Source organism: Acanthaster planci, linkage group LG14 (genome assembly GCF_054643075.1).
Source record: "Acanthaster planci isolate LZ-2023a linkage group LG14, COTS_SCS, whole genome shotgun sequence".
Lineage (NCBI taxonomy): Eukaryota > Metazoa > Echinodermata > Asteroidea > Valvatida > Acanthasteridae > Acanthaster > Acanthaster planci.
Genome location: NC_141790.1, coordinates 791,942 through 925,769, shown reverse-complemented (window position 1 = coordinate 925,769; position 133,828 = coordinate 791,942). Strand labels below are relative to the sequence as shown.

Here is a 133,828-nt window from a genome sequence, read left to right as displayed (position 1 = left end):
GATGAATTATTCCTATTATCTTCAATTTGTACCAGATTGGCGACTGATATTGGATGTGCTAGTCTTCTCAAGTCCTCAGGGAGAACTTTCAAAGTGGGTCGTGGACACCTCATTTACCTCCATGTAAGCTGAGCTCAGAAGGCAAACTGGTCTCATTTCAAGCCGCCATTCGGAGACCCGCGCCATGGGTTGCCTTCATGCAAAGAGCTCGCACAAAATCCAATCTGAATGAGGAAGTGTTGCAGCAGACATAAAGTTCTAGGAATGTCACTTCATTCAACTTGGAACTGAATAAACTACGCGCTTCTTTAAGCAAAAGGAAGCTGTACTTGAATTCCTATTGGAAATTAGAGAACTTCTGTCAATCCTACCAGAATTCTATTTAATTCTATTTTCGGTCAATTTGAAACTGTTTACAACGATTTGCAAAGCAGCTGATGTCTGAAGTCTTATAGTGATTGCGGTAGTGCCTTCCAGAGAGTTTCCTACGTTGCTAACTTAACTCTTTACTTTTGATACATGCGATGATTTTGTCTTCTCCAATTGATATCTGTTTACCAGGAAAAATCTTAACAGATTGTACCGTAGAACGCCGCCCTTTGCCCGCGCACTTACTCAGCGCTATGAACCGTGCTGGAATTACGATTTGGCTGACAGAAAAGACTGTTTAATGACAAATAGTCAGCGATATCATGGGAGGTTTGCGAAGGTTGGCCGATAGGGGACCCAGATATCTGGTGTTTATATTTTTGCGTGCTCCGTGACTTTGATTTGGCCTGCTCCATGAATCATCTCGGGGTCGGCCGCTTTGACAAGAGTCCGAGATCACACCATTTTACCGGATTTGTCGCCCCGGCACGCCGCTACCGGGAGAAGAAAGAAAACAACCACCGAACCACACAGGGGAGATTGAGACTCAACACAGAGCGTCAAGGTCGACAGAACCCACGGCAAAAGACGCAAGAAAAGCCCCTACGCCTGGCTAGAGAAACGGTATGCCGTGTTCTAACGGGGGCCCGGGAGCTGGCGACTCTCTCTGCCGCATTATCCCCCCGGTTGACTCGACACAATGCCCGCTGGATTCAACAGATTTCCCCCGCTCGTCGGACCTATAGCGTGCGATCGCTGTAGCGCCGTCACCGCCGACAAGAAGTCTGCCCGTTTCGACGCGAATGAAAAGAACAACTCCGTTTTGTAAATAAAAAAGGGCTCCTTTCTTTCTCCACTTTGTTCGGCAGATATTGTGGGGAGGAAGATATTTATTTTTGCGGTAAGGTGGGCAACTTGGCTTATTGAGCGATTAATAATCTTTTACATCATCGGCGCGTTAGGACGCATGAATTGAGTTTTTGTGCCGTGGAGTTTGCCATGCCCAGTGGCGCGTTAAGGGTTAAACTTGGAGCTCAGGCCTGAAGTTTTGACTTTGGATGAGTCAAAAAGTAACCGAAGCATCGGTAGAGGGAAATACACATTGCACAAAGTTGAGAAAAACTGCACACAACAAGACGATAATCCAAAAACACTTTACTTATTATCGATCCTACAAGACCCGCTTTAAAAATCTGGGGTAACTCATTCAAACCAACGCATAAGCTTGCATAATCACCACTCTCTAATTATTTCAGAAATAATACCTCACAAGTTCCTCTTCGCTGGTTTCTTCCTAGAATAGGCCTAATATACTGCAGTTGACTGGCATGATAGAACCAAAGCACTCAGTGTTACATGTACCTGATGAAATTTCAATCAACGATCACAGATATTGACATTACGTGACTGGTTTAGACCAGTGCCAGTCCATTTGAATGTTAAACGTGAAGACAAACAAAACAAATTAAAACCCCGCCTGACACTTGAGACCAGGCTCATTCTTGTGCACCTTGGCTCGAATTAAAGAACTTCTTTTGACGTACATTTATACACACAGGAAAGTAAAACTGGTCAGAATGGCGAGTCGGGCACTGTGCTTCTAAATTAATTAACAGACAGAGAGCTTTATTTTATGCGTAATCAGGAGATTAGTTGCGAAATGTCGAGCGTGAGATAAGATTTGTGTGTATAGGACAGGTATTGAGCTGTCAGTGATGCTGTATCGATATCAAGTTATTTGCATAACATCAGGGGCGTAAATCACGAGGAGATGGGGGGGTATACCTCCTGCACTCGTTGGAGGGGGAAGGATGTGCTATTGGGTCACCTTCAACTTTTTTGTGGTGAAAAAAAGGCGAGTTGTGAGGTGTTTTTCGGAGCTCCCAAGAAACGAAAATGCATTCAGGAGTAATGTAAAAAGGGAAAAAAATTATCGCATTTTAAATGCACCGTTTGGATATAAGCTTAAGGATTTCTCAGATCATAATTCATTGATTTATGCATGATTTGCGAACCAACCCCTATATCATACTCCCTTTAAGTATAAACAAGTTGTACATTTGTTTTAAAAACAACACCCCTTTGAGTTATGTGGTATCTAGCAACGCCCCCGGCTGCTTTTCCAAGATTTCCTCAGACAGCATATTTTTTTTGAATTTAAATCATTCCTATAATTATAGGCCTAGGCATATCCTCGACACAGATTTTACTCCAATGGCCGACAGTTTTGATTCATAACTCGGATCACTTTGTTTGTCCCCGTAGTGGTTGGGTAGACCTGTATTCCATTGATTATGCTCAAAGCTAACATTTTTCCAAGGTTGTAGAATTGGTCAGAGGGCTTTAGATCAAAGTGGAGCCTGGGTAAAGCCAGGTTCCAAACTAGCTGTCAATTACAATCATTGCCGACGTGACAACCTCTTTTCCCAACCACTCGAGTTCGAAGTGAGTGTGGGGATTTCGATTTTTTAAAAGGGAGTGTCGACACTTTACAACCCACCCCTCTGGCTTAAACACTAAAGCACTGCGTTTTTTGAGCTTTTACAAGGTTCCCGGACCTCAAATTAGACCAATAATTCAAAAGGAGTTTAGGCTTTTCTCTCATTTTAGATAAAAGAATGGATGGCTGTTACAGTAAATCGACAAGTCCCCGTCACCCCACTTCAGCGGCCGCAGAGGCCCAAGCGCACGGGGCTTGAATAGCTGTAGAGTTCGCCACGGCCGGCCCGTATGTATTCCCCGGGCCACAAACGAGTGGTAATTTTCAAAGGGGATTTTCTTTGGGGGCAAGGGCGGGCCTTTCAGGCCGCCGCTGCAGCCGTCGGATGGAGGAGCCATTGTGGGTCCCCGAGTGCGGATTGCAGGGGAAAATATCGACAAAGGATGGTGAACAATGCTCCCCTGTCATGTTCGATTCAGGCCCCAGTTGAAGTGTGGGGTTTTGACAGGACGCTTTCCCCCCTCAAGTCGGACAAGATACAAGATGTTTTTATGGGTGGAACTTTTTTTTTTTGAGGAGCGGAGAATTGAAATCTGAAGTCGGTACAATAATTTAATCACGGCGCTTAGCGGGCATCGAACCCCCCAAAAGCCATAGGGACAGACAAACAACAAGGAGGACTGCTGTTCAGCGTTTTCAAGGGGTGGACAAGGGGGCGGAGATTCAAAGAGGGTCCGAGTTGGAATATCTTCAACGGAAACATGAGCCCGGTCGATCATATTAATACATTGTCTTATTACATACATTTTTGCCATCAAACCCATGCATGTCTTAATTCATTTATTTATTTTTCTTATTAAAAATATCCTTGACTTATTGTCAAACTTCATTTTCAAAGCGTGTTTTTTCCCACATTCTTTTGGACCCTTCGATTTCACCTTATCTCCTGACTTCGTCAAGGGAACGGAAAAACTTAATGGGGCGAAGGAGTTCTCAGCTCCTCAAAGCTTCAAGTTGAACAGAGCTGATGGTGGTTTCCTCGATATTTAGCAACCCTACATTAGACAGACAGCTATATTTCGGTGGGGACTAGTAAGTTGGCGTAGTGGTTCCTTCCTTGCCTTCCATCTCTGTGGTCCTGGGTTCGTTTCCCGGCTCGGTCCACATGTTTCAGTCACTACCTGCATGATTCCGTGGGTTTTGCCCGGAATGTTCCTCTGTGATTTCATTACTAATGCTGTAACTGCTCCTTATTGTCTCACATCTACAGGTTTCTTCAAGGCTTGAAAACTTATAGTGCCTAGAGCACTCAATTGATTCATAATGGCTGCGGCTTTAACAAACACGCCCCCGGTTTGAATTGAGGCTTCCATAACTTTTTTTTGGGGGGGGGGGTTGGCCGTAACATTTGGACACGGCTGGCTGTCTCGTCTAAGATGTAGCTATGTTGATGCTGAATTCAAGGGGACTGTTGATTCAGCTCTCTGGGGGAAAAAAAGCACTGTCCAGTGTGTGCCCACTCACTGTCCCAACACCAGCCCACGGTCTGGTTTCCTACACAGTATACACGCCCTCAGCCGGTTATGCGGGCAAGGTAGCAACCGAGGAAGCCTGCAGGTTCACGGCAACGGCTCCCTTTTGTCACTTGAGTTCAGTTCAAAGTACAGCCACCGGAATGAATCGCTCGACCCCCGAGATGAAGAAATCGATCGGGAGAAATGATGGAACGAGATCTTAATAGACGTGACATCGACACTGACCACTTCCACCTTGTGCCGAAAAGTACAATGAACAATGAGAAAGTCAATGAACCACAACACGGCACTGTAGTTTTTGAAATATAAAGTTGTATTAAATTGATTGTGCTTTGCTTGCCTTCTTCGTCAACTTGTGGACTCAGGTTCGATTCTTATCACCTGTTTTCTGTTGAACCGACACGTCCATACCATTACGATGAAAAATGCACCTTATTGGACCTAAAGTAGGGACAAGACCAGTTGGGATCGAAAGTCATTCTCGGAGATTCAACTCTTTTGCCCAAACTCTTCCACATCAAACTCAGGGAAAGTTTTAATTAACACAGTCTGATTCCGACAATTTCATCAGGGGACAAAATAAAATTACACTTTTTGGGCAAACAGGCGAGAGTGGTTTTTTAAATCCATGCTTATATAAAAACTTTCGGGATTATTGATTTGCTCTATGTGTTCATAAAAATGGATGTTCCCCTCGATAGTCTTTTTTTTTGCCTGTCGCTAAAGTCAAGCCCAAGCGAGGACTAAAAATTCAAATGAACCTGGCCTTCAGTAAAATTATGGGATGGCCGATGGGAGGTGTCTGAAGTCTCAGGAGACATTTTTGCTGATATGACGGAATCTTCTGGGGTCGTGAGTGGTCGAGCCAACTGAGTATCTTGCAAGCCGATGAGTAACTCAGAACATTCTTGAACATGCTCAAATCTTCAAAAGAAAGAATCCTAAAGCAGTGACGATGCTCAAATCTTCAAAAGAAAGAATCCTAAAGCAGTGACGATGCTCAAATCTTCAAAAGAAAGAATCCTAAAGCAGTGACGATACACTACAGCAGGCAAAAAGCTCAAGTGAACCAATACCACATTTGATCACAAATATTAAATCAACATTGGTATTGGTACTATAACCAGAATCTATAAGTTCTTTACAACAAAAGGAGTATGACGATTTAGACTGTTAGTTGGCCGATTGGTAAGAAGTCTGCTTTAATAAGCACGCGGTCGTGCGCTCGAGTACAACTGCTTGAAACTATAAGCACTCTCATAAGTTCCGGGACGCCAATAGGCACATTGGGGATTACATGGAACTTCGGCTGATTATGAGACAGTATCAAAGATATGATATCCCTAAGTACTACTGCTTTGAGAATCACCGCCTTAATTAAACATGAAGTATAGATGTGGACAGGTGCCAGTAGGAACCTGTGGCGAACAAAACGATGCGTTCTTGTCCTTGAGCCACTTCTGTTAGAGATTCCGATTATAGGCCAAAAGCTCAAAGAGAGAAAAAGTCGCCAGTCTGTCTATCAAAAAGTTGCACACATGTGTACTCCGGCCTACGAGTCTTTTTTTCACCTCCGTCAGAAAAATGAGAGAAAAAATAGATTGACGGAAATGTAAATGTCACCCCCAACTGACAGGACAAACAACAACGGTGCTCGCGTCCTTCCGAGCTAGCAAGACCGAACACAAACCTCGGGTACTGCACAAAATAGTAATTGATCTTTTCCCGCCATTTTACCCGCTTTAAAGGTGCAGGGTGTGTTTATATGTAACGATGAGAGCCCTCTCGTGGAAGCCGAAACTTCGAAGCTTCAACTTGGGGAAGAAAACGTCAACTTGCTGTTCGTTGGTAATCATTCTTTGTTCGGATGATATCTCAAAATTCTGGCTGGCTCTTCTTGAAGAGCAACGCAGTGAACTTTGATCAAATTCTTAATTTCGTGGTAACTACCCTTCCGTTGAAGCACTCCACTGCTACGCCCTGCCCCGTTTTAATTTTGAATTTAAGTTTTATTCTAATAGTTTCAAAGTTTATCTCTAAATTTTTAATTGTCTCGTTAAATATGCAGAGATTTTCAGGCAAACATTGCTCCTTAATGGGAAGGCTTTCGTCTGATACGTGATACACGGCCAACCTTCAGCATCGGACTATTTTTCCGCCTTGGTGTCCTGCTCTCTTTCCCGGGATTTTTTGTGGATCTCACCCGTCCCGGGGACCGGCTCCCTTTACAAGGCCCGGGGCAAAACGCGCGAGCCGACCCGGGTACATTTCACCCCAATCTCCCGCGATAAGGCCATCCTCGTTTGGGACTGACGGTCGCAGAACGGAAAGGATGTTGTGTTGAAATGTCAGACCGGGCTATTTCAGTGACAAAGAAATTCACTGCTGTCACAGGGAGGTACACGGGCATCCATAGGCCATCCATTCAACCCGACAGAGATGCCCTATTATTTAACAACTTCATCAGAATAAAAACAAACAACTCCATGGAATCACACATAAAAGAACTCTACAGATCTACAATAAACCACTACTAGCATTTCATGCACGCCCTGGAAAAACCTGTACGGTGCACTATACATGACAAGTGTATTGTTTACCGGCGGGAAACTGGGAAGGGTGAAGTAGGCTTGGGACAAAGCTGCAGGCCTATTTCTGGACTACGTTTGATAAAGATAAACGTGGAGGGTTTGATTTCACAAGCATTTTTCTATGCATGAACGAAGCAATCTGTGGTTGGTTTGAGGTTTTTTTAATTATTATTTCGATCAGATTTTTAAAAACCGACAGCAAACCACAATCCATGGGCGTAAATCCTGGAGAGATGGGGTACATTTCACCCCCACATTTTTTTTCTGGGTGGGAGGACAGGCTATTGAACCCCCCCCCTTTTTTCGTAGCGAGAAAAAAATCAAGGTGGATTGGATAATTTTTCAGACTTCCCAACGACCAAAATATACTCAATAGCACTCGGAAGCTCAAAATAATTGAAAAATGATAAATAAATACGCTGTTTTGTTCTGCGGGAGTGTAATACATAATACAAATGCACATCCATATCATGAACATCGCCCCCTAGAGTCATATTGGGTCCCCCCCCCCACAAACACACACAAGTGTGTATTTACCTGCAACTGGGGACCCCCTATTGTTCCTCTTTTGCTTGTACTTTACCTTTTTTAGAAGACCACCCATATGTTTTGTACACAGTTGTCAATCGGGGACCCTCTGTCAATCGGGGACCTTATTGTCCTCTATTGTTCAGGGTCCCCCATTGAATGCAGAAACAAACTCATAGACACTCACACTTTTCAAATTCCCTTGGTCTGGCAAGTCATCCCCCGCACAGTCATACCCAATGTCTCACCCCTCTTTCCCCGTTCCCAACACAAATCTACGCTATTGCTACAATCTAACCAAGGGGAGGCTCCCAATAGGTCAGATAGGAGCGACTCTGTGTTCGATCAAGCATTTTAACAGCAACAACCCCGGTTTTTTAAAGCTGGGAGTCAGGCATTTCACAAGCAACGGCTTTGCTTCATGTTGGGCCTCGGACTCTAACTAGTTCTTTTCATTTGGAAGTTCCATTTTGAGGGGAGTCAAAGGCTTTGTCGCGGGAATAACAAAACGATTTGATTTGAAATCAAAAGGAAAGTCTACCCATTCGGTCTAACGATTCCATGGTTACGGACGAAACCACCGCTACAAACGTTACCGGACTTTGAAAAAGAATCACAATCCCCCCCCCATTCAGCCAATCGCTCAGCCCGAGCTATACAAACCGATCAAGACAGCGCGTGCGCGTTGCTTACTTACCAATTAACTCTGGCGGCTTCTCGCCACCTCCATCCCATCCAGCCTCGCTACTTTTTTTTAACATCTACACCGTTCTGCCGCCAAAAAGTTGAATTTGAAAATGAAAACAACAACCAAATAAAGAACAAAAAACAAAAAAGGCAAAGTAACCTTGGAGTTTGCGGTGGCGAACGGGAGCGCTCGACAGAAAGCCAGAGGCAGGTGGCTGTTCGTGCACGACGCGGCAACTTTCACACGTTTTGTATTCACCGTGCATAATGCGCGTGCTCCGTCCAAGAGCAAACAACCGACCAGCGCCGGGGCGCGCACCGCCAGACCTTGACCCTTTTCCTCATCGGCTCTGAAACTCTCCTCTTTTTTACTTTATAGTCAATGTCAAACCCGCTGAGCCGGTGATCCGTGGGGCTCGGCACGGGGCCCGAGGGACCGCCGAGACACCAAGTCTGGCCTCTCAGAGAACCAAACATAATCTTATCATAACAATACACTAAACAAGATTTTGGAAAATATCTTTTTTGTTGGGAGGGGTACAGAAATTGTGGGTGTTTCCAAATATGGCAAGCAAGGACACCATTGTATCCATATCGACATAAAAACGTGGAGCACAGCGCATGGGTCACACGTGTAAAGTTTAAGTGGAAAAAAGAATACGCTTTGCTCGTCAGCGACCCTGTCATGTCCCCCAAAACGCCTATTCCAAACCCTTTTTTGACGACACCAACTATGCCACATGTTAAATAGCTCCATAGTGGCATTACCATCTCCCACGTTTCCAGAGTTCGGACTGTGGGAAGGTATCGCGGACCCTTTAGGGGCATGAGATATCCAGGTCCCCGCTATATCCAATTAACACCCTGCCCTATTAACAGACGATGTGGGGGGACAGCATCTAGTTGGGTGATAATAATAAACAGGATGGGGAATTGGTATTCGGTTGTGGGGGGGGGTCAGGTGACGGAGAGCTGAATTCTAACCAGATGTGACAGGAATCAGTTTTGGGAAGGTTGGATACTTATTTCCTGCCTCTTTAATTTAAAACAAAAAGTCAACCGCATACTAGCCGCAAGCATAATGCCATTCAAGACAGACATGCAAATCGGGTTGTGGGATAAAGTTGTTATTAAGTAAGCACAACTCAGCCGCCTCAACGCATATCCTCGTTGTCTGAGAGTAACTCGCAACAATGATTAGCCGAAATCGCATCAGCGAAGCGCTGATGGGATGTGATTTTCCAGAATATATGATGATGATTAAGCCCCTACAGCACCATCTTGGATGAAAATCTAGATGAGGTCGTGACTTGTGGGCACGGGGGGGGGCTGATTCCTTATTGTCAGGCCACAAAATGAAAGATTTACCAACATTTTTTTTTTCCAACCGACGAAGACGCAACCCTTAATACTTTTTTTAATATGGTTCCAGCTGTATTCGTCTCGTAGCAATTTATGGCCATCTCTATAACGCATTTACTTAAAAGCAGGGCTATATAAAGGGCACCTGAGCAAACCTCCGTGCCTTACAGACCTCTACAAATCGACTCTCATCGCCACGGAAATCTCTGTGCAAAGCTAACCTCGTCAGTAGAGGCAACTAGAAAGCTGTAACATTTTAACAAGAATTATTGAATAAAAAAGACAGTTCCTTGTACTAAGCACCCTTGTAAGTTATACGACCATGGAATATTCTCCTCTTTTTACTTGTATCAATTTTAAATTCAAACGAGAAACCTCACTGAAATCGATAACGACCGAAACACTGCTACATGGTTAAAGCTTAAATCATTTGCTATTCGGATTTCCGTTTCATAATTTTAACACGTGTCAATTTTTAACTGGCGGGCAAAAACTGGGAATTTTGTACAATGAGAGATTCGCATAATACATAAACTAGTTGGACTTGAGCGAGACCAAACCATATCCTTCAAGCCGAGCACTGTTCCGTCAGCTCAAGAAACAGCTTTCTGAAAAAAAGAAATCGTGGCATTCTGTTCCTAATGAATTCCGACCTCGTCCTTGTATAATACGCTGTCACTCAATTTGTCGCTGCTCTCCCCCGGGATTAGACTGTAAATATAATTTAATCCCTTTTAATCCCGCGATCGGGTGCAGTACATGTGCGTCCAGTTAGACCGCTGGTATTCCGTAATATACAAACAACATCTGAGAACCTCGTGTTGGATTCATGAAGTGGTTATCGCAACTGATAGAGCAACAGCCAAACGAAGCATCGATCAATTGTGGTCAGCCTTGTGGTCCACTACGGCAGGATTTTCTTAGTAGTTGATTTCGCTCAGGAGAATCTTGTTCCATGGATGAGAGAAGGAGAATTTGGTGAACAGTTGATTAGGAAAACCAGAAATTGATTTTAGGACTAAGAGCAGGCCGGGACCCATTCGTTCTGAGCGCCTGTTTCCTCTTTGATGCCGTGGACCCCCGAGGGGAACAAATCACCGCGAAGGTGGCGGGGACCGGAGCGGATCGGTTGCAAGATCGCCCGGGGACAGTTTGCCCGGCGAAATTGTAGACGTCTCCGCCAACAAGCCACGGGGTTGTTTTCGCAAGCCAGAGCCGGGCCGCCGGCCCGGGAAAAGGGCTTCACTTGGCTTGTGACAACACGGGTTGGAATGGGCCCATGATTGGTCGCATTAAGCTAATAAACTCGAAGGGTTCCTAGTAGGCGACGGGTTGTGCCGAGGACTGTTGTGGAAAAAGGTTGAAGATATCTCCTCCTTTCTGTGCCAAGGATGTCACACAGATCATGGAGGAAGGAAGTCATTTCGCATCTTCCCTCCTTGGGCTCATGAGCATACTTCCGATAAGAACCTATGACAATACAACTTTTTTCTCAACAGTAACTAAAACTTCGGACACTCTTTTTTAGAAGCGAGTTTCACTTCCCAACCCAGTCGCCTCTTATTGCTGATCAGGGCATTTTTGCAATTTTCCTGAGCATAATTATTTGCCTGACTGAGTTCTTCAGTCGTTGCTTGTATGGGCAGCTTACTTTTGCCGATATCTCTCTTGTTTATGTCACTTTTTCAAGCCCCAGTACTCTCCCGTAGTTTCACTTAAAGTTCTACTTAGTATTACAGGTAGGGCTAATAATGTTGTTCTAGTAACTGCTTCAAGGAACTTTGTAAATGATTCCTTTTTGTATTCAGGCCCTACTGAGAGTCAGTCGTAGTTTATCAGCCAAAAGTGGGGAAAAAATACGACCGCGACGTAGAAAGAGCTAACACCTGGGTCGGTCTGAGGGGTGTATTCACCCGAAAGGTCTGAGTCCGAGTTATCAGTCAGTCCGTCGCTGGGGGAGGAATGGCGAACGGAACTGACCCACTCATGGCTTCCACCGTGTGGATACGCTGTGCCGCTAAATCATCCCGTCCTTTTACGTGACTGAAGACGATCATTGAAAGCCCTGCATGGGCCAAATGCGATTCACACGCACTTCCACCTCTCACACAGGTACGGAAGTGCACTGAATAAACAGCGTGAATCGTGAAAGAAGACAATTTCTGAGTGCTTGATTTTTTTTTCAGCTTCCCATAATTCATGCTCACACCGAAGGCTAACGAAGACGATGTCATCACAGGCCTAACATTTCAGTTGTTTATCATCGACGTGAAAAAGAAGTGAAGGTCGCTTACTGTAGGCCTGTGTTTGACAAGAAACCTTAATCGTGCACGAAAAGGGATGATCTGTTTTTGTTTCGAGAGCCACGAAATTTGAAGAAAATTGGTCTGAAAAACAGAATTGAAACTTGTCATTCTGTCAAAGAGTATAAAAAGCAAATCATGTCTTTATTTCTAGGAGGACAAACAGAGAAAAAAAAGACGTTGGCTATGTTTCAGAGTTGATTCCCAACGCAGGCGAAGAACTCTTTACAATTCTTGCGCGGTCCAGACCTGTTTCCTTTCCTGCAACTTCGCCTGACATTTCCTGACGCGAACTTCCGCATTTCGCCCTCGTCGTAAATGCTGTTGTTTTCCTCGCCAGCTGCCCGAGCCGGCCTCCCCGCGATCCCAGGCCAAAACAACATTGCCAGGGCCCGGTGGGGGGCATTAGCTGTCCCGTCCCACGGGACGCCGGACGAAGGTGTGCAACATTTCTCCCCGACGTACTTTTTTTGTCTTCTACGTTTCTGAAACCCTGAACAGTTTATCCAGCGGTCGGAGTGAAAACAAGGCATTAGCGACCGCCATGCCTCTGTCATATCAAAGAGCCATTTCCACTGGTCTCTTTGAAACCTCAAAACCTCCGTCATCAGGCGTTGTTGTGCCATCTTATACCGCAAAGCCGACATATGAGACCCTCGTCCAGTTAGCTCAAAAACCTGGGCGCATTATCCCTGGCGAAAAAAAATCATATCACCCGTTTGATCTGTGTTTCGACCGCGAAATGAGCAGCGCCTGCCTGCCTCTCACTCCCGGCTAATTGGCTTTCCCGGCCCCCAGGCCAAGAAACGTATCACCTGTTCAGGTACATTCAATTTTTTTTTCATTTGGCAAAGGCAGAAAAAAGGGAAGAACTTTGGGAAGAATGTTTTCCTTCACTATTTCTTTGATTTCGTTTAGCGATCCTTGGCATTTTCTTGGGTTCAACCTGGGCCGGCCGATAGGTATGCGGCGACGTGGCTCATCCTTTCTTCTTGCCGCTCGCTCGTCGATCTAAACAAATTTGGCGGTACAACGAACGAGCCAGCTCTCACCAGTGCTTGGAGCATTCGAAGGTGACATTTTCCATACCGACTGCCAAGGAATGTATGGGTTTTTCAGATCCGATGATAAAGCAAAGCAATGCGTCACACATTGACACTCTGAGTGAACCATTTGCATAGTTGATAGCACAAGCAACCGGACTTCATGCGAATCAGTCTTTTTTTCCGAAAAGACGGAAAATGCTGCATTTCAAAATTGAAAAAGCTTACACAATGTCGGACGCTCCTTAGACATTCATACTGCAAAATTGGTAACATTTGAAAACACTTTAAGACGGCAACCGACATGTCATCCCAACCTTTAAAACACCACTCTATGTCTTCTGGGCCTCCGAGATAAGTGAGTGTCTCAAATAATGGCCATGGTCATGTTGAAAAATCTGCAATAAACGACGTGTGTCAAACTGCGCACGACATCAGTCACAGAGACCATTACCCAAGTTACATAGAGAATTATGCAATTTCACTGGAAGCGACGTGCTGACTTCCCTTAGATGGCTTTTGTGGTTTGATGTTTCAGGGAAGGTGGACCGACTTTTTTTTTTCTTCTTTCCGGTCAGTTTTTACCCAACAGTTTCGGTTCGCGTCAGCGGGACAATCCACTTTTGTCGGACCGATTTTCCGTCTGGTCGAGCGAGGAGAATTGAAGCGCCGTGGTGGCGTGCTTGTGGCGAAAAGGGATTTCGGGGGGACCATGCCTGTGCGTACAAAAGCATGGCTTAGTGTTAATATGTAAGGTTGAGCTTCTTTTGTTTGGTCAAAATTGACCTTGGCTCCATCAGACCTCGTTTCGAATCGCTCCAGTCAGCCTATAGTAAATAAATGATTAAAAAGTTTGATTCTGGTACAACCTGCGTGTCAGGTTAACATTCACATATCACAAAATTCACTTTCCGTATACTTTTGTTCATGTACACGTATGTATTCTTTGATGTGCGAAAACGAAATCTTGACTGTTGACACATCAGTGACAATTGAGCCCGACTTGTAAAATAAGTTACGTTGGGAGATTTTGACCAAGAGCAAAGAAATACTTCAGGGCCTATTAGAAATTTAGAAATTTCCTGTCTGATCAAAAAGGAACCTCGTTCCCATGATATCCGCACACGGTTACACCGTGCTCCTTTCTCGCAAGTCAAGTCGGGTGTAGTTAAAAACCTTTTGCCACTGCGCAACCCATGCACAAGTCAGTATTACGCGGATCATCATCGGAAAAAGTAGAGCAATATTGAAGGAAAAGAAGACCATAAGAAAGCAATATTTTACTGATCTGATAATTTATTATAAAAATCTATATAATTTACATCAATTTATCATAGCGGAGAAGGCATGAACATTATATTCCTCGTTCATACGGTGACGAGGGAGGAGGAGTGGGTGAGCTTACAGGAAAAGGTGGGCAAAGTTTGTGTCATTTCTGACAAATATCAAGGGAAAAGGGGTTGAATTTTAAAATGAAAAGGCAGTCTCATAATTAATAAGCCATATTTGTTTAGTGTGCTTGTTTCGGTTTTCTCCCCATTATATTGTTTCATGAACGAGATCTAGCGCCTTTGGCTAAAGCACACGCAGAGTGGTGTGATAACTGGCCCGAATAGAACAACGTTACAATGGCTTGTCGCCAGGACACCAGACAAAGCGGTCGACAAGAACCTCAGGTACTTGGAGAAGAATAGAAATTAACGGACAAGTCTAAATCGAGCGCAAAAAATTGCCCATCATTCCAAAACCAGGCTGAAGAATCGTAAACTACACTTGTACTATTCTCCATTTATAAAAAAAATGAGAAATACAAACTCCACAACAGTTATTGCCCATTTCTACCAAATGTTTTAAAAGTATAAAAGCTAACAGAGGGGGGGGAGGGAATGACTGAACATTAAAATTACCTACTTCAGCCTCGTTTGTGGAAGGGTGGATCACAACTTTCAATTGTGCAGGTAATACTGGAACGCATACCCTCCCGTGCCGTTGTGTTGCGTATGCCCTGCGTAGTTCCTCACAAAATAGAATTCCAAGTAAAATTGCGACATTGTTCCCATATCTTTTTGAGACGCTTGATATCTCCCCCTTTTCGAACAATGCACCGCCCCTTTATCGTTCGCAGACGGTGATCCGGACTACGAAGACGCCAGACGGTAGTCAGTCTTGCACTGCGATCTTCAAGTGATTGTCATTGTCTTTTTTATTGCGTAGAGAAAGATTAAAGGGAACTAGACGAACGGGGAAAATCTATCTTCTCGTCTTTGAATAACCATCTACTGATTGTTCAGGAAAACAAAATCATAATAAATCGGACCTCTTGGATTAACAGTTACTTATAATAATTTCGGTTAAAAACTATACAAGACATATTCACAGTTTCTGTGGCGTTTCGTAATGGCAAGAGGTAAAAATAAACTGTTAACATACTTCGAAACTGTGGTGACTTTCTGATGTCGTATCATTTCACCCAATTACACCACACGTTTCCACCACTCGTACTCTCTCCAGACTTACTCGAATACCATCGGATGCTTTCTTTGGGGTGGGGTAGTTGGTTTGGTGGTGGGGGTCGGAATACTGTGAACACAGGTTTGTTGGAGCTTTCTAGAAAACACAATCTGCTAAATATGTCCGAAGCCGGACAGAGAGGTTGATGTCCTAAACCTAAACCTGTCCTAATTTGCCTCACTATTTTCTTGTTCGTGAAAAATCCCGCATAAAAAGTACTACAGCCGGTATTCGTTTCCACCGAAGTACCATAAATTTAAAGTACCAGGAATACAGAGTACTGATGAGCGTATGAGGTTTTGGCAGAATTATCTTTAACCACTGTCGTCGTTTTTGAATCTAGCAATTTAACTGGAAAAAAAAATTGGAAAAATGGTAACAGAGGAGCTGACAAGAAACATACATCCGGGGCACTTCATCCTCGGAACATCTGAGAAGTGGCAAAATTGGAGCCCCGTGACGAGTTAACCATGAATAACCTCAGTAGAAAGCTTTTAAATAGACACTCGATTGCTTGAATTGACGCAAGGAAGTCTGTTGCTGAGTCCACGATATCATTTCCGTCGATCAGGTCAAATCCCTTTTTCGAAACTCACCACAACCTTTTCATCAAGAGTCAACACAGACAGGCAACCCTGAGTGTTTGTTTAGAAGTAACAAAAGAGTTGCGTGAAGCCAGGCTTGCAAGTTGGAGAATTCCGCGGCTGAAATTCGGATCCGGCGTTTCGTCGAAGCATGAATTCACAGTTGGGACACTACGCGTAGTATCGGCAAACGAGTGTCGATTCCTGCGCAAGCGCCTGAGAATAAGCGTAATCGATTATACGGTCGCCTTCTCAACTCCAAGAATCGTCACTGTCACTCCAGATCTACCAATGGCACCCTCCGGTATTTATCGCAGTTGTAGTCAACACACTTTCGTATTTCGTCTGACCTGTGGTTCTCTTTATCTCGTCGTTACCCGTAGTTTTTTGTTGTTGAATTTTAGCACTGCTGTTTTATCACTTACTCTCCCATAGACCAGTTACGGTATGGTTTGGTGATTTTCACTGGCAGAAGTTAGTTTTGTTCAGTAGTTTGACGTACTGTTGCTTGAGTGAGGAGGCATCCTCGAAGTTAGGGGATGTGCCCCGCTGTTGACAGGGGAGGGTTCGTTGCTGGGAGGCGTGGGCATACCCCCGGCCGTCTGACACACGTACCACTCGCTCAGGTTGGTCCCTGTGTTGCTGGACAAGGAGGGCGCCGGGTGCATAGAGCTGCCGAGCCCCGCGCTACCAGTGCCCGCTCCGCTAGCCCCGCCCGCACCACCACCGCCGCTACCGCTGCCGGCTCCTCCTGCACTCTGGTGGGACGGGGGAGAGGAGTCGGAGCTGGTGGTCGGGGAGGTGGCCCCGGCGGGCTCGAAGACCCCCGGGGGAGGGGGAGACTTGCTGTGAACTTTCATGTGCTTCCGCAGGGAGCTCGGGTGGGTGTAGCTCTTGTCACAGCCCCGCATCTTACAGTTGTAAGGCTTGTCCGAGGTGTGGACGTGCGAGTGCTTCTTCCGGTCGCTGGAGTTGGCAAAGCGGCGGTCGCAGCCATCGAACTCACACTTGAACGGCTTCTCCCCTTCATGAATAAAAACCCGAAAATAACACTGTTAAGTCCTAAACAGTTCATTTTTTGTTACTGGCTACCCCGGCAGAGACATCAAAACTGTCTTGATCAAAGTTTACTCAAATTGCCAACAGAGATAAAGTCACATCGGTTTACCGATAGTGTAACAATTCTTACCAGAGTAAGACACTTAACATTTATCCCCTGGGTAAATATCATAATTATATTGGCTTGACTTTATTCTAAATATGAAAAAACTTCCAGTGATTATCAATCATGTTTCCCACTGTTTGAAAAAAATGGCTGGGAATAAAAGTCCGCTGTTATTCTGCCTAACAACTGGTAAGACATTGTCCCCTGCTTTTGAATAATTCTAGTGAGCTTTCAACCAATGTTTGAAAGGTTGGGAGAAGCTGAAAATCAGACTGCCATTCTCAGTTGTAGTTTCACTGAGTTGAGATCATTTTCACACCCGAACCTCAGCCCCCAAAAAGTAAAATCATGATTAATTTCACCGATTTTTTTTGTCTTTGTTGACACGGTAATATAGTCCAATCCCCCGAGATAACAACAGAAATTGGGCGCAATTGGAAAATTGTGAAATTTGCTTTTGCTCAAAATGTTTACAAAATGTTCCGAAGAACATCAGAACATTGCCGACAAGGTGCTGTTTAGCCCTAGTGGTTTCGTGCATTCAATAAAGAATGTTCCTGGTCATATATGAACGGGCAAGTCCTTGCACGAGCCCCACTTTTGGATGATTTGAAATAGTGTCCAGTGGCTCGCCTTGGATCATTAAGCCCGCTCGCCGTTTCAACTTCAGGCTCAGTGGTTTTTCGATTAAAAAGACTTTAAAAAGAACAGAAGTGCAAGAAGAAAGGAAGAAAGAAAATAGCAGGCGACATCGTCGACCGAGTCGGCTGGCAACTGTAAAAATACAGCGGTATAATAAAAACGCGTGGTGTGAAAATGAACTTGGGGTCACCGCCGGCACACAATGGGACGTGTAATGGGGCCCCTTTTGGACGAATCAGACGGTCGTATTGCCAGATATTTCTGATTAGATTGAAGTCGCCCGCCAGAAAAAAAAAAATTAATAGCAGCAATAACAATTGCGCTCTGGACAATTGTTCAAAGAATCACACGCGCGGCCGGGCGCGATGACAGTTTGCTTCCGCCACATCATGGTTTCAGATAGCACGAACCGTGGGCCAGGCGGGGTGGTGAAGTGATGGAGGGATTGCTGTTGGAGAGGCCTGCTCTGGGCTCCTTGCTGCTCCTCATCTGAGAGTCGACGGTGGCGCGCACGCCGGAAAAAAAACTAAACAAAACCCCTCCAAACCGCAAAAAAAAAAAAAAAAAAGAAGTCGCCGATATGACTCGGCGAATGCAGCCAGCACCCGAATCTGGGCATCGTTGCAACAAAGATGATTGCGTTCAATTTCGTTACAAGTTCCGGGGAAGAGGGTAATAAGCCGGTAAGCAATTCGAAGGGTTTGTTGGCGGGGCGCAGATCGCTTAGAAAAAAAATGGAAAAAAAAATAATTACATGGACAAAGATGGAGTGCAGGTTTTTGAATTACTTACAAATCACGAAGTAGTTACAGTCGTCTGGCTAAATTGAGTTTGTGCCGTCGGTTTGGCCGGGCGGTAAGGGGGGCGACAGGGCTGGTTCAATTAGATAATTGAGTATGTTTGGGAAAAAAGCATCTTTTTTGATTAAATGTGTTGGGTAAAGGAAACGAGGATGATATCAAGCGTTAAGTGTGTTTGTTCACATGAAGCTCAGATGCAATTTAATGTGTGAAGGTTTTACACAGGCAGCATCTTATAACAGTCACGTTAGGTTTACATGTAAAAATAAAACAGCAACTGTTCGGTTACTTCGGAGGCAAGAGCCACGTTGGAGGGGTTTTTTGGCATGAAGAATATCGAACTGAGCATGCAACATTTTAAGTGCTCCTGGAGTGATTGGACAGGACATTTGGCTAACGCGGCCGAGTGAAACAGGACTCCGAGTTTACAGGCGGCGCGCCGCTGTCTCTCGGCGGGGTTGTCTGCCGCGAGCGCCGGGTGCTGAACTGGCTCATTCACGCCCCGGTTTTGTCAGCTCCCCCCGTATACATGTACCTGTGACAGAGCACGGCGCCCACGGGCGAGTGATCTGACACTCTGCACTCCTCTGGGACGGGCGCGGCGCGACGGATAGGCCAACACCGTTGAGGACCGCCGACGAATGCGTGATTGGCTGCACTCGAACAACATGGAATTGCCTGTCTGTTTCCACAAGCAGTCACAACTTGTACATATTTAATGTGGCAAGTGTCAAGAAGGATGATTTTAAAAGATGACAAACCGCAGAAATTTGCTTCAATTTGTCTCTCTGTATATGTTTCACAAAAAGAAAGTCGTGACCCTGGAGCAATAAACCAAAGACAGGAAAAAAATCTCACGTGGGAAAAAAAAGGTCATTGAAAACTTGCAGACGACACTAGACTTGCATTTTACATGTGTGAAACAATGAAGCCTTTTTTAAAATCTCTGATAAACATTACATACGTCCGACAGATGAGCAATTGTTCCGTAACGTTTTGCCCATCTTGGGTCAAAAATATCAACTGCGTGCACTTTGGGGACACACCTGCATCTAAAAGACAGTTTGTTAAAGATCCCGAATCGACCAGCAATTTAAGAATTTGAGTCTCGGGCGAAAACATTGCCCAAAAGTTGCTCATACGGACTTTTCAACTGAGCGTACATTTTTGCATTATTCACACCACGGGTCACAAAAATGCATGACAAGACCCTTGTTCCTGTTGCTTTATATTCCCCTTTCGATTGTTCTCCAAACGCTGTCAGTGTTTGCGATTAGTTGTCTCCATTTCCCCCGTGCTTTCATTTCGGTCGGTTGCCCAGGAGGAAGTTGGTGTATACCGTTCGTTGAACTCTTACGGGTGGTGCAGCGCATAGCTGGAATCGAGTTACTCGCATGTAGGTTATCGGATTAGCGTGTTTATCGCACCACGTTTACCCGTATGTGCCAGACGGCCCGCGCTTGGCCCATGTCTTCCTTCAGACTTTTATCTTTGTTACACTTAAAAGTCTTCTTGCAGTGCGTTTCGGTTACATAATTATCCATGCAATCTAGTTCAGTTTAAAATTTTAATTGAGGTACACTATAATAGAAAACTCAATTGGTAATTGTACTTAATTCTCAGATTTCTTTAAGAATCAGTTGATTCTGAATATCCAACGGGTAAACGTGATTACACTGAGATGAGGATGTTTGTTTCTCCCTCATTGATAAAGATATTAAATCTTAAACACCGACATGCCGGTTACAGAGCAGTCTATCGACAATAGCTTTCGTTTAAAATGTAAACGTTAATTCAAATTCATTACATTTATTTCGTTTTATGACTGCGATTCAGTCAGAAAGTGTAATCATATCAACACGACTTCTTTATAGAACAATTTCCCAAATTTAAACATTATACTTTTAACGCTGTAAAAAAATATCTCAACAAACGGTTGTACACATTTTAAAGAAATGCTCGCTTATTTGGGAAAATGCAGTACACCCCCAAATCAAATCCCGAAAAAAGCCTGCGGTCTTTTGTTTAAACTACTTGAAAGCCACCCCTACATTGTTGAACTAGCTCTAAATTGGAGAATCTGTCCGACTCTTATCTATCTTAGAATCGCGCCTGGGGATCTCAGCATTTAAATACAAATGTCGGACGACTAAAGAAACATGCCTAAAAATCGATACTATCAAGGTTACTCGACAATTCACTTCAGTGTTCGAGTGGAAATCGCATTGGAGTCCACCACTTATGTGTACGCAACACAGTACAATCATGTACAATTCATGTACATGTTACTTTTGTTGTACATCGTGACCAATGGTGCGACTTACTTTATATTTGCATGTTTCTGATGATTCCTAGATGGTTATTATAAGTACAATTACTGTAATTTATCACCAGCTTTCTATTAAGTTCAGATGATGACTAGGTAAGATTAAGTCTAAATTCGAGAAAATAATACGAGTCGATTTGAAGTCTTCGTTATTCTTCGAGTGCTTGGTTATCGACAATTTTGTCAGATATTGAAAAAAGGGAGTCTAAGTGTTTTTGAAGGATTGACTTAGTAAAAGCTATGAGCTAAATGCATGAATGTTTAGTTTGGAAACAAAATTGGCCGATTTTGCTTTGGGCTTATGTTTGAAACCGTGAAGCTATCCCCTCAAAACGGGGGTAAGGTGACATTGTGGGAATGAAAGATCTACTGGTAGATGTTCTTGAACGGAAACCTCGGTGAAGAGATTTCGGAAACAAGTGGACAGATTTAGCTCGGGTGGCACAAAGATCTATCAGGATCCTGTGGGGTGGGTCATTAACAAAACGGAAGTGTTGCTGCTGTCCCCTCGACGGGAGTGTTTGTTTATTGTGGCGAAGTGGCGAGGGGGGTCCCCGACCCGTCCGTCAGGACCCTTTAGCTCAACTTTGGCAAGGAAACAAGAGGGATGGGGGTGGGGAAAGAAACAGCAATGACAACAGACCACATAAATCATCACCTTTACAGGTGTAACTCGTTCCCAACACGCTCGAGTGTCACAGAATTCCAGCCCGGACTTTTATTACACCTACAGCCCAAACCATCACAAGTACAAACGAAAGAGATAAAAAAAAAGTGGTTCTAGCTTTATGCCGCCTAAAACGGTAATTCAACATAGAGGCCTATTGAACAATTCCCATCGGAAATAGGGATGATTCCTCTTTTTTTTCTAAATTGTTGGTTTAGGTTCGTCTGCCTCTTCGGGTACTATGGGAACAAATCTTAGGACTCTCCACCACAACTTTTAACCTGCTTCTGAAAGACCACGTATCGCCATCGTACAGCAAAGTGAGACAAGTTGACTGAATTTCAGAATACCGAGTGCTTTCAAATTCAACGTAAGAGAAACTTTGACTATGCCTCTTTCACTTTACTGTTGTGTCTGACAAACAAAACTGATGTCGTATTTTGCTACAAGTAAGTTGTGACTTCTCTGGCTGTTCACCTAAGAACTTCGAACTTTTTTCATTACAGGAGGTAGCATTTTAATACAATCAGAATCTCCACATCCTCTCTCCATGTTGTTTCTGAACATTCGAGACCAAAATCTTCAGAGTTTGCGACGTCCTGGTAAGAAAGGGGATTATTTGAGAAAACTATAGTCAAACGAAAGTCGCTTCCTTTCATTTCTTGACTCGCTCGGAAGGAACCATTTCCATGGAAACAGAACAGATGAAACCACTCGAATCTTGTCAAAGCCGGCCAGCACTGCATATATCGCGGAGCCACTGCAGATCTACCCAGGTTGGCCCACGTCGGCCCGCCGTAAAACAAACCCGCTTGACAGAGCGCGACACACCGTAGGAAATGATTACGGAAAATGGGTAAACCCGTCCGAGAATACGGCTCCCCCGGGACACCAGCTCTTGACTCAAGAAATGCCCGACAGACGGATAAAAAAGAAATCACCAGAAGAGCTTGTAATTGCGTCAACACCGCAGCTTTTTTTCCCTCTTAATTTGATGGGGGGCCTTGCACTCTGTGCAGGTGCGAACGAGGCGGCATTAATTCCAGGGGAGCATTTGTCTTCGTTTTGTAAGATTTACGAGGCTCGAAAAAAACAAATTACCGTGGGTTTTGTATTAAAGGAGATTCCGGAGGGAGGAGCTGGGCCTAATTGGTTGCGGCAGATCAGAACGTTTGCCTCTTTGGATACTAGTCTTTCTTTATGTTGTTTATTTCTTTTATAATTAAGGAATTCGTTCCACAATGGCGGCTGGGCTGCATTGTTTCCAAGTGCCTTGAACTGAAGAAAACCTTATCAGTGATAAGGACAGGTCGCCGCATCCTCCCAAAAAGACAGGGCGGAAGTTTCCCTTGCGTTCTCTATACACGTCTGTTTGTTTTGGGGTCAGCGGCCCGAGTGACAAGACTGATTTGCTGAAGCTCTCGCCTACTTTATAATGTCATGGGAACAGGCTCGCCCCTGTTGCTCTGTCTTGTCAAAGATTGATGAGTTAACACACGACTTTTCGCCCGCAAACCCCTTCGAATAACGCGCCGGTCAGGCTATGAACGCAATCCCTAACCGTTTGCATGTCATTGTCTGCAGGGGCGAAGCGATGCTTGCACTGTCGGCAATGTTATACTCCGTGGATTATCCTCAGAGAAGTTAACTGTACACGGGCCGTGGTGATATATTTAGGAGATCATTCCACCAAGCATACAGTCAGTTTAAAGAGCAATATAGCAAAAGGTAAGGAAAAGATGCATTTCTGCTCTGATTACCGTGACATAAGGCACTGACTGTTTAAAAACATTCTTTAGCAATTATTGCAGAACTGTAGGTGTTTGGACGATCATTGGAATATCAAAACACTTCCCCTTTATCTTTCTACTTTCGCCAATCTTCCCATATAAAAATCGGAAACTCTCTTTTTCAAGGGCCAAGTCTTACCGTTAACTTGCACGCTTCTTCTTGTCAGTTGTTAGTTGAATGAAAAAAAATCGACAAAAACACGCTTTACACGTTACGATAATGACAGCCATGCGCTCGATAAGATCCGTAGAATGTACTTTTTCACGGCTGAAACTTTCGAGCGACGTCCCAATCGCTGTGCACGGACAAGGACGCATTCGCAACCCGCGTGCAACACGGAGTGCACCCGGCTTTGACGGTGACGGGCTCATTTATTCGATCTTGTCAGGCGCAATGAGGTTAGGCTTGTTGTCTGACTTCAACAAGGGCGATCTCTCTAATCAAACAGATCATAATAGCCTCTGTCTCCACGCTTAATGATAAGACAAGTGGCACTTTCGTGCCAGTCAACAGCAGTCAAGACACGACGGCATTAACTGGACTCCAATTTTGTCCATTGTTTATCAAAGCACCTCTGACCTCAATGCATTTCCAGTCAGTGTTTATACATGTAGTTACTCTTAAAAAGGCACTGTGACTTCACGTAACCGGTTGTGGATTTCAACGTCAAACATAAGAAAAGGTCTGAGAGACCTCGAACACAATTATGTCCCAAGAGCCTTTTGTAGATCTGCCGAACACTACCACACTTTTCAAATGGAAAGCTCACCTGAGAATGGCCTTTCATGGGGCACATTTCTTCTGAAAACTTGTAAATGACCAAAACAAATCCAAACCTTGCTTTTTCATACCATCGGCAAAGTTCCCATCCTAAAGAATTGAGCGTCGTTGCTATTCACACCGTTGGTGCCTGATCACCGTCCCACACATGTGCACGGTCGATGTTAACAGTTAACTTAAGGCCCACGCTGCCTTCGAAAGTTCGACATTTCGCAGGGAAACGTGGATTTGATCCGGCACCAATGTCGATCCCAAACAAAATGGGTCAACTTCTACCCGGGTTTATACTCGTACTCCGGTCAACTCGTACCCACAATATGCACCGAAGTCAACTCGTACACAGGTCAACTCGCACCCGAATTAACTCGTACCCAGGTTGGCTCGTACCCGAGTCAACTCGTACTCCCAAGGCCCTGTCAGCAGAGAATAATATGCCGAGCATAAAATGGGTTTTGATGCTCGCATTTATTGAACACAAACGTACGTATAAAGTTCCTTTTACCTGTCAGATTTCGTTGAAAAATTCCCACCATGTTTAGGAAGTGGGACATAAATGGCGTCTGCCTGCAGCCCCCCCCCTTGAACACAGATGGTCCGCAGCTCGCACGTTAAGTCCCTCTCCAGTCAACGTCTTGGTCCATTTTTGAATAAATGAACTTGCTACATGCCCTATCCCTTGCTAGGGTTTTGAAATACGCCTACCATGTTTGTGATGCCTTCAAAGAAGTCAAATAAACTCTGATTGAGAACAGTGGTTCTGTTCGGGGAGAGGGGGTGTTGATCAATTAAGCAACGTGATGGGTTGCAATCATTTACCGCGAGAAATGTCTCGACATGATCTTGCCATGTTCGACACGCTGCTTCATGCTACTTGCGAGTTTCACCATTTTTATGATAAAAGATGAATAAACGTCCCTAGCATCTGACATCGTCCAAAATGCGAGAAAAACGGAGAAGAAACATTATCATAGTCAATTTGGGGTATAAAAGTGAGACAATTTATTGTAATCCGTTTGGGGTAAAAAGGAAGAAAACACTCGTAATTTGTTTGGGTCACAAATGCGTGTGTTTTCATAGAGGGTACGAGTTGACTGGGGTACGAGTTGACCAGGATACGAGTTAACTCGGGTACGTGAGACACTGGCGGGGAGAAAAAATCCACGGTGCTTTGAACAGACCAAAAAAAAGCTGCAATAACGGGGAAAAGAGAGTTCCAGGTTGACAGGGAAGAACTCCACAGAACCTGCAAGTGAGACTGTTGCTAAGATAAAGAGGGACGTGGCTGGCAATGACAGTGGAAGTTCTGATGATATTAAAGAAGCGAACGGCTGCGAAAAGAAGGAACAAAAGGGCTAGAGGACGGTTGCCCAATTCATCGACCAGCGATGTCCCGCGGGAACAGCGATTACACAAGCGCGGGGAGCCTCAGGGTACAGCCAACCGTGTCTGAATGGATTATCGAAATTTTTACCGGGAAAAAAGCGGCTGGCCCACGCTGTTGCATTTTTCACTGTTACTGTTAGTGACAACTGGAGCTGAATTCCTGAAAACACTTTCCGAGGAAGAAAGTCACAGAAAATGTGTAAAAAAAAGTCAAGGACTAAGAGAATTTAATATCTACGTTAACATATTTCGTTGATGATTTTGATAATGGCGAGAAATGAAAGAGTTTATAGTAAATGGAGGCAGGGTTTAGGAGAATTCGACGCTTCTCGATAATCCTGGCTAAATTATTGAACCGAATTTCCACTCGACCGACCGTGCGACAATTCTCCCTCATTTCGATAATGCTGCGTTTTCAAAGAAACGGAGGGCGGGTGAAAAAAAAGGGGAAAAAACGGAAAGACGACGAAAAAAAGCACAAGGGGTCCACCATTTTGTGCAGCACGAGGCTGGAGAAACAACAGACAATGTGACATTTCGCGTTGCACTCTGGGCTCAGCGGGACCCCCGCCTACCACTGAACCAGCGGCAGTCTGGTGACGGCGGGGCCGTACACTCTCGATTACGCCCTCAAAACAATCTCATAACAGACCCAGAGTAGAGAAAGGCCAGCGAGATGGAGAGAACACGAAAGGGCAAAACAAGTCTGACAATGGAAACTCTTGGCTCCGGGGTCCCGTATCATGTTATTACGCCATGCATGATATGAAATGCGTCTCCTTTCCTCTAATTGAAAATCCGATTTATCATTTCTGGGGCTCTGCCTCGATTGGGCGTGACGTGGGCTTTGTAGTTACGCCGAGCATGCCCAAGAGCCAATTGCCAAAGTTGTAATTGTTTACATTGGCAATTTTTAAATGTGTAGGCCTGCTACTAGCATTTTCTTTCGTCGTGGAAGTTCCTTGAAAGCACATGGCGCTCTGTGCTCCATCCAGGAGTTTTAATGGTTTTAATGGGAACAGATAAAAGTAATGATAGAAGTATTTTTTTACGTGTTTTTGATTAGTGTCTGTTGTTTATTATTGTAGTGCACAGTCGATTGCATTGTGCAGTAGTGGGTGAAGTGAAAAGTTCTCTTGTCATGCAAATTCAACCGTCTTGTTGACAGTTATTATAGTTCTGATATACATAATAGGCCTATACATACGAGTACATCAGAACCATATTACGATCCTCGTTTGGGTCAATTTGGCTTGGTGTAGAAATCCGTGTGGTTTGGATTAGGGAGAGAAAGTGAAACTAAAACAGAGTTTCAAAGCTGCAGCCTCGAAACAAAGGACCTTGAATTTAAAAAAAACCTTGGGGATCGTTGATGGAGGTTGAAGTTTGAAATTCATTTCTCACGAGACGACTGTCTTGGAATGTAGAAACGCTCGTTTAGTGTACGTGAAACCTTAACACTTCAAATGCATTTAGAAAGGTGCCTATTCAAAATAAAACAGCCTTTACAAAATTAGTATCAGGCATAAATTGCTGTGATAACTGAAGTGAAACCTGCCATGAAAATGTACTATTCGAAACCCAAAGGTGTGTTTGATTATTTACCTGTGTGCGTGCGCTTGTGAATCTTGAGGTTCTCCGAGCGTGCGAAGACCTTGCCACAGCCAGGGAAGGGGCAGGGGAAGGGTTTTTCCCCCGTGTGGACTCGGATATGGTTCACTAGTTTATATTTCGCCTTGAACGGTTTCTGGTCCCGCGAGCAGTTCTGCCAGAAGCAGGTGTGGTTGGTCTGCTCGGGCCCCCCGACGTGCTCCACGGTGATGTGGGTCACAATCTCGTGCATGGTGGTGAAAGTTTTATTGCATGGTTTCCGGGGTTCGGGCTGGTCCTGCTCGATCCAGAGGCAAGAGAGCTCCTGCTTGATGGGCTGGCGCATGTAGCGGAAGAAGGCGGCGTGGCCGTGGTGGGGGCCCAGGTTCATGTTCATGTGGTTGTGGAGTTGCGGGGAGGTGAGGTAATCGTTGCGGGGCCCGGCCATGGGGTTGAACTGGTCGGCTCGCATGTCGGTAGGCAGGCCCAGCCGCATCTGGCTGTTCATGCCGCCCCCGTGCGGGCCCGGCTGGTCGTGGAGACCCGGGAAGATGACGTGGGCGGCCGAGTTGTCGGCCGAGTGGTGCAGGGAGCCGCCGCCGGGGAACATGCCGTGGCCGGCTGCGGCCGGGTTGGACGTGTAGGACGACTCGTGGGAGGAGAGGCCTCCCAGCGGAGGGTGCATCCCAGAGCCCGGCAGCGGTTCCCGCCGCAGCAGAAAGTCCCGGCCCGTGGCGAAGGGCTGGCTGGGGTATCCCCCAACCCCCGGGTGGCCGTGGGCGTGCGAGTGGGGGGCGTAGCCGTTGGACTGCGATCCGTAGTTGGCCTGCGAGGACACGATGGAGGCCTCCCCCATGTGAGAGTGTTGGGGGCTCAGCTTGAGGCCCCCCATGTGCGAGGTATCGGGCATCCCGTACGGATTCATGTTGAGCGGGGGCATATTGGACTCCGAGCCCAGCGTCTCTCCGCCGTGACCGTGGTGGGCGTGCGGCGGCAGGCCGAAGCTCGGCATGCCGTTGTAGTTCTGGTGTGGGCCCACGTCCACGAAGCGCAAGGCCGAGCTCCTCTTCACCAGCGAATGGTCCATGTATTGCGGATGCAGCGCCTCGGTACTCATGGTGTCTCGGTAGGAATCTCGTCTGGTTCTGACTGGCCCTTCCCCGATGCGCCAAGGAGGATCCCCTGCTTGCGAATGACGGGCCTCGGCCGGAAAACGACACGTAAAAGTGTTGCCCCTTTCGCAGGGGAGCCCCGAAAAAAGCTGAGCTTGTTAGGCGCCCAGCGTGACTGAATTAGGTTTAATTATCCTTCCGCATGATTGGTCAGCATTGTGGTGAGTGACAGCTTGACGCCTGCTCCGCCAATGAGATGAGGTAATTTGGGAACCACGCATGCGTGTAATCACTCGCACTTCAGTGCTGGGGTTGTCACTGTCTATTGTAGCGAGGGCTCACTCGACAAGGCCCTCTTGTCTGGTGTAGAGGGATTCCGAAGAGGTAACACTGCCCCCTTCCCCCTCGTTTTCAATCGTCCCCCCCCCCTCTTTAGCCCATCCACGAAAAGGGGGTACAGTTATTCGCCATGTAGATTGTGGTCATTAACGTGAACAAAAAAGGAGGGGTTCTGGAGGATCGGTGTGAAAGACAGTCAGCGGTCGTTTGTACCCATTCCCGTGTATTAGTCTGACACCCACTCACCGTTTTCTCAATGCACTCACGTGCTAACCAACAGGGGCAGATGCATGAGAGCATGTAAAGTTATTGGCACCTTTGCTGTGTATAGGCCAGCCTTGACGACACACCGCGGGGGCGAATGCTGCTCTCTCTCTCTCTCTGCATGTGTGGGTTGTTAGTAGCCCAGCGATGGGGGTCGGCCCCTGGCTTTGGGTGCTACTTGCGACACTTCTGCGATACATGTTGCTCGGTGGAGACGGTATATAGCCATGGAGCTATAATATAGCTGCCGACTAGCGCATATGTTCAGCCAAGGTGTCCATGCGTGCCAGGTCACTAGATAATATGCCTCCCCCCCCCGAGCAGATGCAATTAACGTTAGGATAAAGCAGTTTACAGTTGTGTTTTCGAATCACTGGTCCCATTCAAGACGGCATTTCACTGTAACACAGCGACGGCAGACCCGGTCTTTATGGGTATTTTTATACGCCAGCAAATTTACCTTGAGATTTTTTTTTGAGGGGGGGGGAGCCAGCCTAAACTTGGCCCCCGTCTCGGGAGCCGACGCAGGTCTTACCCCCCGAAGCCAGTGTAGCATGCAGCCCCGGCACCAGTGCCCGACCGAGGACCGTGCCTGGTTGGCCAATCTCAATAGCGGCACTGCACGGCCGACTGCGCCGTCTCCAAACGGTCCCTACCCAACAATCAGTACTCGTATTATGCGCCGAGTGGGAATTTCTGTCTGGTCCAAGGAGCGCGCTGTCAGTACAGACTTCAAGGCTACCAAGTACTCCCCCAAGTCTCGCTATCTCCCCGTCTGTCGATAGTCACGTTTTGACCGTTTTGTTTTTTGGGGGTTTTTTTGTCGGTGGCAAATGCAAAGTGAACACCGGATTAAGCATGTATCCATGCACACATGTATCAACTACAGACGGGCCAGTTCAGAGAACGGTTCGATTAGAGGCAGAGCGAACAAGGGTTATCCAAACAGCCAAGAAATAAAACCTTCCCCCTGAAAAGGCCCACACGTACAATATTATATTGTCCCGCTTTGGGAGTTCTGCCGGGCCGATAAATTACGGACGTGTACACAACTCGCACTTGTACGCTGTAATTGTGCGAGTAGGAACCGCGGTGAGGAAACATTATACACCACTCACCACCACCTCCCGTCTGTCGCCGCGTACACACCGAGATGCGTGCGCGAGATTTCTCCACAAGATTGCAGACATCAAGAAGTCATGAATACTTGATTCTATTTTTATTTGCGCGGTTCTTGGAGGGAGTGTGTGTTTTTTTTTCTTTCCCTGCAAGCCCAGGAGCGACAACGGTACCTAGTAGTGCAGCACATGCATGTCGGTGTGATATCGGTGACATAGTGCGAGGCAAATGGATTACACATGAGGGGTTTGATGGTGTCGCGTGGTACCCAACAATGGCCTGGCCTTTTTCCTCTTTTTTTTTTTTTTTTTTTGATTCTTTTTTTTTTATTCAGCGTGTATTTAGCTGTTGACTTCTCGCCGTGGTCTGCTTCCCCCGTCGCTGCTGTTTGATACCGTGCCCGCGGGCTGTGCTGACGAGAAACTCGCGGGGAGCGGAGTGTGGAGAGAGAGAGAGAGAGAGAGATGTATATATAATGGTGGAGGGGAGGGGGTTCTCTCAGACCTGGATAATCCGGCCATGATCCCCCACCTCCTGGCTCCTATCCACGCCTCCTTCGCAGCATGCTGTGTTTATCTAAACCCGGATTAATTTTTTGGATAAAGGTTACGTCACGGGGTTGGAGTGGCGCACGGCGCGCGTCTGTCCCGCCGTTAAGGTCACATATCGAGACCCAAGGATGGACCTGATATGAGGGTCTTGTAGCAATCTTGGAGCAATCTCATGGGTTTTTTTCGGCATTCGGCCGCAACAAATAACTGTGAGGCAATCTAAAGGCACAGTGAACAGTGTCATTTTACTTGATAGTCAAAACGAAATTCACAGTCCAAAAGTTATACCCACAAGCTAGACAGAAAGCGAATTCAGTACGGCGGCGACACATTGATTTCATCTTTACTACATTGGTGGATCTGCAGGAGAAGATTAAAAAGCTTCGAACCTGCCCCCCTTTTGGTTGCCAAAATCAGGAAAATGGGGTAAATGAGTAACATGCACCTGTTTGAACGCCCCCTAGCCGCTGCCCCCTCGGGTCAAACCTAACTCCGCCCCTGGTTTGAGTCTTCGTCAGTGTAGTTCCTGTTGTAAGATGGACATCTTTGTTTTGTGTAAGTTTTAAAGTGTGATAAATCGTCTCTAAAATTAAAAAACAAACTATTTAAACTAAAATGTTCCACCAGGGCCTTCATTCATGGAACCTCATCAAGAGTATGGTTTTAACAATCCCGCAGAGTTATTGCATTTATTACTATTGCCTGTAGACCACAACAATTAGATTTTTCTTTTGCCCTCGGGTCCAGGACTCTTGTAAGTTTCGAATCAGACAGGATCACTCGATGATCGCTGCATAATACCACCGACCACGCAGACCGTAATTACACGCTCGATAAAGACCATAATTTACTCCGCTAATGAAAACGGAAGAGGCGCATAAAAACCATCTGGATGGATGTTTAAAAAAAAAGTTGAAGGCTAAAAAAGAGACTTCCTTTAAACAGTTTCCGGTTTCTGACGACAAGGATGCTGATGTTCAAAACGCGCCAAGAGAACAGAAAAGTGTGGATTTACACCTCGACAGCAACGTTCATGACTAGTGCCCCCCCACACACACTTTTGGACCACGCACTGCCCCCGCACCCCACCCACCTTCACACAAAACTGCAGTTTGCTTTTCCTGTGTAAACCACCGTGACATTGTCGTGGTCTCAAAATATTAAATCTCCATAACGAAGCTTATGGAATATGAACATGTGCAGAACTTGTGGCTGCACATATGACAATATATGGCTGCAATATGACACCGTGCACGGCAGCGTTCTAGGTTTTTCCAAGATGATTCTACTATTAATTTATTTTTGTCAACTTCTGACATTTTGCTTTACTTGTCCTTTTGTTTTAAATTTTATTTTTCATTTCCTTTTGTTTAATAGAACGGGGCCCTGGACTAATAGGTAACGTCACATAGACTTGAACTTCAAGCAACCGCTTTACAGCGCGCTACGCCCCCAACATCTACAGCTGCAATTGAGTCATCAGATAAACTTTTGGGAGAACCTCTGTCCTCATACGCTTAATTAAATCATATCACACAAGGTTTTTAGAACCTTCCTCCTGTTATTGTTACTTAGTAATAACAATAGGTTGCAGAAGCAATCTTGCAACCTCAATCTCCCCTTATTTCCTTCATGCAGGGAAACATCGCATGTGGATGGGTCACGTCGCAAACGCCCGTGATATACCACCAGTACATTCACCGGCAATTTTCTCGGGTTCATGTTCGGGGGCAGAAAATGGTTATGGGCCCGCTGGGGCCATGTGCGCGGGGAGGCCCAGACACGGACGAGCGGAAGTGGTAGTATTTTACGAACTTTTGTTTTGTTTTGTTTTGTTTTTTTCTTCTTCCCTTACCCTCCTCGGGTAAACCGACCCGACGGAGCAACCTGTTCTTCGGGTTCAACCTGTCAGCGGTGTATAGCGCTTGCGGTACAGTGAAGTGCTCTCTTTCCTAAAGGAAACAGGGGGGTTATATAGCCGTTTTATGCTGCAGTTGGCACGGCCAGACGAGCCATGTGCTCCAGCACAGCTTAACAACAGAGAGGCGCTTGCTTGAGGGTGCAAACCAAATAAACTGCTATAGACAAGCGTGACAAATATCCTTACTTCAAAAAATCACGAAAAATACTCACAAGTTTCTCAGTTGTTCAGCGCACATATCAAATTAAAGCTGACTTCCTTATCTTTCATTTTCTTTTCAATTTTCTGCGGCTTAACCTATGAGTTTTAAAGATATCTATCCCAGAGATAAACACCCCTCAAAACAGTCCCGAGGCCCACTGCCACTTTGAACATTGACGCCTACACTTATAAGCTGAAATATAAGCTGACAGTCCTGTACTCCTAGATTCCATCCTCCTGGTTAGGAACAAACCAGCTAGTCCACGTTCCACGAAATCCTCCAATGGCAGAGAATTTTACAGCCGCACAAATCGTGATTTGGTTCGCACAGGTAATTTTGGACCTATTTACTGGCCTGCATCCTGGAGATAAACCGCGACATATATGGCAGAAGAGGAGCAAGTTAGGTTGCAATACGGGGTTATATATAGTTACTTGACATTACACCCCCCCCAATAACAAACAAAACAAAACAAAACAAAACAACAGATTTAGGAGACTGTATCATTTGTAAAGCACACACACATTTGTTTCACATACGTAGTGTGGACAGTCCGTTTTATTCAGCGGTTAAGAAAACTCAGGCAAGATGGTACTTTTTTCCCTTTCGTGCAAGATTTTGTGGTGATTTCCTAAACTATTACTCTTGATTTTTTCCAAATAACCGTGCCCCGTGCGTCTGAATTTTTTTTCAGATGGGGGAAACTGTGTGGACATGCGACGGTCTTCACAACGTCTTTTAACCCTTTGCTTTAATTAATGACCGTGGATTTCTTTTGTGCAGAGGTTCACGTTATGTACACTACGATTGCTGATTCATGTGCAAAATAATATACCGACAACACTGCACACCCGATGAAATTCAGCACTCAGAGATTTGTAAAGACTTTTAAAAGTCTATGAACTATGCATTAAAATTTGATCTAAATATTATTGATGTTATCCACTCTAAAATGATCTGGGTCGTCATTTGAGGAATAAATATAAATAAATACAAATTCATTTTGTCTTTAATTTAAGTGAGAACTGTTTTTCGAACTAGGCAGCATTGTTTTCAGATTGCCCGCGAGCATTTTGAGTAAAGTCGGTACCAGTTCAGCCACACAGCTTAGCTTGTTAGTTACATGTATTTGTTTCTGAGGTCGTTTATTCAGTAAATCCATGTTTAAACTTTCTGTGGCCGTCATGGTTCGTTCCAGAAGGAGGAATTCAGAGAGTAGTGGAGACCGTGTTTCTTTACACAGATTTCCTTTAACCTTTGCGGGTTTCGTGCTTGTAGCAACAGAGAGGAGTTGGGCTTACATTTATGAGGTTTGGAATAAGCCCGGCATTGTTCTCAATTAAAAGTGCTCATTAGCAGGACTTAAAGACGATTTGTCTCGCTTTCATTGATAATTCCCGGCCTCACATTAAAACAGATCTCTGGTAATCCCCCGCCACAGGGCGCCGCAAATTACACTCGGAAGGACCAGCACACAGGGCCGCGCGGTGACGACAGACCGCGAGTCGGCGAGTTGACCCGGGCCTTACCGGACACAGGTAAGAGCCAAAGGGAAACGACTGGGCATAACAGAGAGGAAGGAATGAGGATAGGCGAAAGAAAGGTGTCGATTCAGGACTCAATCAGTGCCTTTCGCGGGCAGAGGCAAGGCACCACGGGGCGCGACGCAGCGGGACCGCGATGACGTCTGTCATGTGAGGGGGGCTTTGTTTCCCGGAGGGACGGTCAATCCATGGCGTTTACCTGCGCGGCTGGGCCGTTGGGAGCGCGCCGCGTTCTCAGTTTTGTCGGCCCCGGCAAAGACTCTCTTGTATACCGGTAACTTGGAGGAAACAGAAAAGACATGTTGTTAACTGGGAAATTAATCTGAGCCTGGCATAAATCAGGCAAATAATGACAATCGCAGAAAACAGCAATGAATTCAAATGGCGGTGTACAGAAAAATGCTGATATGCACACACAATCTGTCGCTTGTTCTTCCAATTTCAAATTTACCCGCACCTTTGGCCCCTGGCCCCCTGAACGCTAACACGGGCGATCACCTACTGTTTGCCGGCTTGACTAATCTAGAACGTCACGTGCTGAAAACAAGGTGTATTTGTTCTACAGTCTTCTTCATTTTATTTTCTTACAAATCAACACGAGCAGAGATTGATAATTCGATTAAAGATTGGTTCATATTTGGAGGGTTAACAAATTTCATCGTGCAGTTTTCAAAAGAAAAAAATTGCTTGCTCCAAGTTGATAGGTTTGAATCAAGGTTTTGACCTCTTCCTCTGATCTTCCTCTTGTTTAAGGAGCTAATGGACAGGTCTACTAAACTATACTCAGAGTCAACCCTTTTTTCTTAGGCGAAATGAAGGAAAGAGCCGACAACCAAACTTGAACTGCGTTTTCTGAAACTGGTTAAGGCTATCATTCGCACATTGAACAAAACTGCCAACGGGCCCGCGCCTGTACGTACCCACCGTAGCACCGTTTTCACAAATGCGTGGGAAGTTTCGTCCAAGCCCACGGGGCCTCTCGTTCCGAGGCAGGGTAAGGCCCAGCGAGACGGCTAAAAATGCGGCCCGGCGTGGTTTATCTTTACTGATGTCTTTTTAAGAGCTGCCGATCCATCATTCACTTGCAGATTCGTCGACAGCACCAGAGAACCGTGGTAACTCCTGCCTGCCCGCGATGCATACGTGACTGTATGAAGAACATTCTCACACCATGGTTACAAAACAGAGCAGCACCATTATACATTCTCTGATTGTCCACGCACTTCATGAGCCTCGTGTCCCGCCCGAAGGTTGCTACTGTGGCTAGAGAATAACACGCACGCCTATGGAAGCTGCTGGCTAGCGGCTTCAGCCACTTCCCAAAGACGTGTTTATCTGTCTCAGCCCCGGCTGGTTGATTCGGACCGGCTGCTGTTTCTTATTTTGTTGGTTATTTGGTTGTTTACTTTAGTTTGCTTTAGCACGTTTTAGTTTGACAGTTGCATTTATCTTACTTTGTATTACATGACCAAAAAAACAAAAACAAAACAAAACAAACACCCCCCAAAAAACAGTTGTATGTTGACTTTTTCCCCATAAAAGATGCTTTAAAGACCGACGCGTTTATTTTAGCACTCCAAGTCTACCTCATCAAATATTCTGACCGAGGTCAGAATAAACCTGTGAATACCTGTGAAAACAAGAAAGCCTTGAATTAAGGCCTGTTATTTTCACTCAAAATTAAGAACTTTATGATTCTGAAAAACAGTGTGATTAAATTATCGAGATTTTTGAGATCTGAGCCAAATCATTCAATGCATTTAAAACAATTCCAGCCATGGATATATTCTCTAATAAGTAATATATAATATCGGCTCCAGGCCGAGTAACAACTCAAGTATTAGTGGACAAAGTAGGATTACCAAGACGGGAGTAATTTTAGCCAATTCCGAGCAACACCAAGGCCTTTTGTTTTAATTCCAAACCACACATACTTATCGCGGTGTACTGCCAAAGATCGATATTTTATTTGCAGTATTTTCCGAAAGTACTTTGACATTTTGAGCGAACGTCAAATTACACTGAAGATTATTTTTGGTAGGGGCCCGACGACGGAATGTGAGACCTAGTGACGGATTGAGTCAGCCCAAATCATCAGGGCCGCTCCCCCCAGTAGCACAGCCCCCGAAACCCGGCCGCAGGCGTGATGCGATTGGTGTAGTTCCTCCACTCGGCAGTTGTCGTGTCGCATCACGCCCGAGCCGCGTAGCCCGAACTTGACCGGGGCTGCCAGAAACAATAAAGCCGGGGCTGTGTCCGACGAGCCGGGCGAACGCGCCCGGTAATAAACTAGATTAAAAGACCCGCCGTGGTTTCGGAGTTATCTTCAATTTTGATTGTTTTTGTTTTTATTACGTTATTTCTCAGAGCTGACCTGGTCGATGTACTTTTTGACTTCTTATCTTTCTTCCTCTACTTTTTTTCCTCCTCTTTTATGGCCGGGGTATTGTGTGAAGTTTGTGGTCGAGTTTTGTTTTCCTGATGCCAAATAGCTGAAATACAAAGCTAATAAGTTGATTGGAATGTGACGGGGAAAAGTACAGTCAACCATGCAGTCAAAACGTACAGCATGTTTGTCGATACTGACGTTTGTCCTTCGGTGTAGATTTCAAGGTTTTTCAATATCGAGCCCAAACAGGCCTGTTCTATCGCCAGGCCTTTCTGAACGTCCGCCTCTGTAATGGAATGCCTTTCCATAAGAGAGAAGATGCAATGTGCAACTAAATATCAGAATTAAGTTAGCTTGAATCCAAACATAAAATTTCCTTTTAATTAAATGTGTAAAAGTAGGAAAAACGTACGTGCAGTTCATTTTTATGTGTCGGACAGAAATTGCTTGGACTTTTGAAATCATTCTTAATAAAGCAATGATTATCTGTTTCAATTTTCAAGTGCAGATTCTTTCCCAAACCATCGAAAGTAGGGGAGCAATACACAGGTGCGTGTTCACGTTAAAACACCAAAGAGATAAAAAATGATTACAGACATAAAGAAACTTAGGCCGTGTCCAAAACGGGCTTCCAGAGCTACGGCTAGGTCTATTGCCTACGCGTCTCCACACATTTCCAATGGAGCGAAGACCTAGACCTAGCTCTAGACAACAGATTCGGATGCATCCTAACTTTATCTGAAATAATCTCACATAGTTATATAAACTCCAAAGACAGAAATGTCATGTCACTTGAAATTGCCACCCAACCCAACACAAATGAGTCATAATCCAGCAGAGCTACCTGCGAACATACATGTACAAGGCTTTTACAAGTTGTCGCTTTTTGATTGCATGACTGTCCTGTATTTAATGAGATGCCACAATGAGTTGTACTTCAAAAAGAAGGGTTCCTTGCGGTCTTTTGGACCCATTCTTTTAAGCAACTAAGACTCCGTTTTGTCGGATTCGATCATATTAATGAACGATTGACGAACTTGCCAGCTCACAGTCACAAATACTTAATATTAACCAATCGATCGCTTCGCATCTTTTGATCATAGACATATTTTAGCCGGACTCATTGCACGAGAACAGCGGTGTATCTAGCGGGGAAGGGGAGAGAACTTTCCCCCTCCCACAGATATTTCATTTTATTATTTTGTTTTACAAATCGTTCTTCACAGGTAACAGAGCAATCGGTATATTTATCAAATATTAGCACCAAAACACCATGAATAAAAACAAGGTTGTGAGGACCGTGAGTAAGTTTTTTTTCTCCCCAAACATCAAGTTGAATGAGCCCAAAGCCACATTTGCTATTGAATATGAGATCAGTGATCTGATGTTAAACTGACTGACGTCGCTGTAGTTCACGGGAAGAAGACCTTTATAACACCGGCAACCGGAGAAATATCCCCTCCGCGACAACATTGTTGCTCATCCCTTGTCATGAGCTCCAAAAGATGGGAAGTTACTGTACAGCGGCATAACATGCACATGACATCACCGGGTGGATGGGTAAAATGGAGCGTGAATACTTATCGGACAGCGCCGAGTGTGGTCGGCCGCTCCGTGTATAGGAGCCCGCTGGTTCCCTCCCCACAGCAATCTCATCATCTCAGCGGACGCAGGTCAGCTTTCTGACCTCTACAATGCGTCTTTAAAGAGGGAGTTCAATGATTTTTTTTTTTTTCAGGGAGATTTTTATCTGTATTCAGTCCACTTATATACGATGTGCTCTACAACTTGATGGTATACCTGACAAACGACACATTTGGAGGCAGCACAGTCTTCAAAGAAGGCAGTTCTCTGACGCAGAAACTCTGAACAATCTTTACAAAGTTTGCTATGTGATACTAATTTGACTCTTTAAAAATGCTGATTCATTGAGAATCCATCTGAAATCAAAGTAACCTGTTTAAGGCCTGGGTTCGGCTCCTCATTTTTTTTTAAAATTTGCTTTTGAAGAATTCATCATCTATTGAATTTAATGAAAATGAGATGTGGTTTAATGGAAGCATCCTTGTGATGGAATATTATCAAATCATACTTAATAAGTATCTTCTCTTTTCTGTTTTGGCCCTTTGAAAGTATAGCACGTATCTCATATTTTGGTTCCGTTGTTTCAGTTGTCTGGAATTTTAAAAAAATATACCAAGGCCTGGGCCCAGATCACAGTAGTTTCCAAATACTGTTTTATTTACAAGTAAATGCAAACTATGGTTTCACTGCATTAGCAGAAGACTGGGTTTGCTTATATAGGCCTACTGTTTTGTGGACTGTTTTTTATCACATTAATTTTTGCTGCTGGTAGAATGAACTGTCTTCGACTTTGGGTTGGCATCTTTCTTGAAAGGCACGATCGACTCTCTTTCTGTCGCCGCGCAGCAGTTGGCATACTCGTTGTGTCACTCTTGCAAGATTGCCGACGGCCATCTTTCCGAGAATCGGGTCTGCCATTTGAATACGAAAATAAGAACTCCGTGGCATAGGTCAAATGTCGATGACCGAGAGGTACTTGACCAGAAGTATTAAAGCAGAAATTTTGGGAGGAAAAATTCCCAAGCTGCTGCCTGACCGCAGTCTAAAACAGTCATCCCCTAACAAGCTTATTTTAGGGAAGTTGATGCTTCTCACGAAACGGCCCTTCCAGCAAGTTTTACCAGCTTCCTCGTAAACACAATTCCAGAAAAAAAATCCCAACTTTCATGAAACTTTACACTCGACGCCCTCGGCCTGTAATCGACCCGATGGGTATTACACGTGTGTTCTAGGTTGATAGAAGATGGATATGGACCAAATGCAAAACCAGTGCTTTTATTAGACGCAAAATCTACGAGATGGAAAAGCTGCAGGCTTTCGGAAAAGTAGTTGAAGATGACCCTTCGTTGCCAGCCTTCATTAATAGCGATAACATCATTGGAACGCTTAAGGATGATATTTCCAATGAGATGAACTTTGCTATTGATTTTGGCAAACTAGTAAACAGTTTGCCCGTATGAACGAAGCTAGGTGTTTCTATTCTAAACTGTTCCTTTGCTTTGTTTTAAATTAGTTGTCACGAACTGCAAGAAGTAAATGTGTTTCAGCTGGTGACTAACGGCTGCTCTGGCGAATCAGCCTTAACTTTGAATCTGATAGTCATGGCACCAAACACAAGCTGTAGTCTAGCAACGGACTCATCTTATTTGCATTTGCCAGACCATGCGTAATTTTGTATCTGTGGTTAGGATTATATTTTTTGTTGTGCTTGTTATTATTTCAAGTAAAATAATGATAGAAATAATGACACCTGTCGTACGGTAGGTTGTGATATTCTTGTCTGTCCCGCAAACGCCATTTGCCAGCTTATCCCAATACCAGCTAGGTCTCAACCTTCCTGCGATTTTCATCACTGACACCATGGCCGTTTTCAAAGTTTGTTCATCGAGTTGCCAGCAGCCATAACTCCGTCACTTGCACGCACGCCGCTGAAACGAGCGATTGATCACGGTCAGTCCCGTTCACTCACGACCGAACTCCACCGCGAGCAGTGGGCCGTCCTCGCGGGCGCCTGACCGCCAAGTAAGGGACGCTCGACGAGGTCTAAGCACTTAAAGGGCTACACGATTATTTTCAATAAGTTAGGCAAACTTTATGCACAAAGAGATTTATTTTGGGCGGACAATATCTGCAGAAAAATCCATCTTCAACTAAGGCAATGAAAACCCAAAGAGACGTCACAAAGAGGGCGCCTCCAGCTGCCGAGAAATAGCTGTGTCGCAAAAAGGGAAACCTTGCAAACCAGAAAAGGTTGTCCCATTTCACTTAGTACCTGTCAGAGGCATGGTGGGTACTTCCACGAAACGCAGCCGGTTGAGATCACGTCATTGCTCCTTTAACGCAACTGTGCTGTGAGTCGGTGTGCAGCGTATTGTACACGCACATACACGGCGCGTTGATAAGTGTGTTTTGGAACGTCTACGCTCACCTAGGCGTGACCCCTCTGGGGCCGACCGAGGGGGCCCAAGGACGAGGGCGGGGACTGACTCTGCGAGGCCGGGGGGACGACGGAATTATTGAATCGGTGGACTTCCAAGAGGCCGGTGTTTGAAAACAATGGACCGATCTGTCATAATTTCCTTAAGTGGCTGGGAGTAGAGCGATAATTAATTTACGGGACTTGAAACCAGACGCATTTGACACATGAGGTGTTAGTTAAATAACCGACTCTCAAAAGAGATGCATTTTACATTGAGAAGTTATTGAGCTCATGTCGGCTCAAAGTTCAGCGTATTGGTACGGATAAGTCAGGCAACGTCTGCTATATTTAGTTTTATTTCGTAAGTTTCGTGCATTGAAATTAAAAAGAAAAAGAGTGTAAATTAACCATTCATATCTTAAACACTGAAACCTGTGAAGAGTCGTAATGTCAGTCGAAATGAATGGTAAAATTAATAGTGGTAATAATTTTCTGCCCTCCCCCACCAGGAACACTCTTGCTTACTTGAAACAGGCTGGTTTGGAGTCCGAATTTGATTTCGATGGTTGCCGCGGTGTGTCCCTCAACTGGCGTCCAGTATAATAAATGGATACCAGGGAAAAGAATTCCCACAAACACGAGTGCAACGTGCGTGTTGGGCACCAGCAGTAAAACAAAACATTTGCCTAATTTTGGCCAACTTTTTTTTGCCAAAGTGGGCCGGGTCATCGTTTGGGTTTATTGGGTTTGTATCTAAGTAACAGACTATCCTACGGTCGAAAATATATGAGCCAGAATAACAAGCGAACGTAGCAAGAGTGTACATATCAGGGTTTTAATTTCACAAATTGCTAAGATGTGTATACAAGATATCAAGGTTTAGTTTCAGTGAAACTAAACTCTTATATGTTGTCTATACAGTTGGGAAGGTAGACGGTAATTTCGTTCATTTATGTGTAGTAACTAATCATACAATTTGTATTCTTGGTTCACTTTCCCCAAATTTTCAAGAATTATTTTTTATTGTTCAAATGTAAAAAAATAATAATAATAATGGTTGATACCAGTCCCGGGCGCTGCTACTAAAGAAGGTTGGTCCTTTTCGTGATGACGCGTCTCATCGTAATGTATGTTTCTATTATATCAGTACCATAAATACACAATAGTAACTAACTTCTCAATTATCTCTGAATTTTTAAACAATTAAACGCGGGGGGTGCCGGTTCGGGCATTAACTGCATCATAGCTCTGTAAATGGTGTCATGAATAGAGGCTCCATTGAGCGATGTTTGATTATCTTTGCCAAATGGTATACACAGGTGAACACACACAAGGCCCTCCGAATTGACTGTTTCAAATGCGTTTAATAGCTCCATGTTCAAATCTACCACGCGAATAATTTACTGCCTGGGTCCTCCGTCGACAGTCCTCGGTATTACCGAACAAACTGCCCCTCTGATAGGCCGAGGCACCGCGCGCATTTCCGCTCAACCTGTTGCGATTTTTTTCCCTCGGGTACGGTACGGCGCAGCACGGCGGCAGTGCATGGGGGACATTGCAAGCATGGGCGAACATTGCAAGAATGCGAAAATTTCATCATAGTGGGCAATAAATGTCAACTCTGCTGCCGGTATCGTAAATCGCCATGTCTTTTATGAAACGGTGAACACCGAGAGAAAGAGACCTAATGCTTTTCAAAGCTGTTGTGAATAATGGAGAACTCTGTTTTTTTGTGGTTGGGAAATGTTGGCCCAAATGCGAACACAGCGTAAATCAGCCAAACGGTCAGCACGGCGGCAGTGCATGGGCGAACATTGCAAGCATGCGAACATTGCAAGCATGCGAACATTTCATCATAGTGGGCAATAAATGTCAACTCTGCTGCCGGTATCGTAAATCGCCATGTCTTTTATGAAACGGTGAACACCGAGAGAAAGAGACCTAATGCTTTTCAAAGCTGTTGTGAATAATGGAGAACTCTGTTTTTTTGTGGTTGGGAAATGTTGGCCCAAATGCGAACACAGCGTAAATCAGCCAAACGGTTGAAACTGACTTTAGTTTTTGATTTACACCCCTGCAAGAAATCATAGAAAGGTCACTGAAAGGTACAATTGTTGTCGAAAACACATTTAATGACAAATTCGACAAAGCTTACCAATTTCTTCACACAATATATCCCCTGTAATCCATTGCTAGGAGTATTTTACTACTTTTACATTAATAAGTAAATGTAAGACTTTTTCACGTTATACCCACATAATTATAAAGTATGCGTTTGTGCAGATGTTCTTTTGATTAGCTTCAGAAAAGCAAAAGTTGTCAAGAATATGCAAAATATCAAAAACCGGGGTTAAATTCATTCATTCCAACCTGGGGAATCTGAAAGATACGCGTGGTTTTACTGTCCCCATGCCGCTCCCTTCCCACAAAGGACACTGAAACCTCCGGGCGAGTTGCCAATCTGAAGTGTAGACATAACAATTACTTCAACATCTCAGCTCGGATATGAGACCTCTTCAGTCAAATATGTGTATCTGAAAGACTGCCGACGTGGATGGGGGGGTGGGGTCGACCTCCCAACGCCCTAAGAAAGGAATAAGAGAGGGAAATGGGGAAAATTCTGAAAAAGAACTACAAAGTAAGTGCATCAATACCGTTGTAAATAATGTACCGGTATATGTCATGTAATGTTTCATCTTCGTTTCTGACTGAGCGCAAAAGATGAGACATTAAAAAAGATCTTCGGCCTGACCCCCCCCCTGGCAAATTTCCTAGATCTGCCCCTAGATTGGTTTGACGAACAATCGCACAATACCAACTTTTTTTCAACAAGTTGGCCATTCGTGCCACCGCCAAACAAAACCGTTTTCACATGCATTCCGTCGAAAACAAGCCGATAAGAATCTGGTTTTCTCAGTTGTCGGACCCGATCAGCTGTGAGGACTACAATAGATGGGTAGATTGGGACAAATAGATGGCCATGTGGGTTCCTGTTACTCTCCTTTCCAAATTCTTTTCGTAGATTGTTTTTGTCGGGCATACACCGCAATCCCGTGTTCGCTCACCACTGATCTGTTGTTGGTATTCTCTTAAGGTCGCTGAAACGGTGCGGGACAAACGCACACAGAGAAACGTCCTACCGGGGTAGCATGCGTACGTTATGCGTAAGGCTTCATTGGCGTCGTAACCGTACGGCCATCTGACCCCTGACCCCAGCCTCCACTGTTTTTCGTATGACTGCGTGGCTGATTATGCCCCCTCTTTAAAGCGCGGGATTACACTTCTGCTTAATTTGTCCCTTACCAGTCAGCCATGCATCATTGCATCAGTAATAATTAATGTACCCTCCCAAAGAAGTTCACCTGGCGATCGAAGCTCATGCCTGGTTTGGTTTGACAACCCCCACGAACGTCACTCAGAGTTTGTACTCGTTATACGAGACGCTCGTCTTACACCCACGAGATGCTGAGATATCCCAATTCCATGCACCCACGCCTTTTTTGCCCCAATTTGTAACTTTGGTTTGAACAATTACCTTCACACCGTCCATGCATACCGCAATAGTATCGAAAGGAGCTGACGCTCTTTTTAACTCTTCTGAACATTGATTGTCGAGTGGTGTCGCGGTGAACTTCCGGGCGAATTCTAATCATAGCATGCTATTTGGATGACACTGAAGCAAAACTGCATTTCTTCCAGAGCGAAACAAAAAATTGGTGAAGAGCAATTCAGTGTTCCAATGCTGGTGGACCCACTAATTAATTTTCTCTCCTAAATTTGCAAGGTGTGCTCAATATGCATTCGTTGACGAATTAAAGTCATCCACGGTTGTGGTGGACAGTTGAAAAGTCCCAGACTTTGACCGAAAGTGTTTAATTACAAGTCTTTGTGTTTCTTGAACTGATCGGCCAGCTATCCAATTTATGTACGACCTGTAAATGATGTACTAGTTAAGTACAGCAGGTGTTTTAATTTCTCAGCCATTGAAACGGAATGGTAGCCAGTAATAAGGTGATTGAACTCCAATATACGATCCCAGCGTAGACAAAATTACGACCACACCAGCCGGTCACATGGAGGTACTGCATTGTGGCACTCTTATGATAGGCTTTGTTCTGCGGTGTAACAGTCGCAGATTGCGATTATGATTTCGGATTTAAGATCAGTAGATGCTGCCCCGATCTTGATCGTGATCCAAGTGACGCAGCGAGCATTATTCTGAGTTGTCCCAGTGCTTAAAGTCTCATCAGCGAAAGTGCCATCACCTTCTTGCCCTCGCGCGACCCCGTATACAGTCGGCAGCGGGAGCGACCGCCACATCGGCTCGGAGCGTAGGATCTAGTACGGTGCGCGCCTCGACTCGACTGCGACCCCGTTCACTCGTTTCTCTCCTCTGGGGAACATTTTCTCTTTTGACAGGAGGGCTCAGGCGCGGCGATGCTAAAGTGCCGTACACACGTGAAAAAAAGAGGGTTGGTCCCGGAGAGGGTGCGCACGGGTTTTCGGTGGAGTAGACATATAGGGTGTTGATTTGACCGAGCACGGAAGGCCAAAGTCGTCAACAAGTCATCCGTCAGAGTCAAGAGCGGCTAGCGCGCTCCATCACCGCGCACGTCAACACACTGCAGCAGACGGACTTTTTAAAGGTGCCACCACCGAGGTCCACCTTCGAGTCTCAGGCTTTCTTCTGAAGGAAGTGAGAGCACGCTGACTGAAATCCCCTGTTCAATTCACCACCGCTCTAATCTGAGGTAGGGGGGTGGAAGTGGTGCAGGTTGTCGCAGTTACACCCCCCCATTATCTTTCCAATTTGGTATCATCGGTGTATTTTTATCTCCATGAAATAGAAGAATCAGGTCTAGTTATCAGTCATTTGTTTCATTTGACACCCCTGTGGCACCGGGGAGAGGGGGGGCTCGAAAGGTTTGCTTCCCCCTCCCCTAGTTTTCTTCTTTCTGAAAAACAAAGATATAGGGGGCCTAGTCACTGAAATCTTAAACTACCGTGGCGCAACGGGGCCGGGTCGGGGTTTCAGCATCTGGAGCTACGGGGGGTAAATTCCGGTCTAAGGATTACCGCCTTCCCCCCCCCACACACACACGGCATTTCTTCGGTACCCAAATGTTCACAACCGAAGATTATTCACCAATTTTACTTAAACTTAAACATCATGAGGCAAGATGCAGTTTTTAACGGCCTTGCGCTCTGTAAAGATCGCCATTGCTAGTTCATTTTTTTTTCATACAAAAGGAACAAGCAACTGCGCAGTTCTTTTTGTGCTACGAAAAATAATAACATGTTATTTTAGCAACCAACAACCAACCAAGATACTTCTCCCGATGTTATTTCGTGCAACATTAAACGAATAATTCAGGCCGCCTCTGTACCTCTAAACAATGAATGATGCTGAAAATACATTTCCCATTCGAGACTGATTGAAGTACATGCACTAATGTTGGTTTTTTTTTACAAATTTCAAACGACAAAGTGGGGTTAAGGAGGAAAACCTGCCCATAGAAACGTCAAAGGACATTTTATTCAGCGCGTGCCACCTTTAACGGCATGGAGTTTGAGTCGTCGCCTGTGGAAAACCCAGAAGGGATGGTTCGCCAAGTGGCTTTTTTCTTCATGGCCCGAGGCGGTCGGAGTCCCGCCTGCTTCCAGTCGCGCCCAGGTGATAGGGTAATGCGTTGGACAGCAGAAACCAGACGTCCCGGCGGGGGAAGGGGGAAGGGAACGGTTACCCGTCAGAAGAGAGGGGATTAAGACATGAGGAGATACCTGCAGCCGAGTGACAAAAGTAGCCGACTAGAAAATTCATCTTAAATAGCATGGATCTTCAGTCTCTTCAGCCAGCCTTCGGGCGACATGCCGCCCTTGTTACAAGCTACAATTTCCCCTACAAATAGGTCTAATCACGACTGGACATAAACCATATCTCAAGAGATGTGATAGCCTAATATGTTGAATCATTCACTTTTCCTTCTGAAATGCAGCGAACGTGTCCGTGTTGTACGTGTACTTGTATCATGATATCCATACAGCCATGATCTCACGTCGCCCATAATATACTGTGGGTGTTGAATATTGCCACAACCAAAATGCGTCCTGCCTGCGAGATTTAAGCCGATAAAACCCTTGCTGTTACTGAGACTGGTATTAAATTGTTCTGTGCCACTACATGTGATCGTGCGACTGTACTTATACTATATGTCGCCAGTTTCAAACAAAATAATATGATAATATGCTATTCATTCACAAATCACAGAAAGAAAACTTTAAAAACAAGGTTTATAGTATCGGCCGATGACAACACACAGGAACGAACAGAATTTGACTGTTATCGGACCACAAACCGTGCAAATAGTTTTGAACCTTCGTTTTGTTTCCCTTCAACTATATAGGTTAGACATTATTATCTCTAGATCAGCTGGGATGTCAAGTTACTTCAACGTAGTAGTTTTTAGCTTGCCGGATTCCTTTTCTGTAGATTCATTAATTTAAACCCGCTAGTTGACTAATTCATTTCATTGGCACGGAAGGTCAGATCATCATCATAATCATTTTGTTGCTGTTGTTGTTACTGGTGATGTGGTTGTTGTTGCTGTTGTAACTGTTGTTTCTACTGGTGTTGTGGTTGTTGTTTTGTTGTTGCTGTTGTAACTGTTATTTCTACTAGTGTTGTGGTTGTTGTTTTGTTGTTGCTGTTGTAACTGTGGTTTCTACTGTTGTTGTGGTTGTTGTTTTATTGTTGCTGCTGTTGTCGCTGTTGCTGTTGTTACTGCTATTGCTGCCGTTGTTACTTCTAGTTATTGTTGTGGCTGTTCTGTTGTTACTGTTGTTGCTGTTATTACCGCTGTTGTTACTGTTGTTGTTGTTACTGATGTTGCTGCCATTGTTACTTGTTGATGATGTTGTTGCTGATGTGTTGTTACTGCTGTTGCTGTTGTTACCGTTTTTGTTACTGTTGTTGTTGTTCTTGTTGTTTATTTGTTACTGTTGTTGCTTCTGTTGTTGCTGTTGTTGTTGTTAGTGTTGTTACTGTTGTTGTTAATCTTATTGTTTATTTGTTACTGTTGTTGCTTCTGTTGTTGCTGTTGCTGATGTTGCTGCCGTTGCTAGTGTTGTTAGTGTTGTTGTTGTTCTTGTTGTTACTTCTGTTGTTGCTGCTGTTGCTGTCGTTGTTAGTGTTGTTACTGTTGCTGTTGTTCTTGTTCTTTATTTGTTACTGTTGTTTTTGTTGTTGCTGTCGTTGTTAGTGCTGTTACTGTTGCTGTTGTTCTTGTTCTTTGTTACTGTTGTTGCTTCTGTTGTTGCTGTTGCTGCTGTTGCTGTTGTTGTTAGTGTTGTTACTGTTGTTGTTGTTGTTCTTCTTATTCTTTAATTTGTTACTGTTGTTGCTTCTGTTGTTGCTGTTGCTGATGTTGCTGCCGTTGTTAGTGTTGTTGTTGTTCTTGTTGTTGCTGCTGTTGCTGTCGTTGTTAGTGTTGTTACTGTTGTTGTTGTTCTTGTTCTTTATTTGTAACTGTTGTTGTTTCTGTTGTTGCTGTTGCTGTTGTTTTTGTTGTTTATTTGTTACTGTTGTTGCTTCTGTTGTTGCTGTTGCTGATGTTGCTGCCGTTGTTAGTGTTGTTAGTGTTGTTGTTGTTGTTGTTCTTGTTGTTGCTTCTGTTGTTGCTTCTGTTGCTGTCGTTGTTAGTGTTGTTACTGTTGCTGTTGTTCTTGTTCTTTATTTGTTACTGTTGTTGCTTCTGTTGTTGCTGTTGCTGATGTTGCTGCCGTTGTTAGTGTTGTTACTGTTGCTGTTGTTCTTGTTCTTTATTTGTTACTGTTGTTGCTTCTGTTGCTGATGTTGCTGCCGTTGTTTTTGTTGTTTATTTGTTACTGTTGTTGCTTCTGTTGTTGCTGTTGTTGATGTTGCTACCGTTGTTAGTGTTGTTAGTGTTGTTTTTGTTGTTGTTCTTGTTGTTGCTTCTGTTATTGCTGCTGTTGCTGTCGTTGTTAGTGTTGTTACTGTTGCTGTTGTTCTTGTTCTTTATTTGTTACTGTTGTTGCTTCTGTTGTTGCTGTTGCTGATGTTGCTGCCGTTGTTAGTGTTGTCACTGTTGTTGTTGTTTTGTTGCTGTTGTTACTGTTGTGGTTGTTTTGCTTTGTTGTTGTTTCATTGTTATTTTTATCTTCAAAAATCATTTGACGTTCTGACCATGGTGTGTTCCTGCCCAAACTTTTGACGAAGATGCCCAACGATCGTGATGGTGACAGCGACGTACGAAATCGGAGTATCGGGCAATAGACCCGTGGGAAAGGCGCCAGACGAACGCAGGGCCGGAACCCGAGATGGGCTCGCCGTGTGGGCCGGGCCGCGGGTCGGCTCCCGTGCGCGGCTCCGCGGGGAGGAACGCTGGTTGCTGGATGCAGCCAAGGTCAAACCTCTGCACTTTTTACCCAACGTTACAATTCTTCCGTTCCAAACCCAGAGGGAAAAACTGGTACAGACTAATAAAAAAGTTCCAAGTTGGCAAGCTTCAGGGGGCAACATGACTTCAAGATGATACCCATTGATTAGGATAAGGTATGATTCCACTTGGGCCGGAATATTGTCCCCATATCTTGCTTAGCATAACTCACATGGATCTATACCCTGCCCTGTACATTTTTTAAGTTCCCCACTTCTATCAATATTCTCAAGGGAGGATAATATCTTGAATCTCCAACCAATGTCATAAAAAGGGACGAGAAAATTATGCCCGCTGTCTGGTGTTGTTGTAGCCCCCTGTGTGCACCGGCATGGTCAAGGTTACTCCTCGGCGGTCTAGAGCGGCATGGGTCCCCCGGGCGACCTCTCGGAAAGTGCAGCGGGCCCGCCCCGGTAGGGGGAACCGTCACATTCGCCGGTAGAAGAAAAGAAGAACAAAATGCGTGCCAGAAAAAATTTGCCTTAATAAGCCGGAGTCACGGCATCGCAGCCCCGCTGCCAGGGCGCGTTAGAAGATTCCCTGGGCCGAAGCTACGCGACAACTGCTGGAGGACATACGGCAAGAAGTTTCATCTGTTTTCAAATGGACAAACACACGTTGCTTCATTGCCTTAGCTGTCAGAAAATACTCCAAGTCGCCTTAAAGCTTGTCTTTCTCCATGAAAAGTAGCTGTCGGTCAATTTAATTTTATAGACAACATTAAATGACAATTTCAAAAGACTTTTTCGTCAACGGGGTTATGTTCGTTACTCATTTTTTTTTTCTCGGTGGGATGAGTTTGATTATTGTGTATGGAATCATTTCAGACATTTGGTGAAAATGTCTTTGCAGTTATCCTCAAAGTTTGAACTTAATCGTCAGTAATTATCAAAAGTGTTTTAGCTCAGTTGCTGGTAATACACAGTTTGTGGGGTCTAACTGACAAGAAAGAAATGGCAATACAAATGAAAACAAAAAAGACAAAAGTGATACAAGAATAAAGAAGTGTCATCTACCAGGTTGTGTGTATTCAGACATCAAAAATGGGCCGCTCTCAAATTTCACCAAATTTTATTGTGCGGTTTAAAATCAGCTTTAAAAGCGGTAGTTAGATGATCTGTTTAATTGAAAACATTATTCCGTTCACACACATACATAAAGAAAAAAAAATTGAGCTCAAAATCGGTGCGGTATTAAACGCACAAACACAGCATTTCTGCCGTCCATGCGAGGTACACGTTTATATTCCGGGACAACTTCATCCTAAAAAGTCCGGCATATTTTGTCAGAGCCGTGAGAGAGAAAAACAAGAAAGGTTTGTTCTACACACTGCCCTCACAATATCAATGTAATACCAGGATTTAGTATAATTATGAACACTTTTCTTTGCAACGCAAGAGTTGGACCTGATGCTGCGAGATAAAATACCATCATCTCCCGGGGTGAAGTCATCTAATCGCCTTTCAGGGAGGCCCGAGGTCGGCCGTGTGAGAGACGATTTTTCCCCGCGTAGCCGCGGCCGAGGGGATGAGACGGTCTTCCCTAGCTCTCCACGGGGAAAGGACTTTTTTACGATGCGCGGCTAATTTGCGACCACTGCCGTGTTAATTGCCCGGCCCATGCTGGGTACGCTATCGCGCCCGTGCGGGCGAAGAATATCAAGGGGTAATTTTGTTCTATGCATTTTCACACCTTGGAAAATTGCCGGCACGTGATGCGTGACCAGAATGCGTTTTCTTGAGATCGTAATCATGGACAGAACTCACAGGTATTGTGATAAATCGCAATTTATGGATTAGAACAATTTTCAGGAAGATATAACTTTAGTGTGCTCCTGGACCTGTGAGCTCTCACAAAGGCCCTCGGTCACAATTGTCTTTGTTTTCCCAAGATCGGCACAATATCAGGAAGATATGGTGGTCCATCGGCTTTCACCTTCAAAAAATACTGATAAAATAATATCTTCGAGTTTGGCAAATTTGGAGGAAAAGTTCACTTGCAAACTGGCTGCCGGTAATAATTATTAACGGCGTTTTGGTAAACGATTGCTGAAAAGTAAGTGCCACTTTTTAAGGAAAGACAAAAAAATGCTTACGCTGGGGAAAGAGCACACGGGATGTTGAATAGTCTAAACCGTCTAAAAATCAGGCGAGGGCGGACCCAGTACCAAAGTTTCGGGGAGGGGCTCTTTCTGGCGTTGGGGGCCTAAATTTGGAATATTTTCATGACTTGTAGCCTTTAGTAGCTTCTCTGGAGGTGAGGATATATTTTGATGAGCTTTTAAACTCTCTTTGAAGAGAGGGGAAGGATAAATAGGTCAACAAATGTATCTTTCTTTCGATATTTTAAAAAAAAATGTGCGGGAGTTCTTTGGGTGCACCCCTCCCCAAGTTCCACCCGTGCTCCCCCGCCTTGACGTCAGCAAGATGTTCTTGTAGTTACTGTCGCTTGCTGGTCTTCCAAGATAAACGAATCGGTATTCAAAAGCATCAGCAATGTACTAAGGCCGGGCTTTTTCCAAATGTAATCAGCATTCGGCAATTGAAGGGAAGCGTGTTTTAAACAAATCATACACTTGAAAGAAGAACAAGACCAATCAACATGAAAAGAATAACGCCCGGAAACTCTTCAACTGAATAAAATACAGTAATTACATTTTCATTTGGTGATAGCTTATTGAAAGGGCGCTTGTCTGGACGAGAGCCCCTCCAAAGACGGTGGAAATATCCCTCTGGAACGTACTCGACAAACCGGCAAGGACAACGGGGGGATGAAACCCGCGCTCGGCGGTGGACGGTTCGCTAAACGGTCAAACGACACGCGCCGAGGAGAATGCGCCGGTCTGGGCGAATGGAAGGAAACCTTGCGCCACGCATTCAATTTGAGAGAATGAGAATTTTCACTTCAATTAATGGATCTTGCAATGAAGGAGCTCTGTATTACGGAAACGAGTGACTGACCTTAGTTTCAATAATGACCTCATTGCTTTTTGTTTCCTCTCAAACACGTTGCGTAGTCGCAATACTGGATTGAAAACATCGCAGGTGATTTTGTTCAGGCGTGTTTGCCGCAGTGTCGACGACTTCAACCTCAAAGACTGTTTGCGGCGTCCGGTCACACAAAGAATGTCGATATTAAAACCATTTCTCAATTAAGTCTCTTCGAATTGCATTGCTTTGTCAAAATGTGCAAATAAAAGTGCGAATACGTTTCGGCTCCCTCGAAGTTAAAAGAAATTTCGTCTTAAAAATAGTAGAAAAACTCAGAGCATTATACCGGAAGGGAATTTCAAATCAGAAATTGGTCAGCGCTGACAAAGAAACAGAAATTGAGGGGGGTCTGCATTAAAAATCACGTCGATAAGGAGACTCTTCTTTCAGCTTTCCGTAAATATGTCTGTTTCGTGTAGATTTTTTTTCCCAAGCTAGAGGCCTGTAGGTTATTTCAAACTCCGAGACATGCATCAGGCTTTTTGTTCTATTTTTAAAGCAACACGGATGTTATCGATGTTATTTCGTAGGTGTCCAGATCGAGAAAATGTACATGCACGTGCTGGAGACCAACTTGTTTCCCCTGACGAAAACCAACAGAGACATGACCAGACATCGCCGAGAACGTGTGCGTCTCCTCTGATGACAATAATGGAAATGAAATTGACCAATTATGAGGTATCATTTCTATCTGCAGACATTGGCAAATTGGAGAAAATGGAAAAAGTTATTTTTTGTTGGGAGCGAAACAACTCTGTCAGATCATGCGAAGTGCGAAAGCACGCCGCGGTCAGTGACCTCCACGCCTGCTTCGCTTCATTATTTTCATTTTTGGCGCCAAAAGAGAGAGAAAAAAAAGAGAAGCCTCGCACCCACCCGAAGGGCGGAGATGCGGACGCTTGTCAAAACTGTCACCGAATTCGGTGGAGAAGAAAAAAAATTCCGACGGCAGGTCGGGGTGTTTTTGCAAGACGGACAGAGAGAGAGAAAAAATAAAGAGTATAGGCCGATGGCACATTGGGAAAGCGGGCAAACATATGGTCTGTGGTCGGGGCAATTCAAGTGAGTAGACGAATTCCCCCTTGTGACCCTGCACTAAGGAGTGCTTTCACAATCTTCTTACTCCTGAAGTTTTCATTCCATGACGCGACTAAGTTTGTTTATGGAGCCAGGCAAACCATTCTTGTTTTTAAGTTCCATAAATTGAGCCAATATAGACAGCTTTAAATTACAATTTATTTTGAGAAAGAGAGGTCGAAGCAAAGACTGTGGCGCATTACAGTATCAGTTAAGATCCTCCGTCCAAGGCAACTGCAGCTTAGGCCAAGTTCGAACAGCAACCAACTGTCAACAATCAACTGATCGCGTTCGACTTGGAACCCAGTATGCACTTTATGCAAAGGTTACAAATCGACCACTATTTTTCGACAAATCGCATCTGACCAAGCCTGGCCAAAGTACATGTAATTATACTTTCGTCGTAGAAGTGAACCTGGCAATCCCTCCTTGTCTTGCGTAATGTTTCCCGTTACGTCCTGATAAGTGAGGGCGCTGTTGTTGGGCTTCACGCTGAGCTGGTGTGAGAGACAGAGTTGCGACATGAGTGTCTCAGTTGTCGGACCCAAAATGGTTGATTATGCGTCATTGCACAAGGACAATTAGCACACAATAAGCAGCATGCTGTACTGCACACATAACGATCAACCATTTTGGTTCCAACCTCTGAAATTGGCGCTGCTCTCTCTGAATACACCTATCGCTTCATGTAATAAACACAAGGACCAGAAGTGGGCATGGCGGGGGGAAGATTGCCGCACGGAAATAACTTTGCTGCTTTAATAATATGCACCCACGTCAAGCATGGACGCCGTCGCGTGTTGCTTCTAGCCACAATAATACTTCCATGTAATTCAGACTTGGCCATCTTGTCCCAGTCGGGCATAGACAGCCCTAACGTTCTGTCTCAGAAGAATAATATGTTTGCCGCAATTTCAGTGAACACTCTCGGTAAACAACAATTACACCCACTGAAAACGCGCCTGTGAAAGGGTTGAAAGGATTCAAAAAAAGGCTTCAAAATTAAGGAGTTGTTTCTTTTCCATTACACTAAATATTTTATTTGGATCTATACAGCTAAACTATCCACTACACAATGTTTTTAAAAATTGGTCTGAGCCTTGAAAAAAGGCCAGGTCAAACGTGTTCCTGTAGTGGGGTGAGGGCTAGTTTCGGTAAAGAATGTACATAATTATCAGAGTCAGGTTACGAGCTAGTTTGGACCAACTGCTGAATGTTACCCATTTAATGAAATTACCAACATCGCGCTGTACGTAAAATTAAACCGATAATATCAAAAGAGAAAGACGCCGCGAAGCAATTTCTGCTCACATGTTTCTGCCTAGGGTATGCAAAACATTCTGGAAGTAGTTCATTCATTTAAAAAACAGCTTAGAGCTGGACAGGATTAGTGATTTTTTTATTTTTTAAAAGAAAACGCAATCAAATTATTTTAATACCTAAAAAGCACTGGCTTAAAATAAGCCAATTTTTCGAATGAGTTTATAAGAAGTGAGTTCATGATTATTCCACTGTTCGTCACAATATTCGGAAGACCAAGATGCAGGATGCCTCGTATACCGATAGGCCTATACACTCGCTCACTCGAATAGCATTGCCGAAAATGAAATTACGGGACAATGTTTTGGAGCATCTAATGGACTACAAGTTCGACACACTTGTTTTCTTCGCCAATTGGAATGTATGTTTGCACCTGTTTATGGGTTGTGAGTCATTTCTATCGACTGTTGCCGGGACCTCCCATGTCGATGAGCTACGAGCCTGGCCGCAGGTCGTCGACGATGGCGCCTTTTACCCGTGTTCTAACAGTAAATGAAAGGAGCACTTTAAAACATTGAAAGCGAAACAGTTTTCATAGAACCAACGTAAGATTTTTAAGTTGTCAGACGTCAGACAGGGAGACGTCTGGTTTTACTACTCTCACGTTGCAAGAAAACTGATAATCATAATTTTATACGTCTTCAGTTCGATCAGTTTTGCCATAGTTTCTACCTTCGTTTAATCCCAATTGTGCAACAACTCAATGTCAATTTTTGATTGATTGCAAACGGCTTCAGCTTCCATGTTATTTTGCGCAGATGTTTAGATACTCTCCAAACGGTGGTCAAAGAATAACTTTCTATACTAACTCCTCTTAGTCGGTAAAAACGCAACATTGAAAAAACAAAGTTTAATCGATAACGTTTTTTCAACTTCGCCTTTCTTCGTACACCGCGGGGTAAAATTCCATTGAATACATTAATTTGGGAAATGATCTGGGAATTTCAGTTTGATTTGTTCCAATGGTTACTTTTCAATTTATTTCTGCTCTCAACTTGTCTAAGAACAAATCATAAATCATTATGGGAATGCGATAACAAAGCAACAAGAAATAAAATACAGCGGTAAACATTCCAGACAGATCATGTACAGTGTACAAAAAATTGTGAAGCAACTTTTTGCGGATGGTTATTTCGCAATACGTTTTATACCACAAAACCCGGAGAGAACAAATCAAACTAGTATTACAGCATTTGTGGAAGGAAGCAACAGCTCTTCAAATTTGACAGCCGCACAGGCTTTGCCAACAACAACAAAAATTAACAGACGGTGGATAGCGTTGAGTCCACGGTACAAACGGGCCCGAAGCGACCCGGCGCCGGCGGTCCATTACCGTTGAGGCGGATAGCCCGCGGAGTTTGCCCCGTCCAATTACTGCTTGCTAATCACCAACACATGGGTTGGGAAATTAATTTTTCAAAGGAGAAAAAAAATATGGAGAATTTGGTTTATGATGTTGTTTTCGTAGATTTTTGTTCGGTTGGTTGAACTTGTGGGTGGCCGCGTGAGATGTGTCTATCTTTGTGATGTTTTCAAGACGTCTGTAACTACTTCCAGAGTGTTTAGTCACGAAAACAATGGATTAGTTTATTGCCGACTTTGAAGATGTATGTCTCTCGTTATTTCTGTCTCTTTGGTCTAAACATGCACGTGATTCGCCTTTGTCTCAATAAATGTACAAATTGATATTGTCTCGACACTGAAATTATATGATAACTGAAAGTAGTTTTGAAAATACAGCAAAACCCACTTACTAGAAAAAAAAAACCTAACACAGTTCAAATTTAGTCAACGAAGTGGCAACCTTAATATTATACACGAAAAACCCTGGCAGAGCTCGGTTCGATTCCCAGAGCTTTCACTGGAATACCGGTCCGGGGTTTTCCACACCAGTCCTCTAAAACCCAATCCTCTCTCTCATCTCTTAAAGGTTCTAGAACCTTAGGACAGCTCGGAGGACTCACTGCACCTCAAACTTCCACACGCCGGCTTGAACTTGACGAGTACGTACCCACCCGATTTGTTGGATAGGTGCGTAAGCGCGCGCGTATAAGAACGCGGTGCACTGCAACAGTGGCTTCCAATGGACCTTTCTCTTGGGTCGGTCATGTGCAAATTGAAGGTGAGGTTAAATCTTCATTTTTGGAACCTGAATAAAATGAAATTTCATGTCAAATTAGTACTTGTCTTTACATCCGTGATTAATTTCGTATTTGTGATAGAACATTCCTCATTATTCCAGACTTTAAAAAAAAAGAGAAATCTACGTGAACTTTAAAACAGTCTGATACCATTCCATTCAACACTTTAATTTACATATTCGATGCCGGACAAGATCATAAAGGCTTCCTCCGCATCAGTCTCATAAGCAGCAACGGAGAAATATCAGTCATGCAGCGTTCCAAACAGCACCCACCTACCTAACAAAAATGTGGGGATGTGACTGGCATTAACAATCTTTCGCCTAAACATCCGCCAAAATATCGACTTCTTCTACAAAAACAGACGAAATTCTGCCCCAGATTCATGTTTTATTTAGATTTACATCTTTCACATATGTTACAACGGACGAGATCGGTATAAACCGAAGTTCGTACACACTTGGACACAAAGAGTGGAGTTTGTTTGTTTTTTGTTTGGTTTTGCACAAACCTAAATACTGTACCCAGACTGGTGTGAACTTGTGAACAAACGGGGTTCACACAATGAAGGTTGTTCGAACTTGTGTGGACTAAGCCAAGTCCACACAAGGTTACCCCCTTTCTGGAAAACAAGTTCACAGACATTGCAGGATTCGGGTTATTCCTCGCTACACCAGGAACACGACGAGGAGCAGTGGAAGAAATGATCAAAACAATTTGGGTCGAAATGGTGTTCACACTTCAAGAAACTTTTTAGCATTGACTTCGAGTATTCTTGACTGCACGAAAACAAGGGACCAGGTAAGTAACACCAACATGGGTGTTTTTGCGTGCGCGAACAAGACGTTGCTCATGGTCAGCCCATCCACCTGATGGACTTGAGAAAGAACAACACTAGCGGGGTAGTTCACATGAAAAGACCGAGTCGTATTTTCCCCTCAAGGAACAACAACTACAGCGCCCGCGGCGAGCAGGGAGCGGGAAAAAAACGACCGGAGACGCAGAACGTCGGACCCCCTGCGCGTGACGAGCTGCAGGCCTGGAAATGGACGAACTTTTTAACTTCACGGGAAAAAAGGGAGAAAATCGCTGTCGTCACACGCAGAGCCAAACTCTGAAATGCGATCGGGTCTTTGGCGCAGAAGACAGCCGAATGAAAACCCGCTCATTAGCCGGGCCAAAACTCACAAGCTCCGGGGCTCGTGTTCCGACTTCCGTCCGGTTGCAAGGTCAGGTTCACTATCAGATGGTACCAAATTGGTCAATCTTGCCCGACTATTCTACCACCCCAACCCCCCTCAGCGCAGGTAGTGAAAGATGGTCAAGCCGGCAACTTTATTTTCGAGGGGGACTTTGACCACAACTCGAAAATAAAAACCCTCGAAACTGACCGCCCGGGCTAAATTTAGCCCGACGATGCGTCAGAGCCATGCAGGGGAAAAAGTGTCATGGATACGGCGGTAAGTGGGAGTCGTGGCAAGAGAGACACGAGGTGCAGGAGTCGGTTTACCTCCTTGGCCGGGGTCCTCTGGGCACATCACGCCGGGCAAAGGGAAGTGAAAGCAGCGGGGAGATCGACCGCTGCAACCCGTCAGCGGAGGCTAAATCAAACCTGATGCATGGTAAACCTGATGTATAACGGATGCGGGTTCGAATCTGATCTCGACACTACGTTAGCATTTGTGCCGTGCATGGTCTTGACATATTGGAAACCAGTGTTAAGCATTCATCTGCAATAAGTAATGTTAAGTAATGTGACCCAGCAAGGGAGAATCATCGTTTCCAGTTACCATCTTAATTAGGATATCCACAAATGCGTGAACAATTCAAATTCAACAACTTCCATTGCCTTCACTCTATTCTTTATGCAAATTGGTTTGTTTTCTATGTGGATCCCTTTTCAGTGTGACAATTGGCAGTGGCGAAGAAAATTAACTTGAACATCACTTACTTCAGCCTGGTTTTGGAATGAAGGGTCGAACACTATATCTTACTTCTTCATTCAACGGAACTCCGCTTGCACGCATTAATTTCAAGCAGGCTTTGAGATTCACACAGAAAGAGCAGCCCGCTTTGGGCGTTTGTTAAATTCTCTCACGTTCGCACCGTGAGAGGGAGCAAGACGCGTGCTGACCGCACGGTGGCGTGCAACACCACCGACGCTCTAAATCAAACATGAACGGCTTATGTGTGAAAGATTGTTCTGCAGTCCGGATATTGGGAACGATTGAAACTATTTTGCTGTATTGAGGTTTCTGTAGTCTTTAAATGTCACAATCTGTGACAGCAGCGTGCTTTCTTTAAGTGGAACTTGTGAAAAGCGCGATTTGATTCACCATTTCACAATGTAATGCCGAAAAATAATAACAAATAGTAACAATCAAGTAAGTTACCCCAATTAACAAAACTTACCATCCCTGCATTAGCTAGGCCGCTACGTCCATAAAAGTTCCGCACATAGTAATATCCCACTTAAGAAATTCAGTGGCGATCAATGGAGTTTGTAGTTCCAGGTTATAATCCTGACCCCATATCTTCTAATCAAGTATTCACTGTCCCGCAGCCATCGAATGTTTCGGTGAGAGCTAGCCGCGATAAATAAAGAGGACACGAGACAAAAGTGGCTTTTGTATACTTTTTTATTTCTCGGGTTCTCCTTTTTTTTCCCCCTTCTCTCTCTGTGTCTTTCTATTTATACGTTGGATTTCCTTCTTTATCTCTTCTTGACTTCTGATTCCCTCTGGTGTCTTTGCATGCAGCACAGTCGGATAAAACAGTGGGTTCCCGTCGGCTTGTCTAATTGCCCGGGCCTCGGCGACTCGGACGCGACGCCCGACGCGGCGTGTGGGTTGCGCACGGGCCTGCACCGTCGCAGGCTGCCGGGCCCCCGGAGTCCTTGAGACGGCCCGGGTCCTCGGTGGCATATGCGCTCGCCATGTTTCCAGCCGGACTCCCCTGAAGATTGGATGGTTAATGACAGCGCTCATGAGACCCTCTAGCTGATCTCCGTTGATTGGCTGCCTTGCGAAATTGCATATTGTTATCCGTGATTACATTTCTTATCTTTATTGCTTTCTTTTTTTTATTCAAGGCCTAGAATTAAAAGAAGCATAAGCTTTCAGGCAAGAATTTCCTCTCTTTTTAAATAATTAATTATTCAATAATCGATGCCTTGACACGTGAAGACCGTGAAGGTAAATTTAGAACTGTCATTGTTTAGAACTTCAAGCAACACAGCTTTGAACGTCCAGTTGTTAAGAAAGTAAAAGAAAGAAAGAAAAAAATGGCACGGTTGCATTCTTGGGGGGGTCATCGAGGGCGAGGGGGAAATGTTGGAACTTTCACTAACAGACAAAACTGTGGAAGGCAAACAACAATAACGGCAAATCATTAATTACCAATTACAATTTTAGTTGCGTCATGGCACTTTCAAAGTGAGGAGCGTAAGGGTTGAAGCGCCACCAAGCGTTTGAAAGGGCGTGCCTCGTCAAGCGGTGTCAACGCAGCTATTTTTAGCCTAAAACGGCTCCCTCTGAACAAGCATGCGCTAACATTCGTGACAAATCTCCGAACTTAGTACTTTCTAATCTGGCCGGTTCATGACAATGTTCCTTATAGGGGAGGGGCGACAGCAGCTCCACCTAATCTTACTCAAAGTACTTCCGTGAAGACCTTATACTTGGAGAGTGATTGTGAGTAGAATCTGCGATCCGTCAAGGGCTCTCAGACAACACCCCCGACCTCTTCGTTTGACACCAAGTAGTTGACATGCGGAATATAAATGGGATATTAAGATCGGTAATAACGCTTGTAATGAAATCTGGCTGAATTACTCTCCAGGCGACTCTTTGTGGATGAAATGTTGAGGGGCTGGATCAGAATGTTATAATAGAAAAGTCGAGTCACACGAATCAGATAAAAAATATCCTATTGAAATACTGTAAAAAGAAAAAAAAAACGATACTGAGATGAATGCATTATAATGAAAATTGGTAAAGTGCCCTTTTTGCTCCACAAGGAAAGGTGAAAAACAGTCAGGTCTGGGATTTTTATGGATGAAAATCGCATGTGAGCCTCGCCATTGTGGGTCTGCTGACCGTCAAGATTTAACAGTGCCCTTTTTGCTCCACAAGGAAAGGTGAAAAACAGTCAGGTCTGGGATTTTTATGGATGAAAATCGCATGTGAGCCTCGCCATTGTGGGTCTGCTGACCGTCAAGATTTAACAGGGTATTGGAGGCGTTAGCCGCTGTAAATTCAAACAACAAAAGGTACGACCAACGAGTTTAAGGTATATGTACCGCAGCAACATTTGATTGCATTCATTTTGAAAAGAATTCAATTAAACTGATATTTTGGCATGGTGGACATAAACGAAGCATGGAATGTTTGCCGAAACACCCTGGAAGGTAGTTTTTGACTTGGGGCTCTTTGAAGAACCGGTTGTTTCAACCCGACGTTTCGATCAGCGTGGTCTCTGTGTCGCCAGGGTTCTCTCCAGTTCTCCTCGGGACAAAAAGAACACGCTGGTATAAACATTGAGTTGTAAGTTCTACTCACAGCCACACAACTCAAAAAAGAGATTAACTCTCATGGTGTTACCTCGAACCTTCCATACTTTCAAGAATATACAACTTAAAAGTTGACCCTTTCTGTCGCAACTCTGATAGCTCAGCACTCGGGTAGGCAAAATAAGGTGCAAAAATTTTAAATTTGCAAGTTTTTCATTTGTTTATTTCTTAAAAATAGCCTTAAAAAACCTCTCAAAAAATTTACTAGTGGAATGTCGAAAGAGAAATATAGTGCCAAATGATGACATCTCGCTTCCAAAAATCTAAAATGTACAGAACGACTAGTGCAACTCGGTGTTCTCAAACGCACATGGAAAGTTACGAGATATATGATAGTCTAGAGTTAAAAAGTTGAAATCCAAACAGAACAAAATAAGGCTTGGATATTTTTCAAGGGGCTCTATTTTCATTACTCACTACATCAGTGACTGGATAGCATGGCCGGGTCCTGTGAAGTCGGAATATTTTCACAACAAACTATTTTAAAAAGGACATTAATTGCGAATGAGCACATTTATATAGTTTAGTGAGATTCAAGGGGTACAAAGTAATTTTGAAGCCCTTTTTCGAATGTGAAATGAAAATTGGCTCATGTGAGAACAGATAAGAAGCCGTTATGGAATATAGATATAAGGCCTATTATACCTTCATGGGAAAAAGATCCATGTGAAAAATGTTTTCTTTATACGGAGGCGTATAATGGTCATTTTCCCCTTTATTCTTCTGGAAGTATAAACTATCATATTGTGATTTCACTCGACTCATATCGCGTGCAACGCCAAATCAGCGTCTTAATAACCGTTCGGCTTGAGTAGCGGACGAAATGCGAATATAGCCCCGCAATTCCCGTCTTAAATTCCCCAGCCCAGCGTGGCGCAGGCAAGGCGCGCTGCGGGCACCGCAGATTGGGAAATTATGTCGGGCGACAGCAAACGTCAATTTTGTAACATAAAGAAATGGTGGTTCATTTTGTAGGGTAATTTAGGAAACTGCTGCCCCCTGCCTGAGCCTCAAGAGTTAATTTTCGTGTTATTTGTGTGTGTGTGTGTGTGTGTCTCTCTCTCTCTATGTATCTTTATTACCGACAAGGTGGAGGTACTTCGTCACCGAGGATTGCGCGCTCGTTCGTACCCGCGTATCAGTTTGCGGCGGGTTGACATTTCTGCCTCGACAGCGGCTCTCATCCCCTACTCCGTCGGCCAATTTTGCACGCCGCTCAGACTCGGCGGGCGGGCGCTTCTCGTCAAGGTCACCCCAAACAGTGTACACTGTCAGTCGCGGGACGAAGGGAGAGAGACAAGTGAAATCTAGAGGAGGGTAGTTTGATGCGACTTGACAGGATTTTTATGATATCGGTGCGTCAGGGGCAGACACGGTGGCGCCAGCATGAGGGGTCGGGGGTACTTTGAGCGAGCGAGGCAAAGCAGGCACGTGGAAGAGTTACTGGTAACGTTTGTGTCGCGGTGGAAAAGCCTGATCTCCTACCTTCAAGTCTTCCGCTGTTTGCACGGGCCAGTCAGCGATAGCCGGACACGGGAGGCAAGATGAGCTAGAGCAAACTTTGGCCGCTCAGATTTCGGGAAGCCTTTTCGGCCCACTCGCCGACCTGGCATTTTTCTCGTCCTCCATTTCTCTGTATACCGAGTTCGAATCCCAACCGTGGCGGACGCAACTGTCATGGAGTTAGTTTTCAGTCCTTGTCTGTTTTTCCTCCTTGAAATGCAACCTTAGGGTTCTCTTCCTCTTGAACTAAATACTTTCTTAATCGTCAACCCCCCCTATCCCCTTCGGGTTCGTCAGGCTTGGGATGCTGCAATTCTAGAGCACCCTTTGAGAAACCCCTACTCAAACCAGAAAAGTCTCATATAAATTAATGCTTTGGCTGAATTACCAAGCTTGTCTGCTGCTCCTTCTTCTGAAATATTCACTCTAAAAAAGTTTAGAGTGTAAACATTTTTTTTGTACCCACTTTTTCCACACGTTTACCCCATGACCCATGTTTATTGAAATGTGTTTAAACGCTAAACGCTGTTCCGTGGTTCGTGTTTAGCTATTTGAAATCCGCTTAACATTTAAACACATTCCTAAACGCATAACACGAAACATGTCGCGGTTAAACATGTCAAAAAGTGGGCACAAAAATATGCTTAAACTCTGAGCATTTTTAGAGCGTACTGTATTAAGAGATTCAATTAAATTGCAATGCCATATTCAAATTTCTTATGAGTTATGTACTATTCTCATTCCGTTGAATTCCGAAAAGCAAAACATGCGAGACATTCTGTACCATTCCTTGCACATGCTTCTCGTTTGAATTTCAACTGATAATTTCTAATAACAAAACCTTTAATATTAATTACTGCAAATATATGTGAATTTAATTTGATTATTAAAACATGCTAACTTGGGATGCTACTGTCCTTTTTGTAATTGGCTATTCAAACTTGCCCAAAGTGCAGAACCAGCAAACGAAAAAAGTGAATTGCGCGAATGTTGTATAGAGGTTGAAAATGACGAGCAAACACCGAAAAAAGAGCGCCATTTTGGCTTTTAATATTTTGTGACAGGATGAATTGCGACAGTGGAATATTGGGGGAAAACTTGGCACTTTCACGAAAACCCCAAAAGAGAAAGGTGTAAGCTACATGCTAGTAACTCAGGCAAAAGAAGTTTTTTTTTAATTAAAAGAAACTTCTCTTGGCAACTAAGAGCTATTTTATTATATTGATTACCAAAATGGTATAAAATGTTTGCGTGTTATGACATATTGCCAGAGAATTGCACTGCCTTTGCTGACGTGTAAAATAATATACAAAAGGGGGCGTAATATGCAAGTATGACTTTAGTGCGTTAGAACTGGGCTCTGCTCTGCATGCTGTTTGCTTCTAGCTACGGGTTTCAGCTAAGGATACGGCCGGATTGAGTGTTCCGGGTGGGCCCAATGGACAGCAGTGTTCCGCCTACTAGGTACTAACACTAAATGTCACAGTGCTGATTAACACAGGCCGGGGCCTCATAGTTCGTGTTGATAATACGAACTGGAGTTGAAGTTTTCCCCACATCAAGAATTCAAAGACTGATGATGGAACTTTCTTTGAGAGAGCGCGTGAATCCTGCTATAGACTTTATTCACGAGGCCGTCCATATTGAATTTGAAAGCGAGGTAAAATCTTCACTTTTGAATGTTTTTTAAATTTAAATGAAGCAATAAAATGAAATTTCACGACAAATTTGTACCTGTCTACTCTAATGAATATTTTCAAATTCATGATTAAAAACATGGATTGTACAGTGCCAGATTCTGAAAATTATCGAAAAGGAGGCTTGGAACGCACAGAAGTATACTGCCTAATCGGCAGTTTGCAATATAGAAAACAGATTTGGGGAATAAGATCAAAATGGCCTCCACGTGAATAGGGTGTATTGTGCAGCCCTTCAGATCTTTCTAGGCCCCCAGTGTTTCGTTGGTCCCGACCTCCTCATTAAGCCCTAACACTACGTCCAAGCTTTGATATACACTTTAGATTCCCAGACAAACTGTTTTTCATAAAGGTCGTGCAGGTTTCGACGATTTTGGGGGGACAATGGTGAATTAAAAGTTGCTTGACCATCCATCTTTGCAGTATAAAAAGGGGAATCGTTTAAGCTCGTATTTCAGTCACAGATAAGTTGGTATTGAGATCAGGGAAAATTCGTTGTAAAACTACAATCGTCAGGGAAAAAAATCTGTATACAACTGCTTCACGCCAAAATATTCGGGCACTATTTTTGGGAGGCTATTTTTTTCTCGATTTCTTGCCAGTGTATCTTACATCTCAACAATAAGGAAAAAATCTAAACAAAGAGAAACTGGCTTAGAGTGTGACTGATGCCACCTACTGTCACCGGATACCTCTTAGTGCATTCAACATGTATGGTACGCTGTACCCCTTTCTACGGGAAAACAAATTTTTTCCCAGGCTTTCAACTGCCAATTCAGGCAAATTGGCTTAATCCGTAAAATCCGAGGCCGGAGTACCGGCTCATAATGGGGATGATGCTTCCAGTCACTTCAGACTTCGCACAATTTCACTTGACACCCGACTAATAACTTCCCCGACCTTTCTATCTCTCTCTAGGCACGTTAATTGTTCGCCATTAATTCTGAGGGTCTTCTTCTTCTTGTCCGGCGCTTGAGGCGGAAGGTCCGTTTTTTCCTGAGTGTGAGGTCCGCTCTTGAGTCTATGCTGGAGACAATAGCGGACAATGGAGGCAGGCACGCGACCCCACTTGAGGTGAAGTAACCCAGGGGACTACGAGAGCTTCTCGCCCATACAGTCTTTCTTTCCGGGGTTGGAAAGTAAAGTGGACGCCAGATTAACGGTCGTGGCTCGCGTACACCGCGGCGTGCTGAGATTCACCGCGTCCGGCAACTTCAGCCGCCCTGCCGATGCACCGCCCCCGAGGCCCCCGGGGCCGCACGCCCGCACAGGTGGGTTGATGGCTCCCTGATTGCCAGGGTATTCGCGCGGCTAAGCGGCCCAGTGCGACGCTGCCAGCGTACGTGGTTCCCATTCTGCCGTCCCCTGGACGGACCATTATCTAGGTATCCCCGATGGAAGCCCTAATTTCGACATTTCTTAGCGATTGCTGCAAGTAATTACCTTTAAAAAGTCCAGTCAGTTGTACCGTAGAGCGCCACCACAGCTAGATGTACATGTCAAATAAGCTTTTTGCGAGTTCAATGCTATACCTCGTGATTTGGGGCAAGCTGTTGCTTAGTTACTACTTGTAGTTAGAGACGCCTTGCACCAATACACTGTTTTCAATGGATAAGCAGGGCACAAAGGAACCAGCCCATTCCATAGACTTCAAGGCCTGTATTCTGATCGGATAGAGCATGAAAGTTGACCTCTGATCAGTGGCGTCTCCAGAGGGGGTGTCAGCCCCGTTGGTTAGTTTTGTCGACAAAATCATGATCTATCGGCAAATAAAAAAAACGAAGAACGGGGAATAAAAATGACAGGAAGTGGGATACAGTGCACTCGTTTTGTGTGACGCTCCAGAGGCAATTTCATGTGGTACCCTCCCCCCCTTCAAAGTGGTTGAGCGACACCAGTGCCTTTGATGTCGCGCTTCCGGAACCCTTGGATAGAAAAAATAACGCGCACAAATTTTAGCGTCTATTCTAAAAATGTGGCAATTTAATCTAAACTTATTTTCATTCATTTACTTCTTAAAGGAAATCACCCCCAAAAAGGCATTTGAAAAATATTTACTGGTCTATTGAATTTTTAGAAGATTTATAGAAAGTGAGAAATTGCATAAAATGAGAGAGGAGCCGTTTTGTGAACTCGAACGCAGATGAAAAGTTACACGACAAATTTGATAGTGTGGGTAAACTTGAAATAAACAAAAAAACTGGTGAACAAAAAGGGCTTGCAGTTTGAGAGAATAATCTATTTGCATAATTCAAATTGTAGAAACTTTGTGATGTCTTATTTAGGCTGTGCTGACACAAATTGCATCATAGCAGCCCAAATGAATCTACAACCCACCGAGTGTAGGGAGGTAAATCTTCGCAACCTTACACAACCTCATCCTTCTAAACATTTCAGAATTTTATAGGACTGCGTGCCTCATCCCGAAGGTGGACCGAGCAAAGGTTCCAGAAGCTCATCGAGTGACCTTTCCCTTTCAGTTTACAAGGATGGAGTGTTAGTAAAATATCATTCTAAAGGAACTGTGAATCTCCTGCACTAAACCGATGGGGAAGTAGACAACAGTGGCAAAAATAAATGTTACCGAGAACATTTTCAACTGTCAAACTGCAACTGTTTCCTGGCGACGGACAGAGCATACTGTCTGAAACATTGAGTACTATACCGGTTCTTTTCAGAGCCCCACAGACTCAAAAAAAGAAAAGATACATTCATGGTGCTACCGCAAACCTATTTAGTTTGCTCATTTCAAGTTTGAAAATGGATTTGCAGGGATTTCGGGCGAAGGGCGCCTCCAACGAGCTGGAATTCGCGAGCTTTGCGAAAAACAACCGGTTTTGCTTTTCAAGTAGGAAGTGTATCAGTGAATTTGAAACAAAACCCTGAGAACCGTTGGCTGAGTCCGGGTGGCTTGTCCTCAGATGTGTTCACCAACAGTTTGATTTGTTGTTCTTGTGTAGGCCGCTCGAACGACGGGAACATACGTACAATTGGTTATCGCTGGTAGTCACATGTAGGCCTAGTGACAAGCAACATGCAACATGGCGGCGTCCATGTACGTTATTCGAGAGTTAATGCTTGGATAACTGGGCTGAATTCTTTTCTATTTAAAGACGAACGTTCACTTCTGTGTTACGGAAAATATTTTATGATAATTTTGCAAAACTTCCAATTGTCTCCGACTTTGTAAGCCATCTCTCTGTTGTTTGCAACTGTTCAAAAATCAAAATCTCCCGAGTTTTTCCGTGTGTTCCTGTAAAACCCCGACGAGGAGGTGCTGTGAAAACGTGGTATTCCGTCTTGGGTCGTGTTCCCGCCCTTCAAGCGCAAGAACAAGAAAACCATGTCAAGAACAGGCCGCCCAAACTCTACCATGTGACAATCTGACGAGGTTGGGCGGGGAGCGGGGGGGGGGGCTTTGCAGATGCCCTGCTCAACCATCGCACCTCATTATGACCTAACATGACGTGCTTTCATTAATGAGATTTCAATACGGGTGTTTCGCAATAGTGCGCCTCCGAGCGTTTGCAACGCGTCGACCAATGACAATGCGCGAAATCTGTTGACCCTTGCCGAACGCACATTGGGTCGACAGATTCGCGCATCGTGACTGCCGGGTCTGCGCGTTGCAAACTCTTGGAGACACACTATTGTGAAACGCCCGCATAGGAGGGCATTTATTTGATTCAGCTACAATCTTTTTGTGTTATAGCTACAGATTTACCCACTTCTAAAAACTCCCTCTAAATGTGTTCGAAAAGGCTAAATTTGCGATTTGCACAATCCCAAGGACGAATGGCCAATAATGAAGAGTTTTATATACATGTACGTCCGTGCACTATCTGCAGAACCGTAACACCGTGGGTACGAATCACAGATACGAATGTCACCAACAACTGCTGTTATTATAGCGCCCTCTTTATCAGAAAAAAAATCTCTGGCTATTGGTCTGATATCCAGACTCGTTCCTGTCTTTTGAAAGCGCAAGAAGTAGGGGTACTGCCTACAGTGAACCGTGCGTTGGTGCGTGCGGCAACATTGATGGGACAGGGACCCAAATGCGCCCTGGCGCTGTTAGAAGCCTCAACTAACTATTTGAATTTTCAACTTCACCATTTTCAGAACGCTACCAATGGATGGACCAAGTAACAAGATTCACATCTGTAATCTCTCTCCCGCTGCCAGCCACCACAAAATTTCTCGTATATTTAGAAAATTTGGTCAGATTACAAAAGGTAGGCTCACGCTATTCACTAGTCAGCTAGTCACAGAGATGTATGCCCCCTCACCCATGTCAGTGTGACCATGGTGGTGAGACCATGGTGTGACCGACACCATAAGCCTTAGGCTTATTGCTGATACCACATGGATAATTTTTGCACAATGTTAGAAAGGCATTGTGGGAAGGAAAAAGGAGCAAACATTGCCCTGTTGTCTTGATTTTTTTGCACAATTAAAATGTGCTGTAGGTCTAAGTGGAGTTGCGCCACTACGTAAAGCTTTGTGAAATTGGCTGCGGGTATTGTAAGATTTAAATTTCCCACTATTTAGGAGATTTGGATTCGGACAGTGGTCAGAGTAATTGCAGAATACCCCACCACTCTAAAAAAAAAAAATGACCCCTGGAATGACTGGTTACATGGGTACAAGGTGAAAATTCCTTGAGAAGAGTGTGACACCTTGACCTGTACATGTACCTGGCTATGAGGTTGATCATGCAGGGTGGTTGGGTATTCTGCAGTCGAGCGCAGTAGCCGATGTGTTTATTTGCGATGTAGGCCTAGGTTTACGGGTACGTGACATGAAGAAAAATACTTGGGGTCTTCGCTTTCAGCGATCACTACATGAATGTCGCCCAGCGGCGGCTGACACTGGATATTAGGATGTAAGTAGCTCCAAGAGTATGCATTTAGCCATGTTAGCCGAAACATGGGCCACTACACAAAATATTGGCAAGGTGGAGCCCGGCCGAAAACATATCCTGTGGTTCTGTACTTGACGTCATTGTCATGAGTTTTGTGTCCTCTTTTTCTTTTGGGGGGATCCAGTTTTCGTACAGCGTCAGGGTGCGACATGGGATTGCGGCGGCCAGGCCTACATTGCCTACGCAGACGTCAACGGCGCTGCCAAAGCAGCCGAGGAAATGGACGGAGAGGTAATAAGTCACAGTGATTGACAATACGGTTGAGTTTGGGCGGCCTGTTCTTGACACGGGTTCTCTCGTTGGAACAGCGGGACCACGACCCAAGAACACTGCTCTTGGAACAGGTTCACACACTACCTCCTCGTTAGGGTTTTACACGAACACTGGGAAAAACTTGTGAGATTTGATTTTTTAACAGCTGCAAAAACTATCGAGATGGCTTACAAAGCTGGACACAATGGAAAGTTTTTGCAAAATTAACAATAAGTTTCCATTGCAGATATGATTTTTTTTCTTTAATGGAAAATAAGCTAGCCCAGTTATCCAAACATTAACTCTCGAAGAATGCACAAGGACGCCGCCACGTTGCATGTTGCTTGCAGCTACAAATAACTAGTAGCGATAACCAGTTGTACGTTCCCAGCGTTCAAGCAGCCGACCCACAAACAACAAATCGAGCTGTTCGTGAAAATACGAGAACAAGCCGCCCGAACTCAACGTACACGGACGTCAATAAAGTGCGCCACCATGCATTGGACATCCGATATCCAGGGGGTTCATGGGAAGCCTATCTTCCTCCCCAACTAACAGGGCTGTGGCATATAAACTGGGGTGAAATTTGAATGGGAGAGATGACCTCTGGATCTATATATGAAGATGTACAGATTTTCGTTTTTGGAAGGAGGCCACTTGAGGCAAATGAATCGCATCCTCTATGTGGGAAGCGTTCATTTCAAAATTTCAAATTGGGAGAACTGATGTCTGCGGGGGGGGCCATAAATATGCTGCTGCTTCAAGTACAAGTCCATGTCTACATTTATTTTCAAGTTAGCAAGCATCTTTTGTGTGCAGACAAAATGTTAAGTTAGGTTAAACATGCTAGCTCTGAGGATGTCGAGAGGTCTTGACCCTAAGACCTTTGATGGAGGGGTCAGTTTGGATGGCACCGTCAGCGCAATTAGAAGTGGCATTTGAGTGGGTATTTGAGAATGTGGCCAGTGATGATGCTATAGAGGTTCTGCAGGGCAGCCATTTTTCCAGTAAGAGCTTTTATTGCACAGGGGCACACGTGCGTAGACCTTTTGTGCTATCCCTCCGCGACAAAAGCAGTTACCGAAAAGATGGCTGCCATTCTGAACCTCTGTGGGAAAGAAGGGCTGTCCTTTGTTTGAAATTAAATCCTTGGGCTCCCCCCAAAAAAAACAAAGTGAGAAAAAAGTTCCTGTCTGGTCTCTGTGCACTTTTCAGATGTTTGATGAGGCAATCATCTCAGTCCAGCTGGTCTCACACCAGGAGTTCCTTCAAGGAATGCAGATTATGTATGCATTATCCAGCCAGCCCTGTGGTGATACGTCCTGGCCAACGAGAAACCACAAACTCATGTAAGACCAGCCAACTCCTCTCCGTAGTCGTCGGGGACTACTCTCTATTTGAATGACTACGGGGCTGTAGGGACCCAAAATGCTTTGGTGACAACCGGAAGTCCTGACCAGATTTTCTGACAAAAAATCAAAGTGGGTCAAACATTTCAGCAAAACCTGAATGCAACCCAGTAATTCTAGGATGCGGCGTGAGATTTATCCGGGCACAAATCTACGTGTAGGCTGAAATTAGATGGACCATTCAGTTTAATTTAGGGCTGTGCCGAAAAACACTTTCTGATTTGAATATTTGAGTGCAAAATTCATGAAAAGGAAGGGGACATTTTCTTTTATTTTAAATAAGAAAAATGGCTCTATGAAGGCTTGTTTCAAGCAGATTTTAATGAAAAAGCAACAGAAATCTTACGGTTGAAAAAATGACTTATTCGTTAAAAATTTACAACGAACAGAAAGTTTCAACAGGACAAGGAGTTTTGTTTGTCTCTTTAATCTTGCTAAATCGGGGCTGGAGATACTCCTAGACGTGAGCGCTATTATAGTGATTATAATGTACAATTGTGTGTGATATTGCAACAGATTTTTGTATATGGTTGGTTCATCACGATCCTGCCTGTCGGTACTACCGAGTATTCCGATATTCGATCAATTGAAGGTCGAAGATTTGAAGAGTGAATTATGTGAATTGACTTGGCCCTTGTAAAATTGAAAAAAATACCAAAACAAACTAATAGCACGTTCTAACACTTGTGCTTAGTGTATGAAGGAACCCATCTGTAATAATTTGCCTTCCGGCATGTGCACATGTGTACTGTTTGCCTTTATTTTTCAAACTTGTTTTGTTCTTCAGAAAACCACCACCCAAGACCAAATTGACACCCAAGGATATAGCGTTAGCTCCAAACTCAGAGTGGGAACCTTACATACCTCCGACGACTGTCCAGCTAGTCTTGGACGAGGACCCACGACTACCGGACGGTGCCTTTCCCAACAGTCGCGAACCCCCGTCAGTCAAGAAAACCTTGAGTAAAATGCTGTCACGGGCTAAAAGTGCCGAGGTATTGCGTAACGAAGACGCACACGGGGTCACCTCCGGTCGCAGTTCGCACCCACGGAAGGAGGCCAAGCCACGGAATCGCAAGATGACGCCTTGCGGCACGCATCGAAACACTGCCAAAGACCCACCACACTCTGATAGAACCCGTCGAGGGGACCAGCATGGTCAGTCCGTTGATCGGTACAGTTTCCTGCGTAGGAGGATGGCCAGTGACCCATCACCCCATGGATCACTTGACAGAGACCGCTATGGAGACCTACACGTAACCTACCGAGACACTATACACGACCCGCCCAGGTCCTACAGTCCTGATCCGTACAGCAAACCCTCAGAAGACATCAGGGCTCATTCACCAGACGATCCAGTTAACGTACCAGAACCTCGTTCTCAGCCACCGAGTGATTACAAGGGTAAAAAATAGGCCACATCGGAAAGTTGTGGCTACGGCTTGAAAATGATACAAGTACCTATGAAAGGCACTAGCTAGTGGCTGCAATTTTTTTCCCTTAGAGTCATGCAATACTCCTAGCCGCAGCCCATCGATTCAGACATAGCCAGACTTCCATAGTGTGTAGTCTCTGCTCACAGACTAGCAAGGGTGCAAGAGCCCTCCCTTTATATTATAAATGTACATCTTCTAGGGTGGTTGGACATCAGGCAAGAACTTAGAGCATTGGTTAAGTAGCTGTCCTCTGCTGGTTCTACCCATGAACTTGTTGAGGTCATTCACAAATCATGAGGTGCAGTGACATGCCTGCAAATTCACAGAAGCCAAAAATGAACACAGAGAATATACGAAGGTGCACACGTGCAAGACCGCACAGTTCCCAGATGGGGTTCACCTGATTGCAGAAAACCCTTTGGATTCAGGGTTTTTTCAGAAAGTAAGGAGTCTTCAAAAAGTGTTCATGGCCCTGTGGTTTGAAGAAATGTTCAGTTCTAGAGGTGGGAGGAAAACTTTTCGGGGGAACCCACAGATTTGGCACGGGGACTGAAAAACCCAATCTGCACGTTATTTACCTTGGGATTCGAACCCAGGTCGCAGAGGTCACGACTGACAAGGTCAAAGGTCGCAGAGGTCACGACTGACAAGGACAAAAAGTGCCACTGCACCAATCTGTTTACCCACCTGCGTCAATTCCAAGGCACTCGTTCTGTTAGGGCCATTGCTTTCACTGATTTGTTTCCCCTCTGGCTGAACAGATCGTCTTTCACCTGAAGGTGACAGAAGAGTCTATGACTGGTATGACGCACCCAGGGGTAGAGATTGCGAGTATGAACGGTTGCCGGCCACCAGCTACAGAGGTAACATTCTTTTGTTGGGGGTGGGGAGGGAGTTGCTTTTCCTGACATGTATTTTGGTGATTGTCGATGCTGACAAAATAACGAGAAGCAAGCACAAGATATGCTGAGAAAAGTTGAGTTTTGCTCTTTCTTCTCCACACGGGAGCAAAATTGCCAGACATTAGAAATGGCGTCAAGACTCACTTTGCAGAGTCTGTGTACCTGTGCTTTTATTCGAACACTGGTTCTCTGAAAGTTACCAGAAACGTTGTGCTTTTTCGCAACACATTGATGGATTTGCCCGCACAGACAGTCTCACTCTAGACACGTAGACATTTATGGGCGGAGCAGTTTGAAAATAAAGCTTCAACATGAGGTCATGTGTGAGGTCATGAGGTCATGTGAACATTTTGTGTTCAAAACCCTGGGTTGTTTAGAAAGGGGCTGCATCAATAGTTTTAGACAATGATATACGCGCCGACCTCCACCCCAAAAAATTATAGACCACCCTCCGCCCCTAGTTTTTTGGGCTATAAAAATTCAGAGTCAAAAGAAATATATTATCCAATCCACCGTCCTAATTTATTTTTCAGTGTAATAGGAAACAACTAACTACAAGTAACAACTGGTCATTGCATTGTTTTCAGTGTCTTGAATTGGCTACTGTAACCAATGTGAACACGGCATGAAGCAATAAACAGTGATAATCCGGCAGCTTACGAAAAGGCTGATAATAATCAGAATCTGGACCGTTGTGTGGCTAGAGATTTCAAGCAAATTGCAAATCAAGATTCATCTTTCATTTTACAGAGCGATCACCTCTCAGGCATCACTGGGACACGGATCCCCCACCCAGTACCTCCACGCTCAGAGAGCTCTCTGACGACCACTCCACAGGTATGACCAATACTGGGTCGAGAATAACGAGACGCTCCAGGGTCTGCTCAACAGCCATCGAGGGCACAGTGCGGGCTTCTCCTGGGACCGCAGCATGGCTGCTAGCCTGTGTTGAGCCGCAAGTTTACCGTCTGAAACGAATGACAGTTTTTGGTGGCTGAGATCGTTTAAGATTTCAAAATCTATCGGCGCAAAAGTGCAGTGATTTGTGATCCAATCTATGAAAATGAGTCACGAGTCCCCAAAGTCGCTCTTTAGTTGCAGTTTTTTTTAAAATCTTCGATTCACAGTCGGTCTGACCTGACCTGACCAGCCGAGTCCTAAGACCTTTTTTTTTATGATTCATTTTGTTTGTATTAGAAAGAACAAATCTGACTGACTGACCAACTGACTATTTGACTGACCGACTGTGTCAGGTCAGTCAGGTAGGTTGGTCAGGCCAGGCAAGGTCACATCTGGTCAGTCAGATTTAGTTAAAACCAAATGCCCTTAGGACTTGAGTGGAGAGGTCCCATCCCATTTGTTCCCATTGCATTTATGCACATGTACCTGTGGCAGTGTATGGATGATATCAAATTCTGGGAAACTTGAGAATTGACTTCCCACCAGTAAGTGTTATGACGGCCCCTTTTATATCCGCCCCAAGCTGAGGTGCACCCCCAATTGGCGGAAAGAAAGGCAGGTGGTTACAAGCGGGTTCTTGCGCGCGTTCTGCTCATACGCAAAGACCGTACATGCCAGAGTACAATTGAGTACTAAACGTGCTCCGCGTCAAACACGCATATACTTGCGCGCTTCATGGCGCCTATGCGGTGAGTGCCAAAAAACACGCCCTCTTTTGTTCCGCTCGGAGCGGATACTGCCTCAAGTTCATCAGTTACTTGCACATGGTCATAAACATTCAGCTTGGGTTGGTTTAGCCCAGAGTTCAGGAAGGAACTGGATCACTTTCAGTCTGAAACATTAGTCTGAATGGAGGTTCCCGCTGTGTTTTTTTTTCATGGAACCCTACCAGTGCAACGCCTCTGTTCCTATGACGACGACCTCTGGCGAGACACCTACATAAGAGATTCCTCTGCCCGAGACACCCAGGTGGCATTCGACTCCAGGGAGGAGAGACCCCACTGGGAACCGGTTGAGGACAGGTACAGGGAACCCAGCAGGCTGGACGACTGGGACTATCCACCAGAAAGTGACCGACTCACAAGCACAGTTTATGGGGATGGGGACCAGTCGAATGACAGGCGCCACCAAGACCCTGAAAGGTTGGTTTTCATTGCAACCTTGTTAATGTTAGGTTTCTCACACACAGCTTTGGCCTGAACATCGCAACTAGCTATCGACTCCCCAGGGAGCTAGGATGGTATTAGAAATTTGGGGAACCTAGTAAGCAAGGATATAAGCAATATGTAGTCAGGAGCATAGTGACAGGGGAGGGTTTGGCAAATAGAGCTTCAGTCAGCAAATGAATCCAACATCGGTACATAAACGATATACGTTGGCCACTTGCATTTGCCTTGAAGCAGAACATGTAGGATAACAAGGATTTCCATTTTGCACAACACGCGGTTGGCAAACAAGTTAAAAGTCAGCAAATTGACTCTGGCACGTCCCCTGCCCCCCCCCCAAAAAAGAAAATTCCTTCACTACGCCCCTGCATATTGTTGGACCAGTGCCTCCTGAATGATAGATGGGTTGGATCATTCAGAACCAGGCCCTGAGGCACGGTCGTATCACTGGCTAGCGATTACCGCTTTTGCAACGAAGTGCATGTACAGAGAAAAATTGTTGGCATGAAAATAATTGTAAGAAGCCGAACTTACCGAGTGATGTTCACTGCCTTGAGTTTATGTTTGTCTAGCGAAGGCATTCCTTCGTTCTTATTCACTTTGTTATGAAGGAAAGTTGATGAACAATATTCATTTTTCTTGCACTGTGAACACTCCTTTGTGTGTGATCTTTTGTTGACGGTGTCGTAGTTTATTTGTCGTCATTTTGAAACAAACACCGAATACCGTGACCCTCTTATGCCTCTAAAACTGTCTTGCACAGAAGGGGCAACCTTGAGTGGAGCTTGGTCAGTCTGCACAATGTTCGCACAACTTGCATTTACCCTCCTATGCTGAAGTCACTCTTTGGGTCACTTGGAAAACACCTCAAAGAAGCACAGCTGTGTTGTGTTGTGCACTGCACCTACACGCAAGAGAGTGACCTTCGCCACTTGTGCATATTTGTGCTGTAAAACCAAAGGAGGGTTAATGTACAGACCCTTTTTGTTAACCACTTCGGGCCAGGGGCATTTATAAATGTTGATTCTGCTGGGCCGCAGTATTTTTCATTGTTTTCTTTTTTCAAAATTCTTTCAAAATTCATTTCTTCATTTACTGGACACTTGCACCCACACGAAGGACTGTCTGGTTTCTACTCTAATCTGACAGACAACATCTGTTAACACTGGAGTATTTTAGCCAAGCCGGTTGCCTTGTACAAAGAGCCTAGATTGTGCGTCGTTATGTAATTTTCTTGTATTCCTGAAAATTGGTACAGTGCGCTGCAGACCTCTTTTCAATAGGGGCCAGATTAGCATGCAGCGGTACCGTGTGGCTCATCGCTGCGGCGGTGGAGCGCTTTTGCCCCTGGTGGTAATCCGCTTGCAATGAATGCGACGAACAGTGGTATACTATTTCATAACAATGCTGGATCATCTTCGCTATTGTCAGTGAAAAAATGTTGGTAATTCCCAGCAGCATGGTCTTTGGTTACGAGTTCGGTCTTTTGTTACAGCGCTCAGTTCCCTTTGTCCGATTTCGGACACCCCAGCTGATCATATAAAGAATACGTGTCCGAAATCCGGCTCCCCGGCAGCAAGTGGTTAGTTGGCCCACTAGGTATGTAAGGTTGGCGCACCTGTACTGGTGGATAGGCATGCATTATAAACATTTCTCATGTCTTATTCTTACTTGTGGTAGAGTACCATTCCAGGATTCCCGAACACTCGGGATCGACAGGCCAACCTATGACTACAGCCTGGAGGGCACCTTTGGAGCCGACCGGCCCACGTATGACTACAGTCTAGTGCCACTAGCCTGTCCAACCGACATCATAGACGAGGGCTAAAAAATCCTGACGAGAGTGACTCGCGTCTTGGGCAATTTGGCATTTGAAGTTGCCTTTGCTTTATCAGAAGAATAGACGCAGCAACTTTCAATCACATCAACGCCTACTTCTGCTCAAACTGCGGGCTCCTACCCAGGTCTCCTGGGTAATTTTTGCTCGCATGCAATACAAGGAGGAGCATACCACACGGAATGAGGTTGCCCTTTTCCCACAGGAAAGTACATTGATGTATCTTACATCCGGGGTAGCTGCGCGCTGCTGTTTTATTCAGTTTTATTTTCAATCGACTTGCAGAGTCCCCAAGGCAGAAATCAGGCATTTAGAAAAAGCAAACACACCTTGACAACCAAAAGTGATCAGTTTCTAACAGAAACTATATACCCAGCAAGAAATGAGACCGAGGGGTACCCCCCCAACATGTCCAATCCCTATACACATTCCAGACTATTGTTACTTAACACATCCCCCCCAAGATGTCTGAAAGGAATTCCCCAGATTCCTGGGAGACAATGACCAACACAAAGCAGGGGGGTTCTCTCCGTCTCATACCTTGCTGCGTATGAGAAACTAACTAACTAACATTGTGGTTCGTGTGGTTAATCGTTGAAAATACAAGGAAGTAAGATGGTCTTGTTGAACAAGTAGGAGGTTGTTGTGGCCAGCCGGGGGGGAAGTTGTTATTTTTGGTGGTAAACTGCTTCTGGTGATCGGTTCTCCTACATTAAAGACCAGTAACAATAGATTTTGTTCAACTTGATATTTGAATTGTATAACTTGTATTCACTATTACAGGTACTTTCAATTTTTGCACAGCAGAAGTAGCGTCGCGCGTTGTCAGACCACAATGGGTGGTTGGGTAACAGTGCTCCTCTGGTGTGTGTTAACCCAAAAGGATGTCATCTTACACAAACTGCAAACTGGTTTTGTTTTTTGAAAACTTTTGAAAATAAAACTGCAAAGCTGACTTCCCAGAAAGCCCTCATATGCCTATTCAAAGAAAGGGTTTTTATTTTCTCCCTGTGGGGAATATTGGCGACTATTAATCAGAGAGTTTTGAGGGTATTTGAAACCTTACTTAATTATTAAAAACATTCTTTTTTTTTCCGTACAGAGAAATAAAAACAAGCAGAAAGGGAAAGTTCAAGAAGTACTTTCATTTATTTATGGTTTTTTCGTCGTGTGAACGGGTGAAACGTTTCTGTTTTTCCCCGTTGGTTTTGTTTGGGTCTATGTTGATGCAGCCTTGAGGAAAAAAAAAACCTGGTTTAGTTTTCTCTGCTTGCTGGTCAGCGTTTGCCAGCCCTCAAAATGAGATATTCGCATGGCACTAAGTTCTGGGAATTTATCAGTCACGCAATCGAAGCCTGTGCACTAGATTTTCTGAGCTACGCACTTCCTCTTGATTTTATGTAAAGGTTCGTAGCACCGATGCCATTCAGACTTGGTTATTGATGATGGTGCATATGCCAGGGAAACAGGGTTTGTTTCAAAGCCAATATTAGATCACTGCCTACTCTGCGTCCTGAACAGGTTGTTTTTCATATTCCCATTCATTTCTTAACCTCGACTGGCGTGGGCGGCACGAGGATTTTTTTTGAGGGGGAGGGGTAAAGCCCTTTTTGGTCAGGGGAAAAGATTTCTTGGGGGAAAGCGCCTATGTCAGCTAAAAACAGAACTTCCATGTTTTTCCAAGCGAATCCCCTCTTTTGGGGGGGATTTCTTCTGCAATTTATCCACTGTGTGTTTTTTTTTTGGTTTTTTTTCGATTTTTTTTCTCGGGGGGGACGCCACCCTCCCCTCCCTCAGAGTGGCCCATGGCCACATGACTCGTGAGCGTATCCTTGAAACAAAAAAAATATCCAAGAGAACCCGGAAATTGTCGGCTGTTCGCGCCACTTGATATAGGTATAAAGGTTTCAAATTCACCATAGCTTGGCAGCCAATTTGTGGATTGGTTGAAGAACTCCCGATATGAAATCCTCTGTCTCAGATTGGAATCCTCTCTCTCGTTTTACAACTTTTTGTTATTTTTTACTTGTAAATAACAAGTGAAAAAGGAACATTCTCGCCATAAGTTGGGTTAGTGAGGTTGAAAACCATGCATTAAATATGCATTTAACAGAAAAATCACAAGACAGGAAACTAAAACCGTTTGGGAAAAAAATTCGCCACCCGGCACAAAGGGAAACACCTTTATTCTTAACATGCAAAATAAATAAAGCCTGTATTATTGTAAAACCACCAGTATCGTCAAGAATTAGGCGTTGAAAATAAACCAATCTGAAAATGCGTCTTGCTGTTTTCTCATTTACACTCTGATAGTTTTTTTCCCGTCAAAAAGCTTTCCTAAGAGTATTGTCTGCGATAGATAGACTACATGTATAGTGATTTTACTGCGCGGAAAGCATTTGTTTATCAAATCACGTGAAGTTCACTTTCAGTTCTCGAAACGACTGACTCTGTGACAGCTATTATGTGGGCCTGCTGCGTTTCCTCGATTAGCCATGTAAGAACTGTTGAAGGAAATTTCACTTTCTGTATAGTTGAGATGTAATCCAATTTGCACCGTTACACGAAAGAGCAGAGTAACCTTCGGGAAATCGTCAGGAGAGCTGGGCGTTGCAAAGAACGATTACTGCTTCGTCATGTACGACACATGTTCTATCGTGGAAGTTGCACCTAAAATGCTTATTTCTCAGACACAAACAAAATCTCAGTTTTGCCTATACCAAACGGTTCTACTGAACCTCTTGAATGTAGTTGATATACACTGCGCTATGACAAATTCTTACCACAATGAATAGGCCTATATCGGCACCGGAGGGGGTTGGACTGATTTCTTTAAGTCCTTACAGTCTTACAGAGGAAATTAACTTCGAAATAGTGACAGCGAGTTTCGCTGATGTTACCCGAAAGTATCTCAATTTGCCTCTGATGTTCGGTTTGCCCTGAGGCTTGACTTTTAAAAGGTGTACAGTACGAAGTGTCCGAAATAAATCTAGCAATGGTAAACAAAACATCCCCGGAGCCAGATCTGCTGTCTGTCCCCGGGCAATAATTCATCTTAAGATTATGTTGATTATTTGGAAAGTAAACAAATCGATGTGCAGCCATTAAACCCTCGGCTGCCTTTTTTCGAGTACCATTGCAACAAGGTGAGCGTTTCCATACATACGGGGAGATGCAAGTATTGCGAGACGAGTGTGGTTGAAATAACAAACGCTGTTTCGATTCTCTGAATAGAGCGCAGAGGTTTTGCTTTCGCCCCATGCTTTGGAATTTCCTCTTGGCATTTCCTTTAAATGTCCCAACTCCAGAATAGGTGTTAACTATTTTTAAAAAATTCTTTACACGAATCTTTCGGTCCCACCTGTGGAACGATGCAAGTTTTTTTGGGCGAGATCGGTCCATACGTTAACGGTTTTTTCAACCGTCCTTGACTGCATACTATTTGTAAATACAATGCTTGCTCTTTCATAGGTCTAGAAGTGCGCACAGCGTAATACGAATATTTTGTCTTGAATAAGCATATTATTAATTAAATTTGAATAAAGTCACAGTTCTTTAAATTCACATGAACATAGGCCCCTAACAGTTTGAATTCTCCATACTAAAACACTGTTGCTATACCTCGTGACTCGGGGCAAGCTTTTGCTTAGTTACATGAGAGACGCCTTGCTACTATACACAATGGACAAGAAAGAAACCAGTTCATTCTAGAGATGGTGGTCGCTATGCAAAAGCGCGCCAGCCCTTTTCTTGTAAATGACGGAAGAGGGCGTATATAAGATAATACGTATCGTGACATCATTTGCTAAAAAGTTGGAAGGTACCAGCAATTTTGGCGTACTGTGTCGGTTCCTCGGTGGAAATGACTTTTTCGGTGTTTGGGGGGACGGGGCTGATGAGTTCGACCTCGGCGTAGGCGATGCCGCGGTTGTGCCTGGATCGCTTGAGTGAGTCTTTGAGCCGATGGGACTTCCGGGTAGGTGGCATCGGGCGCGGTCCGAACTTTGGCGTGTTCCACTTGTACTTCGCCCTGGGCGGGCACGGGAACTCCTCGGCCTCCTTTCTTAGACTTATCACTGGCTTCGTTGCCCCTGCGTCCGGCTGATGAGACGCCGACGGTGCGACTGGCCCCACTGGCACGGCCGGCAGCGGCTTGGGGTTAGCTAATGTCGTAGACTTCGAGCCCGCCTCTGGCAAGTCTTGTGGAAGGTTTTCCTCCTGCTCTTGATCTCGTGGCGATGAGGCGGCCTCGACGTTCACGGCATTTTCATCGTCATCTTCAGCCGGGTGAGAGACGAACGTCCCCGGCGTAGCTCCCGCGTCGGTCGCCAGTGGAGGGATGGCGCGATGCTTTCGCCGGGCTCTCCGCCGCCGCACGCAGCACACCACGATCAACAGCACCAGCAGTACCAGCAAGGCCAGCGGGATGCCGACAACCACGGGCATGCGCCAGGTCTCTCCTGACAGCCACGCCCACATTCTGTCCAGGACGGTGGCGGGGAAATCAGTGGACGTGGCCGTGCTCGGCGAAACAGCGGGGCCTCCCGGATCAGTCACGCTGCTGTTGACGGTACTCTCTCCCATAACACTCGTGACATACAAGTTTCTCGCCACCTAATCTTGCGAAAGTTTGAACATCAAAACTGACTGATGAATTAAATGCCGCACACGAGAATCAAAACCTGAAAGACAAAGTCTGTCAGGCAGATACTGACTACCCTTCTGTGTCTGCCAGAGTTTCAAATGCTACAGCCCAATCTTCATTTACTGTGCCAAGCACCCGTTCCCCAATGATGTTCGGCGCACGCACTACCTGCTGTGTCACCGATAATCACAACCGAGTCTGGGGTTCCCTCTTTGGCATCAATGGACACTGCCTTGCCAGTGTCCTGGACTCCAAACGCTTCACTGAACGACGCAAGACAGCCCGCAAAACGCAAACATTGACGATGGCCGTATAAACCATGAGGATCCTACCCCAGCCAACACGAGAATGGTCGGCCTCGATTACCACCACAGAACAAGCCGAACAACGACTGAACATCACGCACGCCTACCGTGTACCCTCTGATCTGACTTTCGAATCTGTATGTTAATTATGCCCGAGTCTTTCCGTGTATCGCTTAAAATCTCCTGTCACTTTCGTAAGAGTGGTCCTATGGTTCAGGACGCGGGAGGTTGGAGTTGATCCTCATCAGTGGTCGGTAGGCCTAGTTGGTGATGGCGTTTTAGCTATCTGTGGACATGTTCGAACGCGAACTTTGAACTAGTTCACTGATTAAGTATCATTTTAATATGTGCGCATGCGCATATAAATGCAAGTGGAAGCAGCAAGATTTAGTGGCCCATTGAAAATGTACAGGGGCGCAAATTTCTGTTTCGTTTTCTCTCAGCTTCCGCACTTTTTTTCCTCTGGGATCTGCAACTTCTGGGTTTTAATGTCTCAATTTTTTTCGTCCAGTTTTGAACGATTTACCGATGGGGAGGGGCTCTAGATTTGCAGGTATGCCGGGGAATGAATATCGAGATTTCCTCTTCAGCTGATCACATCATCAAGGTTATGAGTGATTAATTTGAGCGCACCAACGAGGAGCTTCTCGAGCAAATCCGCCTTGAGCAGAAGCCCCCTCTAATCGGGTGAAATGACCATGTTGGTCGGGAGTGTTCATTTTGCGGGTAGCAACGTCAACGTAATGCATGCATTTATTATAGCCGTTGTGAACTGGGAAACAGTTTCCAACCAAAGGAGCCTGCTTTGCTAGGAAAATTGCGCCCTCTGTTGGTCCAGCTCGGGTTTCATAATGTGAGGACGCGTTATTGCATCATGCATGTTACGGCGTCGACGTCGTGAACCAATGTGGGCCCACCACCAACGACTATAAAATGAGGACAAATATTAGTCACTCTCTTAATGTTTTATCGTGTTTTCTGGGCAACGGGGATCGGATATCATGAGGGACATTTGGCGGAAGAATTTGTCAGAGCCCTCAATCCACTCCGACCAGGAACACAAGAGGGCGTGTTTTGAAATGATATTGATAGTCACCGCATGGGCGTGCAAGTTTATGCGCGTTTAACGCGGAGCACGCTGAGTACTCTCCTCAGTGGCCAATGCATACGGCGATCTTTTAATCATCTCCGACTCAACGTAGTACTAACAGGAAAAAATCGGCCCTGTGCAGCGGAGGGTTAATCCCTCCAATACTTGCTCTCCTCGCCGTATAACTACAAAAACATAACAGTACGACCAACAGCCATTGTATATTACAACAGCCGTCGGGCACGAACGACCAACGTGAAAAACATTACACACAAAGCCTCTTTGACACGCTTTGTGTAAATGAGATCAACGAAAAATACAAGATTAAGGGCCGTTTTCCAATACTCAACTTCGGCTCCGTCTCAGGCTACAACTGTTTTTTTTTTTTTTTTACTAGATGACTTTGAAGCTGTAAGCGCAGTAATTAGTCTAATAGTGCCACAAAACATCAAATAAGATGCAGGAAAGCCAGAAATTACAGTAATCTAATTTAATTTAAACGCTTCAGGCCCACAATCGGGGATTTGTTTTGGGAACGAAGCATGAGACATAGCCCAAGTCAAGTATTGGAAAAGGGCCATAGAGAGGGAGAGAGAGAGAGAGGCGGGAGAGTAAGTGGGCCATGATGCAGTTGGTTCGCAAAGTGTTGACAGCCATGATACTGATCAATACATGGCGGCAGCAACTCGACAGCAGTTTATTCAACGGATCTTTAGTTGGACAATTGTGTTACAGTTCCGTGTCCGGTCTGCAGCGTCCCACCAGTGGTACTGGTTTTTATTCCAGTTCTGTACTGTGTTTTTTTTTTTTTTATCCAGTGTTTAAAAGCCTTTTTAAAAGTTTAATTTGAATAAAATCCGGTACATTGAGATATGTGATTTGCATGTAAACGTAACAATTTGAATTCCCCAGACTTGAAGACACTGTTGCCATACCCCATGATTCGGGGCGAGCTTTTACATAGCGACCACTGGTCGATCTCTGGAATGGACTGGTTCCTTTGTGCCCTTCTTATCAATCGAAAACAGTGCATTGGTGCAAGGCATATCTTACCAATAACCGTGCAAAAGATTGCCCAAATCACGAGGTGTGCCAACAGTGTCTTTAGTATGGAGAATTCAAATTATGTTCACCTGAATTTAAAGAGCTCTGTGTACCAGATGTTATTTAAAATTCAACTTGCAAATGGCTTATAGGTTATGCGTCAGCTTATCGGCCTATCGTTGACAACAATTTAATACAAAACCGCCACTACATTTTTTTTGTTGGCTCCTTTCAGTTCCACTATTTTCAATACATTTCTCAAATTTAGTGGGGAAATGAATCACTCGAATATTTTTTGTGTTCTTTGATGCTTGAATTTTGGTAATCATCGTGTAATTACCAGGAAAATGGATTCTTAAACTAAACCATTGTCGGACTCACCACATAAGAAGCCCCCTCCCCCGATATTGTAACACCTCTCCCAAATATACTGCTTGATTTAAACGACAACTGATTAATGTTTGCTCTTTATATGTCCGAAAGATACGTCTATTTGCATTGGGATATTTGAAAATACGGGCGATTCTCAACAATGCACTCCCCCCCATTTTGCAACGCGTTGGCCAATCAAGACACCCGAAATCTATCGACCCTTTCCAAACCAGTTTTGGGTCGACAGATTTCGCTCTTTGTTGTGAAACGCTTCCAGCACTTTTTTCCGAACAACTTCTTCGAGAAATGTTTGAACCGATCTGTTTTAGGCTAACACTTTGGAGTGCGCAAAACCAGTGTGCATTTGCACACAATGCTTGGGGGTATTGCGTAAACTTCCTTGGTTAGAAACAGTGCTTTGGTTGCTACGGGTTGCTACCGTGAATTAAAGCAAGACACCAAAAATAGTGAATACCACTTGACTATGTAGGCCTCAGCCTATCAAAAAACAACTCTTAAAGGAAGTATAACCCACATAACGCAGTTTATGTCTGTGGGACGGACTGTATAGAAGTGTTTTACCGTACACGTTTTACACAGTAAAAATGCAATAGATTAGATATCACGGGAATAAACGGACATTTTTTTTCAAAGCTCGGCCAACAGTCAAGTTGTGCATCATTACATGCATGCCAAAACTCAAAAGTTTTGCAACAAAGGATAAAGTGGGACAGGTGAAGTCATGGACGAGGGCAGTTCGCTGATCAAACGTTATCTTCTGTTTATTTGAGGCCATTTTGCCTGGCCGTGCGTTTCACGCCGATTCGCGTTGGCTGATGAGAAAGGGGAAAAACACGTTTGTTTTGGTTGCATCTAGTAATAAAAGGTTTTGGGATAGCTGCATATAGGATAAAATCTTCAAAACTTGCCATCAGACTTTTGACCTTAACTTTACATGCCGCGTGCGTGTGTTCAAAATACGGTATATAGGCGCGGATCCCGGGGATGAGGGTCGACCCCCCCCGGTGCTCTGAGACGACAAAATCCTGGATCCGCCCCTGATCTATAGGTTGCCCAGCGCTAGGTGTGGTCGTACGGTCTGAGCAGATCGGCGGCCCAGCCTAGTGTTGGCACCCATTCTTTCACCGTTGTCTGTAGTCATGCCCGAAGCTCACAGATAACGTTGTGTTATAGGGTACAGTTACTGGTGTTATAAAGCTTACTGCAGATTGATTAGTTATTTGCTGGTGCGCTGGTCCAAAGGTGACTTATATAAAGGCTTACAGACTACACTTACGAATGTAATAATAGGTACCTGTACTTCCGATATGTGAGAGAGGCGGTTATCTCGTGTGGGTGACACCTGTGCCATCTTCAGGGCATAATACAAAGGCTTTGTAATACTAATAATAATCAAGCACCCATTTTTCGTTTTTTATTTTATTTTTTATTTATTTATTTATTTTATTCTTTTTTGGAAGAGCTGGGGATGGAATCGCACCAGTGCTTTATATCCGTGCTTGGTCGTCATATCAGTGTTTCGTCTTTTGTTTTACGATCATCCCGAAATCGTTTTTGAAACCAGTTTTGAAAGTCTCAGGTGAAATTCTCTCGCAAATTACATTTTTCTCCGAGACAGGATGGTGCCAGAATTCGTGCGTTTCGCTTGACGTGGTCCCGTGACACCCAGGAAGACACTGTGAGGAAGTGAACGTTACCGGACAATAATCTAAATCATTTTGGGATTGAATCGCGAAGAACTGTTCCAAGAGATCATGCACGGTTTAAAAAAGTGGCTCTTACTGAACTTCATTTTTTGTCAGGGTCAAAACCTGACTAAACTGAGCAGTCCAATGCGTTTGATCAAGCCACTATAAATAATGCCACATTCCGTCTCATCCTATCTTGTCTTATCTTACACACTCCGGTCGCAGGTATCCACGTTAACAAACTAGATCTGCTCTTATTCACCTTCGCCTAAAATATATTCGAATATGAACTTAAAATAGCTCGGGCAAGATTTGATCGGCGATAACTTCTCTAGTCACTGGCTATTTGTGGATTATAATCTGTATGCAATTCAAACTGGGTACCGGTATATTGACCAACGTCGAGTAAATACATGTAGTTATTGGCACAATTGCCTTCTCAAATCAGATTTCTTCATTCTGTAAACTTTATTTGGGGGGGGGGTCAAAAACCAAGTAGAGTTCCCATAAATGCGAGTGAATTATGTTCATGTACGACAATTAGAATTTTTCTTCCGAGTATTCGATTCATTTTTGCGATGAAAACGCATCCATAGCAAGTTTCTGTGGAGGTCACTGTCAGTGGCGCAACAAAGGGGGACACGAGCGGACGTCTGTACCATCATTTGAAAATTTGAAATGCACACAGCCTATGGGTTAGTCACAGCAGCTTTGCTTTCAGGGGCCCCCTTGAAAGTGTGTCCCTCCTGGGTGCCCCCTGAGCCATGTCCCAAGTTACACTATTGGTCTAACTTCTGTTGCCAGAAGCTCAAAAGTCAAAGGTGTTTACGCGAAATGTATTGTTGTTTAGACAGCAAGGGTCAAAGATGTCCGCATACGTCCCGTGGTCTCGTTTTATCTCCATTTATTCGTAACTATAAAAAGGACCGTTCTGAGCGTTCGCCAGTTATCTGTACCTTGATGAAGCCTCTGTTTATAAAATTCAGGTTCGTTGGTTGATTCAAGACATTACCAGCTATGGGCAAAACAGCGATCCTCGTGTATTTAGTCGTTCCTGCCGCTTTGTCCGTCGCTCTTTTTTGGAGTGACGCGGTGGCGGCGCATTTGCCCAACGACAGCAGAGTTCTCTTTCTGGAATTCTGCGTCACACACGGCCTTCTCGCTGGATTGGCATACTTGACGAGGGCCGCTTACGCGTTCATCTACAGCCCGCTCGTGTTCTACGGCGATGAGGGAAAGGATTCATACTTCATCGAGAAAGGGCAGGCAGGTTTGACCAAGGAAAGCGCCATTGCAGCGATGAAGCGATCGCGGAAAATCGGAGACATGCCACCTGTGTATCCCAACGGTTGGTTCATTGTCTGTACCTCAGCGTCGCTGAAGAAAATGGAGACAAAATACGTTTATGTTCTAGGTAAAAACTGACATTTTTGAATTTTCAAATCAGTTATAGAACAAAGGTGTAGAGATAAAAGTGGTTAATTGATGTGGCCTGTTTGTGACAGCGCAGCAGGGGTTGGGACGTAGTGCAAGTGCGATCTTTGTCGTTCTCGTAGCTGAACGGCCAGTTTTTAATGCTCACAAACCATATAGAACCTTAACGCCGGCACCACTGATAACTTCACTGGCGATAACCATACTGCCCCCCTTCAAACCAAGCAAGAATGTACGTCATGAATTCCAGAGATTCTAGTGCCTGAAATTTCGTCTCTCATAATCAAAATTTGGGACAGACTTAGTGTTACACTTTGGAGGTTTGCATTAAACCCCCTAGGTTCTCCATACTTTAAACAAGAAGAGGTCAAAATATCTACAAGCAAAATAATGGAACAGAATGGGTACAAGGGTGTCAGAAACATATACGTGCTGCCCTATACTGTCATCCAAAGAGCACACATAGGAATATAAGGCTAATTGCAATTTCAAGGTACGTTTCTGACTGTCGTCAGGTTTGAATCTGGCTGTGTTTCGTGGGGAGAGCGGCCGGGCTTACATCGTAGATGCCTACTGCCCTCACCTGGGCGCTAATCTGGCAGTTGGGGGGAAAGTGACCGGGGAGTGTATAGAATGTCCGTTTCACGGCTGGACGTACCAAGGAGAGGACGGCAAGTGTGTTAAGATCGGCTATGCAGAAAAAGGTAAAGCTTCGGTAGAATAATTCTGCTTTGAATGACATGCACTTATACGATATCGTCTCAGTGAATTGCATTTCTACACCGAGCCCCTCAAACTGCCTTTTAGTCATTTTAAGATCAGTTCTGTTGCAAGATAAACGTTCTGTTCTCACCAAACATCGATATTTCTGACACGAATAAGCGAAAAACATTATGTTTTCCCTAGTAATGTGCTCAATTCACGTGGGCCGACACGTCTGGGCCATGAATCTCTAATGGTTTTAAAAACAAAAACCATATGTAAGATTGAATGTAAACTTCAGACACGCGTAAACGTACAACGAGCGTCAAGTTCAAAAGGACTGATCATGTGACAATCCAGTTCTTAGGGGGCGGAGTCTGCCTCCCCCAGCTGAGGAGTGGTCCGAAGAAGCCCGGTTCGTAGGGTTGAGACCAGTGCTTCTAGTTCACTAATTTTTAAATTCCCTTTTTTTTTACTTTAGCGAGCAAGAACTTTTTGAGGGACATTTTACCATCAAAGCGTGATCAATGTAGCCTGAGGGCAGGTTCAATTTCAAAGAAGACTGTGTACAATGTTGGATTGGTAGGATGGATTAATAGCATAGGGTGGCGCTTCCCGCTTTCAGATGTTTTTTAATAGGTTGCTTTATTTCATATAAAAGTGTTACCAATCAGGCGCATATCCAGAATACCTCAACCCCACTAATTGCCTGTGAGGTCTACGTCTGAAGGTTGAAGATCCCACTTGAAAGCATAAATCTTGTCTAAATTGTCGTATATGGTTTAGAAGAAAACCAAGGGATCAAGTGATTTCACTTACGGCGACAGCATGCAGTACTCTCCCGGTACAAACAAAAATCCCCCGAGCAGAAAATCCTGGTCCGACCCTGTAATTGAAATTATGGTCTATATCTTATTCCCCCTGGTACTCCATGTCACCGCAGTGCCAGACTTTGTCAAGGTTCCAACCTACCGGTCTTTGGAGATTAACAATTTGATCCTGCTGTGGTACCACGCTGAGGGAGAAGAGCCGTCCTGGTACCCGCCCGAGGTGGAGAAAATCAAGAGTGGGGAGCTGATGTTAGACGGTACCTGGGAGGTTTACCTAGACTGCCACATCCAGGTGAATTAATTCTCTTCGTGGGCACCAGTTACTGAAAGAGCTACAATCTTCAATAGTAGACAAATCTCGTTGGAACATGCCTCCCCCCTCGCCCCTGTCAATATTGCTTCTCATTGGATAGGTTGGGCCGAATCTTGGTCCAAGAAATCACCGCAATATTGAATGCGGGAGAGGGGGATCTTCTCACCGCGCTTTCCACAAGGTGCTCCAACTTTTTTTTTCCAGGATTTTAGTTCGGTAGTTGCCAAGGCAAGGTCGTTCGAGAGCAAAGCACTTGATGAGAGGTCAGTCCTGTCCAACATGGTCGATGGGACGACGAGTCAAATGCAGAGTGTGGCCGAGCTGAGCGTGTGACAAGGCCGACCTCCCGCCTGTATGCTAGTGTTCTCGAGTGACCAGGGGCGTAAATCTGTGCCAGAAAAACTGGGGCATTGTTGGGATGGAGTTGTGTGTGATGGGGGTGACTTGCCCAGCCATGGAAATTTGAAAAGCGCGGGGGGAGGGGGAAGGCAGGAGAAAAGATATCATAATGGCACTCTATGGGGGGTGTTCATGAAACCAGACGTATACATCTGTGATATGTATTACATTTGTGCAGAGGTTTTCCAACAGAATGCTATATTTATGGCTTTAGAAAATTGTTTTTCCCTTTTGAGTGATATCGAATACATTTTAGCTGCGCTAACGGCATTTCTGACGTTCGGTACCGTAACGACTTTATTACAGAAGGACTCTGCGTAAAGAGCGCGCTCGTTTTGAAGCCTTGACTTCTGCAGGGGAAAGGGCACGTGACTAAATATGGGGGGGGGTTGGTACGCCACTGCTTCGCAGTACGTATGGACCCTAGCGGTTAACGAATTTTGAAGCCCGGCTGCCGCGCTGGATCGCGTGCTGGGCGTCGAGGCCTTGGGTTAGTTTGAAAGATTTATTCAAATCCAGTTTCGGAACAAGGCTGGTTCGTAGGAAAAGATACTCATTTGAGCAAACTGCAGCATGTTGACAAATAAAAAGATTGCTTCCATGAGATCACACTAATACTGAATATGTTCTGATGTCTTCAGGATGTTGTGGAAAATGGTGGTGATGCGACACACTTGGATTATGTCCACGGACCGTAAGTGCAGACAGATTGATTGGTGCGATTGATTGGTATGAATGATTTAAAATCAAATTATAATAAATGAATTGAATGAAACCATTTTAGATTTATTTATTATTTCTTGCCTTTCCGCTCCTCGATTTATGAGAGCATCCTGTGGGGGGAGTCAACCGTCTTTTTTTCGCATTTTGTTTATAATCATTATTATTCAGATTGTTCGCCTGCTTGCTTGCTCGCTCGCTCGCCCGGTTTTTTGTTCTCATTCTCCCAGTGAGACATTTTATGCGAGATTATTGAGGGTTTGCATGGCTGCCATCTTGCAGGCCAGTGCTTTTGTTTGACAGGGTATGCACAACACAAAGGATGTTACCCTGTGGAATACAAGAACTACCCAGCAAGATGGCTACCACACAAAGCCTCTATTAAGCGTATAAGGTTATAATGGCTGCAAAAGATTTCACCCCAACGTTCGTTAAGGACAAAATCGCGAATTGCAGTACGGTATCAATTTTGGTACCCCACAAGGTAAAAACTGGCCTTGTGGGGTACTTCCCATTGTTCCGGTACCCCACAAGGCACCATGTATAAGCACACACATACACACCAACAGCTGGATACATCGCTGAATGGATTGGATGGCTGCGCTTATGAAACAAGTACCGGTACTTATTCGACACGTTTTCCATTTCCAAGCAGGACCTAATTTCACAGAGCTGCTTAAAGGTTAGCAGAAAAACCGGGCTAACTTTATCCGAATATTTTGGTAACCTTTATTAAGCACTAGTTTCGTGGCAGTGATTGGCGTGGTTGTGCTAACGGTTGCACGCGCACAAGTGTTACGTCACTAAGTTTAAGCAAATTTTTACTCCAAAGGTTAGCATGCCTTTGGCTGTGCTAACAGTTTATGGTCTCTTGGAAACACTTTTGATTAGCGAGAAACACACCACAAAATGACATCTGAAGCCTGATTATATTTCTCTGGTATAAATTCAGCAAAAGTTTACACAGTGCGGAAGATCTCCGCAGATAGAGTTTGGTGTAGTCATTTGCTAGATGGCGTCGCCATTTGAACTAGCTACAGAAAGTGACCTCAACTTTGCCGAAATTTAGCGCATGCGCACAAACTAAGCGGAAGGGGTGAACATACGTGCATGCTATGCTTGTCAATGGTGTCTCACGTAGAACTGCTTTAGATTTTAACAATACGATAAAAGTATATAAATATCTCCATTCATGTGTGTGCTGTTTTTGTTCCAACAGGCAAATCTTCCCCAAGAATTTCATCAATGTGAAATGGGAGGTTCATTCGACCAAGAAGCACGTCTCCATCTCAGACTCGCAGACGTTACCTTTCTACTCCTCCAAGCCCTTTGTGAGGAACATCCAGGAACAGGTAACTTTTGAGCATTTAAAAATTTAGGCCAGGCGTAGATTTGCGCAGAAGAGCAAAAATCAACTACACAGGTAGGTGATACCAGTCACCCCTACAAAAATATGCTTTGAATGTTTTTAATCACCGCCATGTATATGATTATGTTTTTCATAAAATACAGTACAACACAAAGAGTCTCCAAAGAAGACCTTTTTACCCTGCACATCACCTTGGTTGTTGGTGTGGGACTTGAATCAAAAATTATTTGGAGACTTTTAAAACCTTGACCTAATTTGAAGGTTCGCATTGTGAATCGGGCAAGGGGAGTAAGTGTAGCGATTCTCTTCTATGGGTTAGTGTGGTTTAGAAAAGACTCTACCGTAAGGATGCCCATCGTTTTAGACATTACATTCTCTCCGTCGTCAGCAGACTATTAAATGAATCACAGATGGTCTAAGGAATTAGAACTGACGCTGTGATTTTATGTGCAAAAGAAGGAAGTTTGTGTAGCCGTTTCTCCCAGGATTTGCCGAATCAAGTAACAGACCTCTCTGTTGTAACCGCGTGGTGGCACTGCTTTGATCTCCTCACAGTATGGGCCCGGTCTCTCCTACGTTTTCGGCAACGAATTCCTTCTGGTGGGCGCTGTGCCTGTGGGACCACTGAGACAAAAGATAGTGTTTTCGCAGTACTCGCGTTCCACGTCTGTCTTTGGCATCTTTCGTAGACTCTTCATGAAACTCCTGCTGTACTGGACGTATGTGGTCGTAAGTAAATTCATTTCCCAGCTAATGGGTGATAAACAGAGCCAGCGGGCGGTGGTATGGTGTCGAGAAAATTGGGGGGGGGGGCATTGTCGGGGTATGCTGATCCAAATCACAAATTACATACCCATTTCCAATGAGTTTCACGTTGAGTTTAACTTGAGTTTTGATCAGTGACCACACTGAGTTGTCACGTTGACCAGAGGAGGTCTTGATTTTCCCTCTTTGCTATTCTGGGGGGATGACCGTGTGACCCATCCTTAGACTTAAGGTAGGGGGATTTAGGCTGTGAATTGATGCGAATAACTGAATATGCAAATAACCTATTTTTATTTTTATTTTTTTGCAATAAGTTAAGGTAAAAACAAAGTAAGGGAAAAGTAATCCGTGACCTTTTCTGCTAGGCATTTACTTGAATTGTCTTACATTTTAAGCATAACACTTTGAAATATGTGTTTACAATGCAAGTTGGTAAATAAATGATATAATGATTTCGTTTTATGTCCGCATTGAGTTTCCATCTATAATGTGTATTCAACGCCTTAATCGATTATCCGCATTAAGTTAATCATTTTCCTTCCTAACAAGTAAAAACGACGGAGTGGATTCGAACCTTGGACTTCCGAAATCCGCTGCAGATCATCGGTGATTTTAACACACTCATTTCTATAACCACTCTATAAAGCCTTTGAAAGAATTTTGAAAAATGTTTCCCATAGAGGGCGCCCTCTTTCGAAACTGTCGGATCTTGTTTGGAAAGAAAATCCGGCCAGCCAAAACCCACCTAGGTGATAACCTTTCATTGTACGTCTTTTAGAATGATGTCTGTGTTTCCTGTATCTAGATTAAAGGAGACGTATTCATCTGGGCCAACAAGACCTACAAGAAAACTCCTCAACTCGTGAAAGAGGACAAATTCCTCCTGGGGCATCGCCGCTGGTTCTCCCAGTTCTACACCGAGCACAGCCCGCGATACAACCCGCCAGATCCTCTGCAGTGGTAAATGCCGTTGGCGAGGAAAGGAAAGCGAAAAAAACCTAGCGCCTAATGCGACTACCCAACGCTGGTTAATAAACCAGGCTCGTAAAGCGAAATGACGAAATGGCTCCCGCAGCAATCTGCAGGGTCGCTCATAGGAAACATGAGGGGACGATAAGGCTCAAGCTGGCTTGCATGGAGTGTCGGGAGTCGGGGGTCAACCCCCCCCCCCATTGGTTAGTTTTTGTTGACAACATAAAAAACAAAGAACAGAGAATGAAGATGAACAGTACACTAGTTTTGCGTGACGGTCCGTCGGCAAATTTCATGTGGCACCCCCACTCAAAATGATCTGGTGACGCCCCTGATTCGGGTAAGGGAAATATGCTATATGGAGGGTTCATTGTTCTATTCTTTGATCTTTGTCGTTTCCCTTGTTCTGCCTGAACAAGTAGTCTTTGAAATTATTTGTCATTAATTTATCTGAAAAACATGCTGGACGTTAAGCCCCTCCATATCATATAATACGATTATATTACTTTCATATTTTGGTTATTGGCGTTGTGTCATACAAGCCTCGTTTATTGACTGCAGTGGGTTGTCTGATCGGGTGCACCTGTGGCGTGTTCTTTGGGAGACGGTACAGGTTCAGAAAGGTGCCATTAATTAAATCATAATGAAGTGAGATTAAGACAACTGAAAATTATCCTAAGGGTGTCGACATCTAATATTTCAAATGACTCCATCCGTAGATACACAACGTTTAGACGTATGGCAAAATCCCGTTCTCATGGGACTCACTGTCATCACTATACGCAAAATATTATTTCCCGGCTACCTTTTCAAGGGATGACTCCAGGTTCACAGCTATTTTGAAATAACAAACCATAAATTAAGGACAGGGGAAACATGAAGTATATTGGAACATTTATATTTACACCAATGGTATTTACACAATTTACAAGAGGAAAAATAAACACCAGAGATCTCGATTCAGTTAACAATTTCTTATGTTCAGAGTCAGACCTCCCTCAAAGCAAACTTCGCCTGTATGTTCCCAAACTAACTTTAAACAGCATAAAAAGGTTACTAAAAAGACAGACTTGTTCTTTCGAGAACATTTATAAACTCAGGTTACTTCCTCGCGTGTGGCGGGCAAAGGTCCTGCATCAAGGTTGACCTTCTGTGGATGTCTCGACAAATAGGTCCGTGGTAGCCTTGCTCGGACGAAGAGTTGGTCCCGTGTGAACGAGCTCACAAAGTTATTGGAGCGAGAGGGGAAACCTCAATCCCAGGGGGTACGGCCATGGTTATCCCACTGGGATCCATCTTAGGACGGTTTCCAGGCTGAGCGTTGCAGGAATCGGGACCAGTATAGTTAGGATCTGTTGGCTCTGGTTTTGCCAATTTCGATCCGATCAAACCGGAACTGATATTTACCGGCCGATCTCCACCTGCTGCGTCAGGGGTCTCAAGATGGTTAGTTGTTACCGGTCAACCATACGCTCTCACTCAGTTCACACACTCAAGATGTTTTTTGGCCGGCGATCGTAATAGCACTGCGTCACACTCGTCTCACGCACCTTAAATTTTACTAACCAGAAAAGCGTCTGGCATGTACGGACAACAGAAATCATAGCTGTACAGCTGGACTTCAAAACACGAACAAAAAAACAACATTGTTTCAACAATGACCAAAGGCCTCAAATTCCACCTGCAATTCATAATTTGGTAGACACTTGCCCTTTCTGTCCCCTCTCCACCAGAGGGTAGGCCTATGGGCATTACAGCTGGGAAGCGACATAAGATAGACTGGCATCTCATCCAGGTGCGAAATAGACACTTTCTCAGTCGTTTCATTCCTTAGTGAGGGCGAGTGGCTCGGGCGGTTTTTACTCTTCGATTCAAAGAACACTGTTAACATCTGTCCCAGTGGACGGGTCTGGAAACTAGACCAACATAGATCGTCTGTAAAAGTCATTTAGAAGAAAAAAAACCTTACTTCAAGAAAGTGTTCTGCTTTACTCAATCATCAAGAAACCCATGACCGAAACGTGCCAAATGTGGGAATCTCATCAGAAAGTAAAACAAACAAACAAACGAAAAAAACGGGGAAAACTAGACAGAAGTGTTTGTCAACAAGTACAAACACAGAGCTGTTTCGGGACTGTTTTACCAACAAAATAAGTATTGTTGATCAAAGCTCTCAAACTAACCCAAATGCTGGCTTGAAAACGCGTACAAAGTCAAGGGGCTGAAATAAATATTGAAAAAACAAGAGTAAATCACATGACGACGTCATGATGACGTCATTTATTTATAATAATTTCTGTATCAAGGTCTTTGTTTGCTGTCACTTTGAAAACGATCAAACATCCGAAAGGGTTCAAATTGTGCCTTGGAAACGTGTACAAAGTCGTGTACAAAACCTATGGCGAGAAATTAAATATTCAAAAATGAATAAAAAATAAGGTGATGATGTCATCATGACGTTATCCCTTTGCAATAAATATTGCATCGGGGTCTTTGTTGGCTATCACTTTGGGAACGATCAAAGACTGCAAAGTTACAAAAATTGTCGCTCAAAAGCGTGTACAAGGTCAAGGGGCTATAAACTTGTTTGCAGAAACACTGCTCTTTTAAGTTCGTGTCACGTGATTTGCGCTGTAACTGAACAATTTTATGAAATATTACTTCATATTCGGACTCTTAGGCATATTACAAATAAAACAACACAGCGTAAAGTACCCGAATTCTCCTTCGTTCTGATAGTAATCTTGCGCCAAAGTTAAAGACTACTTGTTCACTTTTATTAAGTAGAAAAACGTGTACAAAACCTAAGGGGAAAAATTAAATATTCAAAAATGAATATAAAAATAAGGTGATGATGTCATCATGACGTCATCCCTTTGCAATAAATCTTGCATCGGGGTCTTTGTTGGCTATCACTTTGGGAACGATCAAACACTGCAAAGTTACCAAAATTGTCGCTCAAAAACGTGTACAAAGTCAAGGGGCTAGAAACACGTGTGCAGGAAAACTGCTCCTTCAATTTCATGTCACGTGATTTTTGTCTAAACTGGGAAAAACTTATGAAATATTATTTAATATTTGGACACTTGGGTACATTTGTGATCGAACGGAAGGGAAAATTTAGTCTGATTTCTTCTTTGTTCTGGTAGTAATTCTCGGTCGAAGTTGAGGACTGCTCACGCATTACGCGGGACAATGTGTGTACAAACCCTATGTTGTGCAACAACGCCATCCATGGTTCAATACGGGACAGCTTGTTGAAAATTGAAAGCCCAGGCAGGTGTGACCGTAATTCTGCAATAGCGCCCTCATAGCCTGATATAGGATAGTCCGAAAACTGTGTGCAATCTGTGTACAAAGTCTAAGGGGGAAAATTAATTTTTAAAAAATCAATAATAAATAAACTACTTAAGTTATCACTGTGATTTTCTTCTAGGACCATCCTTGAATGATCACACAACTATCCTCCAAGTTTGAAATTGTTCTGATTTTCTTAGGTGCCGAAGTTTAGGGGTAAAAGAATTTGGCTGAAGAAGAAGGGGAAAAAAGGAAAGAAAAAAAAACCAGAACGATTACAATACCTGGTTCGGCTGAACTGCCGAACCAGCTAAAAAAAAAAAAGGAAAGAAAAAACAGCACGATTACAATACCTGGTTCGGCTGAACTGCCGAACCAGTTAAAAAAAAAAGGAAAGAAAAAACAGCACGATTACAATACCTGGTTCGGCTGAACTGCCGAACCAGTTAAAAAAAAAAGGAAAGAAAAAACAGCACGATTACAATACCTGGTTCGGCTGAACTGCCGAACCAGCTAAAAAAAAAAAAAGGAAAGAAAAAACAGCACGATTACAATACCTGGTTCGGCTGAACTGCCGAACCAGCTAAAAAAAAAGAAAGAAAAAAAAAACAGAACGATTACAATACCTGGTTCGGCTGAACTGCCGAACTGAACTGCCGAACCGGCTGAACTGCCGAACCAGCTAAAAGAAATAATCAGAAAAACAATACTGTTTCGGCAAAGTTGCCGAACAGCTAAAAAAAATAATAATGTCAGGAAATGGAAAAGTGTATAATTTGTGTGGGTTTAATATCTTACATTTCTTATTCTGCTCCCCTCGTTCCCGGGATACTTTCCAACCTTATACAACTCAAATGGAACTATCTGTGGTATGCAATGGTGGAGGTCATGATGTTTACCTCACTTTCTAACCCAGTCCATTGTTTTAGGGGAACTTTCCCTCAGTCCTGACCAAGTATTTTTAGAAACAGAATGCCGGTTTTCATTCTTTGGGAGATTCATCAAATTGGAGGTTGCAGGTTGTTGGACCCTGGGAGAAAATCTGCTGATCCTGCTGATTAGCAGAGTTACACAATGAACCTTCAAAGATTTGACCAATGGGGAAGTTTATATGCAAATCAAACTTTGAGGAAGGGTTGGTCAAACTTGCAAGTGACCAATCATAGTCTTGATGGAAATGTCCATCAAGAGACTACAACAGGCATTTAAGGGCCTATTTTGGGGTCAAAATTGAGTCTGCACCACCATCCAGCAGACCACTGGTCAACAGCCCAACACTCAAGTCTACACAGTAGCCATATGGGCTCGAGTGGCATCTATGTTGAATTGTGTTGAGGCAGATGTACCCAGTAGTAGGAGAGAAGCTTAGCATATCCAGGGGTCCGTCCATCCGTCCGCCCATCGGTCTGTGGACCCATATACCATCCAATCAGTCTGTTATTCCTATTTTACTGAGGAGAGCTTCAATAAAGATTTTGTCAGTTGTAGAGTAAACAACAGAGACAGTGTCGTCGTCCGTTAATCGCGGTCGTATCAGTGAGAACCTTGCGCTTGCGGCGCAGAAACCTATCCGGCAGCCCGGCCGGATAATACGACAATAATAATAATCAGAAGAACAAAGTTGCCGAAACAGCTAATAATTATTTTGTGGCACAGATCTGAATAGCTGACAAATAGGGCATGCGTTTCTACATGACGAGCCTGTAGTTACATGTACAGACTTAAAATGTATCTTGAAACCTCCTGACTAGCCTCAATTATACGTGTGCCACTGAAGTGCATCATACGATAATGCATTTGCGTCAGAGTTCTCGCAGGCTATTTTGCTGCACAAGGCTCACCTATAAGTAGCGGTGGGTAGTTGCATCGGGTGAACCTTGCCATGTGAATCTCCCAACCTAGGATTAGATCGCAATGGGTCGATCCACAACTCAACTAAGAAGTCATCACAAGTGTATAACCTTAGGAAACGAGACCAAGCTGATAACGCGGTGAAGTGAGTTTTAGCAAGACTAAAAATTTAGTCCGGCAGGAGTTTCACTTTATACTTACTTCTATAACGTAAAACAAACTTGACAAGAAGAAAAAATACACTCGCCAGTACGAAAGGCTTTCATTTGTCCCTTCTGTTTTGTCCAAGAGAAATCATAATTGACCAAACAAGAGGGGTCAGCCTACCAGGATAAAATCAAAGTAAAATCAATGCCACAACCCGCTAACGTGGATGGTTCGTTTGCATCGTACACGTCTTACTTTTACACTTTGTGGTGAAGAATGCTTAGTTGTGGTAATGCCGTTGGTGATATAAAATGCACTTTTCTCCCCAAACCCTTTCACATTTTAAACTCTCAACAAGACCATTCTCTCCCTTCAAACCCTTCAATTGAAGGGATTGGAAAGGAGATCCTACAGTGCAGTTAGTTTCAATTAGTCCTGAACGAATCGAAGAGAGTATATGCATAATAAATGCATTCAAGAATTTTTTTTTGAGCACACAGTGCTTATTAATATACGTTGGTCAAGGGCAAACCCGTTATACATAATGAATGCATTTGGAAATGGCTGAGCCAGAACTCACAGCACATTTAGGCTATGGAAACTTTAGGCTTTTCCCTTGGGTATGCCCCACTCTGTGGGAGTAACTACCTCCCCCCACCCACCGGCTACGCCACGCATGACTTTTGTGCTTTGTTTCCTTTAATATTTGGCAGACAATCTTTATCATTACAAATGTGATTTGTAAACTCAATTAGACACTTGCTATGCTGGTCGTCGACCCTGTGAGCTGTAAATTAATTATGCATAGCGATTTGAATGCAAGGAGTGCCATCCTCAAATGGATTTATCAACAGGCTACACAAGGGCATCGTTCAACCGCCCTCGTCCCCAAAAGGTGCTGATTGTGTTTTGATGATGTCGAAATGGAATGAATGGAATGGTGGCCACAAACAAATGAAGTGTTTTAAAAGGCAATGAGACCTGGTGCGACCACGAGAGGGTGCAATTATAGCAAAGGAGGTGGGAATTGTTGGTGGGAACTTTGGTGGGAATTGCACTTCGTCGCTACACGAACAAGTATGAAATGCACGTGCTGCGTGCGCTTCACTACCACGAAAATAAACACTTTCCATCGGCCAGGCTCTTTTCAACCGATGGGGGAGCTAGGGGGTGCTTCTCCTCAAGGTGAGGTCGTACCCTAGTTGTAGTGGGATCATCGCCTGAGCAGATCACTGCCCAGCTAGCTCGGCATCGGCACCCATTCCCCTTCCAACCGCTGACGCATTAGTCATTCTCGGGGCTCACAGATAAGGTTTGTGTTGGAGTATAGTTGTGTGTTATAAAGTCATCATGCCAATTGATCAGTTGATTGCTGGTATGTTGGGTCCGAAGGTGACTCACAAACAGACAGGTTCACACTGCACGTACGCAGAACGCAAGTACACGTACTCCAATGTACGTCTACAGCAGCAAATGACTCGACTATTCGCGACATTACACGGCACAGTATTCTGGTTTGTGCGCACTGGTTCGTGTGCTTGGACCCTGGACTATCTCCAGGGCACTGTACAAACGCTTCTGTAGCTTTTCGAGCACTCCAAGGCACAAGCTGACAAGCACACTCGAGCAATGTCTTATTCCTGAAAGAGCTGGGGCGGAATCTGTCCCCACTCTTCGACATTTCCCCACATCGTCACGGTGCATTGTTTTCGTTTGAGACTTAATTAGTATTTCACCCTACGACCGCTCGAAATCTAATCTAGAATCATTTTTTGAAGTCTGATATGACATCCTCTGGAGATTTTTGTTCTTTTCTTTTTTTACCAGAGAGAGATGTGCTCAAATGCTAATTTTTCCTATGACATTGTTACCATGACGCTCAGGAAGACTCGCTTAAGGGCACAAACGTTCCACAACCATTAACGATGCATAGTGGAAATGTGTTGAATGTAAAATTTTCATTTTCACTTAACTAGTGGCTCTTACTAACTTGGTGTACGTTCGCAGGATCAAAACTAAAATAAAAGAAGAGCTTCATATGCGTTTCTTCAAGCCGCGATAAATTTTACCTAATACTGAAACAATGGTACATTCCAACTCGTCATATTATCTCACACAGTATAGCTATTTATAAATTATCCTCTTCACCTTTGCCAACATAGAATTTTAAGATGAACTTGAAATGTGGGTAAAGTTTAATCGCTGATAACCTCTCAGCTAGTTGAGCAAATAGGTTTTGCCACAGTCAACTACCTTCCGGGATCAGATTTCTTCGTTCTGGATTTTTCCCCCAGTACTATTATACCACTATTACCATCCCCCCAACATTCTGTAAGTGAAGGTTTGTTTCATTTGTTGTTGCAACACAAGCCAATTTCCTTAACTGTAGAAGTTGATAATAAGGGTGCTAACAACACTGAAAAAATCTGTCCTATATTCATGCCTTTTTGGCATTTCTGCAACCGAGATATGAGATTTAAAAAAAATGGAGGCAGAGTGTAGCATTACTGTCTGTACTGCATAATGAATAAAAGTAAAACTATGATCACACTTTCAGTGGAAATAAGCAACATGACCTGAAAACGCGCACAAAGTGAGGCCGAAAAAGACTTTAAGTTACACTCCTTAAACTCACTAAACAAATACACGTACATTCAGCATGCTGTACTTAACAAATTTAACCAGAAACAACCTCTGCCGGCAAATCAGTTTTAGCTGAGAAGTATAAACTTAATATTACCAGATTACTCAGCGTAAGAAGGCCATAGAAAGAAGTATCAACTCAATTAACAATCCTGAACCTGCTAATGATATGTGGTGCTTATCAAATCACTCGTGGCACATTTGGACTACTATGTTTGCTACAAACCCTTCGAAAAAATCTGCCACCAAAGATCAGTGATAACATGATTCTCAGGATGCACGTTACGTTGTTTACATGTGTGGGTAACCCGACTTATTTAATACTGGATAGCACATGCTGTTCCAGCAGCACCAGACCGATCCATTTTGTCACTCTTTCAAAATGGCAACTAATGTTTTCGCACAAACAAATCATTTTGTCTTAATTTTGTTTTTTTTTAATAATGTAATCTGGAACCATTTTCTAAAGTCTGGTGTGACATCATCTGAGACTTTTTTTTTGTTCCCGAGACAAATGTGCCCAAATGCCATTTTTCCCTTTGGTGTTGTTCCCATAACACCCAGGGAGACGCTCGTGACAACGCAAACGTAAACTTTCAACTCAACAAGTGGCTCTTATTATCTTAATGTTCGCAGGATCAAAACTAAAACGAAAAGAGGGCAGTCCAGTGCGCTTCCTCCAGCCGCTACAAATTTTGTCTAAAAAAGAAACAATGGTTCACATTTCCTCTCATCGTTTTATGTTACACACTATACCTACATTTATCTAAGTTAATAAAGTATCCATCTTCTTCACCTATGCCTACATAGAACTTTAAGATGAACTTAAAATGAGGGTTTAAAGTTCTATCGCTGATAACTTTTCAGCTAGTGGCTGTTTTTGACTGATAACCTATATGCGTTTCAAACCGGGAACTAGTTTCAGCCGGCTTCGAGCAAATAGTTCTTGCCACAATCAACCGCCCCGCGCCTTCTAAGGTCATGTTCTTTGTTCTGGATTTTGGCCCTTCAAAATCGAGTGGAGTTCTCATGAATGCGACTAAATTATGTTCATGGACATCCAACTGAATTTTCATCCCCGTATTCGATTCACTGTTGATGATAATGTATGTATGGCAAATTTAAATCTGAAGTTCACTGTCAGTGGTGCAACTAAGGGGGACACGAGCGGACGTCTGAATTCGAAAATTGAAACTGCACACAGCCTATGGGTTTAACCATAAGTAGCTTTGCTTTTAGGGTCCATTGGTGTATGTACTCCGGCTGGTCCCTGAGCAATGCACCAAGTTACGCTCCTTATGCAACTTCTGTTGCAGCAGCTCGTAAGTCAAATGTGGTTACGCGAAATGTATTGCTCTTCAAACAGCAAATATAAAGGTTAAAGATATCTGCATACGTCATCCGGTCTAGTCTAACCTCCACCGATTCGTAACTACAGAAAGGACCGTTATGAGCGTTCGGCGTCAGTTATCTGTACTTTGACAAAGCCTTCGTTATTAAAATTCAGGTTCGTTGCTTGATTCAAGACATTTCCAGCTATGGGCAAAACAGCGATCCTCGTGTATCTAGTCGTTCCTGCCGCTTTGTCCGTCGCTCTTTTTTGGAGTGACGCGGTGGCGGCGCATTTGCCCAACGACAGCAGAGTTCTCTTTCTGGAATTCTGCGTGACGCACGGCCTTCTCGCTGGATTGGCATACTTGACGAGGGCCGTTTACGTGTTCATCTACAGCCCGCTCGTAATCTACGGCGATGAGGGAAGAGATTCATACTTCATAGAAAAAGGGCAGGCAGGGATAAACAGGGAAGATGCCATTGCAGCGATGAAGCGATCGCGGAAAATCGAAGACATGCCACCTGTGTATCCCAACGGTTGGTTCATTGCCTGTACCTCAGCGTCGCTGAAGAAAATGGAGACGAAATACGTTCACATGCTGGGTAAAAATTACATTCTTGAATTTCAAATCAGTTATAGAATAAAGGTTCAGAGATGAAAGTGGTTAATGTGGCCTGTTTGTGACAGCGCAGCAGGGGGTGGGACGTAGTGCAGGTGCGATTTTTGCCGTTCTCGTAGCTTGACTGTCAGGCTTTAACTGAATGCTCACAAACCAGGAGCACACAGCTTACAAGTCCATGAAGCCTTAGCGCCGGCACCACCGATAGCATTCACTGGCAATGACCATACTGCCTTAAAAACCAAGCAAGAATGTACAACATGAATTCCAGAGATTCTGGTGCTTGAAATGCCGTCTCTCGTAAACTAAATTTGGGACAGACTTTAAGATGAGCTCAGAGTAGCTACAAAGCATAATAATGTAACAGAATGGGTACAACGGTGTTAGAAACATATACGTGCTGCCCTATACTGTCATTCAAAGAGCGCATAATAAGAATATAGGCCTAATTGCAATTTCAAGGTACGTTTCTGACTGTTGTCAGGTTTGAATCTGGCTGTGTTTCGTGGGGAGAGTGGCCGGGCTTACATCATAGATGCCTACTGCCCTCACCTGGGCGCTAACCTGGCAGTTGGGGGGAAAGTGACCGGGGAGTGTATAGAATGTCCGTTTCACGGCTGGACGTACCAAGGAGAGGACGGCAAGTGTGTTAAGATCGCCTACGCAGACAAAGGTAAAGCTCTGGTAGAATAATTCCACTTTGAATGACATGCCAATTACTGAAGACGATATCAGATTGCACTAATACGATATCGTCTCAGTGAACTGCATTTCCACACCCAGCCCACGAGACTAGCTTCCAGTCATTTTGAGATCAGTTCAGTTGCAAGATAAAAATTTTGTTCTAGCCAAACACCAATATTCTGAAATGAATAAGAGAAAACCTTTACGTTTTCCCTAGTGACGTACCCAGCTCAATTCACGTGACCGACACACCTTGGACATGAATCTCTGATAGTTTTAAAAACAAAAACCATGTGTTAGTTAGACTGAATTTAAATTTCAGACGTGTATAAACGCACAACGAGTGTCTTTGTATGCATGTCAAGTTCAAGGATGGATCATGTGACAGTCCAGTTCTTAGGGACCAGAGTCCACCTCCCCTAGCGGTGGGATGGGCCGAAGAAGCCCGGTTCCTAGGGTTGAAACCAGTGCTTCTAGTTGACTAATTTTTAAAATCTTTTTGCTTTTTTTACTTCAGCCGAGCAAGAATTTTTGAGGGACGTTTTATCACCAGCGCCTAAACAATGCTTCCTAAGGGCAGATTCATTTTCAAAGATTTTGACAAAATCGAAGCAAAAAAAAGAGGAAAACTGTGTACAATGTTGGAAGATGGCACAAGGCGCCCCTGCTTTAAAATTTGATTACTGTCTGTCTGTCTGTTCATATGTTTACTTATTTATTTTTTCTCGTTAAAGTGGAGCTCTAACAGCTGTTTTATTCTCACTGACCAACAAAAAACAAACACAAAATCTACATTACAGGTTTTAAAAGTTCTAATTATTTTTGAAGACAATGAAAATTAGTTGAAATTGATAACCTTACGATAATTTCTTAAACTTAGACACAGAATTTGAGGTTATCCTCTCCTACTAAACGGAGGGCAGCATTTTTACCATGTATGCCACGAAACGTATCACTGTCTATTTTTTTCTTTTCCAAACACATGTTGACAGGTTTCTTCAAACTAGTCTTGTAGTTTTGCAAAATATTACAACAAACAAATTCTTCCTAAACACCTTTTACATCTAGTCCAAATTATTATTTGAAGACGGCCTATTAAAAATATGTACAAACTGTTATCTAGTCCAGTTCCCAAGATTCTCACAAGGTCATTTAAACAAAAGGTCAAATCTTAAGTATAAGCTCGAATGATTTACTCGACAAAAAGCCAGGCATCTATGTGCTCCAAATTTTTGCATTCATTTTTACATAATGTACAAATGTCTTCTTTGCATTAACCAGAGCTTCAACTTGTCCTTGGTTGGCAAGATTCTGTATCAGCGGTGAAATACTCTTCCCAAACATTTCGCACTTTGGGGGTCCAAAAATCTTCATATTTAGGCTTTCGTACATAGTTTTGACATTCGCGCGGTCATTTTCCTTATTAAAATACCGTGAGACTTAGGCACTTTGCTGTCATTGACAGCGTCAGTGCGCCCCGTGATGATATTATTCTTCCATAAATTGAGTTTACTAACTTCATTCAAACAAGAAAAAGTGCTGCGAACTTCCCCTTTTGCAAACTGAAAAGCTTCCACAAGCTGTTTGTAGAAAAATTGGCAACTGGTGACTACCGCACGAGGATTACAACAAAAATACCAACCAAGATGATTTGGTCAACTGGCATTAAAAAGACAGTATTCGAAGAAACCTTTCCATTTCCCAGAACCGGTGCGCAACCTTTGAAGAATCTTGAGCCTCAAGGAGCGAAGCTTAACTTTAACACTCATAATTTCCATCCCCCTTTTGGGTTTGGACCACAGAGTGTATCACGTTTGATTTGACCCAGCTTCCCATCCCAGAAAAGGCCCATTTCATCCTGTCCATCTTATTTCCATAATCTCCTGGATAATGAAGAACAGCACCGTAATAGGGTAAACCAGCTCCCACGTAACTGTTAATGACGATTGCTTTGGCCTTGAGGGTTAAATTTCTACCTTCCCACTTATTCCCAAATATTATATTAAAAGCCTCTTGATCAACGCCTTCACTAGAATACAGCTTTGTGTAAAAGGAATTGACATGATTGCAAAGGCTTTTAGGGTCCCTCAAGGTATTCCCTTGATCGCGAATTAAATCATTTATCAAATTATCAGTATCTCTGTGCTTCTGAAATACCTTGAAAAACTGAACTTTTTTCACCATTAATTTTAATGACATGAGATCTTATTCTATCCTTCTCAAGATTGCTTCCCTCCATACTCCAGCTTATAAAACTGCCTCCAGACCAAAATATAATCAATCTGACTACTTTAACAAAAAGGGGGTAAGTAAAGCGCTCTTCCCGAGGGTAGAGACTCTGCCAAACATCAAGCATATCATTTTCTAAGATAACATTTTCCAAATCGACCTTGCTTTTATCGTAACCAGATTTCAATCAATCTGGCAATAGAAGTCATCGGCAATAATCCACCTCTCATTCTGTTTATAAGCTGGTTCGGCAGTTCAGACGAACCAGGTATTGTAATCGTTCTGTTTTTTGTTTTTTGGTTTTTTTTTCTTTCCTTTTTAGCTGGTTCGGCAGTTCAGCCGAACCAGGTATTGTAATCGTTCTGTTTTTTTTTTCTTTCCTTTTTAGCTGGTTCGGCAGTTCAGCTGAACCAGGTATTGTAATCGTTCTGTTTTTTTCTTTCCTTTTTAGCTGGTTCGGCAGTTCAGCCGAACCAGGTATTGTAATCGTTCTGTTTTTTTCTTTCCTTTTTAGCTGGTTCGGCAGTTCAGCCGAACCAGGTATTGTAATCGTTCTGTTTTTTTTCTTTCCTTTTTTTAGCTGGTTCGGCAGTTCAGCAGAACCAGGTATTGTAATCGTTCTGTTTTTTTTCTTTCATTTTTTTTCTTCTTCTTCAGCCAAGTTCTTCTACCCCTACACTTCGGCACGCTTCGATAGTTGGATAGATAGTTTTTGCCCATTAGGCACAATTTTGAACCTTTTCGGATGTTTGATCGTTTTCAAAGTGACAGCCAACAAAGATCTTGATACAGAAATTATTGTAAATAAACGACGTCATGATGACGTCGTCATGTGATTTACTCTTGTTTTATTCATTTCAATTTTTATTTCAGCCCCTTGACTTTGTACACGTTTTCAAGCCAGCATTTGGGTTAGTTTGAGAGCTTTGATCAACAATACTTATCTTGTTGGTAAAACAGTCCCGAAACAGCTCTGTGTTTGTACTTGTTTACGAACACTTCTCTCTAGTTTTTTTTTTCTTCTTCTTCAGCCAAGTTCTTCTACCCCTACACTTCGGCACCTAGGAAAATCAGAACAATTTCAAACTTGGAGGATAGTTGTGTGATCATCCAAGGACGGCCCTAGAAGAAATTCACAGTGATAACTTAAGTATTTATTTTTTATTGATTTTTGAAGAATTAATTTTCCCCCATAGACTTTGTATACAGATTGCACACAGTTTTGGACTGTCCTATATCAGGCTATGAGGGCGCTATTGCAGAATTACGGTCACACCTGCCTGGGCTTTCAATTTTCAACAAACTGTCCCATATTGAACCATGGATGGCGTTGTTGCACAACATAGGGTTTGTACACACATTGTCCCGCATAATGCGTGAGCAGTCCTCAACTTCGAGCGAGGATTACTACCAGAACGAAGAAGAAATCAGACTAAATTTTCCCTTCCGTTCGATCGCAAATATACCCAAGTGTCCGAATATGAAGTAATATTTCATAAAAATTGTTCAGTTTAAGCGCAAATCACGTGACACAACCTTAAAAGAGCAGTGTTTCTCCAAATGGGGTTTTTTGCCCATTAACTTCGTACACGTTTCCAAGGCACAATTTTGAACCCTTTCGGATGTTTGATCGTTTTCAAAGTGACAGCCAACAAAGATCTTGATACAGAAATTATTGTAAATAAATGACGTCATGATGACGTCATCATGTGATTTACTCTTGTTTTTCAATATTTATTTCAGCCCCTTGACTTTGTACACGTTTTCAAGCCAGCATTTGGCTTAGTTTGAGAGCTTTGATCAACAATACTTATCTTGTTGGTAAAACAGTCCCGAACCAGCTCTGTGTTTGTACTTGTTTACAAACACTTCTCTCTAGTTATATTTGTTACGATTCCGAAAAAAGACCTTCTCTCATCCATTTGATTAGGCACATACAGGCATAAAATGTTCAATTGTAAATTTCTCCAAATTAGGTCTCCGCCAACTATCCGTCCGTCATTATCTCTATCGGGGTTAGTCAGTTGAATTCCTCTCCCATCCGATACCAGGAAAGCCACTCCCGTGGAATCTGTACTACCTTGACTAAAACACGTTTCCCCGCCTCACTGCTTCTTCCAGATTTGTTCATCAGAAAATATGCTGTGCGTCTCTTGCAGAAAAAGTAACATCGTAATTTTCTTTCAAATGATTAAAAATAATAGCCCTCTTATCAAAGTTGCTCAGACCATTTACATTGAAAGTGGCTAATCGTAGCATCAGACAAGAGAGGATGAGAAAAACCTTATACATAATTAACAGAGAAGAAAATCTACACGACTATGAAAAGTTAAGTTGCTTCCATTTTTCTCTTCCATGTGTTGGCTGTTGGCTCGATTCTTTTTCCGTCTCGCTCTTCCTTTCCCAGCTCGTCCGTTTCTTGCGCAGTTGTTCGACTCCTCCCCGTTGTACTTGACGAAACCCTCTCCGATGTCCGTTTCCACAACCGGGGTAGCAAGCACTTTTGCTCGCGAGGCAGATTTTTTTATGGTTCCCGGTACGATACCGCCGATCTGTCACGCAGTCGTATTTCCGGCTTGCGTGACAATACCGGTAGGCGATCCTTGACCTGATGGCGGGGCGACGTCCAGTTCTTGACCAGATTGTGATGTGGGGAGATCTTGGTTGAGCTGCAAAGCGACGAGATCTTGGCTGAGTTGCCAAGTGAAAAGATCTTGACTGGACTGCGATGCGTTGGATTCTTGGTTAAGCTGCGAGGTGGCGGGCCCCTGGCTCGACTGATGTGGAGCAAGTTCCTGACTGGACTGTGGTGCTGTGGGTTCGAGGCTGGACTGCCGCTCGGTCTTTTGGCTAGGCTGTCGCGTGATCTTTCGGCTTGACTGCGGTGCGGCCTGTTGGCTGGACTGCCGCTCGGTCTTTTGGCTAGGCTGTCGCGTGGTCTTTCGGCTTGACTGCGGTGCGGCCTGTTGGCTGGCTTTTCCGTCAACTACATCTAAGACCAGTGTTTTCCCCTCACCCTTCTGATATTTTCAACAGACCCGTAGGCTGACGGTGCACTCGGACTGCTTGATCGCTCAACTCGTATGATGCAGCTTTAACCACTGAGGGCTAGGAAGGACACAGAAGGAGTTTGAACTGCCCGGGCTATAAAGTCTGGCCAATTTATACCGCTTTCTGGCATGCCCTGTATGTCCATAGCCAGAGCACAGCGCACGCCTGCTACTCACCATAAGCAACCATAAGCCCCCTTTTGTACCCCATGATCGTCGCCGCAATTTTTTGTTGGTAATCTGCATCCCTAAAACGTTGTGTACTGCAGCATAGGAAGTTGAATATTCATGCCATCGTTAGTGCTTGATATGATCTGACAACAACGATAAATTTAGTGTTTGCGCAGTTGCTTTAATTAAGTTGTGTACCCGAAGTGTTCATGTGCAGTTATTGCCCTTATTAAACGCTTTCTTGGGTTCAATGATTGCAAATACCGTTACTAAACTACAGAATAAGGTCAATTCGCCAGCGTAGACCGATGTCACTTCCTGCCGAGGTCACAGCAACTTCCTGAGCACTGGCTCATGCGTCATGCATAGCAACCTGATCCTTCCTGTACTTAGCGTGTGGCACGAAACACGCCATATTTCGAGTAAAAATTCAACCATTAAAACTCACATTTTGAAGGGAAACATGGGCAGCTGCTATGCAGCGGGATGTAATCACACAAGTGAGAGCCATCATTGCAAGGTCTTTCGCTTCCTGGCTTCACATTTGACAGAATTCTGAATATGGGTTTCGGTGAGCATCAACGCCGTGAGAGCTCTCCGAACGGATGTGCTAGCGTGAGTTTGATTGGTCAATATAACGTCAACAAAGTGTAACTGGAGAATCACAACGGCCATTTAATCATGCAGTGGTAATCAGGATAACGTACATTGAAATAGTCATGATGGCTCTGTGTGAAAGTGCGTGAGCCAGTCACTAGGGCAACGAGCCGGTGACCTCGGAGTGACGTCACGTCTACGCCGGCGAATACAATTTCCTGGTTTTCTTTAAAGTGATCTTTAAATGTGTTACAATTTATTGCACAAAAAACAAACCATCATTCCTAAACATCAGCAAGAGTAGGAATTGTTGATTTTCTGTGCTTTGCACTGGGATAACTTTTGAATTTGTTTGTGCCATGTGGTTGGCTGGATTTGAAATGCTGAACAGTGTTTCTGTAGAACTCGTGCTTAGTGGCCTTGATATCTCGCTGTATCTTGTTGCGGACTACCCGCCACTGTCTCATGTTGCCATTCTTGTAGGCTTGCTGACGTTGCTTGATAAGCTGAGATTCTTCAGATTGGCGTTTATCCGCCAGGGCTTGTCATTTGATCGCATCCTTGAGTGGACGAGTGGGAAAGGATGCTCATAAGCATCATCATTTTTTTATGAAACTCACAGCCGCTGAGGAACAAGAGTTCTCAGTGTAACCTCTTAAATTACACAAGGAACGCAAGTGTGAACACACTGATAAAAAACTTAGCCCGTGGAAACAGCTCTCTCCAGAACTTGAACTTGAACTGTTTATTCGCTACCCTTAATGATGGCAGCCCATTCCAAGTCCCAAGTCAGCGGTTCGCTACAATGGATAGAGAAAATAGAAGTACACCTCATATAGCAATACATGTACATAAACCTTAGTCAAAATCCATTATGGTGAAATAAAGAAACGGTTGACTACACATCCCTATGAATAAAATTACCCTTACTTTGTGCCCCCATAAACTTTCTTACTGTGTAAATGCCAAATGACCACGTGACTTATGATATAAGTACATGTACATGTAAATCCGAGCAGTATGGTAATACATGAACCCAGTAATAACGGCCCTTCATAATTTACTAGCGTTACAACGTCCCATTATTTCTCCCAAATTAACCCTTATTCTCCAGATGACCCTTAAGCTTATTCTAATATCCCTTTATGACACATAATATGGGAGAATTCCTTTGTCTTACCAACTGGTGCATTCCTGGGGGTTTACTTAATCGAAAGGAAAGATGTCGCTCATGTACGTAGCGCTAGCGGATCATCGAGTGGAAGAAGCGAACGGTGCATTTCACTAATCACCCGAAAGAGGGCGCTATAACAGTTTTACGCCGCTACACTCAGTAAACAAATCATCCCAATCTTTGTCAACAGTCCACTGACCAAAACATCGTATGGATGAATCCCTTGGTGGTCTTAAAGTCTTCACTCTTCTTTCGTGTTGCGGCAAATCGGAAATTGTACTAAAGAGAATACAGCAGTGATGGCTGTTTCCCAGCGGTGACAGTCTCTGAGGATCCTTGAACAGGAGTGGGAAATTTGTGAACATCTTATCAAGGATAGTGTAACGACGTGTGGGGAAGGAGACTAGGTGTGTCATATCCAGGTCACGTTCCAATGGGATACAGTTCGGGTGATTAAAATCACCAAGTATAGTAATACTTGCTGATCCATCTGTGGCACGAATATTGTCAACTGTATAAACGCAAGTGTTCAATTTTATATAACGAGTTTTGCCCTTACCCAACGTATATTAATAAACACAGTGTTCCAGCATCTCATTTTCTTGTGTCGAGCTCGGTGGATAATAGATGGCAGACCCAAGTAAATTGGGTGTAGGGCATTTCGACTTCTCGATTCGGATCTTGACCCAAATGCATTCAAAAGCACAGCTCTGCTGCAATTTGTTCACTGATGATAAGTTATCTTGGGCAAAATTTGCCACACCTCTTCCTCTTCTTTCGGATTGGGACTTGCAAAATGTTGTGAACTGTGAGAAAATGGGCAAATTTATGCTTGCATCACTAAACCACGTCTCAGTCACAACGGTAACTGCAACCTTGTTGGAATCTATGACCGATTCAAGATCCTCCATTTTGTTATTTAGTGATTTTACATTTGCTGGAAGCAAAAGGGGTAATCCAGGTTGCTTTTGGCTATTGTCGGTGTTCTGGCTTCTTGACAAAGTTGGAATGACGAAAATATTAACATTTCAAAACAAAATTTCCAGAGATGGGCGAGCGTGACTGGTGTTCTTGTTCGGTATGAGTTGTTTCTCAATCCTGTCCCGGTATGCAATATGCACTGGAATCTGTCGGCGAACACGGCAGTCACCACGGCGGTTACGTCTGAGCTTCAGAAGACCAAAATCCTTCAGAGTTTGATGAATAATCAGACGGAAAAAGAATGACCTGTCACCTTGAAGCTTACTGTCTCTCAACCTCAATAGACTATGTAGACACATGGTTGCAAGTACATGGAATTGTTGACAATAGAGGTTTTATCCACTTACATTCGGTTTATAATTCACACCGCTGAAGTGGCGAAATGTTCGCATTATTTCCGTTCTCACGAGCAACAGTAAGGAGTAAAAACAGCTCGTCAAACAGTTTGGATATTTGGTTGACCAGACAAAATAAACTTACGGTTGCGATGACGCCCCCCAAAACAAGGATTTTAAAAGGTAAAACATGAAGCTACGAAAGGAAAGGGTTGTTTTGTTCCATATAAAAAGTGTCATCATTCAGGCGCAAATCCATGACACCTCCAACCCCGCTAATCACTTGGGGTTCGACTGAAGGTTGGGAGATCCCACTTGAAAGCATAAACTATGTATTCATTTTTGTACTTAGGTCAGGGAAAACTAAGGGATCAAATGGTTTCACTTACACGGCAACAACATGCAGTAAAAAATCCCCCGAGCAGAAAATCCTGGTCCGACCCTGTAATTGAAGTTATGGTCTATATTTTATTTCCCCTTGTACTCCATGTCATTTCAGTGCCAGACTTTGTCAAGGTTCCAACCTACCGGTCCTTGGAGATTAACAATTTGATCCTGCTGTGGTACCACGCTGAGGGAGAAGAGCCGTCCTGGTACCCGCCCGAGTTGGAGAAAATCAAGAGTGGGGAGATGATCTTAGACGGTACCTTTGAGTTTTACGTGAACTGCCATATCCAGGTGAAGTAATTCTCTTCATGGCACCTGTTACAGAAAGAAATTTTTCGGGGCTTGGCAAAAAAAGGTCGTTCAAAAGCGAAGCACATGAAGAGGGGACAGTCAAACATGTTCGGTGCGACGAGTCTGAGTGCAGCCGTCCTCCCGGGGTTGTATGCTGGTGTTCTCGAGTGACCAGTGGCTTGTGCCAGGAAAATGTCGGCAAAGCCAAAGCAGTTTTTGTTTGTTTGTTTTTTTCTTTTTGGCTTTTTCGCAAAACGCACAAGAGCCATTCCTTTTGTTCGATTCTTTCGGCTTTTTCGCATTTTCCGAAAAAGATATTCTTTTTGTGTAGGTTTTTGGCTTTTTCGCAGTTTGCAAAAAAAGGCATTCTTTTTGTTTGGGTTGTTTTTTTTGGCTTTTCTGCAAGTTGTGGAAAATGCATTCATTTTTTTTTTTTCGGCTTCTTCCTTCTGCTCAAAAACTCGTTTATTTTGTACACGTTTTTCTACCGGCGACTTTAAGCTGCTGCAATATTCAATATTTATCTTAGCCCATTGACTTTGTACACGTTTTAGAAGTACTATTTTCATACCTGAGTAATCGTTCATCGTCGTTAAACTTACAGCAAGCACTAAATATAAAACGAAGATAATTCTGAAATATTTACGTCATGATGACCTCATCACGTGATTTATTATTAAATTTTGAATATTTAAATATTTCGTTAAATTTATAAAAATCCATATAAAATTATCCGTGTCCTCCTGCAGCATTCTGTTTGCAGCAATCGGCAGGATAAAATGTGGTCTTGAATTCATCTCGTGTGCGTCAAATCACGTAACCCTACCTTCCAGTCGAACCAAAAGTGGTCTTATTGTTTAAAGGAGGCAATAGGTATCAAGTTGTTTTCAACAGTGTTAGTCTACTGGGGTATAGTATTCTTCAAATCATCTGCCGATGACGTCACCTAATTGCCGAGCACTCTCTAGCAACAGGTTTTTTTCAGGACTTGGCAAAATGCAAAGCACGTGCTGCTGAGAGCAGATCGCATTGTATGGAACGAATGCATGTTTGCCTTTTCTGCGATAGCTTTAATATTTTGTTTTGTATATTGTATTGTTCATGTTTTATTGGGTTGAAACCTTGCAGGTAGTTAGGAAGGGAAAGTTTACAAACGGAAACTGACCTCATGTGATGACAATGCCACCAGCAGACGAGTCACGTGACATTAAACGTACATCATTTAAAGTGCATCATTCCTATAGTGTATATCCAATTGGGTTCAAATTTTGCAGATATCTTGAAAAGGGAGTGCTTTAGAGAAATTTTGACCTCATGCAATAATGACATCACCTGGAGACAAGTCACGTGACATTAAAGGTGCACACTAAAGGCCCTATATCTGCTGAAGTGCATGTCCGATCGGGTTCAAATCAAACAAATATGTTGAAAAGAGTGCTTTAGAGAAATATTGATATTTGTCCATAACTTGAACACATTTCTGTTTGGGGGGGGGTTTGACTTGCGCAACCATGGAAATTTGAAAAGCGTGAGGAGGCTCGGAGACAACACCATAATGAAACGCTACGGGGGTAATGTCCAAGAAACGGATGTACATACGTGATACATTCATGCAGAATTTCAAGACAGACTGGCATGTTCATGACTTAAAAACTTGTTTCGAGGGAATTCGATTACGTTTTAGTTGTTGGGAAGTGGGAAAATTATCCATATTTCCCTTGATTTTTGAACAACTCGAAAGAACCGGGGGTTCAATTAATAGTCCATCTCCCAAAGAAAGGTTTGGAGGATATACTCCACCCCCTGGGATTTACTGCCCTCGCAAATGACCTACGATGCACTTCAAGCTGGTGACAAAATAGTGGTAAATATCCCCCTTCATAAAATCACGAAAAATACAGATTTTTGAGGCGTTAAAGACAGGTATCAAATTGAAGGTCACTTCCTGATCTTTCATTTTCCTTTCAATTTTTCGGTAAATTAATCGATAAGTTTGAAGATATTTCTCTCCATATATAATCACCCCTCAAAACAGTCATGAGGCCCATCGCCACATTATTTAAAATTGATTCCCACACTCCATTGCAAAAGAGAGCAAATTTATATTTGGAGGACACCGTTTGGACTGATACTTGCAGAAATACAAGCTGGTGGTCCTGCTATTAGATTCCATCCTCCTTTGCAAATCATCCCACTCCACCTGCAAAGAAATGTTTAACGGTTCGCATGGACAATTTTGGGCCGTTTAATGGTCTGCAACCTTAGAGTACAGCAGTGGCTTATGTTGTCCTTAGTAGTGTTGTGGCAAGGTCGTTTTTAATCGGCGGTTTCGGGAGGATGTGCAAAATGCCACGCGGCATCCATGTTGAAATTTAAAACAAAGGTTTAGTTCCCACTGATCGCCCGACCACGGTGAAATAGAAAAGTGGGAGGGATCAATATACCTTTTTTTTTTTTTTTTTACTTAGAAAAAACGTTAAATACCACACTGGACATTTGGCGCCTCTCTTCACATTGCTCCGCAGTTTTTGACGTTTGATATGACATTGAATACACAAGGAACCAGCGTAAAAAGCGCACTTGTGAAGAAGGGCTTTTGTAGAGAAAAGGACACTTCGGGGGGGGATTACGCCACGGATTTCGTATTTCGCACTGGATGATAGTTGCACGCACTAGACGTCGAGGCTTGGGGTTAGTCTGAAAGATTGATTCAAATCCACTTTCGAGACAGCGCCAGTTTAAGTTTACTTGGGCAAAGATACACATTTGAGCAAACGGAAGCCTACTGAAAAGAAAGATTGCCTCCATGAGATCACACTAACACTTGAACATGTTCTGGTTTCACTAGGATGTTGTGGAAAATGCCGCCGATGACGCACATTTGCAGTACGTGCACGGACCGTAAGTATACAGATAGACAGTGTGATACTGGTTGTTTGTTAATATAAATAAATTTTTGATTAACATAAATAAATTTTTGGTTGATCGATATTAATCAAAATAAATTATAATAATAAATCAAATAAAAGTTTTTTTTTCCATTTTTTATCTATTATTTCTTGTCTCTTTTCCCCCGTAATTTTTATGTGAGCATACCGTGTTTGTATGGGGGTTGACCGTCTTTTTCCGTATTTTATTGACAGTCATTTTGTTCTTATTTCTTGCTTGCCTGTATGTTTACTTGCATGCTTGCTCACTTGTTCGCTCACTCGCTTATTTCTTCTAGCCCTGAGAGACTTTTGACGCGAGACTATAGAGGGTTCGCATGGCTGCCATCTTGCAGGCCAGTGCTTTTGTTCCACAGGGTATGCACAAAGGAGGTTTCCCTATGGAAAAGAAGAACTGCCCGGCAAGCTGGCTTCCACAGAAAGCCTCAGTTGAGAGTATAATAAGGCTTCAAAAGATTTCACCCCAAGGTTCGATAACGGCTAGATGGGTGATTTCTCTATATTAAATTAAAGACACGCACCCTGAGAAAACAGTACAAAAGCGGACGGGAGTAAAGATTATGATCGCTAGGACAATTCTCTTTCCTGTTACAATGTTAACAAGTGCTAGCTAAGTCAGTTTTTTTTCCATCCTCCTCCCCTAAATACCGTTGAAATAGTGGTCAATCTTCGGGCCCAGGTCTAAATGTAGCCGCCCGTCTCATGCAAGTAGGCCCACAGGTTAGAGGTTTTTGTTAACAAAATACCCAAAAAAATCCGCCAAGTAAGAAGCTCCACGTGCTTGATTTATAGATATGTTTGTGCGATCGTGTCTGGTTATGGCACCTCTTATTGTAATTAACCAAGGAATACAAAAATGCGTGAGCTCGACGCGCAGAAATTTAGTACGCAGCCTTATCCGCTTAGTGTGTTAGCTGTCATACACATGCAGGCATTCCAATTATTAACGCCCTATGGCTAAATAGATTTCTGTGACCAATCTGTTGCGTAAGTGTGGCGCCATTGCAACTTAAAGTGCTACAGAAATAGAAAACATTTGGTTCGCGTGAAGTACTTCAAAATAAGAATAAATACGTAGCCATTTCAAAAACACCATACATTTAATGTTTACCCCATTAATTGTTACTGCGAAATGAATAAAAAGATCCTGCGTTTCCTCGCCCCAAAAATCCTCTTTTCGCCGTCCACGCTCCCAGGCTGATTGGATGGCGTCATGGCCAGAGTGATGCATGTGTTGTGAAACATTCTTCGTTTCCTCGAGAAACCTTTTTTATTACACCAGCTAGTTCGAATTGCCTATTCATTTGCTAGTTTGATTACGTAATAGGATCATTCCATGCCAAACCAACACACTTTTTAACCTTGGGTCGTCAGATTTTGATAAAAATTGCTGTGCTTGTTGACATCAATGAACAGTAAATACTTCTTCTTTTTTTAGCTGAATCCGCCCTTGCATGTGGTCAGGGCAGAGATCAACAAAAATGGACAGTTTTCACTTAAAAATCCACTCATGTAGTAAAAATGATACATAACCCTTTCATTTTTTTATTGAATATATCCACATGTGCTATCAAAAGTCGGAAGAACATGCTCTTTCTACTGATGTTGCGAAAATTTAACTTTGTGAGTCAAGATAACCTTTGACGGGGTCAGTGACCTGATCATCATTTTGATTTTTTTAAACCAAGTCTTTCTGAAAGTGTGGTTCCTGCTCTGGAAGAATCCGCTTAAATCTTTCTGGGGTGTGTAAAATTTAAAAAAAAATTGCCAATTTGTCTACAGTTAGTCAGCTCAGAATATGTCAATTTTGTATGTAATCCTGATAAAGGAGTTTGAACCCAAGCAATTTATGCTCTAAAATGAAATTAACCCTAAGGTGTATGTACAATGATATTGAAATTGGAAGATTTGGTACTGTTAGGTTGTTTTTCAGAGATAGAGCAATATATCACACAAACTTGTAATTTTATTTTAATCATGGGTTTCGCCCTTGTAACGGAGGCTGAACATATGAGGACTAAGGAGCTGTCATGTGTTGACTGGGCAAAACGTAAAACCTGAAGGTGCTAAAGACTACGGTACTCGCACTCTACTGTTATTGCCCTTGCACCATGAATGGCAACAATTGAGTTTTTTTCTTTTTCAACTCAACTCCACCAGTAGACTTTGGCAGTTTACTAAATCTGATCGACTTCCAACTTGGCAGACCTTTGAACCATCATCCAAGGACGGTCCTAGAAGAAATTAACAGTGATAACTTAAGTAGTTTATTTATTATTGATTTTATAAGAATTAATTTTTCCCCATAGACTTTGTACACAGATTGCACTTAGTTTTCGGACTTTCCTATATCAGGCTATGGGGGCGCTATTGCAGAATTACGGTGACACCTGCCTTGGCTTTCAATTTTCAACAAACTGTCCTATATTGAACCATGGATGGCGTTCTTGCACAACGTAAGGTTTGTACACACATTGCCCAGCAGAATGCGTGAGCAGTCCTCAACTTCGACTGAGAATTACCACCAGAACAAAGAAGAAATCAGACTAAATTTTCCCTTCCGTTCGATTGCAAATATATCCAAGTGTGCAAATATTAAATAATATTTCATAAGTTTTTCCCAGTTTAGACAAAAATCACGTGACATGAAATTAAAGGAGCTGTTTTCCTGCACACGTGTTTCTAGCCCATTGACTTTGTACACGTTTTCGAGCCACAAATTTGGTAACTTTGCAGTGTGTGATCGTTCCCAAAGTGATAGCCAACAAAGACCCTGGTGCAAGATTTTTGGGAAAGGGATGACGTCATAATGAAATCATCACCTTATTTTATATTCATTTTTGAATATTTATTTTTCCCCATAGGATTTGCACACGTTTCTCTACTTAACACAAGTGAACAAGTAGTCTTTAACTTCGGCGCAAGATTACTATAAGAACGAAAGAGAAATCGGGCAATTTACGCTGTTCTTTTATAAGAGTCGGAATATGATGTAATATGTCATTAAAAGTGTTCAGTTTAAGTGCATATCACGTGACATGAACTTAAAGGAGCAGTATTTTCGTAAATGAGTTTTTTGCCCTAGACTTTGTACACGTTTTCAAGGTACAATTTTAAAACCTTTCCGATGTTTGATGGTTATCAAAGTAACAGCCAACAAATACCGTGATACAAAAATTATTGTAAGTAAAGGACGTCATGATGACGTCATCATGTCATTTATTCTTGATTTTTCAATATTTATTTCAGCCCATTGACTTTATACACGTTTTCAAGCCAGCATATGGGTTAATTTGAGAGCTTTGATCAACTTAAAAGTTACAGCCAACAAAGACCTTGATGCAAAGATACGTCCAAGTTTATGACGTCGTGATGACGTTATCATGTGATTTATTATTGATTTTTTAATACTTATTTCATTGACTTTGTACACGTTTCGAGGCACTATTTTCGTACCTTATTAATCGTTGGTTAGTTGGTTGGTTGGTTGGTTGGTTGGTTGGTTGGTTGGTTGGTTGGTTGGTTGGTTGGTTGGTTGGTTGGTTGGTTGGTTGGTTGGTTGGTTGGTTGGTTGGTGGGTGGGTGGGGTGGTGGTTGGGTGGGTAGGTGGGTGGTTGGGTGGTTGGTTGGTTGGTCGGTCGGTCGGTCGGTTGGTTGGTTGGTTGTTGGTTTACTCGCAGCTGATATAATAATACTGCAATATTTCAGCAGTGCTAAGACATGGTCTGGCTTTCTTGTAAATAGATGCCGCTGAAAACCAAAAATGGCAATGGTCTGGGCCTCTATGGACCAGATCTTGCGCTTGGATTCGGCTGGCTTTAATAGAATGTTTTGACCGCTTCGAACCGATGCCAAGTCAACCTGGTCAGTGCTAGCTGTTGCTGATGCTGTGCTTAAAACCCTGGGCAGAGTGAGTGGCCTCTTTTGGCGAGTCCATTAGAGCTAATTAACGTTTTTTGTTTTTGTTTTTCTTCCAAATGCAACGTCTATTTATCATATCCTACCCCTGTACAAGCTGAAAAACCTAGTTTAGTCACTTTACAACCAGGGCCTCCCCTAGCCAGAAAAAAAAGAGCTGTAGAGGCTAGGGGACATCCACTGAAGCATTAACATACCTTAATATACTCGTTCCCACCAATTCCTCGCTGGTAGCAATTCTGTGTCTGTTTGCCCTCTCCCCCAACTTGGGATGCAAGATCCCGGCAATGTTTTTGACTGTTGGCCCGCTGATCGTCTAGCCCGCTTGGAAACCGGGTGGACAGTTTTTCTTGGCCTACTTTACTTGCCCACTTCATAATCTGTGGCTCGCAAACAGACTTTTCGCTCAGCAAGTGTACCTAGCTAGTAACCTCTGGACTATATCCTGTGACTTTTAGAGCATGGAATGTCTCCATCAAATGACTCAAGCGAAGCTAGATCGAAAATGAAACAATTGCAATCGAGCTAAATTGAGCGTGCGTTCTGCAGTCCCAATTCCGGTAATGTAATACGTTGTACTTCCGACCACACGGCCGTCGCTGCTCCCCAGATTTTGATGTCAGAAATTTATCTCGGTGCCTGCACTGTAACCTTCCGCACAGTTGTTTGCACTTGACGGTGCAAACTGACTATTCTAAATGCTTTCTCAAAAGACCCGAAACAGCCTGCGGTTGTTTGAACAACTGTCAAACCTCTAGTTATGAATTTTTCATTCCCATCGCTTTTAGGGTGAAATGGTCCTTTCTGGGTCAGATATGACGCCAAAACGGGTTCAATCTGACCCTGGAGTTCTTAGAATGTGGAAAAGGTGAACTACATTAGTTTTGAACAAGACACATTTTATGTGTGTGTGTGTTATTTGCGCTCCGACAGGCAAATCATTCCAAAGACTTACGTCAATGTGGAATTTCACGTTCATCCAACCAAGAAACACGTCGGCATCACAGACTCGCAGACAATGCTGTTCTTTTCGTCCAAGACCGATGCGTCTCAAATCCAACAGGTAACTTATGAGCATTTACAAATTTAGGCCAGGAGTAGACCTGCCTAGGAGAGCAACAATCACCCACACGGTCAAATGATACCAGTCAATTACCTCTAAAAATATTCTTGAATGTTTTCAATCACCACAATCAATTCAAAAACATACATAGCATACATTAAAAAACATACAGTGTAAGTCTCTAAAGCAGACCTTTCAACCATGCTTTTCCGGGATCCCGACTTGAGTCAAGTCTAGTTTCTTCCAGGAAGTGCCGTTAACAGCTGCTTTGATTTCTCCACAGCATGGGCCCGGTCTGTACTTCGTTTTCAGCAAATTTATCATCGTATTAGGTTCTGTGCCTGTCGGACCACTGAGGCAAAAGCTTGTGTTTGCGCATTACTCCCGTCACACGTCTGTCTTTGGGATCTTCTATAGGCTGTACACGAAATTTGCATATTGCTGCACGTATATCGTCGTAAGTAAATTCATTTCCCTGCCAATGGCTGATAGAGATCAGGGGGGTATCCGGGGGCACCCCGTTTTCGATTAAAAAATTAATAAAAAGGAGAAAAAGAGGGAGGCAGAAGAAAAATAAGGGTCGTTCTGCCTCAAATTTCACCACAATGCACCCAGAGCACAAAATGGCTCCTGACCCCCCAAATTACACGGCCATTTTACCAATTACTGCTTTAGACCACCCCCCCCTTCCCCTGAACGGGGCCAGGGGACGGTGGGGTAGCATCAGGGGAAAGGAGGCTGTTTATCAAGAGTTACATAGCCCTATTCACCCTATTCACGTTCATTACCAGTGAGTTTTACCATAGGTCCTTTAGCGCTGTGAAGCATCGGGCTGTGCCTATTTCTTTCTACAAAGCGTGGATTTTAGGCGATGATGTAATTATTGTTTCCGTCCATAGGGAAGGACGCCGCTTACGTTGAGAGTGTTAATGCGTAAGGTGGCCACACAGATCGTAGGTGGAGAGTGCACATTTGAGGGGATTTTAATCGATTAGAATTTTTGTACAAAGTTTTACAAAACAAAGTACAATTGGAATGAATGAAAAAGTGATTGTTACACTATAGAAAGTCTGACGCTCAAAGACAACCTTCTTCAGGTCTCTCCCAGTGCCGAGGTCCATTTTTTTCGTCCATGTATTTGCTTCGAAAGTTGTCCTATGCCTAACGTTAGCGGCGCCCTGCACCACAAGCAGCAATAATGCAGTACCTTTTTGGCGACTGTCCAATCTTTGCGCTTCACAGCGCTGTAGGATCTTTACTGAGTGGTCACGTTGACCACGGACGTTTAATTGCTCTAGCAGAACTGCACCTTTGCTACCACCAAGATTGACACCCGGGCCTTATCCTCTCTGCCGCTAGCCCGAAAGTGACATTGTTTCATACCAATACTCTTGTGGTTTCCGGCCTTGTGATTGGCCTGTTACATGCATATTTAATCCACGGTTCCTGACCACACTGACCAAATTAGGCCTTTCAGCTGCGCCAGAATGTGCCTTCCTGACAAGTAAAAAAACAATGGATTTGAGCCTCGGACTGTCATGACTACTTCCGACATCTGCTGCCAAGCATTGGTGATTTAAACACACTGTTTTATTTTGTAACGACTCTTTAAAGCCTTGGACAGAATTATGAATGGAGCATAGCATAGAGGGTGCCCTCTATCGAAACTGTCTGATCCCACCCCCCCCCAAAAAAAAACACGGCCAGCCAAAACCCTCATTGAAACCCTCCAACTCTTCTTTTTGTATGTCTGTGGTTGCTGTATTTAGGTTAAAAAGGATCTTTTCATCTGGGCCAACAAAGTCTACCGGAAAACTCCTCAACTCGTGAAAGAGGACAAGTGGATCATGCCGCATCGCCGATGGTTCTCCCAGTTCTACACCGAGCACAGCCCGCGATACAACCCGCTAGATCCTCTGCAGTGGTAAATGCCGTGGGCAAGGATTGAAAAGCGAGATAAATCTATATTAATTGCTGGAAAAAATTAATGCTGCTGAATGTAATTATGTTGATCTGCACGATCACTCGATTTTGTTTTGTTTCACAGTAAGTTTGCCCAATGACTATTAATGGCGTGTCAATGAGATAAGATGAAGAGCGCCATCTATCTTCCAAAAGTCACAAGTACACCTTGATGTAATTATGAGATAATTTGATGTACATTGTTCAAGTAAGGCGAAATACATAAATCATAAGACATTTTAGCATAAAATACATCACGAAATGAGAGGCTGGTAATAATGTCAAAAAGAATGTCAAAACTAGAGTTGAAGTTTGTGAACAAACACTTAGTTGTTCCAAAAATGTATTCTAGTGTCTTTTGATGACTGTCAACGAGTTTGTCATGAATTGGATTACAAATAATTGCCAAAGTGGCATGTTTAACGAAAAACAAATTATCCCTGCAATTGAACGTATAGTGCGTGAGATATGACGGTTTGTGTGGTATAATACAAGTTCCGGTAGAACCGGAGGAGAGGTCACATAAGGTCGAGATGTCAATTGCCCTTGACTATCTGCATACCAAATTTGAGTTAGATCAGTCAAACGGTTTACTAGTTATTAGACTGTAAAGAATGAACTTTTGAATTGAGGTCACGTGACCCCCTGATGGCGTCACGATTACAAAAAGGTTTGCGGCACTTCTTCTGATGATAGTTAATTACCGTCGACGCAGAGTTTGAAATTGGTCGGTCTTAAAATTCATGAGATATGATGATTTTTGTTTTCAAATACAACTTCCGGTCAAAACGGAAGTAGAGGTCACATGAGGTCAAGATATCAATTGTCATCTATAACACGTCCCTGACTATGTGCATACCAAATTTGAAATAAATCAGTCAATAGCTTACTAGTTATTAGACTGTAAAGAGTGAACTTTTTTGAAAACGTCACGATTACAAAAAGGTTTGCAGCACTTCTTGTGATGATGGTTGATTACTATACCAAGTTTGAAATTGATCTTGGACTGAAAATAATTGCTGAAGTGCCCCTTAGAAAAAGAGCTAAACCTTAACAATTACAATAGCTGTTCCCAATTGAGACTTGGAACAAATCGTCACAGTTTTCACGAAGAGACAATTTTTCTCATTGGATTGAAAAAGAGAAAATCGCATTTGAATTTGATCTCTTTTTCAAATGCTTAATTAATTTACACTTTAGCGTTCATTTAAATTCACCAATGCTACTCCATGAAAGAGGGGATGTTACCTGACACAAAACTACAAAACTAATATTTGTAAAGGTTAATTAAAGTTGTTTATTTTGTAAACAAACAAGATTGTGGAACGGAGCACTTACCCAGCACCAGGTGACTCGGCTCTAAAGAGTACTGAAACGTGCCTTGAAGATTATTCTTGGGGTAGAGTATTTGTCGTACACCGAAGCTTTATCTCATTTCAATTTAGATTCTTTGGCAATCAGGCGTAATCAAATATCATTATCCTTTTTCAAGAAAACCCTTGACCACACTGACCTTTTTCGTGAATTCTTTCCGCCTCAAAATACAAGAATGTTGCGGAATGAACCATTTATCCATGAAATTCGCAGCCGAACAAAACGTTATTTCACCAGTGTGCTTCCTACCTTAATCCGGTTGCATAACAAATATGGGAAGGAATGCCCCTCTGATAGGTTCTCTTGGTAGAAACATTTGGATTGTGTTCCTCTTAAGAAATGCCCTCTATTAAATTTTTTTTCTATGGGAGTGAAATTTTAAAGGTTAGATGTGACTGAAATTTTTAAGATCACAATAATTTCATCTTTGAAGTGTAAACTGCAACGGATTTTTTTTAGTAGTGTTCTTACATGAGTGTTGGTCATTAGTCATGTTATATGGTTTAATGTTTGTGAGTGTAAGCTGTAATGGTAAATGTTGAATAATTTTTGTAATTATTGGATTATGATTTTTTTTTAATTCTTATTTTAATTGCTTAATCTTTTTTATTATTTGACTGTTAAATCCATTGTAATTCAGTTTTTTTAACTGCGAAAATGGATTTTTTAATAAACGAATATAAATTTAAATTTCAATTTGCCTGTTCTTGAAAGCCTAAAATTTGTGCTTAAAATTGTCTCTTCGTGAAAACTGAATACACATTACACGCTCTCAATATAGCGCAGGTACAACACTGTTACATTTTTATACATCGGTTGAAGTCAAATTGTGTCTTCGTAAAAACTGCAAAACCATTTAAGTCTTGCCCATGGTTTTGATCATTTTGCCAACGTTATGTCTATGGAAAACAAAATTGTCTCTTAGTAAAAATTAATGCAGTTTAGTTGAATATTACCTCACAGAGAAAAATGTGATTTGGGTGATTTCAGTAGATTTGGTGGAAAATGATTACATTAAGTTGTATGCATTGCATAGCCTAGTTGATTTTGCCAAATAACAGAAACTTGAAAAAAATCATGATTTTGGGGTTGAATTGTCTCTTCGTGAAAACTGTGACGAAATTTTGAACCGACTGGAACAAATGGTTCAAGAGATACAAGTCCAAAAATAATTCAACCTTGTGGGTTTGTCACGTGACTAGTGACGACCTCATTAAGACAAATATCTGTTAGGACCATTCTTGGGTGTTGGTCTAAGTATATGCCAAGTTTCATTGCAATCACTCTTACTAAAGTGTTGATGTGTTATGACGAAATGATAATTGAAACGAAAAACACCGAAAAACGGGTTTGTTGTTAAAAATTGGATTTTTTCTTAATCATGACGTCACTATTCCATGAGATATTTCAATTTTTCTGGTTTTATGACCTAAAACATGTTTCTCTTAATCCTATTTACACTAACTTGTGTACTTTGGGGAAGTCTTCTGACGAGGGTTACGTTTTGACTTGAGTAAAAATCACCCTAACCCCTATCGACCCACTGGGCGCATTGACGTGTATAAATGGGTATATCGCAATTGCGCATTTTGGGCCCTTTTAACCCCAACATTTTCTCCAAAAAACCGCTGCAGGCCGTCTGTAACACTGCTTATTGTTAGAACTGTAGAAAAAGAAAAGCGTTTTGATTGATAATATGTTCCTGTGTCCTATACTTCACCATCGCGAACCGCAGAACGAAAACAATAGCTGCTTCGGTAGTGCAGCTGAAGCAGCTAATAAATATGGTTTATTATTATTATTATCATTCAATCACAAAAACTCGTTTCGCTTTAAAAAGTACACTTTTGACCAGGGATGATTTTCCAGGGCGAACTCAAACTGGCACCTCAAATAATGCTTGTGGACAAAACACGAGCAGTTTGTTTCAGGGGGCTTTTGATCTTGTCATTGTTCAATTCTACATTTAAAAAAACCTGTTGTATTTTAACATTTCAATAAAGGATTACACTAAACCACCATGATTATTACGTCAAAACCCCATATACTGTTAACGACAGCACCACGATGCAATTGATGATGCGCGATCTCTTGCTCAGTGCAAATAAGTGAGCGTTTTGCCTGACAATACAGGCCAGGCAGTCGTATATACCCTCCTCAACATATGAACCAAGCTATGGAACAGAGAGAACCCCCCTCCCGCCTTTGTGTTGGTCATTGTTATCCTGGTATCACAAGAAATATTTTCAGACATCTAGGGTATGTGTTAAGTGGCTGGAGTATGTATAAGCATTGGACTTGCTTTGGGAGGGGATTCCCCTGTGTCCCATTTTGTGTCAGGTATACTCCTCAGTGTTACCAGGTGGATCCACTCACAAAGGATGGGAGAATGCATAGTTCCAATGTACACATTTTATTCACTTAAAGACATTCAACAGGGATGATGAAGAACAATCTGAAAGATAAAAAAAATCCAGTAAATTACACGGAATTTGGTTTCCTTATTACAGCTTTAAAGTTAATTGTTCCAGGACAGCGATTCCGTTACTTTAATGTTTACCAGATTATCCAAAGCAGGAATGGTCCAAGGTTAAAGGTTATAGGTTTTACACAAAAAATCATCTATTGCTGTGAGATAATTCTTCAAGTTTATGCAAATAATTACATGTAACATGACTGAATGAGAAGTAGATCCCACAAAACTGCGTAGCGGTACAGCATTAAAATATCGTTTACCAATCAAAGTGTACTGCAAGTATGTGTATCTACAACCTGCAACTCACCGTGCCTCATGCCTCCCATAAGCGACAGGCTGCCAAAAATGTAAAGTTACCAGCAGAGCCTGGCAAAAAGGAAGGTGTTAACTCTGGCCGAAGTTGGATCGAAGTCGACAACTTGCGTATTTTTGCTACACAAGAAAACTCTAAAAATGCCCCAAAGAATGTCGTTATTCTAATAGACCGTATTTGCAGCGTCCCCAATTTCAGTCGTATTCCTGAACGTACAGTATCAATTTGATACCCTTAATGGGGTGGTATCAGGTGATTTGGGGGGTCGTAATGAAATAAAAGAGTATAGTCGGGATCTTTGGATTTAACGTTTTCAAATAAATACACTACGTTCGGGAATACGACTGAAATTGGGGATGCCGCGAATACGGTCTAGTCCTCGCGTAAAATCCGGGCTAGAAGTATGAGGACAAAAAAGTGTAAGGCCTCAAGAGGGCGCTAGTCGGGGTTGTTTATGCACCCCGCGTGCAGCACACTTGTTCTGCGAAAGCACATCGGGGCCTACATGTTAGCTGAGAGAAACACAATCATCGTATCTCAACAAAGGGATAGGAACCAGTGTCAGCTGAGAGAAGGGCGATAACACGACCTAGTGACATCTATAATGGGATGTATACCAGTTCGCTTTGTTTTGTGATCCAACTGAGGGTTAATCCCATAGCTCCCAATTTCTTTGTAGGTCCAGCGCGGTTTTTCCTGACTGGAGTAGGAAGTGACATGCTACCGATTTTCTTCCATGAAAATGGGATGTGTTTAGTGTAAGAGCACTTTATTTATGATTGATGTGTACCCAGGCACCAACTACACGTTTTATATTAAAACAGTGACTGCGGGGTGAATAAAGAGAAATAAGATGGCAGCCTCCATGAAAAGCTAAACCAATGTTTGGTGAGTCCGTTCCTTTTGTCCCATTTACTGGGCAGAAAGAGCCCCTAAATACAACAATGATGGTGATGACATGAGGGAGTAGAGTTTGCTAATTGTCAGAGCCATGTGCTCCTCCGAGCTTATTTGCTGTTGCTGCACCGGAAGGGATGAACAAAACTAAGCGCGGCTAAAATAGCAATCTGGTATTTGAATGGGCAAGAAAACCGTAAAGAGTAAGCATTGAGTCCTTTCGAGGTTTAAACAGACTTATGAAGTATCATTGATTAAATTTAATTATCGATTAGATTGATTATTAGAAATTAATGAAGACCATCATCCGTCGAAAACTGTACCAAACAAGAACTCGGATTTATTCTTGAAGTTTGAAAACAATTTCACGTGCTTACCTTTAGTAAGTTTCGTTATCCACTTCCGCCGGAAAGAAAGTGGAAGACAGCTGTAGACGATCTGCAATCCCTTCTTTGTCAAGAATTTTAACGTAAAATCGTATGCTTTAGTTTCTATTTTTTGTAAATTTCCCTTTTTTTTGTATCTATGGTAGTACATTTTAGTTGTTTATGTAATTGTAAATTTGAATGCTTTCTGTCTTAGGACCGCTTTATTCAAATGTTTGTTAGAATGAATAAACCAACGATGAACTAGTGGGATTTAAGCGTTTCAGAGATTTTGCCTTGTAAAGGATTGTGGTATTTGGCTATTATTATTGTTGTTATTATTTGGTTTGTGCTTCGGCAAAAGTTTCTATTAAGTCCGGTCGAAATGCATGGTTAACTATAGTCTTCCCTTGAACTTCATTTCATATCCAGGAATACACAGGGTTTAGTTTTTCTTCCTGTTTTATTTTGCGAAACTGTATACCTTAGCTTACCCCGAGTTCACAAAGCCACTGGATCTGGACGTTCTAGTGAGTGTCGATATCAGTTTAATAATATTACCAAACGAAACCAAGCTGATAACCTGTTGAAGTGACTTTGAGCAAGACTAAAAACTTGGGCAGGAGCTTTACTTTTAAACTAATTTCTTTAATGCTAGTTAAAACAAATTTGACAAGGAGAAAAAAATACACCACAATTGCCAGTTTGAATGGCTGTCATTTGTCCCTTCTGTTTTGCCCAAGGGTGGTCATACCTGACCAAACAAGAGGGGTCAGCATTCCAGGATAAAATCAAAGTAAAATCAGTGTTACAGTCTGCTAACGTGTGTCGTTCTTTTTATACATATCACACGTGTTAACTTTATACTTTGTGGTAAAGAGTGCGAAATTGTCAAAATGCCGTGATAAAAAAATGCACTTTCCTCCCTCCAACCCTTTCACATTTTAAACTCTCAACAAGACCATTCCTTCCCTTCAAAACCCTTCAATTGATTTGAAAGAGATCCTACAGTGCAATAAGTTTCAATTTGTCTTGAACGAACAGAAGAGAGTATATGCATAGTAAGTGCATTTAGAATGGCTGATCGAGATAACATAATACTAGCCAGAACTCAGAGCACATTGCGGCTACGGAGATTTTAGGGTTTCCCTTGCGCATGCCCCGCTCTTTGGGAGAAACCATCGCTCCCTCCCCATTGGCTACGCCACGCATGACTTTTGTGCTTGTTTTCTTAATATCTTTATCATTAAAAATGTGATTTGTGAACTCAATCAGACACTTGCTATGCTGGACTTCAACCCTATCAGCAGCAAATTCATTATGCATAGTGATTTGAATGACAGGCTCAGACAAGGGCATAGGTCCCCCCCCAAAAAAAAAGTGCCGATTGTGTTTTGATGATGTCGAAATGGATTGAATGGAATGGATGGGATGGTGGCCACGAACAGATAAAGTTTCTTCAAAAGGCAATGGGCATGGCTTGAACAAGAGAGGGCACAATTAGAGCAACGGAGGTGGGGATTTTTGGTCGAAACTTTGGTGGGAATTGCACTTCGTCGCTTCACGAATGAGTATGAAATGCACGTGCTGCGTGCGCTTCACTACCACGAAAATAAACACTTTCCATCAGCCTAGCTCTTTTCAACCGATGGGGGAGGGGGTGCTTCTCCTCAAGGTGAGGTCGTACCCTAGTTGTAGTGGGATCATCGCCTGAGCAGATCAGTGCCCAGCTAGCTCGGCATCGGCACCCATTCCCTTTCCAACCGCTGACGCACTAGCCATTCTCCGGGGCTCACAGATAAGGTTTGTGTTGGAGTATAGTTGTGTGTTATAAAGTCAAAAGTCATAATGCCAATCGATCAGTTGATTGTTGGGTCCGTAGGTGACTCCCAAACAGACAGGTTCACACTGCACGTACGCAGAACGCGAGTACACGTACTCTAATGTACGTCTACAGCAGCAAATGACTCGACTATTCGCGACAAAACATGGCACATTATTCTGGTTTGTGCGCACTGGTTCATGTGCTTGGACCCTGGACTATCTCCAGGGCACTGTAAAAACGCTTCTGTAGCTTTTCGAGCACTCCAAGGCACAAGCTGACAAGCACACTCGAGCAATGTCTTATTCCTGAAAGAGCTGGGGCGGAATCTGTCCCCACTCTTCGACATTTCCCCACATCGTCACGGTGCATTTATTTTTTTCGTTTGAAACTTTATTAGTATTTCACCCTACGACCGCTCGAAATCTAATCTAGAATCATTTTTTGAAGTCTCATATGACATCCCCTACAGATTTTTGTTCTTTTCTTTTTTTTACCAGAGACAGATGTGCTCAAACGCAAATTTTTCCTTTGACATTGTTACCATGACGCTCAGGAAGACTCGCTTGAGGGCACAAACGTTCCACAACCATTAACGATGCATAGCGGAAATGTGTTGAATGTAAAATTTCCATTTTCACTTAACAAGCGGCTCTTACTAACTTGGTGTACGTTCACAGGATCAAAACTAGAATAAAAGACGAGCTTCATATGTGTTTCAAGCTGCGATAAACTTTACCTAATAATGAAACAATGGTATATTCCAACTCGTCTTATCATGTTTACAGTATAGCTATTTTTATCTAAGTTAATAAACTATCCTCTTCACCTTTGCCTACAGAGAACTTTAAGATAAACTTAGAATGAAGGTAAAGTTTAATCGCTAATATCTTCTCAGGTAGTTGAACAAATAGTTCTTGCCACAGTCAACTGCCTTCTGAGATCAGATTTCTTCGTTCTGGATTTTTCCCCTCAAAAATCAAGTGGATTTCTCATGAATGCGAGTGAATTATGTTCATGGGCGCCCAATTAAATTATTTTTTAAAATCCCAGTATTAGTAGGGGGATTGGACAGTTCTGGAGCACCTCCCTTGTAGCTTAGTACATGGGAAATATGTCCAAACTCAATCTGAACTCGCTGACTTTATTCACTCTCAAACCTTTACCTGTGGCTCCTTATTCGCTTAGGCCTATACAGCTTTTATAGTATAAAATAACTGTGTACATGTAGCCGTGTGTGGTATAAAGTCTAGCCTTGCTGTCGTGACTGTGGTTACGACGGTATACGGTTGCGTGTGGTTGCGGTATAGTAGCTGTTCACTAGAAACCAAAAACAACAAATAACAAGTGAATAATAAATGAGAAATAGCGGAGTCCAAGATTTTAACTTAAAACGTCTGCTTGAGCTCTCTATGAAATGTACATGATAATTGGTATCCCGGCGAATGATTAAAATAAGCCCAAGTTTATGCCCCCAAATCTTCCCAGATTTTCACCTTTAAACCCTTTAAAATGGCCCAAGTTTACTTCATTTAACTCCTTAATGCTTATAATTTACATCTAATAACAATTTCATACCGATTGTGTAGAGTCTGGGGTAATTATTAGCGTAAGTTTCTGGGGTTTTACGTTACTTGCGTTCAGAAATTACATGTCATGTGTGAACTTTGACCTAAACCCAAAAAATAGAATGAGGGCGCCCTACAATTTTATGAGACGTTATATCCCTTTTCCGACCAGTTTCTCCCTTTCACCCACCACTCGTGCCGGGGATTCCCACTTCACTCACCTTGAACTCTTGACCCCGGCGCACTTTTCCTGTAAACAACTCGTGACTCGACGCCAACTCCCCTTTCACCCACTCGCGCCGGGGATTCCCACTTCACTCACGTTGAACTCTTGACCCACTTTCCTGTAAACAACACGTGACCAGCACCGATCGCACCAACAATCACTCTCAAACAATCACTCTCAAACAAAAAAGGACTTCCCGACGCTACAAGTCGAGACTTGCCCGACCTGAACTCGTGACCTCTACTTAAAGCGTGGCTCTGTTCAAAGCAAAACACGCTATGTTTACAACCGCCTTAAATAAATGGCTTCTATATAAAAATAACAATATATATAACAAACATGTCAAGTTGTTGAAAACGGTTCAAAAATATAATATTCCTTTTGCACAGAAATCCCGATACGTCAAACAGGACTTTATTGAAGCGATTAAAGCTTACACTGAGCCCGAGGAAATTGCTGAAGTCGACATTAGAAACGTCAGGCGCTTTCAGGGCAATTTCCGCAATTGGGATTTGATACACTTTTTTATTTTTACAAAACTTTCATCGAGAAAAAAGCGTTGGAAGAACTAAAAGAAATTGGTTCTTACAAATTACAAACGAATATCAAAGTTCAGTTTAGATTGGAAAAACCTGAAAAAACTGAATTTGGCGTATTTACCTTTCCGGGCGACAACGATGCAGTCGCAAATAAAGCCGACGTTAAAAATGCACTCACTGAACAGAGGGAAAAACAAGTAAAAGAGGTGGAGGCTCATACACAAAAAGGCTTGGGTTGGATCTTTGACAAAGTCGTTGCTTTCTACATCAACGTGGTTAAATATAATCCAGTGGGTTCTTCTTACATTCCGTTGCCTAAAGAATCGGGAGACAAAAAAAGCAATCATAAATGTCGAAAATAAAGATCAAGAATGTATCCGATGGGCGTTGCGGGCAGCTTTAAAATTATATTCTGACAACGTCAAAAGCCAGCTAGAAACAAATCCAAAATATAAAATAAATAAGGAGCAAACATCGACTTACAGGTCAGAATCAGATGGTTTAAGTTTTACAAACATAAGCTTTCCGACACCGATTCCACAAATCCCACGTATCGAATTACAAAATAACTTGGCAATCAATGTGCTTGGTTACACCTACAAAGATGGTCTTTACATTCTTTACAAAAGCAAGCGCCCAGAAGAACCGATCAATTTACTTTACTTTAACAAAAGTGAAGAAAATCACTACTGTTGGATTAAAAAATTTTCTAGGTTGA

At 43.4% G+C, this 133,828-nt stretch overlaps 4 protein-coding genes across 4 annotated transcripts; 3 read left to right on the top strand and 1 right to left on the bottom strand.

Moving 5' to 3' along the window:
* Positions 1–14,134: 14,134 nt before the first annotated feature.
* LOC110977927 (zinc finger protein ZIC 4-like) lies at positions 14,135–28,568 on the bottom strand. The gene is made up of 2 exons (XM_022232463.2): positions 27,113–28,568; positions 14,135–16,977 (listed from the first exon to the last, which is right to left on the bottom strand). Exons 1-2 carry the CDS (start codon positions 28,212–28,214, stop codon positions 16,439–16,441), a joined length of 1,641 nt encoding a protein of 546 aa, XP_022088155.1. The 5' UTR covers positions 28,215–28,568; the 3' UTR covers positions 14,135–16,438.
* A 39,743-nt stretch (positions 28,569–68,311) lies between these two features.
* LOC110977919 (uncharacterized) lies at positions 68,312–78,310 on the top strand. The gene is made up of 8 exons (XM_022232454.2): positions 68,312–68,530; positions 69,344–69,450; positions 70,687–70,820; positions 71,668–72,284; positions 73,078–73,179; positions 73,969–74,055; positions 75,071–75,320; positions 77,025–78,310. Exons 1-8 carry the CDS (start codon positions 68,428–68,430, stop codon positions 77,170–77,172), a joined length of 1,548 nt encoding a protein of 515 aa, XP_022088146.2. The 5' UTR covers positions 68,312–68,427; the 3' UTR covers positions 77,173–78,310.
* Positions 78,311–87,264: 8,954 nt separating this feature from the next.
* LOC110977954 (cholesterol 7-desaturase nvd-like) lies at positions 87,265–94,821 on the top strand. Its single transcript, XM_087146092.1, has 7 exons — positions 87,265–87,760; positions 88,296–88,484; positions 89,426–89,604; positions 90,666–90,718; positions 91,964–92,096; positions 92,669–92,842; positions 93,684–94,821. Exons 1-7 carry the CDS (start codon positions 87,364–87,366, stop codon positions 93,840–93,842), a joined length of 1,284 nt encoding a protein of 427 aa, XP_087002218.1. The 5' UTR covers positions 87,265–87,363; the 3' UTR covers positions 93,843–94,821.
* A 7,968-nt stretch (positions 94,822–102,789) lies between these two features.
* LOC110977953 (cholesterol 7-desaturase nvd-like) lies at positions 102,790–125,982 on the top strand. The gene is made up of 7 exons (XM_087145837.1): positions 102,790–103,723; positions 104,225–104,413; positions 113,461–113,639; positions 116,488–116,540; positions 121,439–121,568; positions 121,852–122,025; positions 123,338–125,982. Exons 1-7 carry the CDS (start codon positions 103,327–103,329, stop codon positions 123,494–123,496), a joined length of 1,281 nt encoding a protein of 426 aa, XP_087001963.1. The 5' UTR covers positions 102,790–103,326; the 3' UTR covers positions 123,497–125,982.
* Positions 125,983–133,828: the final 7,846 nt, after the last annotated feature.

Excerpts from the sequence above, each read along its gene's own strand:
- LOC110977927 (XM_022232463.2), bottom strand. The coding sequence starts at position 28,214 with ATGAGTACCGAGGCGCTGCATCCGCAATACATGGACCATTCGCTGGTG. Across the intron at positions 16,978-27,112 it reads TCACAAGCGCACGCACACAG|GGGAGAAGCCGTTCAAGTGT; the intron begins GTAAATAATCAA and ends TTATTCATGAAG.
- LOC110977919 (XM_022232454.2), top strand. The coding sequence starts at position 68,428 with ATGGATGGACCAAGTAACAAGATTCACATCTGTAATCTCTCTCCCGCT. Across the intron at positions 68,531-69,343 it reads ATTTGGTCAGATTACAAAAG|TTTTCGTACAGCGTCAGGGT; the intron begins GTAGGCTCACGC and ends GGGGGGATCCAG. Across the intron at positions 75,321-77,024 it reads CGCCACCAAGACCCTGAAAG|AGTACCATTCCAGGATTCCC; the intron begins GTTGGTTTTCAT and ends TACTTGTGGTAG.
- LOC110977953 (XM_087145837.1), top strand. The coding sequence starts at position 103,327 with ATGGGCAAAACAGCGATCCTCGTGTATCTAGTCGTTCCTGCCGCTTTG. Across the intron at positions 104,414-113,460 it reads GATCGCCTACGCAGACAAAG|TGCCAGACTTTGTCAAGGTT; the intron begins GTAAAGCTCTGG and ends ATGTCATTTCAG. Across the intron at positions 121,569-121,851 it reads ATGCGTCTCAAATCCAACAG|CATGGGCCCGGTCTGTACTT; the intron begins GTAACTTATGAG and ends ATTTCTCCACAG.
- LOC110977954 (XM_087146092.1), top strand. The coding sequence starts at position 87,364 with ATGGGCAAAACAGCGATCCTCGTGTATTTAGTCGTTCCTGCCGCTTTG. Across the intron at positions 90,719-91,963 it reads TTGGATTATGTCCACGGACC|GCAAATCTTCCCCAAGAATT; the intron begins GTAAGTGCAGAC and ends TTGTTCCAACAG. Across the intron at positions 92,843-93,683 it reads TGTACTGGACGTATGTGGTC|ATTAAAGGAGACGTATTCAT; the intron begins GTAAGTAAATTC and ends TCCTGTATCTAG.